This window comes from Schistosoma haematobium, chromosome 1 (genome assembly GCF_000699445.3).
Source record: "Schistosoma haematobium chromosome 1, whole genome shotgun sequence".
NCBI lineage: Eukaryota > Metazoa > Platyhelminthes > Trematoda > Strigeidida > Schistosomatidae > Schistosoma > Schistosoma haematobium.
Window position 1 is genome coordinate 57,593,892 of NC_067196.1, and position 114,358 is coordinate 57,708,249.

General features: G+C 33.5%; 2 protein-coding genes across 2 annotated transcripts; one reads left to right on the forward strand and one right to left on the reverse strand.

Annotated features, from left to right (window-relative positions):
* Positions 1 to 253: 253 nt before the first annotated feature.
* Positions 254 to 45,687, reverse strand: GLRA2_1 (Glycine receptor subunit alpha-2). Its single transcript, XM_051209168.1, has 3 exons — positions 45,618 to 45,687; positions 6,490 to 9,728; positions 254 to 390 (listed from the first exon to the last, which is right to left on the reverse strand). Exon 2 carries the CDS (start codon positions 9,646 to 9,648, stop codon positions 8,104 to 8,106), a length of 1,545 nt encoding a protein of 514 aa, XP_051074599.1. The 5' UTR covers positions 9,649 to 9,728; positions 45,618 to 45,687; the 3' UTR covers positions 254 to 390; positions 6,490 to 8,103.
* A 13,266-nt stretch (positions 45,688 to 58,953) lies between these two features.
* On the forward strand, positions 58,954 to 87,613 carry ZFYVE1 (Zinc finger FYVE domain-containing protein 1). Its single transcript, XM_012938765.3, has 10 exons — positions 58,954 to 59,239; positions 60,981 to 61,156; positions 65,320 to 65,548; positions 67,298 to 67,660; positions 73,762 to 73,871; positions 78,809 to 79,126; positions 80,291 to 80,527; positions 82,054 to 82,574; positions 84,532 to 84,698; positions 86,203 to 87,613. Exons 1-10 carry the CDS (start codon positions 59,125 to 59,127, stop codon positions 86,592 to 86,594), a joined length of 2,628 nt encoding a protein of 875 aa, XP_012794219.2. The 5' UTR covers positions 58,954 to 59,124; the 3' UTR covers positions 86,595 to 87,613.
* The last annotated feature ends 26,745 nt before the right edge of the window (positions 87,614 to 114,358 follow it).

Here is a 114,358-nt window from a genome sequence, read left to right on the forward strand (position 1 = left end):
AGAACCTGAAGAGAATTTATCGAAAAGAATATTCTTCGTTCAAATATTAGTCTTTCATTGAAATCAATTGTTTTTATTAATTTTAGAGGACATTCAAAAATTTGATGTTGTAATTAGATGAATTTAACAAATGCAAATACCGTTATAACTGAACAATTCACTGAAATATCAAATGTATTAGTTACATATGCTCAGTCAATCAGTAACAACATAGAACTTCGCACGTACGTACGTACATCAGTTCGAGTAGCCATGCCACATTATATGAGCACAGAAATGCAGTTGTCGACTCAAACTCCGTAGTGGTAGAGGTAGTAAGAATATAAGCAGTAATCGGAAACATTAGGGCTTGAAGATGTTATTCAAGGAATATAATACGGTGAAATAAATCTGGAAAGAAAATAAGGGACATGAAGAATTCATAAGATTAGAATTTGGGAGAACACAAATAGTGGATGCACTTGCACCATTGCAAACGATTTTGAGACATGTCATTCAGGGTCTCTAACCATCGGTTGCTATCACCTCGCGGATCCCAACCAGGTAGTCTACACCTACCAACATGACTCAATCCACTTGTCAGTGACTTCATGGACTTGTGCCATGTTTTGGTTTGACCGCCTCTAGCTTTCTTCCAACCTAATCCTATACCACTGAACATAGCACGTCGAGGCAGTCGGTCGTTGGGCATACGTAACACGTGTCCCAGCCATCTCAACTGATGAAGTTTCACTACTTCATCAATTGATTTGCCATCCTTACCTAGAACCCGTTTCCTAACAACTGCGTTACTTACTCGAAATTAAAAAATCAATATTAAAGCAGAGAAGCATATTAACTTCTCAGTATTTTAAATCATTAAAAGAACTACGAACAAATCCTGATATTGTCTTGCTAAAACCTGATAAAGGATCAGGAGTAGTTATCATGAATAAATGTGAATATAAAAGTAAGATGTTATCTATCCTCAGTGATGAAAGTAAATTTATACCTGGTGTTGAATTTGGAGGTATTGGTAAACTAGAAGGAAGAGTAAATTCAAACCTAGAAAAATTGTTACACATGAATGTTATTAATAAAGAGGAATTTAATTTTCTAAAACCTATGGGTTCCGAGTACCTTCATTTATATGGACTACCTAAAATTTAAAACAAAGGATTCCTTTACGTCCAATTTTGTCAATGTGCAGATCACCTACACATAACCTGTCTAAATTGCTAACAAAATTGTTGGACCCTATCCGAAGACATCAATGTAAGTATTCTCTAACGGATTCTTTTAAACTGGTCGATCATTTAGGTGATATTAATATCAAGGAAAAGACAACGTGTTCATTTGATGTGAATTCCTTATTTACAAATGTACCTTTCCACGAAGTTGCGCTACCGTACACCATTGTCTTCAGTGAGTTCCTATCTCACAACAGACCTGGTTGAACTCCACTGGTAACGACTTCTCACTAGAACTCCAGAAGTGTCTCCTGATAATAATAATCACCTGCTCACTAGTGACTGACTTCAGGAGACACTTCTGGAGTTCTAGTGAGAAGTCGTTACCAGTGGAGTTCAACCAGGTCTGTTGTGAGATAGGAACTCACTGAAGACAATGGTGTACGGTGGCGCAACTTCGTGGATTGGTTGAAGTTAGACATTAACACTGTTGGATGCCGGCTCAGTGGTCTAATGGTTAAGTGCTGGCGCGCGAAGCCAGTAGGTCCTGGGTTCGAGCCCCGGGTGGTGCGGGGTCGTGGATGCGCACTGCTGAGGAGTCCCACACTAGGACGAAACGGCCTTCCAGTGCTTCCAGGTTTTCAATGGTGGTCTAGCTTCAACTGACTCATGAGTTCAATCTGTGAAAATTTCTAAAAATCTCCACAAATGTACCTTTGAAAAAATATATTATATGATTACATATCTTTAAACAATCTCCAATCACGTGTCCCTGTAAAAATTCTTAAAGATTTACTATTATTATGTACTGACAACGTTCAGTTCACTTTTGAAGGTGAATACTTTCGTCAGATTGATGGGGTTGCTATGGGTAGTCTGCTAGGACCATTATTAGCAGATGTGTTCATGGCACATGTTGAAAATCTGGCTGATGGCCTAATCGAAAACATGTCACGTTATAAGAGATATGTGGACGATATCTTAGTTGTTTGTTAAGGAAATAAGGATATGCACTGTTTATTGAATGAATTTAACACCCTCCAAAACCATATCAGCCTCTCATATGAAGAGGAGAAGAATGATCAGCTCCACTTCCTAGATATGCTTCTGAGTAGACGAGAAGATGGCTCAGTCAAGCGATCCATTTTTAGAAAACCAACGTGGACAGGTCAATACCTTAGTTATTATAGTTATTGCCCTGTGCAATACAAACGTGGTTTGATAAGGTGCCTGTTCAACAGGCTTGATCGTATTTGTACAAATGAAGCCATTGATGATGATGGTAAGTTGCTAAATAAAACATTAATAGAAAATGGCTATCCTCTGAAATTCATAAATAGATGGAAAGTCCATGGTACAGTGAGACCAAAGTTTCGTCTAGCTAACTTGTCTAGACTTCTTCAGGGTAATAATCAAAATCAAAATCGTCAAAGAAATAAATAGCCTTTTAACAATCATAGCTATACTGTGTTACACTAATCAAATTTGGATGTTGATTTTTGTGAAATAGGATAATATGGGTCAGTTAACTACAATTCATGTTAAAGATTCAACTACATGGAAATTGTGTGTAAGTATGTAGGTATTTATGTATGTGTGAGATTAATTATTGATGTTCTGTATTGATATGTGATATATGAAGGAATAAATAAATAAAAGTACAAGTTCAAGGTTGATAAAATTGTTAATGAATCATCGATGTACATGTCAAACAAATTGCTAAAAAACTCATTGAAATCAGTCAAAAATAACGATGCATGTGAAATAAACAGGTTGAATAAAGATAGGGTTCAAATTACTTGTCAAACGAAATTTGCCAGGTCGTCGCAAGTTAAATACCATCTTTTCGGTTCAGGCTGTTCTTGTTCGCCCGTATATACAGCGCTTCTGCTGTCAATCTTTCTTTATAGGTGTTAAAACCTTTCTGAAGTATTTCGGTCCCTTCAAAATTAATCTTGTGTCCTGTTTCTAATGCATGTAACTCTATCGCAGACTTATTCTCAAGTTTCTTCAAATCAACCGGGGATTTGATGACATTTTTCAAACATTGTTTTTGTTCCTTCAATCTTACATTCAATTGTCTGGATCTTTCTCCAACATAGGCTGCATTACAATCACGACAGTTGATCTCATACACAATATTCTGTTGTTCTTCCTGTGGTAACCTGTCCTTAACTTTCACTAATGTCGATCTTAAGGTGTTACTCGCCCTAAAATACACTCTTATATCATGTTTGTTTAGAATCCGCTTGATTTCTTCTGATGTTTCACTACGGTATGGTATGACTACGGTGTACTTCCAAACTTTTCGTATACATCCTAGTTTAGTTTTTCATTTTTAATCATCTTCTTTAAAGACTCTTTTGGGTATTTTTTTATCCCTAAGAGTAGAAAATACTTTATTTAATTCAGTTCGTTGGTCTTCCTTATCTGTAACAGGCTTAGTACATCTGTTCATTTTACAACATTAATTTTCGTGCACCGTGCATGGGCTGAATCAAAATCTAAGTATCTCTCGGAATGTGTTGATTTCCTGTAAACATTTATTTTCAGCTTATTATTTTTGTATCTACCTTCGACTATGCAATCTAGAAATGCTAGTTTGTGGTCAACTGATTCTAATTCCTTCATCAGCTTAATCCTTTCTGAAATGCTGTTTACATTGTTAAATAGTTCTTCTAAACCATCCCGTTTATTGATAATAAAAATATCGTCTACATACCGCAACCATAACTTTGGTGGATATACACTTCTTGCGATTGCACAAGTTTCTAGGGAATGCATGAATAAATTCGCCACAATCGGAGAAACTGGTGAGCCCATTGCTTTACCCACTTTCTGTCTGTACAGATGACCTCGAAATATGAATAAGGTAGATCTTAAACATAATTCCAAGCATTTGATAACCTCCGGTGGATATAATGGGCAACGTAAGTTCAAATCTAAATCAGATTTTAAACAATCATTGATAATATCCAAAGCTTGATTGATAGGTACATTAGTGAATAAGGAAGATTTATCAAAACTTGCCATTATTTCATTCTCTTCTATATCGATGGTATCAATCAAGTTTTTTTAATTCCATAGAGTTTTTAATTCCATGATTAATCAGTTTTTCATATGGTTTGAGTATCTTAGCTAAATATTTAGCCAGATTGTAAGTCGGTGAATTTGTAAAGTCTACCACTGATCTTAGTGGAGTATTACTCTTGTGGATCTTTGCGAGTCCACAAAATCTGCATAGGTTACAAGATTGATCATAACTCGGCCCTTGTGATGTTGTATGAAAGTGTAAAAGGGTATATACTAAGGTTTATTGAAACCTTAGCCATACGAAAATTCAAACCCCCTTTGTGTATTCAAAAACAGTTTGTTCTCACCTTAAACCTACCCTGGTAATATTGACTTATTATCCAGAATGATTAGGTTTCGAATTGTGTCCACATTATTATTATTACTCTTATTATTATCATTGTCTCCTCTTGCCTCATTTCCAGTCTAGTTGACCTTTTATTTTTATATATAAATGTTCTTAGCAAGTATATGTGTGATCAGATTATTCGAAATGTATTGCGCCAATATATTACATAATTCTGGTAATCTTCATCGAAATCAATATTACCCTTGGAATGTCCTTTTTTTTGTTTTCTAAATATCGAAATGCTTTACTATTTAGATTTATTGAATTCCATTATACTAGATAGTTGAAATCCATTCTAGTATATGATTAATTATTCTGAAATGATGATATTCGTATAAATACAATTAATATAGATTATTATGATATACAGGTTTATCAACTTTGTTCAATATACATCAAGATTACTTCGATCAAATTGTTGTATATAAAAGTTCTATTTTTTTGAAGTGTACTGTAATTTTGTCATTTCAATATTTTAATCGACAATAGAATGATGCTTGTTTGTTGTAGTACTCAGTGACATCATCAACTTTTTAAGAAAACAAAAGTTATCATTATTGAGATAAGGCTGCATATATTTAGTTCATTAAATAAATGAAGCAATTTTGAATAAAGTTTGTTCATTTTTGTTCATATACATATATATAGTTTTTAAATCGATAGTTAGTTGGTTTAATCTCTGGTTAATCATCATAATCTAGTGTAAGTAATAGAATATCATGTTCAATTTTATAGTTGTTACGTATGTTAATATTCACAGCGGTTAGTTGTTTTGATTAAACAGATTGAGATCTATGGTCACGGTGGCTAGTTTTTTATACACGTACTACAGTTGTGTTCGAAAGAGTTAGAGATTAGTTGTATCCTATACATTTTTAAATGTAGACATGAGAATTAGTGTAACTGTTAAAAGGACAGTCAACTATTTACGCTGTGATGCTTTAATAAAACAGTCAGAATACATTTATTTGCTTACTCGATGGGTATTTTACAAGTCCTAGTGCCTTTCCATGTTTTCATTTTTATTATTGTTAACAATTACAGCCAGACGGTTATTTCAAATAACATTATAAAAAGGTGTAGTTATGTTTTTTTTTAAAATTGAAATGACGTTTACAAGGGAATCTAACAATAGTTTTTGGATCGGATCTGTTGTATATTTAATGTAGAGTATGTAATACAAGCTGTTTCTAACAATGAGCTTTTTTATATAGCATTATTCATGATGAACTTGTTACTCAGTACAGATTAAAAGTTCTTTAGTTGCTGCCAAACACCAACATACAAAGAGCCAGTGTTTTCTGTATACTGACTTTAATAAACGATATAGAAACTTCTAATATCCCCACAAGTCAGAATGAATCAACATCACATGCATTAAATATCAGCCGAAATGATATTACATTTTCCCCATTTAACAAACATAATTTTTTCAGTTTTGAAGTAGGTCAGGATCTTCCTGAATAGCCCAACGTTTATTTCTTTATCTGTAGCACTCAGCGACGCTGATCAAACTCATGGCTAACATTATTTTTCATTAAAATTAGAAATTCATCATGTTGATGAATATCAACTTGGAAAGAACATAAGTACATGGCTTCCTCTTGATTAAATACCACCAAAATCCTAAGATATTGTGATCGATTCTTGTACTATTTGCCTATAATATATTACTCAAGTAGTTAATTATCAGGACGATTAGTTTTTCAATAAATTAATAATAGCTATCGAAGTTACAATCAAATAAAACATTATTGGTAAAATAAAAAAAGATTTAGAGTTTGAAATCTTGTCACCATTATCACTGGTTACCCAAGATATGATATCTAATTCATTTCTATTTACTATATAACTTCAAGTTCACGAAATAGAACTACCATTTTAAAATCATTCACTTACAAATCAAGCGTTCACTCGCGAGACTGAAGTCTCTGGGTTCGAATCTCACATGGGGCATCGTAGATGCGAACTGCTGAGGAGTCCCACAACAGGACGAAACGACTGTCCAGTGCTTCCAGGTTTTCATTGGTGATCTAACATTCATCCATTCATGATACCAATCAAAAACTTTATAATCTCCACAACTCCATACTGACAAAAAGAAAATATATTCCATACTTAAAATGTAAGTTCATGGTCACCATTTAGTGTGTCTGAGATGTTATATGGTTGTAAGTAATTGTTGTGAAACCCTCGATTTTAGTTTACGTTTAGTTGACAGTTGTCATGAAAGTTTATCTGCAATTTAATTCCGTAACTATGTTACAATTTGGTATGGTAAGCAATTCGAGAACATTGAGGCCATAAAACTTGTCAATGTTATTTCAGGTTTCAATCTTCACATTTTCAAAAAATGACGATGATTACTAGTAATACAAAACCAATATTTCATAAAGCTTCATTAAATCGAATATAAGCAAATTCTTTTTTATATTTTAATGTTTATATAACATCAAAGCTTGTTTATTCACATTAAAAATAATGAAACTATCATATATATATATCATTATTCATAAATAACACATTGTTTATCTCATACAATCAAATGTTACTGCAATAATTATATCTCTGGTAAGATATACATAGTTAAGTGTAGTTAATGCTTACTCTCTTAAACATTCATCATATTTCACGTAACATTGTACTGATTTGTAAACAAACCAAATTTATTATTGTATATTTGTTACTAATTATATTTCAAATAAACTAAATAAGATAAATAAATTTATCAGTAATAGTTACATAATTTTCAAATTTATTAAATTAATCCCCCGGTAATGTTAAAAGATATTTACAAATACTTTATATTAGGATGAGACTATAATTTATGGACGACCATTGAGCCATGCTGAAGTGATCATGAGAGTGAACAACTACTAATGAGGACTAAATGAGGATTATAAAAGTTAGAATTCTCATTTACAATTGATAGTTAGAGTTAAAAATTAGATTTAGGGTTTTCATCACGAATTAACATCAGCTATCAATGCCAAAACTCTATTTAGCCAAATGTATGGATGAATTCCGCGCCTAAATTCATGACTTGTTATCTTTTATCTGATAGGTTCGTCCATAAATTATAGTCTCGCCGCAAAGAGACAAGAGGGTCGAACAGTAAAGAATGGAAACAGGATGTAATTTGTATGGAAATGCAAGAACAATGAAGTCTAAGTCATTTTGAGACAATTGGTCGACATTTTGCAAATTAAGCATTTATTTTAAGATTGTTAGATTTTCTTACCAAGTTCTGCAATTTTGTGTTAAATGCATTCGATTGTCCTCACTGGTGTTCTTGTTCACTACATTATTACTTTCGAAATGAACAACTATAAATAAACTTAAAGAATGAAGAAAATCGACTTTAACAAAATAATTATGACTAGAATAATGTAATCAAATATCCACATGTTAACATATAATGAATGAAGAGGGAAAAGTTTTGTTTAATGTAATCAAATTCAATGAATGTAAAATGTACCATAAATGTTCAATTTATTTTCATAAAAGTAGTATTTATTGATATTTAAGAAAATATATCCAATAAATTCCATTGAATATAGCAAATACTATAGGATAAATAATAGACCATATACGATCTAATAAAAATGATTTATCAAGATGTTTACATTTTATTACTTGATGACTACCATCACAGAATATAATCTTCTTTTGTTTATTTGATAATGGATCAAAATTTCGAATTATTGATTTTGTTGGTGTACTTGTTGAAGAAATATTTTTATGAGTTTTACATAAGTCTTTATTACTTCTTAATGTTTTTTCATCAGATTGGTCATCATTATTTTTTACTTTATTAATATATTTTTGCAGAAAGTCTAACAGTTCATCAGATGTTGTTAAAACTATACAATCGTTACTGATATGTTTTATTGAATTTAAGCTGCCTGACTTTGATCTTCGTCTAGCTAATGAATTTGCAATAGCAAATTCAAGTAATGAGCTAACAACAAACGCTAAACATACAAATAACCAAATATCAATTCCTTTAATGTATGAAACTCGTGGTACTTGAGTTAGTATAGCTGCACTTTGTGTGATTAAAGCTAAAACACACAAAAGTCCAATGGAAATACGAGCTGGTACAGCTTCATAATCTACAAAAAATGATAACCATGCAATTACCACCAAAAGAAGAGAAGGTAGATAAGCATAAATAAGATAAAAACCAAAACGTCTCTTTAAATGAAATACAGCTTCTATACAAGAAAATCGACCAGTAGTAGAGTATTCCATTTTGCAATAGCTTGTATCATAAGATAATAAGTCAAATTCATTTATTTCTAATCCAGACCGTATTTGTACAGCCATAGATCTTGATTGATTTGCTGCAGGTATTAGACCAAACTGATCATATCCATCTGTATTCCACCAACGAAATTCTAAATCACTTTTTGAATATCCATAACTACCGATATTTATTGTACAGTGTTGTGAATCAAACGGAAATGAGTGCAAAGTCATATGACATGATAATTTCATGGATATTTTCTGACTGAATGTGATCAAACCATTCGAATCAAGCCAAATTAAATAGTTTGGTGTAGTCATGTCATGTAAAAATCCATGTTTAGCATTACGAAAAAATAAATCCGGGATCCAAATTTGATTTTTGGCATAGGAAATTGGCAACTGAGTAAAGTTATAGCCAGAAGACAATTTCAGTCTTGTATCTAACCATCGCTGACGCAACATAAAATCAACTGTAAAATCCATATTAACTACACTAACTGAACTGAAACTATGTATAAATGTATTAACTTCTACAATTAATGGTCCATTGTATGGGATATAATTCATTGACTTTTGTGAATTATTGTTTGTTTTAATCATTTGTAAATTTCTAGGTCGTTCAGTACGAACATAAGTGGATAATAAGTGTTGTATTTCTGTCTCTAAACTATTATTTCCCAATGTCATATTTTTGTTCAAGTTACATTCTTCATTTATTAAACTATTCGGTGAATGTTGAGCAGAGATAAAAGAAAACAAAATTTGATTTAAAAAAGTAAATATTAACGGATTTTGGAGCATAATCATGAATTTCGAGAAAAAAATTGGTCAATGAAAAAAATGATTTGTGGAAGTCAAACGCTTAAATTAGCTCCATTGAATTTCTCCTAAAAAAAGGACAATGAAATAAATTTGAAAAAAAACAGTTATTTAAATAAACAAATAAAACGATGTATTTAAGATGGATTATTTTGTGAATCAATGTTGTTTTAACAGGTGTTGGCGATTAACTTGAACTTTCAAAACAGATTCAGTATCTAATTCACTTGGTATTGTTTACTTGAATCTTTCCATTGAGGTTTAGGACTACAATTGATCAGTCTCTTAATGGCATGCGTGCGTATCAGGACTCAGTAGCTAAGTGGATAACGCGATGGCGTTTGAAGCAAACGGTACTGGATTTGAGTCTCAGAATGAACACCAACTTTGAGATGCAGGTACATCCAGCTGGCGAGTCCCACATAGGACGAAACGTGCATCCTGGATTCCACTGCTAGCCATCATCCATCTTTAGATTCAGTGTCATATTGAAAACTACCAATTTCCATCTCATATAAGAAGTGCTAACAGTTTTTTTAAATTTTTTTCTACGAGAACTTAAATGTTAAGTTTGTCATTGGGTATTTTTGTCATCAAGAAAAGTTGTAAACTAGGAGAATGAACATTGGTACTAGTGTTAAATTATGGTAAATTCGAAATTTTTCATTTTCATTATCATATATGAACTTTAAAATTTATCAGAAGCTGTCTACACTTAAGTTGATGGTTACACCAAATAAGATCAGTGTGTTAGTCACTTGAGAAATATGAAAGGAGTCATTCAGTTCGAAGGATATTACATCATTCCTAAACTGATAACTGAGATTATGAAGAATTTCTTTTCAGTTTTTAAACTATTTTGAGTTTTTTTATTGAGATCATGAATCGATGAATGTTGAACCATCATTGAAAACCTGGAATCACATGACCGTCTCGTCCTAGAATGGAACTCCTCAGATGTGTGCACCTACGATCCCTCACATGGGATTTGAACACAGGACCTTCTATCAGGTAGAGACAGGTATGGTCACGCCATTGATTGAAGCTAGACATTAACACCGTTGGATGCCGGCTCAGTGGTCTAGAAGTTGGGCGTCCATGTACGAGACTGGATGTACTTGGTTCGAATTCCGTGCAGAGATCATGGGTACACACTGTTGAGGAATCCAATACTAGGACGAAATGGGCGTCCAGGGCTTCCAGGTTTTCAGTGGTGGTCTAACATTCATCGATTTATGAGCTCAATCAAAAAACTAAACAGTCTCCACAACCCCACATTGATATTTGAAGTTTGGCGAACTTAACTTCAGGCGGTAATTTACCATTGACTAGTTTGTCCTTTATCAGCAATCCAGTTCAATACTTTATATGTAACACACTCGAAATTAGTGATCTCAAAAATCATGTAAATAATATTTCTCAAAGTCGGAAAAACAGCTTTGTTATTCTCCTTGACCATAAACAGTAATACAGATGAGTCCGTTTAAGATTTATTGCAGGTTACAAGGCGTTGGATAACTTGAAATATTACCCTTGAACTCAAATGCTGAATATTTGTCATTTATATCACAAGATCAAAATGTGCTAAGTTTCGTCTTGGTATATGTAGTAATGCTACCTTTTGTTTTTAATGAATCCCCAATATTTTTTCAAATTCAATAAAATTCAGATAATAATTTAAAAGGTACCATACTAGTTACATAATCACTAACATAACTGTTATGCTATTGATGAGTAATATTCCATCTCAGTTCGCATTGTCTCCATTAAATATGTTCATTGACTGTGTTTCTCATGAAACTCAAACATTTCTACTTAGGATTACAGCTAAACAAACAACATAGTGTAACATGAATATAGTTACTACTCAAAATACCAAACCATTCGCTCGCTTAAACTAATAAGTATTTATAGAAATGCTTGTCTTATTTATTTATACAATGAAATTTGGTAAACTGAGTAAACGAATCAAAATTTTTGTTATTTCCCACTTTCCAGCTTAATTCAATTAGTGTAAGCACGATACATAAATATTATTATCTTTCATTTTTTTCACGAATATATGACAATAAAATATTTAGTAGTTGAATCCATGAATCAATAAAAGCTGTATCACCATGGAAAACACGGAAGCACTGGAAGACCGTTTTGTCTTATTTTGGGACTCCTCAGTAGTGCGTATCCACGATCCTGCCCCCGGGATTCGAACCCGAGACCTGAGGAATCCTATACTAAGACGAAACGGACGTTCAATGCTTCCAGGTTTCCCATGGTGTCTAATTTTAATCAACTCATGAATTTATGTATAAAATTGCTACAATCTCCACAAAACCTCCTTTCTAATAATAAAATATTTTTTATTCATAAATTAATTAAATCAGAAAAAAGCAGAAATAATTGTTTATGATAGAATAATAAAACAATCTCAGTCTCATCTTACATTTTCACAATTACAGGGAAAGAGAAATCTTTTACTCACAGAATTCAAGTTACCAAATAAAAATTTATAGAATCTATTGTAAATAAATCTATTACTTGTGATTAAGAAAAAGCGTAATGCTAATCATTCTTCACCTTGTTGTTGTATTTATTCTAAGAAATTACTTCATTATTTTCCTTAAATGAAATCTGATATCACCACAATAATTATTTGATCAAAACTTGTTTTTAAATCCCTATACTCAATGTTTTAATGTGATGAAGGTTTTTGTTACCAAAAGGAGATTTTGTGGAGATTTAAGTAATTTTATAGTTAAATTCATGAGCCACTTGAAGCTAGAACACCATATAAAACCTGGAAGAACTGGACGGCCGTTTCGTCCTAGTATGGGACCCTTCAGCAGTGCGCATCCACGATCCCACTTCACTTCAATTGACTCATGAGTTCAACTACAAAATTACTAAAATATACACAAAATCTCTACTTATTAGTTTAAGCGAGCGAATGGTTTGGTATTTTGAGTAGTAACTATATTCATGTTACACTATGTTGTTTGTTTAGCTGTAATCCTAAGTAGAAATGTTTGAGTTTCATGAGAAACACAGTCAATGAACATATTTAATGGAGACAATGCGAACTGAGATGGAATATTACTCATCAATAGCATAACAGTTATGTTAGTGATTATGTAACTAGTATGGTACCTTTTAAATTATTATCTGAATTTTATTGAATTTGAAAAAATATTGGGGATTCATTAAAAACAAAAGGTAGCATTACTACATATACCAAGACGAAACTTAGCACATTTTGATCTTGTGATATAAATGACAAATATTCAGCATTTGAGTTCAACCATAGATGATGTTTGCGTTGAAAAAGAATGTTTCTGTGTAAAATATTAGTGTTTTCATACGAAAATCTTTAAATATATACAGTGAAGAAAAAATTAACCGTAATTACTATAGAGGAAGAATGTATTTGTAAAATCTCAACGAATGAATTTGAAGTAAATCGAACTTTTCGCCTGAAAATCTGGTCCAAGCTTTTGCAAGGAGTTTAACATGTGCGCGAGTCATTGGGTGTTACGAAACCCAAAAGCGAAGTGAAGGTAAAGGTTCGGCTTGTCCGGACTGAGGTGAGATCCTGTTGTCTTGCTCTTACTTTCCAAGTTGCGAGCAGCGGACGCATCACCGGCCCGTCCCAAGACGTAGACATGTGACCTCGTGTTATGTGCACCGTCGGGGCGGAGCAAGAGCGTACACATTGAGACCCGAAAGATGGTGAAATATGCTTGTGAAGGTTGAGGCCAGAGGAAACTCTGGTGGAGGACCGTAGCGATTCTGACGTGCAAATCGATCGTATAACGTGAGCATAGGGGCGAAAGACTAATCCCAAATTAACTTGGCGCCCAAATACTGTGAAACTATTTGATCAAATTTAGACGAAAGTTCCTATGTAATTACTATGTTTAAAATCTGTACTTTAATTTACTGAAGTTCATTACAAGTTATTTCTTTTTTAAATTCAATTATTTTTTTACTTTTATTTTGTAACATGTTGTAGACAGTATTAAAAAAAGTACATTTCAATAGTGTTGTTAGTATAAATAAAGAGGTAACTACTTTTGGATACAAATTAATAATTGACAATCGTATCAAAACGATCATATATTCAATGAATTCAATAGAAAATTGGAATTATTCTAAGTATGTGTAAAATTAATACAAATACAAAGATTAAATTATTCATTCAAAAAAAGAACTGTTTTGTAATTCTTTCATGAATGTTTCAAGATTTTAATTAGAATATTTGGATGTTTTTTGTGTATTTGTTAAAAGTGATTTTATTCAATCTTATACCATTTCTAATAATCACTATACAGTCCATTATTTATTTATTTATTTATTTGAACACATAAACATTGGTACAAGTAGGCACCAGATAGATAGGCGCCACACAAATCATTCGATTTGTGTGTGGGCTATGATATTCGCCTGCTGCCCGAACCGAAGCAGGTGGCTTTCGTAAGGGGCACTCCCGAGCCTTTGACCTAAAGGTCTAATCCACAAGGCAGGGGAGCGACGTAAGCAGATGAACTGTCATAGCAGCCGGTGAACAACAATATGTTCATACGCCTTTTGTTCTTCCAGGATCCTAGAGACCATATGAGCCACTGGTTTGGAATCAGGGTTTCCCTACTCCCTAATGTGGATCCTCCGTATCCACTAGGTCGATTTAAAGCGCCAGATATTCGCTTTTCGTCCTCTCAGTTTCGTAAGCAACGCCCCCGCTATAAGAAGGCAGTGAGTAGGAGTTTTCTGGCAGTGGTTGTATGCACTTGGCCATGTGAGAGCATTTTAAGAGGGAGAGCTGACTCTCTCCACTCTCGAAAGTAACATGGTATTTGAGGGCACTTATGAATAAGCATTCTGTTTTTATTTTTTATTTGTGAACATTGAAACTTATTACTAAGCAGTCTTGAAATAAACTAAACTGTACTGTTGTTTAAATATTTAAAAATGTACGAATATTGAAGCACATCTTTCAACATTTAGACGAATTTAATCTGAACAACTGTAAATGCTAAACCTCTAGATCCCTGAGTTTTTATGTAAACCTTACAAACTGTTGCCATGCTAAATTCGAAGGTTCAATCTGACACACCTTAATTGGAAATTTTATTCTTTAATTTTGATATTTCTGAATAAATACAATTTAAATGTTAAGTAAACAGAAATTCTTCACATTATGTAATGACCACCTTTGAAAATCCATTTCTATAACGAAATATTTAATGATGGATGAAGTACCTATTTTCCGAATTATATGTAATAACGTTCGTGTACAGTTAAATGGTTTCTTCAAATAAATTCATTTTGAGGTTAGTATTTTGTTATAGGCTGTTATTAAACGAAAACCGTTTAAAATTAAGAAGCATTAAAGATGTATTTTATTCAAGCTCTGGATTGCGCAACAATGATTTAGATCATTTTCAAACTGGATTTAGTCTAAGATGATCAAATGACAACTCCGCCAGTAGCTCTTCTTGGGCTACTACAGGTCCCAAGCTCGGGTAAATGAGTAGGGTTGGGCATCGGGTCAGCAAACCCATCCCGTAGAAAGCAATCTTGCTGAAAATCAATTACCGGAATAAACAAATTAAATCATTTAAACTGTCCTCTGGGTTGAACGGTCTTCATTCAAAATAGTTATGACGCCTCATTGTGGAAGCTGAGATTCTTTAAAAGTCACGAGCCCAATATCCTTTCTAAGAACCAGAGTAACTATTTTTTAGAGGTACATAGAGTGTCCGAACAATATGGGGAGCGGAAGAACTGGTCAAATAGATACGGAAACGGGAAAATACAACTTGACAGTGCCTGGAATAAGTGAAAACCATTGGATTCAAGCTGGACAGAAAAGGTTAAATTCAGTAGAGATGCTGCTGTATTGAGGGAGTTGCTCTGATGATTTCCAAAAAAGCACGTATAGGATGATCATCTCCTCCTTAGGTTACTACCGGCCCCAAACCTAAATAATAGAGGAGGGTTGGACACTGGGCTAAAAACCCATATTCCGTAGAAAACAACTTTGCTAAAGAGCAACAATCAGAAAATATCATTTGCCAAATAGCGCTCAGATGAAAAGAAGCAAATAACCAAGCTGATCATAAAATTTTGTGAAGTAAACATTATACTGATGCCAATATGTATCCCTAATATTATTTGTTGTGAGAATAAATAAGTGTAGCACAATTTGGTACAGAAGCTTCTTTAGTACTAAGTCATAAAGAGAATGAAAATACTAACTATGGAAGCCGATGAGTGGAATTTTACTAATCTTACAAAATATTTTACTGCCAGAAAATTCATTATGTAAGGATTTTAAATGTCTAAATTATGCCATGTCTCTGTCCAGACCACTTCACTTAAAATCTTGAATTTTGAAATCATTAAAACCTCGCTAAATATCTCTAAATATCCATGAATTTAAACTTACGCACACATGCTATGGATAAAGTGTTAAACAACCATGTGTTACCAACTCTCAGTGTAAGCTTTTGTTTTAGTTAATCATTTTAAGATGAACTTTTATGTAAAGGTTAAAACATAGCTTCTAATTACATCATTTCATCCTTTATGATTGAGTCAGTAATTGACATATAAGCTCTTCGTTTTTTTCGCAGATCAACATCAAACAATAAAGAGGAATCAAAATAAATTATAATACTTCTAACATAACTTTGAAGTTTCATAAGAGTTAATAATTATTATCACCTTAACCCTTAAATTCAGATATTACATGTGTTCAACCAAACTCACACAGAAATTTACATAATGGATTAAGTATCTAAATTACAGTGAGCAGATAAATAATACACTAGATGAATAGGCTTACTAAAAACTAGCTATATACATTTTTAAAAATAGATTTCTCTCAGCTCGTTTTTTTTTCTATTATTTTACACATCTATACATGATTTATATCAGAATGGGTTTTGTGGAGATTTTTTTCGAAATTTCATGAATCATGAGTCAATTGTAGCTAGACCACCAGGTCTGTTGTGAGATATCAGCTCACTGAAGACAATTGTGTACGGTGGCGCAACTTCGTGGATTGGTTGAAGTTAGACATTAACATCGCTGGATGCCGGCTCAGTGGTCTAGTGGTTAAATGCTCGCGCGCGAGACAAGTAGGTCCTGGGTTTGGATTCCGCCTGGGTGCGGGATCGTGGGTGCGCACAGCTGAGGAGTCCCACACTAGGACGAAACGGCCGTCCAGTGCTTCCAGGTTTTTCATGGTGGTCTAGCTTCAACTGACTCATGATTACAACCTATACATGATTTAACAGAAAAGGTGAATTTTCATGCGTCATTTTTGTAAAAAAAAAATAGTTACCATTGACAATTGTGTTAAAGTAATAAGATTTGACAAAAAACAAAAAAATGAAACTAAGTAATGGTTAATATATACAAATCTGTGAAAATTCAAATAATAAATAACTATTGAAGCAGACATTTGTTTGATATTTAATAATAAACATGGTTATAGTATTTTTCTGGTTAGCATTTTTTTAGCCAGTTAGTTTTCTACGGGATGGGGTAGTTAACCCCATGCCCAACCCTCCTCCTTTACCCGGGTTTGGGACCGGCAGTAACTCTAGAAGAGTCACAGGCAGAGCGGCCTATGCTCCTTCATGAGGAGTAACAGGCGTAATTAAGTAAGTATGGTTACGGTATACAATTTTAAGATGATTCATTTTAGATTCTAAAATGTTTGTAGAAAGAGAAAAAAACCCAGAAATAATGATTTTTAATTTGTTGATTTGATTATCCGCCTACTTACTTGGTATTATTAAATTAAAATAAACATTATATCATAAAGTCGTTTTGTAAACAGTATAAGTACTTTACAGTCAGCTTTTTTTAAACTTTTGTATAGCATATTTAGTTAAAGAACGTCACTAGATTTCTTGTTTATTTGTAGTTATCATATATCAAACTTGTTAACTTTTCTACAATTTCATTACTTAAATGATGTGATATGATTTAGTTGATATTTATGTATATTATATATACAAAATAACTCTGACTGTAACTCTTTTAAAGTTACTGCAGATCTCAAGTTTGGGTAAAGGAAGAGGGTTGGGTATGGGGTTGGCAACTTTATCTCGTAGAAAAAAATCTTGCTAAAAAAGCGCTAATGATACTAAACAAGTATGCATAGAATATAAAAATTAGGCTCACGGAAATTGTCATTTACTCTTCCAACAAAACCTTAGTATGAACCGGACAATCAAGTAGGTTGAACACTAAATAGCTCGGAAACACTAAGAAGTTAATTTAATTAACTTATTTATTTAACGAGATTACGTTTCTCATATATAATATTTTCTAGAAATCTTAGCAAATGAATTAAAGAAACGCATAAAAACATGATTATTAGTATAATGTAGTTTCTTCAGCAGTGAGGTTTACGTAATATAAGCACATGTAGTTTCTACGTTTCTCTAAACTTCTAAATGAAGACCGGAATGTGACTTGGAGAATCGTTACGGTTACCAGTATACATAGTGTTGAATCTTCAGACTTAACTATGACTATTTTTGTTAACTTGATAGCATTATTTAATCAAAATACTGGAAGCATTCTTTCACTACATATTTTATCTTATTCATCATTTGACAGGATTAAACATAAGCACATTAACACATACAAACACTCCACACTGCTTTATCGGGCGCGTATTATTGTGCCATAAGATACCATTAGAAGGTGAATCATTTCATGATCCATCTGTTCACATTTTCATCATCAACACTATATACTTTAGTTTAAAATGGTTTTTTGCTTAATGTCAATTCATGATGTAAGATAGCTTAGACTTTTTATTTACCTTCAATGGCAAGTATTTATCAAAGTTTATACCAGAACATATTTAATGATTTCTTCATGTAAAATATTTAATATTCCTATATATTTTATTAGTTTTTGTACTAATAACAGTTCTCCATTTTATTAGTTGAGATCATGACTGAATTGAAGCTTGACCACCATGGAAAACGTGGAAGCACTGGACGGCCGTATCGTCCAATTGCGCGACTCCTCAGCCGTGCTCATCCACGATCCCGCCTTGCAAGATTCCAAACCAGGACTTATCAATCTTGCGAGCAAGCGCTTAACCACTAGGTCGTGGATGCTTACTGCTGAGGAGTCCCACAATTGAATGAAATGACCATCCACTGCTTTAAGGTTTTCCATGGTGATTTAGCTTCAGTTGACTCATGATCTCAATTATTAAAATTACTATAATATCCACAAAAACCTCTTCTGATATTAGTTCTGTATTTTTTAAATCTGTTAAATTATACGGTGTACACAATCACCAATGAAATACTATAAAATCATTTTACTTGGACGTATTTATCATCTATATTATTCACATTATTATCAATTTTCTTTTTCTAAAAAACATTTTTATATAACCTTTAAATTATGTCTTTTCAAAAAGTACAACATGAAATTTATTATTATTGTTATATCCCGACACGAATAATGATTGGTAATTTTTGGGATCCATTTATGGACCAATACTATGAGTATATTTTTATCGTGTAATTGTTATGTAACTGAAACTATTCATATTCATGTCCCTGTTGTTATGAGTTTTATTTTGATCTATGAACTGCTATTATACGATTTACCATTCTTGAATTATGCCCTGTCTATTATTCACTACCTCCCACATTCATAACCACATTTGGCCAAATTTTGTACAAATGTAATTTTCTATTTTATGCTACGTTGTGGTCTGTTTGATTGGTATATAAACTCAGTATATTTGAAATATAATGATTCATATTGCAGAGGATGAGACTGGTGTTCTGGACCTAACTGGCTGGGCTAGGCGGAAAGCAGGACCAATCAGAACTCTAGGCTGCTCATACGGGTTTATGCGTCCTTTGTTCGATCGATAATTCGCTGCTCTCTGACTGGCGGTATCGTTGCGTCATCCAATATACAGGGCACACAGATACACAAGTTATAACAATTATCATTTTTTATTATTATCATAACACCTTAGAACTTGAATAAACGTGCTTATTCTTATAAATTGCTGGATATTCTGTTCTAATATTACCGAATCTATTATTAATATTATATTCTGTTAATACTATTCTTCATATTGTGTAATAAAAGTTTTTTGAATACTTTTGAATGTTGAAAACAATCAAATTGAAATTTTATATGTTTGTAATAATAAAAATATCATGTTACACTACAATGCATTTTATGATAAATAGTTTATTGCATAATACATTATGTAATAATTGTTCAAGGAAGTATTTCATTTTTATTGAGTAATCAATTATTTATTATTACATAATAACTTAATTACAATATCAGATATGTGATTGATTTTAAAACTGAAAGAGTTTGGTAATACAATTCAATATAATCTTTTCTTTCTATTTAAAATTCGTCAGCTAGTTGTTAATGTATCATAGTGTAAATAATTACAAAATGACTTGAATTTGATAATTTCCTAGTTTGAAACTGTTATGGATGCAGAATAATGTGCCAATCATTATCATGTTAAGCCTAGTGATGTCCTTGGACGTTAAATGGACATTTCCTATTGGCCATTATTTACTTCATCCGTTAAATATTGTACAAATGTTGTTTTATATTTTTATGGTACGATGTGGTATGTTTGGTTAGTGTATAAATAGAGTATGTGTGAAATACAATGATTCATATCTCAGAGGTTGTGACTTGTGTTCTGAACTCAACTGACTGGGCTAGACAGGGAAGCGAGACCAGTCGAGACTCTAGGCCGTCCGTACGTGTTTACGTGTCATTGGATCGATCGATAAATACGCTGCTCTCTAATTTTTCCAGTCACGGATACAACAATTAGCACAGGGTAAAAATCGACCCAACTTAAAGTCATAACAGAAACATTCAATGCATGATTACCTTAGATACTAAGTTTACTTTAATCACTATTCTTTTTAAACTTCTAATCAGTTCATGAAATTTTTGTCTTTTAGTTTTTACTAATATTATAATTTTTGAATAAGAATATTAGAAGTTGCTTACTAACTGATTTCAATATAACGAGTGTAATTTCATGAAAAAAGTAAGAGAAATATATAATATCACATAAACTGACATTCTTTATCTTCAACATTTCGAAATAAATAATACTATTCAGTCAACATTTTATGCATAATCTTAGAACCCATAGAAATAACATGTTATGTCCTGTTACATTATCCTTATCTGATTTCAAAATTCATATTAGGATTTACTTCAAAGGAACACATGGTAAGACTATAATTTATAGACGACATTTGAGCGACGCTACTAAACTGACCTTGAGAATGCTCACCAAATAACCACGATCAAGTAAGGGTTATAGTGTGAGGAATTAGAATTATGATTTGCAGTTGATAGTTAAGGTTAGGAATTAGATTTAGGATTTTCATCATGAACTGACATCAGTTAAAATGCCAAAACTCTATTAAACCAAATGGATGAGTGAATTTCACACCAAAATCCGAGACCTGTTATCTTATACCTGATTAGTTCGTTCATAAATTATAGTCTCGCCGGAACACACCTAGAGATATGAATAAAGCCAAAAAGACTGAGTAAGATGAAGCAAATACAAATAATATCCATTTGGATTTTTTTAAAAATCAGTTAGACTATCTGAGTTAAATTACTAATTGAGGATCCTAAAGGAATCACGACAACTATCTTACATTCTATTTCAATTAGATTTTACTAGTAAATTCCTTTGTTTAGTTATTTAAATATCTTAAACTCTATGACATCATATTGTTAACTTAAGTGATTTTCGGAATGTCTTTCCAATAAAAACATATTATTAAAGCACTTTATTCAATCGACATTTCGATTTATATCATCTTTATTGATACTTGTTTAAGTTAATTGGGTGAACAAAATTATTTCTATAAACATTTATGCTAAAATCACTTAGTGATAGAGATATATTATCGAATTAAAAATAATTGATAAGACACCAACAGAATAAAAGTTAATTCATGCTACTGAGCTTAAGTTATCGTCACTGGTGTGTATTTTTGTTTTCTATTCGTAACTCATTTGTAAAAATTAGCTATTATGTTAAGATATTTTTATTGTTTAATAAGACTAAACATTAGATATTATTACCAAGAGTTGACTTGGTAATTTCAAATAAATTGAGCATTGAATAGATTGTTATAAATAAAAATTATATATTTATAATATCACAATGAGTACAAAAATTAGGTTTTCTAAAGTTTCATGACTCAATGTAAGTCACTTCTTCAAAGAATATTATTTATTTATTCTTTGAAGAAGCGGCTGCTTATACTGAGTCACGAAACGTCAGAAAATCTAATTTTTCTACTTATTGGAAGACTAAACATTATATAGTTCAAAGAGTGTACAGAATATCTGCTCTATAAATTGAAACTCTAGGTTTGAAATTAATAATTTATTATAAAAATCCTTTGACAAAATATATATAATCATAATTCTTAACTTCATGGATTTTATTTACAGTCCTAATAAGCAATTTATTCAAAATTAAAAGTATTATCAATTATTCCAATTAGGTTGAAATATTCTAAGTTGTTTTATTTATAAATTCCGTATTCTGTCATTCATTCTTCATCGACTGTTATACCATTTTATCAGTTAGCTGATCAAACACTATGTAATGTAACAGATATAATGAGTACTGGATAGATTCTGTGTACTTTAAGACAGCTTCCTTTATCATGATGATGTAATACTATGTATAGTTTTGAAGTTTTGTTGCTTTTCTCTAGTCATATAATACCCTTTCAACTTTAACATATATATATATATATATATATATATATATATATATATATATATATATATATAAAGTCATTATCGAAACTATAGATCGCATGTTTCCAGTGAACTGAAGTCTTATTAAACATGAATTATTAGGTTTCCCTTTAATTAATTAGTCTTTTTTTAATTGTAGGGTTTAATTAACAGTGAGTGAAGTCATGAGTTCTGATGGAATACTCTTGTTTGTTTTAACCTACAACAGACATTTTTTTTATCAATCATCATCCAGAACGTCAGTGGATATTATTAACCTAAATATATTTACCTTGTATTAACCTTATATTATCATGAATAATATAATATGAAATGTAAGTTAATAAATTAGACTCACGCAAGCCATCGTATTATGATTTTTCTTAATATACACAGGATTTTTGCTTATTTTCCTATCGCAAATATGAAGTGAAATCGAGATTAGACTAATTAAAGGAAAAGTTTCATAGTTTTGTTATCATGTTTTATACAAAAATGTTTTTTTTTTCATTCTATGTACAACTGAATTATCTTTTTCTTATGAACATCATTGGAATTAGGTACATGAAAAAATCCTTTAGAATTAAATTTATTATTTTAATATTTAAGAAGTATCACCAATTTTGTCAAGACTAAGTCTATTATGAATGTTTAACTAACTATGAATTCCTTTCAAAAATAACTAAATCTGGAATTTCAATTAATGATTTGCAAAAGAGTTATGGACACGGATTATGACACGAAGTTTATTGTGTAAAAGTTATTTTTACTTCATAATGGAAAAATGTAGCTTTATTAGCATAAGTTTATTAGATATTTCTTTCCAAAAATATCAAAATATTATGTAAATAAATGGTTTCTTCTTAATAGGAAAGATGAAGATTTCTTCTTTTGAGACTAAGATGAGTTGTTAATGAACTAAAATGAGTTTGTGTAAAATGTATGGACCTTTATTTTGTTATGAGTATTCTAATGCACGGTGACCATTTCAATACATATATATTACTCACAAAAAATATATTACTTACAAAGATTCTTAAGAACGCTTTCTTCTTTCCAACATTACTAGTATCTACGATTCAAAATAATTTGAAGTTAATTGATGAACTGACTTTGAAGTGTTTTTACTTCTAACGGATAACTTTATTTTCATAGTAGTTACAGTATATCTGTTGTAGTGACTTAATCAGAAATTGAAAATTTAGTGAACAATCTTTAGGTATAAAAAATAATAACTTTAGTCAGTATTAATTTTCAGCAAAGATTGATAAAACAAAACGCGTGTCCTGGATTCTACTGCTAGCCACTATCCATCTTTGCTTATAATGCTTGTGAATTAAGGCAATATCGAGGCAATACGCACAGTATGCACATATGCCAATAACAGACTGATCAATTGTAGTCCTAAACATCAATGGGAAGATTCAAGTAAACAATACGAAATAAATTTAGTATTAATTTTCGTTTTAGTTTTAGTAATAAGTCAGTAACTATTCTTTATCAGAAAAATGAATGAAAAAACATATTCTTTTATTCACTTGGTATTGTTTGTTTAAATGGTGTTTAGGACTGCGATTGATCAGTTTTTTACTGTCATATGTGCATACTGTGCATATTGCCTCGATATTGCTTTAATTCACAAGCATTATATGCAAAGGTGGACAGTAAATAGCAGTGGAATCCAGGACGCGCGTTTCTTCATATTTCGTTCTAATTGCACAAGCACTTGGCTATCAGAACTCAGTAGCTAAGTGGATAACGCGATGGCATTTGAAGCAAACGGTACTGAGTTGGAGCCTCTGAGTGAACATCAAACCTGAGATGCATGTACATCCAGCTGACGAGTCCAAAATAGGACGTAACGAGCATCTTGGATCCCACTGCTAGCCAATTCCCATCTTTGCACACTCTTTTATCATTTCAAATATATGGTAAAAAGAATATAATTTTTCCATCATATTATGTTCTTATTTAACCATAACAAAAATCGCAGTTTGTAAATATTTGTTAATAAGTGTTTATGCGTACCAGATTATCAAGACAAGAAGATTTACTTTATTTCATGAAAATTAAACTCTTTGTTAAACTATAATATTCAATTATGCTTTGAATTTTCTATTGGTAACTACAAAATAAGTCTAGAGGAAGTTATAGAACGTTAAATATATAAACAATGTAGAAATTTTATACTGATACATTTTTACTCAAATAAATTTATACGAAGTATCACTGTATTCCTCGATTCTGTACAATATTGTTCAGTGAAAAATGCTGGTGAGACTATAATTTATGAACGACATTTGAGCGACGCTAAAGTGACCTTGAGAATGTTGACCTAATAACCAGGATGAAATGAGGGTTATAAAGCAGTGTGAGGAATTAGAACTATGATTTACAGTTGATAGATTTAGGGTTTTCATCATGAACTGACATCAGGTAAAATTCCAAAATTTCATTAAACCAAATAGATGAATTTCACGCCAAAATTTAAGACATGTTATCGTAAATTTGAATGGTTCGTCCATAAATTTCAGTCTCGCCAAAATGCTTTCTGAGAGATTTTTTAATGCTCGTTTTACATAGAATTTTTAACTTTAACAATGATAAGTAACTATCGTTACCAAGGTTTGACTTGATAATTTTGAATAAATTGAACATTGGATAGATTGTTACAAATAAATTAATATATTTATAACATCCCAATGAATGGAAAAGTTAGATTTTCTCACGTTTCGTGACTCAGTATAAGCCAATTCTTCAGGGAATAAATAAACAATTCAAAATTAATCTAAGTTCAAACAGTACAATGGAACAACAGGAGTCTTATGTGATCAATAAAAAAAACATGTGTGAACAAATCAATGTCATATCATTTCAGTCAAGGGGATTCATAAGCCACATGTATGTAAATTTGTGTGCACGTATGTGTTCACCGTTAAGGATGAAAAATATGATGATCTATAATGTAAGATCAGATGACGAAATTACTGTTTTGGAGATTGTAAAACATAAATGTTTGTGTATTCGTATTATTACCTGAAAACATTTAACTGTTAATATAGTTTCCTGTTTATCGACTTTTCGTTCATTACAAAGTATATACATATGCCATAGCTTTTTAACATTATGTACAATGTATTTACTTTTAATAATTAAATATGCATTAAATTTAGACAAAACACATATTTTAAATACGGAAGTTTCTTTTAATTTTGCATTATGACACTTGAATATGCTCGTTAATGTTGATCATATAACATACAATTGCTTTTCCATTTATCAATTTGACTAAAGCAAGAACAGTTCATATAGCAGCATAATATGAATATATTGTATTTCACTGTTTTTTTCTTATCAAGAACTTACAATCTAAACATAATAGTATTAATCTTTATAAATCAGTATACATACTATATATCATAATGTCGGAAGTGTTCTCATTATCAATGAAGATTAATGAAAAAAAACCAAATACGAAAGGACTATAAAAGATTTTCATATGTTAATTAATGTTAATATTTATAGGTTGAATATAAGAGTATTCCAGAATGAACAGTTAAGAACATAGAAACACAATTATTCAAAAATAAAATATTATAATTATGAAACCTTTAAAACAAAATTAACTGAGTCCAGATCAGATAAGTGAAATTTAATAAATAGTATCATGAAAAGAAGAATTACGTAACAAACATTTTTGTTTTTAAAGATCAATACTGTTGTATTTAGTTTGCAAGGTCCTGGTGAAAAGCCACGAAATATAATGAATTCATGTTATTCTGTTGTACTAATTATTATTGCTTTAGTCATATATCGATCCTAATTAAATATGATGTAGAACGAATTTATTATCTTCTGTATGTTGTTTCAGTGTTGTGGTGTGTGCTATTGATGTCGATAGATATAAGTAGTATGTATCATCAACCAAAAGTGAAATACCTGGAGGCAGAAGGTTAAGAAGATCGAAGAAAAGTGAATGAGAACAGAGAATGACTGTTGTAGTCAGTTGGATATACTCTCATTTTGTATTTTCCAGTAAATTTTATACATACAAACCTTAAACTGATAGACAGTATTAATTAGACTTGTAATTCAACTTTTAGTGGCCCGTGGATCTGACTCCAGTTAGATCGTATGAATGTTTGTTATCGAAATATATTACTTACTTACTTACTTACTTACTTACTTACGCCTGTTACTCCTAATGGAGCATAGGCCGCCGACCAACATTCTCCAGCCCACTCTGTCCTGAGCCTTCTTTTCTAGTACCATCCAATTCTTGTTCATTTTTCTTATGTCTATCTCCATTTCCCGTCGTAATGTGTTCTTTGGTCTTCCTCTTTTCCTTTGGCATTGAGGATTCCATGTGAGGGCTTGTCTTGTGACGCAGTTGGGTGCTTTCCTCAATGTGTGTCCTATCCACTTCCAGCGCTTCTTCCTGATTTCTTCCTCCGCTGGGATCTGGTTTGTTCTCTCCCACAGTACGTTGTTGCTAATAGTGTCCGGCCAATGGATCTGAAGTATTTTGCGTAAACAATTGTTAATAAACACCTGTATCTTCCGGATCCCGACCGTTGTTGCTACCTTGACGTGGTGGTCGGGCTTGCCTATCGTGATGAAGCAACCGAGCTATACTGGATGGAACAACCGTTCCTCAAGGTCCTACCATGTCAGACACGTCGGTTGAAGAGCGGTAAGACTAAAAGCAATAAACCCAAGGTCCGAAGGCGAAGTCGTACTGCTGACTGTACAGAGGTGTGACAGCAGTAAGGTGTTTCCTTCAGACAACCAGCATGACAGCGATGCTGCCTTCCCACAAGTAGGGGTGGGGTTAGAAAAGGTCGACCCTAACAATGCACACCTCACCTTACCTCACGGGTTTCCGTCTCCGGCGGTAAGGTCTCAATAAGTACGGAGCTAACACAAAAATCACCCATAAAAAGGTCGTGTGTGACCGACCTCAAGCAGTTGTCCCTTGGGCGCTGCGGTCACGCTCTCAGGTCACTAAGACCACCTCTAATCCAATTTCCTTTTCAGGTACCTCCAGGAGAACCCTTCCTCGGTGTGGGCAACCGGGAAGTTATAACCGCCCTCATACCTCTAACAGCACTCGAGACCACTGTATTCATAATCAACCTTCCTCTTCACTTCCTATTATTCCTCCTACATCGACTTTCAACTCTAAATTTCCTCTTTCGGCTTCCACCTTAAGTGTCACCATAGCCAACGATTCTAGTGCTCAAAACACTGTCCCAGGTCTACTGAAACCTAGCTCCGCACTACACATTGGAGCCTTCAACGTACGAACCCTATGTCAAATCGGTCAGCAGGCTTCCTTGGCTAAAACCCTAGAGTCTCTTTCTATTGATGTATGCTGTGTCTCCGAAACACGCGTACAGGATTCCAGTGTGGTCATTCACTTGACCTCACCTCGGCAAAACGGAGAGCCAACGAGATACACCCTCCGTGTATCTGGTGACCCGATGGCCAGTTCTCGTGGACTGGCAGGTGTAGGCATAGCACTAAGCATGAGGGCGGAACAAGCACTGCTAGAGTGGATCCCCGTCAACAGTCGTCTATGTGCTGTTCGGTTAAACGGCTCCGTAAGAACTCGGAAGCATAGGGACACTCGTCGTTGCCTTTTCGTCGTTTCTGCCTACGCTCCCACTGACTGCAGCTCAGATGATGTGAAAGATGAATTTTACAGAAAGCTCTCTGAACTTCTTCAGAAAGCTAAACGCTCAGACATAGTACTCATAGGGGGTGACTTAATGCTCAGATAGGTAGCCTAAACCAAACAGAAAGGCATTTAGGTGGATATTTTAGCATTCCGGCACAGCGAACAGATAATGGTGACCGTCTGCTGCAACTGTGCTCAGACAATCGTTTATTTTTAGCAAACACAAATTTTAAGCATAAGGAAAGATATCGTCTAACATGGCGACCCCCTACACCAAACCAACGATGGACTCAAATAGACCATATTGCCATCAGTCATCGTTGGAGAGGGTCGGTAGAAGATTGTCGATCATTCTGGAGTACCTGCTTGGACTCCGACCACGCCCTAATACGGGCACGCATCTGCTTGCGCCTCAATGGACGCAAAAAAGCCACAGTAAAAAGACCCATTAGGACCGAACTGAGTAGCGAGGGAACCAAAAGTAGGTTCCAGGAACAACTGAGGTCACGATTAGGTAGTTCTGAAGACGAGGTTGACCCAGTTGTTGCTTGGAAAGCCATACAAACAGCTGTGGAAACAGCAGTGACATCCATCAGTGATTTAAACCACAGGGTTACAAAGAACCAATGGATTTCTTCAAAGTCTATCACACTGATGGATTCTTGCAAACTCGTCCCATCAGGTTCCGAACATGATGAAGAGCGACAACAAATCAGATCTAGGTTAAGAAAAAGTCTAAGAAACGACCGTGAGCAGTGGTGGGCAATGAAAGCAAAAGAGATGGAAAAGGCGGCGACTATAGGGAACACAAGACAGTTTTACAGACTAATAAAAGAAACTGGAATTAATAAGTCAAGTGTAAGTGAGATTATATCGGAAAAAGACGACACCCTCATCTGCTGTCAGTCCAGACGTTTAGAACGATGGGCGGAACATTTCAGAGAACAGTTCAACTGGCCTTCAGCTACTCTACAACTACCCTCCATTCCCAGACAGTGTGAATGGAACATTGAAGTAGGTCCCCCAACTCTTGCTGAAGTTCAAAAGGCTATAGTTAATCTGAAACGAGGAAGGGCAGCTGGTCCAGATGGATTGGCTCCAGAGGTCTTTAAGGATGGTGGTCCAATTTAAGCGATTAGGTTGACTAATATTTTAGTTAGGATCTGGGAGTTAGACGTTATCCCATCTAACTGGTCACAATCACTTATCGTCCCAATATATAAGAAAGGGTCAAAATCATCATGTGACAACCACAGAGGGATTAGTTTAACTAATATAATATCTAAAATACTAGCTTAGATAATTATCAGACGCCTAACTAAGACGCGTGAACTGCAAACACGAGAGAACCAAGCTGGCTTCAGACCTGGTCGTGACTGCATCGACCACATATTCACCATTCGTCAGATTCTAGAACACAGGCATACTTATCGGCGTCCGACAATGGTGGTCTTTCTCGACTTAAAAGCAGCATTTGACTCGGTAGACCGCGAGATTCTGTGGCAGTGTCTGTCATTGAAAGGCGTACCACAGAAGTACATAAACCTTGTAAAGGCTCTTTACTCGAACACTACTAGTCGAGTGAGAGATTATGGCGAACTGTCATCTACTTTTGCAACCTCAAGTGGTGTCCGTCAAGGCTGTCCACTTTCCCCATTTTTGTTTAACTTCATCATAGATCTACTGATGGAAATAACTTTCTCGTCGACTGAATTCTCGGGTATTGATCTCCATCCAGGAGGTCCACTTATCGACTTAGAATACGCAGATGACATAGTCCTGTTTGGTGAAGACGCTGACAAAATGCAGAGTCTTTTGGTAGCACTAGGCAACAATGCCAGAATGTTTGGAATGCGCTTCTCTCCCTCTAAATGCAAGTTGTTGCTTCAGGACTGGTCTGCGTCAACACCTGAACTAAGGATAGGGAGTGAAGTAGTCGAACGCGTTGGCAACTTCACTTATCTTGGAAGTCTGATCAGCCCTAATGGGTTGGTGTCTGACGAAATCTCAGCACGGATTCGAAAAGCTCGTTTGGCTTTTGCCAACTTACGTCACCTGTGGCGCGGCAGTTCGTTCTGTTTTACTTTACGGCAGCGAAACATGGCCATTAAGAGTAGAAGACACTCGTAAGCTATTAGTATTTGACCACAGATGCCTTAGAAATATTGCTGGCGTCTGCTAGGATCACAGGGTAAGTAATAGTGAGGTTAGACGCAGGGTATTAGGGAATGATGGTAAATCATTTGATGAGGTTATGAATCTTCATCGACTGAGATGGTTGGGCCACGTGTTACGTATGCCTGAACACCGATTACCACGACGTGCAATGCTATCCGGTATTGGAGATGGTTGGAAGAAAGTTAGGGGCGGCCAAACCAAAACGTGGCATCAGTGCTTGAAGTCACTAACTTCTAGTCTGAGCCATGTTGGTAGATGCAGACTACTTGATTGGGGTCCGCGTGACTTTCGTAACCAATGGTTGGAGATTCTTGGTGACATGGCTCAGAATCGATCACAATGGCGTCGGTGTATACACTCCCTGTCTTCCGTTAAACTAAGAGATTAAAAACACTTCATATCTTTCTTTCTACGAACCAATTCTTTCTCCTTGGACTATATCTCTATATGCAATCTTTCTCTTATATATTACCACCTTTGACCTAACCACTGCTGTGAATCCGGTGTTCATCTTGTTGTGCTGATGCGGTATGGCAACCTGGACCGATGCACATATGTGCCTGGTCCTACGTTGTAGCTGACTGACTGACTGATCTTCCGGATGATGGCTTTCGTAGTTCTGCAGGTTTCTGCCCCATACAGTAGAACTGTCTTGACATTTGTATTGAAAATCCTGACCTTGGTGTTGGTTGACAGTTGCTTTGAGTTCCAGATGTTCCTCAGCTGTAAATATGCTGCTCTTGCTTTACCGATCCGCGCCTTCACAACTGCATTAGATCCACTCCGTTCATCAATGATGCTGCCAAAATATGTAAAGGTTTTTACATCTTCCGAAACGCTATCGAAATATATATTTCGCCTATTCTCGTATATAATCATCGACTTAAATCGCGTTAGTCAATAACGGGATTAAAAAAGTCGAATAACGAGAATGAACTTGTGAATACATATATTTTGTATATAGAGCGAATGGAATAGAGAGAAGAGAAACGACACGCAGTGGAGGTGGTGGGTAAGCCAACTCCTCATTTAACCAAGCGTTAATTAATAGTTATAGTTACACAAAAGTAAGTTACAGACATGTGATGAGTAATGGGATAAGAAATGTACACACACCTACGCACTCATATAAAAGCAGTCAAGATTGATAAGTGAGTAAATAAAAAGGTCAGAATGTGACTCAAGTAGAATGAATAGAATGGGCTGTCCGAAAGCCAGAATAAGGTATTATGGGCTTAACATAATAACCGACACTACAAACTGAAAGGAAATAATCTCATTTTTAACTTGTTGAGAAACTAATGTACCTCGTACTTAAGTATCAAGCGAAGCAGTCAGGAGTTCTGTTCTGTTTTAACTCATCCACTTTTTGATTTTAAGATTTCTAATAGAATACGTTCAAACGAAATAACAATTTTCCGCATTCAACTTCGTGAAACAGAAAATCTATGCTATCCCACAAATGGTGCTGAGTTTTGTGTATTTTTTACCGTGACCATAAGACATTTTTATTACTGTATTTTTATTCCTTTTCATTTTTACTTATGAAAATGTCTCCTGTCTTTTATCGTTACTCATACTCCTATGATTAAATTCATGTTTGTTTCTGGCATTATTTCATTTAAAAAATGAAGAATATTTGAGTGAACAACTGCTTTCAATAACTACATCATCAAATTCGACAGTTATAAGTCCATAATTATTATGATATTTTACTAAAGCTTAAATAAAGCATGTATTAATGAACTTGACAGTGAATAAAATGGTGAAGATTTGCACCAGTTATGGCATGTATACTTCAAAATTGTGTTATTTGCAGATTAGAAAGTTCAAAATGATTTAGAGTAGAATGTCCAGTCACAATCAATATGATAGTAATGTAGCAAAAATGAAAAAAAATCGTGAGAATAAAATGGATAGTAGGAGAATTTAATCTCGTTAATTGAGGTATTAATGATCATAGTGGTAATAATAATGTTGTACGAATATAATATGTAATAAGACGGGTGCTCTCAAGGTAATTGCAATAAGAAAGGATTCATTTGTATTCATAATAATGGTTGTGAAGATTAAGATAGATTTAAGAGGGTAAGAGGTTTATAGTATTCATTTTGGGTATCCAGTGATCCAGTTGTAGGACAAGGTAAACATAGCGGCTGAATATAACTTTTCTTCATACATAAGTTTGGTTTTCTGCAGTTGATTCAGATGGCTTCAGCTATGTAATGTAGCCGTAATCTAGCTCCTTGAAGTAGGTTTTATGGAATTTGATATAAAACAGAGAGAGTTTCCTCTATTTCGATATGATGTTTATTTAATCTCACTTCTACCTTTAATTATAGCGAGAAAGCACTTAAGTTATCTCACTTCATTGACAATTTAATTAAAATTTGTTGATTTTACATCTTTTCTTTACTTCCATACATCATGTAAAAATTATAAAAGTTTTTATTATTATTATTGATAATGTCTAAGTCAGTATTAAAATTGTTCTACTACATTATTATGTTTACTAAATGTTCATAGGTCCTCACGAACTAATAAACTTTTCATAATATTTCATGAACACTAAAAGAGAATCCATATTCGTCATATCAGAGTCAAATGATATTTTAACATACATATATAATATAGGAGTTATTTACTTTGAATAAGCTATTCATTTTCATGGATTGGTTGAAGTTAGACACTAACACCATTCGATGCCGGCTCAGTGGTCTAGAGGTTAAGCGTTGATATGCGAAATCCACAAGTCCTGGGTTTAAATCTCCCGGGTCACGATCATGGATACGCACTGCTGACGAGTCCGATACTAGGACGAAATAGCCATCCAGTGCTTCCAGGTTTTCCATGGTGATCTAGCCTTAATTGACTCATGAATTCAATTATTAAATTATTCAATTTTTATTAAATAAATGCTTTAATTAACTTGTGGAAAATGAAATAAACAAGAATGTTCATTTTACTAGTTGCGTTTCTTTTAATCATGTAAAACAATAAAGGTTTAAAGTGATTGAGGCACTACATGTTTCCTACTTTAGAAATTTAATCATGGAACTTATTATCCTAAATAATGTTGTAGATAGAAACTAATATACCATGTCCGTGTCTTATGTACACCAGACGATTTTTTATATACATAATCAGTTTAATAAGTTGCTGATCTATAAAATATGTTACTAAAACAACTAACGAGAGGTTCATATCTACATATTCAGATTTTTTCTTAAATATTCAAAATTTTATTTATTTCTACAAAGAATCTTGAACCAACTTGTCTGAAGAGACAATGGAATTGTCTAACTTTCAAAAGTTTACATTATTTCAAATAGAATTTTACATATAATCTCTTCCATGTATTTGGCGCTTAATTTCTGCTAGTCAGTTAGTTTAAACATTTTACTTATCTGATATAGTTCTTTTAAGATCAATGCTAAAAATGAAACGTCATAAAATACATATCATTTTAATAAATTACTTGTATGAAAATGGCTTAATATTTTCTTTGAAAATAATATAAATATGCTCGATAAAGTTGTTGTGATCATAACTATAAATAATGTCTTTGGATCATGGTAAAATACCCAACTAACTCTATCCAATAAATTGTAATTTTTTTAAAAGTTGCTTTGGTGTAACATATTTGTAGGCTTGAATTGGACTTAATAGAACACAGAAGAACAATAAATTGAAAAACACACAGAAAGTAGGACATTTGTCATGAATTATGTTTCCTGACTAATATCATTTATTTTACTAATTCATGTTCATGAATTCCGTGGATTATTTCTGTAAAACAAATTACAGAAAACATTCATGACCTTACTGGGTGGTGATGTATGTCAGGTCTTTCTTAGTGCAGATCGAATCTTATCGACCGAGTTGCAATATGACTACCAGTCTAGGTGACTCGACATTGCATGCACTGTGTTGAGACAAAATGGTGGTTGGAAGTAGTCAACAGGAAACCCTGGACCTAGGTTTAGTGCTACATGACACTCGTCACTAAGGTATGCCTGTAATCTTGAGGGAGCTGATACTCTATGACGGATTCGATCCCGTGTCACACAGCTTCACCGTCAGAGATGTTACCACTGAGCTAACCAGGCCACGGCTGACCTCCTGTAGGACTGAGATGTATTTACATAGTGCACACAATGTTGAGTCACCTAGAATGGTGGCCACATGGCTACTTGGTCGATAGGATTCGATCTGCAATACGAAGGACCTGACATAAATCGCCACCCAGTGATCAATTAATTGTATATTAGGAAATATTTAGCTGAATTCTTTGCTGAACCGGGGGTGAACAAGCTATATTACCATAAACGAGTTAAAACTGAATTCAGTGAAAATTATTTCGATTAAATATTATATTCAAAATAATAATCAGAACTCAGTAGTGATTGAAGCAAACGGTACTGTGTTCGAGTCCCAAAGTGGACATCAATCCTAAACAACAATGGAAAGATACAAGCAAAACAATACCAAATGAAAATAACAAGTGTTTGAGATTATATGTTTAAACTTTCAATTTTTTTCTATATTATTAAATTTTTTGATATTATACTCTTACATGAATATTAGAGCAATAATAGTAGAGACTTTCCATATGTGAAAATGGAGTATACATGTAAAATTTCCTTGAACTTATTTGTGAATGTTATCGGCGAGACTAATTTATGGACGACCTATGAACGAACCTTCAGTGACCTTGAGAAATATTAGCCAATCAGCAAACAGTCAGTATAGAGTAAAAATGGGTTATACAAAACCAAGGGAATAAAGTGGATACACTTCTTGCTGAGTGCACAAAATGCTACATGTGGATAGCGACACGATGCACATAACCAAGCCTATGTAGGAGTCTGTACGCTCTTCAAACATCCGTATATACTGTAGTACCTGGCTGCAGCCAATATTACTGGTGCCTTTACTATCCAGTTCACAATAATTGTCGTAATTTGCCTTAGTTAGGAATTATAAATGCGGTTTTCATCACGAACTAACATCAGCTATAATGCCAGAAATTTATTTGGGCAAATGAATGAAAGGCTTTCGCGTTAAAACCCGGGATCTATTATCATGTACCTGATTGATTCGTCCACAAATTAGTCTCGCCGTTTTATTTGCTATAGGCACTCAATTATCACGTTTTGTACAAAATTCCCTGTGAACCGATCATACGTTAGCATTAAGCACTGAAGTTGGCGCCGTAACCTTGAAATCTCTAAAACGCCTCTGATTGGCTCGTCCATAAATTAGAGTCTCGCCATGTTATCTATAAATGTTATTATTCTTTATAACTTAAAAAAAATTTGTTTACAGAGAATATCAACTTGTGAAAGATTTACATTTCGGTATCCAGTTGAATGAAATTCTATTCTTAAGAATTTTATACAATGTAAAGTGTTGATGTAAACAGCTAATAATGATTAAAGATTATTACGTTCATTATTTCTGGGTATCGTATTAGACTATCATTTATTTTACAAGAACGACATTTTGATTTGCATTATAGCTCACTGATTTGACTTCTTCCGACTATTTTGTACACGACAGATGATTATACAATTTACAAATAAGTTGAAATAACCTAAATGATTTTTGTGGATCACTAGTTACTGTAAACCCTTACTTGCATCAATCAACTTTATTGTACAAAGATGATACTTCGCTTACTTACTATCTTTAGTAAAAAAAGGTATATACTTCTAATACGTATTAGGATCCTTCTTAATTAGCTCATATTTCATTGATTTATTTACATTGAAACTTTCCTACCAAAATGATAAGTTTGGCTTCAATCGTTTTGTGGTCGATTCAAGTAACTGGAAATAAACTTCTTATATGAAATACTTTAATTAATAAAATAGCTTTTTGAAACCTGCGTACAGAACAATTAAAATATGTAAGCTGTCAAATCAACTTAAAATATCCGATTTATATAATTATAACTGATTAAAATAAATAATCATTATTGTTTGTTTAAATCACCTATTGAAATATTCAATTTCATTAGTCTGATAACTCAATTAACTGACCATTGGAAAATATCTATTTTCAAATGATCAATAAAAAGTTATAGATACCATAAATGTTGTTCATTAAAAAGAAAAAGTCACAAATCACAGTATTCAACATGAATGAAAAATATGCTTCTAACCTGTAATGTTTTTATTTCTGATTAACGTTTATTTTTAGCCTGTTAGATTTTTATGGGATGTGGTTTCTAACTCCATACCCAACCCTTCTCCTTTATCCGGGTTTGGGATTGGGAGTAGCTCTAGAGTGGCTCCAGATAGGGTTTTAACCTGTGATGATGGTTAAATTATTCATTAAAGTCGAAAAAATTTCAAATAATTAATTACTCGTTTCAGTTTGTTTTACTATCAATAATTAAGTTATATTATAAAATATTCGAAAGAAAATTGGGAATCATAAACTTGTGTAGATACGGTTCGAATTCGTTTATTTGCCAATTACAAAAGAAGAACATTTTGATATCTATAACAATACAGTAGCAAAACAATCTCTTATGATACTACGAGTCAAGATAAAAATCGGTCAGTTTGTATCTGGTTTTCTTTGTTGTCTAAAATCAGCTGTAACCATGTTTAGTTATTGTTTAGAAGTCCCAAATTAGCTAATGGCATCTACTCTAATTTTATCTACTTCAATAGAGTAACAATGAAGAGAAAAGTTATACAAGTTATATCAAAAGAAATTCATTCAATAATACTAATGAGTTGGTTACGTAATGCCTTCAGAATAAAATACAATGAGACTAAAAATAATTCAGTGAATTCAATTTCACTATGCTATTTAGGCCTTTGGATGGCATAAATGATATGAAATAAACATGGATTTATTAAAAGAAAAAAATCATTTGCGTACCTATTTTAACAGCATAAATTGACTTATATGTTTAATTCATTTGTTTCTAATGTGTCAGTTATCTAGATATTTACTACTTTTGCCTTCCTTTTTAACACGTGAATTTTTCAACTAGTTGCATGTAGAACCGTAGTGATACAGTTTGTATTTTCTATTATTATTAACTTGCTATTCTTCTGATTAATTATTCTACCTTACTGATCGGAATTAATATACATGTATATCAATTCTTAGTTCGAGCTAGTAAATAGCTCTGTAGAAACCTGCTGATAGTGTTAAATTTCATAAATATTTTATGCAACTTTTTGAAAACGAAACAAGATTTCAGTGTTAATTATGGTAGTTATGTACTAATTAAAATACAAATGTTATTTGTAGGTATATTATTTACATGATTAAACACTATTTATTTAATAAAACAAGGTAATTTAATTAGATATACCAATGGTTCTCGGAACTCAAATATCTTTGTTTTTGTAATGTTTTACAGTTAAATGTATAAAAATAATGACAAAGCATATTTATATAATCATGAAAATCTTGCTGGATTATGATGTCTGATGTTCATCATTTTATCGCTTCTCCTAAACGATGATCATTGTATTTGATGGTAAGTCAATAACTCTTAGTAGTTTATCTCTGTGTATACTAGTTAGTTCTATATTTTATTTCAAGCTTCCATGAGAATTTACAAAAGATGATGTAAAGTAATCACTTTCATATTTCACTATAGTAGAACTTATTTGCTAAAGGTAGTAGATGATCTCCTAAATAAGGATTTCGCATTAACTCTTAGTGAAGCAGTGAGATGACTATAAGTCATCCGTAAGAATTTTGACTCCATTATACCAATTAGAAATCCTAATTAAGCTTTCAAAATAGAACAGAAAATCTAATAGAAATGGTTTAGCATATAATTACTTCACCATTATAACCACAGTATATGTTCTGAATAGTTCCTTGTTAAGGATAAAGATCTAGTGTTTGCAATTCATAATATGAAAAAGTATGTCATTCTGAATTGTGTACGTATACCTGTTAAAACTAGTCATTATCGGTTTCGTAAGAAACTGGGTTAATGTTGTGTCAGTGATTTTTTCAACTCATCAGTGCACAATTCATATCTTTTGAAAATATGATTATCAACATTATTTTATAGACTACAGTAGTGAAAAGGTTATCATAAATTATGACTATATATCAGATATCAGTATTTTAGTGCCATTACTGATATGGTGTTTGTTTTCATCTTAAAATGATGACAAAGATGTCATGTCTCTATAAGAGAAATAGATTGGTTGATTAAATCATACTACATAGTACGTAGTACGAAAATTAACGTACCAGGTAAGCTTTATGGACGGTTAATTAGTCAGAGGAAACTAATGTTCTTATTAACCGGATTCAATTCACTAGTAAATTTTAGGTTTTATGTAACCATTTTTATCTCACTGTTTACAGGAACCAACTTAAAAGTCGTTCATTTACACTAAATTATGTTTAATTCTTTTAGTTTCGAAATAAATTAATACAAGACAGTCATTAATATTCATAGAAATTTTGTTAGAGAGTATAATTCTATACTCTATTGCCACTTCTGATTATTGAATAAAGGATATACATTTTAAAAAGAGTAAGAACAAAGATTGGTGCACCAATGTTTGTTCTTGCTCTCTTTAAGATAACAAAGGGAACTATGTGTGTGAAATATACATTTTAACTATACTAAAATGTTAGTCATGTCTATTACCCAATGTTTTCATCAACATTCTTACTGTACAATAATTTTAACAACAAAATATTTTGTTATCACTGTTCCGTTTTGTTTTTAATGTTGTTTACCTTCGGTTGAATATTTCAACAATATCAATTTCAATAATATTAAAGTAAAATCAATAATACTTGATTTATTATAGTATATGTTGAATTTCTTTCATTCACAGGCATACTATATTCCAACCGAGTACATGTTATATTGTTTGACGTAGTTTATAAAAGTATACATGAATGTACTTTTCTCCAATCATATTTTGACTAAACGAAATATACATGTATTATCTACTTTAAAATATTTGGTTAGTCACATAAGATCCAGTAAATTTGTGCTATGGAGAATATGAATAAACATAACTTCATGTTCTATGATTATTATTATCAACGATTCACTATTGCCAGCTAATTTATAACATTCATATTTATTTTCAAATTGTTTCATACATTGCAAGACTATTTTTATTATATATGCTTTCTAGTCTATGTCTTTTTATTTACATTCAGTAGAAACATACATCTGGAAAGTAGAGATATGAGACTTATCAAATGTGATACATTTTGAGAATTTATCTTGTTATATTATGTTGTGGTCAATAGAAATGAATAGTGATTGTTTAACCACTGTAAACAGTATTGTAGTGAACGAGAACACAAGTGAAGACACTCGAATGTATTTGGATACAAAATTACAGAACATCTTAGTAAAATATGAGAACCATACAGTAAATACTTCATTTGCAAAATATTAATCAATCGTCTCAGACTTCACTGTCCTTTCGTCTTTACACCAATTATTCATTGTTCTCTTTCTCTTTTCTTTAATCTTCTTAACCTTCTGTCTTCAGGTATTTCACTTCCAATAGATGATACATATTACTTATATCTATCGGCATCAGTAGCACACACCACAGTATAACCGATGTGAATGTAAGTATCTAGATAGTCACTACTGTGAAACCATATTAACTTTTGTTACTTTTAGTGTATTCAGTAACAATTTAAATTTTAAAACATTGTAAAAGTAGACTTACCATATACAATACCTAAATGTACAATGTTACTCATACTTTATTTAATTCAACGTGTTGACTTTTACTAAACAAAATACCTAAAGGAACATTAAATATTACAAATATTATGGCTATCATCCAAAAAAAAACACTACAAATGATTATTCTTCTAAGTTTCATTTTTATTTATCAAATGGTTAATACCAAATAAGGAATTGGATAAATTATCCCCAACCTTAAAATATCCATCATATTAAATTGTCTCTAAGACACTTATAGATAATTTTAATTGTTTTAATAAAATTGCATAAACTAGACTATTAGATATCATTTATTATTTTTATTTACTTAGTGAATTCAATAAAATCCCAATTGAATAATCTTAATGATTGTAAAAAGAATTAGAAACAGATAGTTTGCATTCTCATGAGAGTATGAATAAAAAAATACTGAATCGTATATCTAAAAATAGACATTACTTTACTTTTGTTTTTTTGGAATCATTATAACTATTTGAGAGTAATTTGATTGAGATCATGAACCGATTGATGTTAGACCCCCACTTAAAACCTGGAAGCACTGGACGGCCGTTTCGTCCTATTTTAGGATTCCTCAAAAGTGCGCATCCACGATCCCGCTCATGAGAGTAAGTGATATATTGCAAATTGGTTAATCACATGCAGTAAATAATTATAGAGGGTAACATCAAGTATTTACTTTTTTTAATAGTCTTGTATTCTTTTTACCATCCTGTTACAATTTAAAAGAAAAGATAATTTATATATTTTCAATGGTCGATTTGTGAAATTAAAAATAATTGTGTTTATAGACCAAAAGTTTAAGTTAAAATTTTTTTGAAGAAGCTTATCTTTTCAAAATTATTATCTAAACGACTTAATAAATCTTTTCATAGTAATGAAGATTGATTTATGAGCAGAGATGGCTAGTGGCTAGTAGAGAAATCCAAGACTTGCGATTCTTCCTGTTTAGAACTTGTGAGCTACCATTCATCTCTACTTATAATTCATGAGACTTAAGGGAATATCAAGACAAACCGCACAGAATGCATATATACTACTAGGAGACTAATCAGTTGGAGTCTTAAACGTCAATGCAAAGATTCAAACAACTAATGCAAAATGAATAAAGAATATTGTTTGCGGATTTGACAAACTGTTTATTTGTTAGAAAATGTTACCTGCCTGGTTCACTGTTGTATTTTTCAGCACATAAGATTTAGTTATTTATTTGCTAAAAATTACTTTTAACGTAAGAACTGATTCATAAGACGGAGACACGAAGGAAAAGTAATAACCAGTAAATATGTATTACATAGACACAATTTTTTTTCACTGTTCAAAACGTCTTCTGAAGTATTTTCTTTATTGAGAAAATTGCTTTTTAAGCCAATAATACCATAATACTTTCCATTCCTCTATAGGTATCATTAACAAGGTTTGAATTGATAATTTTTGTGCTTATGGAACACATAGAATCTAATATTTTTGCCAATGACATTAAATCATGACTTTGGCCTAGACATGTAGATGATACCATTGTTGTCATAAAAAAGACTCGTCTAAGATCTTTTTCAAAACAGATCAATACACTTTCATCTCACATCAAATTTACGAACGACAATGGAAACTGAAATGGTGAGCTACCATTTTTAGATTGCTTAGTGAAATCTAAATGGAATTATAAATCTATCCATCTACCGAAGACATACACCCTTAAATCATTGTATTCACTTCAATTCAGCACATCCTTTCAGTGTAGAGATCTCCCCAGCCCTAAATCTTTTTAGAAGAGCTAGCAAGATTATCATATCGGAAGAGGACAAACAAAAGGAACAAAAACATGCAATTAACATCTTACAATTTAATAATTTTCATAGGAAAATGATTAAAGTGCATTAAAACGAGACGTTTCACTGCTAAATAATAATTCAAATAAAATAACATGGACTGGTACTGCAGTTTTATCATACCGCCACGGTACAACAGAACTTCAGAGAATTTTAAAACAACACAGAATTAAAGTATATTAAAAAACAACGAACACACTTTGAAATACTTTAGTTCGCTTAAAAGAAAAACTCCCATTTATGTCAACACAGAACTGCATCTATAAATTAGGATATGTCGATTGTGATGCCTTCTATATTAGAGAGTCGTCTTGCGAAATCTCCACTAGAGCCAAAGAACATATTAGATACGCAAAGAAACCACTTAATAATCCCGTAGAACTGGATAGACCTCAAATTAAATCGGCAATATCAGTTCACGCCATTTTCAACAATCACCAAATCGATTTAAAAAAAAATAGAAATATTACAAAAACGTTTTTCCGACTAAAAAGATAGGAGAGTAGCTGAAGCTTTCTATATAATGCTTAATCCTACTGCTCTCAATAGAAAAGAAGGCCTCAATATACATCCGACTTGGACTGTCTATCCAAGCTACCATGTCTGATATCATTCACATTTCATACTATTATCGTACATACAAATTAAACTCTATCCTTTCGTACCACAAAGATCATATTTTTCATCCCTGACCTTGCACACACCCACACACAAATTTGTATACATGTCGCTTATAAATCACTTTGACCGAAATGACATGACATCAGATTGTTCAGACCTGTTTTTTTATTGATTGCACATTGCATTGTTCCTTTGTACTATTTAAACTTGGAATAATTTTGATTTAGTTATTTATTCTCTGAAGAAGTGGCTTACACTGAGTCACGAAACGTTAGAAAATTTAATTTTTCTATTCATTGGGATATTGCAAATATATTAGTTATTTTTCCATTTCTCTATTTATATTCCTTCTGATTTAATACTACGCACGGTTTTTCTCTGCTGTTTAAAAGCTATGTATTTGACAGTTAACATATATAAGGAAATATTTCTATAAAGTGCCTAATTGCTTATTTTGTCGCCCCATGTGAGATACTACTACTTTTAATAGATAAATGATGTAATATAAATTAGATATGCTTATGTAAGTAGTAAGTGGTTTAAATATGTTAACACTTCATGACGGTTCTCAGGATTATGTAATCAAACTACTGGTAAAATAAACAATAAACGATTACCTCGTTCAGACACGAATAAGATAATTCTTCCTATTGACTAACATTAATAAAACTAATTTTTGAGGAGTTAATGTTTAAAAAAAGCACATTGAAAAACTTGGTATTCTTACAAACTACTATTTCAAAGTTATTCAATAATCATGAGTAAAATTATGTTCAGTTTATCTATAATCTAAATTATGACATTTTTGTTTTTCAATTTTATCCAAAGTAAATGCTAGAAATATTACAGAAAAATTCCATTTCTACTTTTATAAAGTATTCATAGTAATTTACTGGTTATATAGTTTATGAAAAATCTCGGTTTTTGTGTAGTAACCGAGTCTGTTGTGGGATAGTAACTCACTGAAGACAATAGTGGATGTGTCGCTCAATTTCGTGGATTAGTTGAAGTTAGATATTAACACTGTTGAATGCCGACCGGCTTAGGAGTCTAGTGGTTAAGCGCTCGAGTGCGAGACCAATAGGTCCCGGGTTCGAATCTAGCAAGGTGGGGTCATGGTGCACACTGCTGAGGAGTCCCACAATAGGACGAAACGGCCATCCAGTGTTTCCAGGTTTTCCATAGTGGTCTAGCTTCAACTGGCTCATGATCTCAACCATTAAAATTATTAAAAAAGAATAAATCAATCATATAAACTGTTTAAAATTTTTAAAATCTCGTTTCAATAGTTTTAATACCAATCTTATTTCACACTTTATTTCATTTACAAGAGCATATTCATTTAACTAAGTAAACTTATCAGTTTTAACTTAAATACTGTGGTGTATGCTACTTACGTCGATAAACATAAATAGTGTATGACACCAGTTGTAGTTGGAAAACCTGACAGCAGGAAGCTAAGAAGATCGAGTTAAAAAGAATAGAAGAGAAAGTAGAAAGGAACTGTAGAGGGAAGAATCACACAGAATATGAAGGACAAATGAAGGTAATTTGAAAATGAAGTATTCAGTGTATGGTTTTCATATTTTACCAGGGGATCCTATATGTTGTAGTTTTAGACAATTGGTTATCTCCACTTGTGTTCTTGTCCATTACAATAGATTTGCCTTCGATGATTAATTTAATAAAAATAATGAAGCTTTTATAAATATTAATAGAAAGTTTAACCTAATTGTTCAGATTGCACAACATGATATTATTAGTAGTTTTTATTTTGATAGCTTATACATTATTTACTATTGTGTTTTTAGTCTGATATATTCAATACCAATGATAAGTCCATTGTTTTTGACTAAGTTTCTTTTTTTTCAGGAAATATGATTTATTGTGTAAGAATCTATTATACACTTTTTTTAAAAATTGATTTGTCTTGTTTAATATGTCTACTATATAATCAACATGGATGTATTACTTGTTTATCCTATTACTTAAGTTACATGATAGTACATGAGTTACCTTATTCGAGACTCATTATTAAATATTTATGATTGTTGTAATGATCTGAGAAGTTTTGATTACCTCTTTTCCAATTATCATGATTATTATTATTATTTCATCCTATTTCTACTTAACTGTGATTTCATTTTATCTACTTTACACTGATTGTTTAATTTTTACTCAACTAGTTCTGAAAATTTATGTAAATTTTAAATAATTATTATTCAAATTATCTGATCGCCTTTCCAACTTCGATTAAATATTGTTTTAGACCACTTGATCAAATAGATTCAAAGAAGTTTGTTACATAAATTAATTAATGTTCTCAGTTTACCAAAGGACATTATTATTATTATTACTATTATTATTATTATTTACAAGGCTAATAAATAAACGTTTATGTCTCATTTAAAAAGGTTTGTTATATGATTTTAGTAGCTAGGATCATCATTAAACAATGCGAAATTAGTAATGTAATGCACAATATTGTATATTATATTTCATAGTGAAAATATTATTACTGATTGACATTTCTGGGTTATGAGATCAAACCGGATCAATCATATAAAGACATATTTACCAGTTATTTTAGATCATTGATCACAAAAAAAGTGGCTACTTTTTCAATTTTATTTATCCAAACATAATCCCTTACATTTTTAATTATAATTAAGTAGCAGTAGCTTATTCAGTACATTGCTCTTTGAATAAATTTCAGATTAAAATGAATATTTACAGAGGATTATTATTTTAAGCAACGAAATTTTTTTTCTTTACATAACAAGACCAGTAACATATCAGTACAATTTTAAAAACAAACTTTGAAATTCATCATTCTTGAAATAGGTTGTTAGATTTAATCTAAAGATCATGAGACTTAATCAATTCAGTAAGATTTTATTATTTGACGTAGTGTTACCATAAAATACAACTTTTCAATGAACTTCAATAATATCTAAGATATTTAAAGCTATAGAATAGTTTGCGTAATGTAAACACTATAATAATTAATTTAAATAAGAATACTTTAACAAATAATTTAATCAGTATATTTCATTATTTAGTTCAATACAGTAGACAGGTATCGTTCTTATAATTTTATACACTAAAGACTTACTTCATTTCAGTTTGACAAATGATAGCAAAAGTTATTAATTTATAAACTGAAAGTGTGAGCCATCTTCTTTTGCATATATATATATATATATATATATATATATATATATATTTATACCCTATTGGTTTATAAATTATGTACATTTAACCTGATAAGATATTGGGTGAATCCAATCTGAATTTGTTTAAAAAAGAAAGTATATGAAAGAAAGAACAGAAGAAGAAAAAAACAAGTATTTATCTAACAATGTAATTAAAGCAATTTCTTCTTCACAAAATCAAGATTTTTGTTAATAAATAGTAAGGTGGAGTAAACAATTTTTTCCATAAAATCCATTATTCTTTAGTTACTAAAAGGAAGTAAAATCCAAAACATTTTGATTTCTATAATTATTAGTTATAAGTTATGTTATTATGGGAGGAATATGTTATTGAATCATTAATAATTCTCGGAAATTAGTATGGAAGAAGAAGAATAGGTAGATGGTGATTCAACTAATATATCAGTAATTTACATGGATAAACACTAGTTATTTTCATGTAGATAAATAGTAAATAAACATTTTGACAGTATCAGATAACCTTTTCCCATAAGTATTTCATATAATTTCTAATAATTCGTAATGAAATCGTAATAAATACCAGGCTGATATTCGAACTTAATTGATATACCTTTTAAAAATAAATGGGATATCTTTTTTTTCTGCCAAACTTGCTGATCTGTGAGAATTGGTCAGTTTTTGGAGCATAAATATTTACCGACAGTATCTGATCAGCACAAATGACTGACTAAATACGAACTTTGTTAATGTTTATTATTTAGTTAAAGAATCTTGGTCTTATATGACACCAGTAAAGATTGAACGGAACACTTTGATAAGAGCTATAATCCCATTACTTATCATGTGACCACAGGTAATCTTTTGTGAGAAATGTCAAGTATCAGAAAATCTGGGTCCATTACTTCCAGGTGATAGGTAAAGTAGATAAATTATTTATTAACCGCTTCGACTTCTTACTGTCGATCTACAATTAAAGTTTAGCGCTGATACTAAATTAGATTTGTAAAAACTGTTCAGTTCGTAGTTTTCATCACTGAATATTTTTAAGTGGACAGCCATTGAAAACCAGGAAGCAATGAAGATCAGTTTTGTATTACCAATGACAATCTATTATGGTTACCTAATATTCCAAATTGACTAGAGTTAAAAATATGAACCATTGATTTTCATCTCAGCTGTCTGAAGATTAATTACTCGTCACGAGTCCTGAGGTCCCAAGTTCAAGAGAATGATTAATGTCTACTTTCGAGAAATCCAATGCTAGGACGTAAAAGCTATTCATTATTTGAGGTTCTTAATGACTGTTTAGTTGAAAAAATTCGATGTTACCAATTGCTAATCTACTAATTATAATGTAAGTAATAGACTGTAAGATTTTGAAAAATTTCCCAGTTATATTTACAACTTTTATTTTCATACAAATAACCAGTTTAACCATTTTTATATGTTGTGAAATAAAATATCATTGTACAAATAATAGAGTTCATTAATTATCCTTTAACTGTATTAGCCCAATACTATTTTTATATCATACTACTAAGAAACTTAAAATAACCCACAAAAGAATGCACTTTTCTTATAAATAGTATTCTAATATAATAATCTACATAAAATGTTCTAGAAACTTCCAGAACAAACTACTACTTGAACTAGGAAACTGAATACCTTTTTTGTTAAAATATATTAATATACATGTTTAAAGTAATGGATCAGATCAAAATATTGTAATATCACTTTCTTACAATGAATTCATAACAGATAACAACAAATAAATCTTTACATATATATCTTTTAAGAAAATAAATGATTATATATTAATAATAATATATTTTGACATGAATGGAACATGTTTTTTTAGGTCTCAAATGACATATGACCCAAACTTCCTATACAAACTAAATATCATTTATCGCATTAAGTCACAAAAAAAATATTATAGCGATTTATCTTTTAGATGATATTCTCTTTTTGTATTTTTATCCAACATAAACAAAACAAAATGGTATATTGTAAACTGAAGTACATGTTACAAAGAACATTTTATTTAGTACTTTTTTTAAATGCACTTCATCCCATTCACTAAGGGACATTGAATTTAGATCTAATAATGTATTAATACGTTCTTGACTTCTAGTATTATTAGTTTTGGGGTCATTGTGTAAGAAGAGATTTCGATTAATGGATATCTATGATCTCTTCATAAGTAAGAAGAAAAATATTATAAGATGAGTAGATAGTTAATATAAAGTTATTTGTTTTTAAAACTATCGGTGAAAGTTTAAACAAGATTTTCAAACTATGTGTACACAAATGATACTGATAATAATGTTTAGCACTGTGTTGACTCTTTAATAATGAAAATGATGGATACCAATGAAATAATGATCCTTATTTGTATTTTCTCTGTAGACTGATCATGGTAATTAAAGCGTAGTTACAAAATTCTGAAATCTGGTTGAACTTAGGACAGGTTCATTTCAGATATGCTGATTTGTAAGGGCGGATAGGTAGTACGAAATGCAACAAATGTTTGAAGCATTGGAACCTAACAATATACTGACTCGAAGAATATTAAGTTAAATGCACATAAGTAGATAAGCATATACATGCTACCAAGCATATATATATATATATATATATATATATATATATATATATATAACACTGGAAACAGAATATCCAGCAATTGTATTGTAGTGAAATAAATCCAATAATGGATTTGATTGCTATAATCTGCATTGCAATGATGTGAATACAAACTGCCCAGAATGTCAATTAGTCAGTATATCCCGAGTATTTTTAGGTCACTATGGTAGTGAATTATGACTAAAAAATAAAGAGATAGACAAGCAACCAGACAAACGAATATTGGAAAGAATCATATACAAGGTAATCAAATTAATCACACAACTGAGTACAAGTTAACCAATAGAACTGATTTAATGCACTTGACGGTCATATTCTCAACTAGATATCGTATTACAGAATTATGCTCATTTAACATGTCTGCATTAGATACAATTGAGACTTCTAGATAGAACAGGCTATTTATACTGGAAAAAAACATCGTTCAATGCCACTACTACTGTAGTAAACGAAACCCCGAGTATGGCAAACGAATTCATTGTTTTATGCTCAATCACACAGTGGCTTTATAAAATACGAAAATCGTAGATTAAACGCATCATTTGAACATCTTTATTGAGTAGTCCGTTACATACTTATATCTGTTCTCATAGGAAGCGCATATCACATTCTTAGCGGAATGTGTTATTTTAATTTATTCGCGTAAGCGAGTTTATCACTAAACAGTTCTCCAGTTACGAAAATCATCAATCCTGATTCCAAACATTTTGGACTTCTTGCAGTAAAATACCTACTCAGTGAATTATCAGTAAATAATATAGGGGATACAGGCAAACAGAGCACGGTAAAAAGAGTCAGATCTTCTCAAAGTCGCCTGCCGTTTCGTTTCAGTGACCTTGAACGGCCTGGCAAAAGGCGGTCATTCCGTATTTCAATTTTCGCGACTTCATAGGGTGTCCGTTGGGTTGCACGAATATCAGGTTTTCTCATATTTAAGTGGTCTTTTGCTGCCGCAAAACCACAACACCATTACGAAGAACATTGATTTATCTCTATCTGTCTTGTAGTACATACGTTGAATCGATTGTTGCTTCGTAATTTCTCAATCTCCTATTTTGGGGAAACTTTTGTCCGGTTTTGGCAAAATTAGGGGAAGATTTTGGTCGAGGGCGTCCTGTTCTACTTGCCTGGAATCAAAAAGCATTGCGAGCATATGTAATCTGGATCGTGGATAAATTTTGACCTGCCGGTGTCCTTGCAGTCATATGCTACTGGCATACATAAGAGGATGAACTCTTACGGGTAAGCTCGATCAATTACGAAATATAAACTGTATAGTTCATGATATTATTAGACATTGCAGTCTATGGAAGATAGATAACCCTCACACCTTCCATAATAACAGCAATTTGACTAGCCAGACGAAGCAAACAGTATGTACAGACCCAAGGAAACCAATTTTTTACTTAAGAATCATCAACAAGTAGGTAAGACTGTAGTTTATCTAACGCTTGTCTTTGTGTAGTATTATTTAGGACAGAAAATACGGATCGGGATATAGCAAAGTGTGGAGACGTGGCAGGAACTGTTTACCATAAGGAGTTCTTTGTAGTAGCATTTTTAACTTAACTATATATCCAACTTGTAAACTGATTTTTCTGAATCAAATGTTGCTCTTACTGTACCTATGGTAATGGTGCATCAATAAACGTTTGCACAATTTTTACTTTTGTCTTCTTCGTAATTCCATGGGGAGATTTACCGATAATCTTAACGGGTAACTGTTTGTGAAAATTAAAAATCAAATAGGTGTTTGCTTTATATATGCCCTTTTCGTTATGAAAACTTGTAGTACTGCATCAGTTTAGACGTTTCGCTAGGATGTTGCGTTGTATATATAAGTTTCTTCACTGCGACAGTATATTCGGATGGATACTTGTAGTGGCACTGTTTCCTAACCACACTGTCTTCGGAGCCAAGCATATAATGACTGAAAAGATGTATATTCGACATGTAACATTTGGAGAAGGTCGGCAATGGTGAACTTGGAGTCATCCATTCAATCAGATGGCATGGCTCAGCCTTACAGACATGGCTCTTATGTGTAACATTATTATTCACGTTAAATATATTATTCTATCCCCAGCACAAATGTGTTCTTTAGCAGTACTAAGTATCATTGTTAATTGTCACGATACAATGAGTGAGTATAGACAGTGATGTGGCTTCCCCGTAAGATCTTATTGGCCGGCCCGACAGGCACGGGAAAAACGTCGGAGCCCTTTCAAGCTGCCCGCCCTTTTGTTTCAACGACCTTGAACGGTCTGAAAAGAGGCGGTCATTCCGTATTTCGATGGCCGTGGGTTTGTTGGATTGCATGGGTATCAAGCTTTTTCATATTTAAGTCATCTTTTGCTGTGTTAAAAAGCACAAAATAACTGCCAAAAGCATCATTTTAGCGTCCTCTGTTTTGTAGGGTACATGTTGGCCCTATTATTACTTCGTAAATTGATCTGTAATCCCAACTGCTGTAGTAAACCTCAACGAAATGTCAAGCCACCGGTAAATCTTAAATATTTGTAGTACTTCCTTGGGTTATTATTGTTTCAAGGAATAACTTTTTTATAAATAATGATTTCTGTTTGTAGTGCTTCATGCTCAAGAGACATTTGAGTCAACTTCTGTGATGCTTTTCAAAGTATGATACTGAACAAGCGTTTCGCATGCTGGGATGACTTTGATCGCGCACTAAAAGAGCTCCAAAAAGTTTGGAAGAATAATTTTATCCCTTCTCAAACTACCCATACGGCGAGACCATAATTTATGGACGAGCCAATCAGAAACGTTTGAGAAATTTCAAGGTCACGGCGCTAAGTTCAATACGTGATGCTCACATACGATCGTTTTACAGCAGATTTTAGTGAAGAGGTGATTGTTGAACGACTACAACAGGTGGGACTATTAAGAAGTTCCTGTATCTGTAACTGCGGCAGTCAAATGACTGCAGCACGATGTGCAGACTACCGTGGTGAAATTTTATTTCGTTGTCCTATATGTTAGAGGAAAAAATCTGCTTGAAATGGCACTTTCTTTGCTCGATCACGACTCAGACTAAGACAAATCATGATAATTGTTGCAAATTGGATCATAACGTCTCCAGTAACATTAGCTGCGGCTTTTGCAGATGTTACGGAAATTTCAGCCATTCAGTGGTACGAATATTGCCGTGATATATGTGCAACCAAAATGACACGACATGAATCATTTAGAGGAGTCGGAAGAATAGTGGAAATAGATGAGACAGTTGTTAGAAAGCGAAAATACAACAAAGGACGTTTTATCAAGGAAGATTGGGTAAGTAGCATTCCCGTAAATATACTTGACAGGTACTTAGATTTTATGATCGTTCAATCCAAAAGGAACACTTTCAAAGAGTGAGAAACCTTCAGGCACTGTCAATAATACCAATCATAAAGGAATTCGTCCAGCCTGGCACCACGATCTATACCGATGATTGGAAAGCGTATAGATGCTTCCATAGACTTGGGTTTGTGCACCCTAACCCTATGCACTATGATTTTAGGACATCTGAACCTTTATCTAACTTTGACAAGTTTTTAAATCATGTAAAAGGAGAATATCCACTGTAATTTATGAGTTTTTTATAATGTATTTTTACTTTATACTAACTCTCTTCTGATTGGCTTATATTCTTCAAGGTCACTTAAAATTCGTTCAAACGCCGTCCATAAAATATAGTCCCGTCCTAACTTTTAAGGTTTAAATTCATTAATTGCCAATCAAAGTCCCGTGTAAGAATGGGGGAGCAAGGATATTTCATCAAATCCCAGAAGATGAAAACGGCGACCGGTTGTTTTCTTTACCGGTAGTTTACTTTATACCATGTTTACTATGCCAGTCGGTTAGCTTAATTGCTTCAGCCTTCAGTTTACAAACAATATCCACGTTCAACACTACCGTAATTAAGGACTTGAATCATATGTAAAAGTTCGTAACGCTCATTTTTCCATATAAACCCTGATTATTGTTTATTTTTGACTTGAAAAACGGTGAATTCCACTAGCTTGAATTAGTAATGTTACAATTAACCACATTAAGCTTACTAAACATTCACACAGATTCTCAGCAACAAATATGTCAAACTACTAATAAACTGCGATAAATCCCAAGCAACCCAAAAAGGGGAAATAAAGGGGTGAATGCTTTGGTAGCGAAAGGGGAAATAAAGGGGAAAACGCGCCAGAATGTCGCCTTTTTCGCCTGTCCGGGGGAAATAATGCGGATTTTCCCCTTTTTCGCCGTTTTGTCGACAAATTACCGACTTATCGCCTAAATATCCGCCGAATTGTCGAATTTTCGCCTAAATATCCGCTGAATTCTCACCTAAATATCCTCCAAATTGTCGGATTTTCGCCTAAATATCCGCCGAATAGTCTACTTTTCGCCTAAATGTCCGCGGAATTGCCTACTTATACGCTTGTTTGTCTACTTTTCCCCTGAATACACACATGACCCCCTATTTTCCATCGATTGGCAGAACCCCAAGGGAACCCTATGTTCGCCTTTATTTTCAACAACAGACCAAAATATATCTTCCATGCAGTGGAAAACCGGTACATATGTCATGTGACGAGTAAAACCGTTACGAAAATAAACGTGAGACGGAAAGAAAACCGTTTATACCTGACAAATAACGACATCCCAGAATCCTCGATAATATGTTACATGTGCGCGAAAACACCTGGTGTAAAAGCCCAACTGCCATCCCGACAAACATATAACACAAATGAAATGGACACATGAGTCATAAATAAAAGTATCCCGACTAAGTAGTGAATAACTAGCAAGGATAATATGGTATTTGTACTAATTTATGATTCGCTGGTAGTGCTGAATAAGTTCTAAAAATAACTGATTTTGCAAGTCTTCAACATTGATGCTGACCGTATGAGTTTTGCTGGGAAAACTCTACTTGAAGACACTTACTCACGCATTCACACCATATTACGATTGGGTACACCTTGGTAAGCAGCTCTCACAACAACTAGCCAGCTTAGACCAAACGCTTCCCAACAATCGGTAACTTTGCAAATATATCTTTGAACCCATTCTTCCCTGACTTGTGATTTGACTGGTTTGGCGTCCTACGATTATAAAGGTGTTACTTGGAAAGGCGTAGTATCACCCTGAATGTCTGTGCTATATTCACCTTAGTACTTTACTCCGTGTCTGTTTCAAATTCTAAATACAGTACATTCAGTCTTCCTCATTGTTTTTGCCTTTCATAAGTTGGACTATTCTAAGAATTTGTGGTAATTGTATGAACTTATGGTTCCCTTACATTTCACTGCGCTCTTGTTACGAATTACAAACATAATACGTTTCAAATGGTTCAAATGGTTGTGGACGGAATAGAAGGAGCTTTCGCTTAACGGGCTTCCGTGTCTAGTAGCAGTGGATCACTGACACCTCCAGTCAAGAACTTAGGTATATTAACTATAATAGAGGAAAAAAAGAAATTGATGAACCATAATAAGATGTTATCCTTAATCCCTAAGAATACGTCAAGTTTCCTCTTAAAGGACTCCTGGGAAGTCGCTTGGACTGGTTCAGTCAGCAGCGAATTCCAGAATTGAAGGCGATCTTCATAAGGTATGAATTTGAGTCCCCGGACTGGCTTCGTGGTTCGCCGTTGGATACGCTCGAGAGTGTCCTTATCCCTTTGGAGTGAGGGAGGGAATACTTTGTTTCCGTACTCTAAATGAGGACGAATAAAAGTGTTGAAGATTATGTGGAAAGTTCTTCCGTCAAACTGGCTAAAAGTGCGCTTCAATGTTACCAGTGCAAGGTTTGCTCGAAATCCAGGCGGTAAATAAATCTCAAAATCAATAGCTCCGTAAGTCTGCGACACTGATGCTGATCGCATTGGGTTCAATGGACTCACCTAGCTGAAGGCACCCGGTCATGCATCTGCATCAGATCACGAGTGAGTACGTCAAGTTTCACTTCTCCCACAATCGCTAGCCAGCTTACATTGGTCACTTCTCAATATATTGGTATTCTACCAAAAATATCTTCGAACCTCTTCGCTTCCGACTTCTGATCTCACCGGGTTGACACGTTTAATTATAAAAGGCGTTACTGGATATGGTGTCGTCAAACTTCAGTTACTTGTAACATCTTTATTGGTAAGACCGACGCCATCAGGTACACCTATTCGTAAACTGTGAGTCTGTTTCTTCTCGTAACTTTATATACCATTGCTTCATTTTAATTTCTATACATTGTGGTATTTTTTTGTAGTTTTGTACACTTTCTTCTCCTTGTCCATTTCTATCTTTTATATTCATCACGGCTAGACAGACTCCCAGGCTACTGTGATAATTAGGAGTATTTGAATTATAGTACGAACTAAGGATCCCGGAAATAACGCAATTTTATCATGAAGTATAAAGTGAGTACGAATACACGTATGGTATTTAGAATTCGAAATCAAGCATTCAAAGAGTACAAAGGGATAGTTAGTCCATACAAACACCACATCCACCACAGCTTAAATTGGAGTCTGAGTGTCTGTAATCGTTTGTACGTCTTCTTAAGTTCATTCTGTGCCTATCCGACAGTGTATTGGATAAAGCCTTTGTAGTATCAAGGATGTACTCATTAGTATTAGAATTAACAACCGAGACTGGAACAGACTCGCACGGTTCCTGGAATTGTATTTGATCAACATGTCGGTTGTGTGTGTTTAAATCATCGATATCTAGAATTCGCACTATAGATTTCCTGACACTCTTCACCACAATCCCCTAGGCTGGTCGAAGATCGTTTCCACGATAACACATAACTCCAGAAGACTCCAAACACATCATATTCGAACGGAGAATCCTTTTTATTATCTACGATGGAGTCTCTTTTGTCACAGAATGTTTAGCATTTTCATATTACAGTAGAAAAGTATCTATTCTCCTCTCCAGTTCATTAAATGTTGAAGCGGCGATAGAATCAATAGCAGTTTTTAATGTCCTGACAAAATGTTCTGCCTGACCATTAGAAGAGGGATGTCTGGGAGCAGTAAAGTGTTGTCAAATTTCAAATACTTGTAGCATCTTCACGTTTATTTGTGTTCGTCTGGTTCTACCTACCTTAAATTGAACATTTTTCAAATTTCTTGTCAGTACATTGATTCGAGTACTTATAACCATTATATCGTCGTTGCAATGGAATCTGTAACTGAACAGTTGAATGCACATTCAAATTGTGAAGCCTTCGAAGTATACATTGAAAGGTTTGGAATCTAGGTTATGACCAGTAAAAATGTTCAGGATAAAATTGCGATTCATTTCCTCACATTCGTCGGAGAAAATGCCTGCAGCCTTCCAAGAAATTCGGCATTTCCAAATACGTCTATTTCACTTTCCTGTGCAAGGCTTAACGTGCTACTTCTGATAAGTCATGATAAAGGAAAGTACATGAAATGATTCGTCAGAATGACCAAAAGGTTAGGAAATTCATCCTTGAGTTTCAGAAACAACCTGTCAAGTGCATTTCTTGTGATCATTTCCATGTACAGCCACGTGATCGATTGGTGACGAAAATTAACATACCTAGTCAGGAGAGAGAGCTTATGCAAATGCCGAAGTGTTCTTTTCAAGACCTTAGAACTGCGTGTATTAATTATGATGCAGTGCATATAAATGACTTCCAGAACATCACACCTTTCACTACATCACTTAGTTATCGTGATCTGTGCGTAAACAAAGTCATGCAGATTACAACTCATTGAGGAATTGCAATGCAAGTAACATGGGTGAGCACAAGTTCGGTATATATTTGTCCTGTATAAATTACATTCACATAATTCATGTGTATTTTGTCATGCTTAGTGCTTTAAATGTGGTAAAATGGGACAAATCCAGTCGATTTTAATACTACTGTTCGTTTTTGCGCAAGTAATATTGGACTTTGTAATTCAGAGCCCATTAACTTGTGCTATACTAATAATCATATACTATCCTTATTTACAACTTCCAGTAGACCATTTCATATTCGAAAACGATTATATTTTTCCGGTTGTGTTTCTACGATTTAATCTCTGACACTGGTAGTGTGGTCAAAGAGAACTCAGGTGGGGAAGACCAATTTACTATTTGACGCAAAATTACGGAGTGTTTTCGTAAAATGTGAGAACCAAACATGATATACCTCATTCCTATTTTTACTACAATTATTCTGTGTCTTTATTCCTCTCCTCTTCAATTCGATCCTTTCAACCCTCTTCTACCAGGCATTCCACTTCTGGTTTGTATTACGTACCACTTAGGTCTATCAACATAAGCAACATACATCACAGCAGTATAAAATTCACCACTTTAAGTTGGAGTCACTAAATCCCGACGCCATGAATAAACTCACAAAAATTTCATTTCGAATGTTACTGATCACAAAAACGTTTTATTCCTGGATGTTGTAACCTGCTGTTAAGAGACGATAAATTTTCAGCCCTAAATTGTGAGTCACTCATCACTGATTGTAGAGCATCAAGGACAGCTTTCCTTATTGATCTCCGAAGACTGTCCTAATGAAATGCTTGTTAACTACAGAATCAAAGTGCGAAAAGTAGCGCACAACTGCAAAGTCCTTGTATTCTGTTGCGCAAGTTAAAAATATTAAGACCTTGAACACAAACATCAATTTTATTACCACTGCAAGGTTCAAAGACCCATAGAGGGCAATGGATAAAGTTTTACAATACAGAATTACCAGACCGTACGCCATAGAATTAATGATAAAATTGCTTAAATAAAAATATTGTCCGAAAACTGATTTTCCACAACCTTTGAAAGGTCTGCTAAAAATGGTTGAGGAATCAATAGTTAATATGCAAGCCAGTCACAACAACGGAATACATTACAAGGACCTAGATAAGTCCACTCTAATTTCTTCTGTTAATCCTAGTAGGGTGCTTACGGCTTATCAGTAAATCTTGCGCTTTTAGAAAAGCTTATTTCAATTCTCTTTGAAGTCTTCCAATAACCAGTACTAAATCACGTTTAGTTTATAAATGACGTGAAAATGTGAGATTTCATATAAATATTCGTCAACCAGCAGTCTGAAGAGTCCATACTCGAGCTTCAGAAACAAGCTCCCAAGTGTGGTTTTGGGTTGAAGATGCCACAGGTATTCGTAGTTTGACAACGCTCTAACCAGTAACACCTAATATGAATCGTACCCACCAAGTGAAATTAAAAGACAGAAGCAGGGAGGTTCGAAGATATATTTGATAGGCTATCAATATATCGAGAATCGTCTGATCTAATCTGGCCAGCGATTGCAGGGGCTGTTGAGCACGGCGTTCAAACTTGTGATCTGGTGCAGATGTATGACCGGGTGCCCTCAGCTAGGTGAGTCCAGTAAAACCAATGTGGTCAACATCCAATGTTGAAGACTTACAGAGCTATTTGTTTTGGGGATTTATTTTCCGCTACAGGGCCACCAAATATACGTTGAGCTACTTGACTGACTTACTACCGTATGTAACATACAGAATCAGGCGATTTTGATAGACCGTGAAGAAAAACACTTCTATGTAAGTGTACTTTTGATAAGGAAAAGCAGTCTAGAATTTCTTGTCATATTTCATAGCCTTAACAGTCGATACGTCAAAACGAAGTTAGTATATATGTAGGTCTTTCGTAAGGACAACAGTGCATAAAGATAAATCAGTTCTTGTGGTGGAAAGATGGAAAAAACATAAAGGAGGACTCATTTACACGTAACACCAATATAATCGAAGGACACCAAATCAGTCAAATCACAAGTCAGGGAAGAAGGGGTTCAAAGATATATTTGCAAAGTTACCGATTGTTGGGAAGCGTTTGGTCTAAGCTGGCTAGTTGTTGTGAGAGCTGCTTACCAAGGTGTACCCAATCGTAATATGGTGTGAATGCGTGAGTAAGTGTCTTCAAGTAGAGTTTTCCCAGCAAAACTCATACGGTCAGCATCAATGTTGAAGATTATTGATTTTGGGCAGTGCTGAACCAATTAATCAAACTAATGTCACTATATGAAGTGTCGATGAGTTAGGACTAGCCAACACCAACAACACAAAGTGTTCTGCTTCGGTCTTGCTGCACCACTTGGTCAACTTAATGTGCACTGCTTGCGGAATTTTATTTAATAACCGATTACATCAACTATTTTAGAGAACATGCTATAGTGTTTAGGAGAGCATGCCAGATCACTACATATCCCAACGTAAAGTTCCATGTTCTGGCGAGATTAAAATTCACTCACTTTCTGTTGTGTTTTCTTGCCTATGAGGTGTTTAACAAAGCTTGGTGCTTACTAACTACTGCCTATCCGTTAACCGGTCTTGTGTTAGCAACAGCAGAACTGGGGAACGTCTTGCATCTACTTCTGACGAAGAAAATTGGTAAGAATGCGAGCCTTTTGTCAGTCTGGACAACGAAGATATATGACTGTTGAAAATCTCTTAAAATTTATTGTTACCGTAAACTTCTAGTTGGAAGATATAGAAAAAACTAAATATAGTATTATGCAATAAAATATTAGCAGTTCGCCTGAGTAAATTAGATTTTGGGTGAAATCGCTAATTTTGTCAAATTAATGAAAACAAAGAAAATTAAGCGAATTAAACATGTCTCAAACCGGTCTTGGCGGGTTTTCCGGAGTTTCCGCCTCAAAATCTTCAAACTAAAATTTCCACGCATGGGGCAATAAGGAATTATTTTATCGCTTGTGGTTGTAAAAGGGTTATCCCTAAGTTTTCAGGAATTTAACAGACTGTCGAATAAAGGATAATACTCATCGTCTTTCATGAATTCGGAATTTGTTGGCATCGGTGCTGTTAGGGGCGGAGAGAATGGTCCAACTGTTGTAATGAAAAATCAACTTAGTGAATCCACACGTTGTATACTAAACAGCGCACTTAGTAAGTTTTTTACTTTGGTGTTTTTTGTTCGTAATATTAGTGTCCACTGTCAGATCTTTGTTAAGGACGTTCGCTGTATCTGTGAGCAGACAGTCGCTTATCTCATGAAAATAGTGATTCTAGGCATATTAAAACCATACAGAAATGTAACAGCTGACATCTCGGTGACCAATAATCGTGTCAGCTGTCATTGGAAACACTCATTTAGGTCTCTGAAAGGGCAACTAGGTGAAAACATGATGTATTTCATCGTAGAAATAACCGGATAGGGACTCAGCGAATTTCCCACCTCTAGACAGTCCATTGTGATTTCTAACCCCATCTTAATAGGATTTAGGATTTTCGAGCCAAAGCGTATTGATCGTTTCTTCCCAAGCAACGAATGCTCCATTGCATTAGTTTTTGAAAAACAAGTGGTTTAGTTATAGTTACTAATAGTTTAACTAGTGGTTGCTAGTACTTTTGGGTAATAAAAGTATAAAGGACTAGGTAGTAACCAATGAGTAATGGTATTTATTTGTCCGGATTTTTCGAGGTGGCGACCTAAAGTCATGGTAAAGGGTAGATCAAAAAACCAATGCCAAGTCTGCAGATTGAAATGTATAAAGGGTCGCCCAAGTTCTATTTATTTACTGTATGCTCACCATCCAGATATAGTTTAAGTAAGAGGTTGACGCCTAACGAAATTAATAAAACCAATGGCCGACCCCGAACTCCCAATTTTGGGGAAGTCCCCAACGTTTGGGGAGATGGCACACAAACCCCGAAATTTCCCAAAAATGTGCCAAATTTTCCCCAAAATTTGGAACTCGGGACATTAAAGTGCACATTTTCATTTAGCTGGTTTCATTGGTTCATTGACCAAATGTTTTATTTTTTATTTATTTGAATACATAAATATTGGTACAAGGGGGTACCAGATATATATGCACCACACTAATCAAATATTTACGTTCTGATATATTTTAAAACATACACCCACTTGTCGTCATTCGATTGTGGAAATATTCTACAACTTAAGAGCTTCAATCGACTCAATCTAAAGGTATTCTGATTATCGTATACTAAAAGTGTATATCCACCGACTAGGTGCTCTATTTTCACAGGACTAGTCGGGTTAGAGCTTACAACAAAACTGTCTATGCCAGATTTACTAATTGACTGTCGGGGCTGTCTGGGTTTTCAATGTGTCATAGCTTTGCTCCAAAGTCACTTCTTGGGGTAAACTTCGGTGAGACTATAATTTATAGATGACCTTTGAGCGACGCTAAAGTAGCCTTTAGAATGTCCATCTACACACTATGGTTAAATGAGAGTTATAAACCTGTGTGAAGAAGGATTTTGATTTACAGTTGGTGGTTAGGGTTAGGAATTAGATTTATGATTTTCATCATAAACTGACATAATCTAAAATGCCAAAACTCTATTTAGCCAAATGGATAAAAAAATTTCGCTCCGAAATTCAAAGCCTGTTATCGTAAATCAGATTGGTTCGTCCATAAATTAGTCTCGCCTTAACTTCATTTCACCATATAGTTTAGCCATCGGTCTGCTTAAAGACTCTTCAACGTGGCGCTCATAGATCGTGACATAAGTTGTTATCTTCTTGCATCTTACTTTCCAATGGTTGTGAATTACTGAGTTCATGTTGATTATGTTTAGTACTATCGTCCATAGTAGATCACTACTTTTAGTTTCAGATGGGTGGTCAACTCTTATGTATTTCTTTTGCGATTTCCAGGTGAGCTTGATGATACTCCCGGTGTACCGTTAATGACCAACTGCCCTCAGGAAACCAAGAGAAAAGGCACCAAATTATCATCCAAGCATCAGAACGTTAGCAAGGCAGATGAATTGTCTACCCGTCCTCAACCTCCATGTTCTGTTCGATTGATCGACGAAGAAGAACGTGTTCTAGTTAGTGAATTTCTCATATCAAAGGTTTACTGTATCATAAAACTAGTCACTCATTCTTTTTCGGCTTCAAGCTATGGGAAGGTTTCATAAGGTTTATAAATAGTATATCCTCTAGTCTGTCCATTAATTCGTTCAAATTTACTGGGGCAAATTATACTTGGAGCGTTTTGTTTGATTTGGCTGTTGTGTATGACTTTTTAATCGTATTCTTCATCGCGTATTTTTACGAGTAATCTCAGTTTTCTTTGATAGATTTGATTGTGCATGCGAGCTATACCCTCTGCAGCCTCATGATTTATAGATTTTATGTGTGCCTTAAGCACCGTGTTAGTGGAGAAACTGAATGTATGTTTAAGCTAGGAAATGTTTTGATATTTACTAGTCATTCGGCTAGTGGAATAAACTGAAATGAAGGATGATTCTAATTATACTGTTACTTTATCACGGAGGGTTGAATTGGTCTAATCATTAGTGAATAATAGTGTGTACAGGTTTACATACTACATGCTAAATGCTCTAACCAATAAATTACTCTCTGAGCAGTTCTGTTATATGGTTTGCAGCCAGGGTTTAAATTCACATGCTCATGATTAACAATTGTTTGCACAACGACATCTAATTATCCATATGTCAACCTAAATGCACAAAAGAAACAGGATGCTTTTAGTCTAAACAGCATTAATATTGTGTGTTCAATACGGCAATTCAGATAGTTATGTGCAACTTAGGACCTGGGACATATGTAGATTAGCTCAGGTCGCCACATCACATTAGCACAGCGCGATAAAATTACCAAGACAAATCTCAGATTAGTGGTAGTAACAACATCAGAAGTAGTGGGAACTTTTCATAGAACCAAGAAACGGTAGTTTTCGGAATTAACTGAAGTTAAAAAGTAAATAAACCTGAAGCATTCCAAACAGTTATGGACCATGCCACCAAACGTCTAAGTATTGGCCACGACAATCGCGTAGACCACAACCAGGTAGTCTGGACCTACCTTAATGGCTCATTCCAACAATCGCTGACTTTAGAAACTGGCGCCACACCCTAGTTTGACCGCCTCCAACTTTCTCTTACACCCAACTTCATCGTACGTCGAGGTAGATGGTGGTTAGGCATACGTAATACCTGTCTACCTCACTTGGGAAGGACGCATTACCTCAACCGATTTGTTATCTTTACTTGAAATTCTACTTCTGACCTCAACATAGTCATTCAGTGGTTCAAAAATCCTCGACCAATATCTCAAGGACACCTAGAATCAGATAATAACAATCTACGAATGTCATCTATTCTTAATAAGCACAAATTAGAATAGGGAGCTGCTTCACGGCAAACTCATCTTTCGGTTGTCAGATGGATATCTCACCTACTCCATAGGTGATGCGAATTGGGAAAGCTAACCAGACTTTCTGAGACCGTGCCAAGGATTCCGTCAGAGGCCTATCCACCTGGGCTTGTGGAGCATTCAAGATAAGTAAAGTGGTCAACTTCATCCACTTTACTATCATTAGTTTGTTGACTCAGACCGATTCTGAAGCGCTTTATGTATATATTCTCGGAAATAAATTGTAAATACAACTCAGGAACATTAAAGGTTCCTATTATTGAAGTAAACAAAGTGAAAATCAGTCCTGAACAAATGAAATTCAAGTCTTTTTGAGACCCGTTAGGTAGTCTAGTCCCGTTTTATTTTGTTTTTGACCTTTTTGTAGTGAAATATGACCATGGTAATTCGCGTTATTACAGCGTCATGTTTTTGCTTGATGACACTCATAAACTTACACTGTTCTAATTACCCGAGATATATATCACTTTGATGTCGACTTAAAGTGAAACATAGTGATTTGATAGATTTTGTATTTCATCGGCACTTCTTTGCGTGTTGTGTTCACCCACCCATATAATTCGAAAATTCATCATTATTCTCAATCAATTGCTCCATTAAATGAGGTTAAACAATGCTAGTGATTCCCTTGGACCAGTTGCTATCTAATCATATTATTTTACCTCATTGTATATTTATTTATTCTACTGCTAAATCTAACTAAAAAAACAGAAACGAACCGTTTCAAACAGTTATTCAAAGCTCAGGACATTCTCTCTGAATCACTAACAGCATTTTTAGATTTCAACAGTTTAAAAATCCCCATAGAATATTCAGAAATAAAGGATATTTGGGCGGACAATTGTTTCCAATAACTTAATTATCAAGCTCTACAGTTTCAGGTCTATAATTATTGTGATATTTTATTAAGGCCAGAATAGCGCATGCATTAATGAATTTGACAATGTTTTGCGTTAAAAATAGTGGACTCTTTCATCTGTTACGATATAAATACTTCAAGATAGTGTCATTATCTTATGTAGACGACAGAAGGGTTATCATTACCATTATTACTTATGTTCTCATGTTATCATACCCTTTTATTATTCTTCATATATATTTTTGCTCAGCTATTTCGTTACACACATTTGTGGTTTGCATACTATCTATGAACAGTTAAAGCTCAGGTCACTTTATATGAGAAGAAAAATTAGCACTACAATTTTACCTTATTTGTTTAGAATTCTGTTGCATACTGACTTCATATTAGTTAGTCTTTAGGTAAGAGTCATAATGTAAAGTTTAGCTGTCATCCTAATAGCTTACAATTGTATATAATCGTTAAGTTATTGTCGATCAAACTATATTTGCATTAAACTTAATACAATTAAATTTTCTTTAATGTCATCCGTTATTTTACAATCATAAGTTAATCTGACTGGCGATAAATTTGTACCATTGAAACGTAACACTTCTTAGTGAAGAATTCATCTTATTATTCCTAGTATGAGTGTGTTTACATAAATGCACATTTCGAATTGCCTTAAATAAATGGTAGGTACGTGATTTATCACATTTATTACCAACTATCTAAATGATTATTATTATTATTAATATGTTTATAGTTAGGTGAAATTTCTTATTTAATGTCATGTGAATTATTTGAAATATTGATTCAATATAATTAGGTTGGTTCCTAACTTTATGATTCGGTAATTTTTTCAAAAAGGCACTTTTTATATTTAAGGAAACAACAGCTGTGTGGCTCATGGGTATTTCGACAGTGTTACATATTTTTAGAGGTGGCATATTGTACCATTCCTATTCGGTTTTATGTTTACTTTTACTGTTCAAAATCCCTTGGCCATACTGAGTACTAGTAAAGACTGCTTGTAATCCTTAGTGTTCTATAATTGAGTGATGTATTTCTTCATCTACCCTTTGTGCAGAGTTTTCATATTCAACAAAAAATGAGAAACTTTGCCTCTTGATTATAACATTTTCTCCAATTACATTTCACCACACAATTTTGATAAACAGTAAGTTCACAGATTCATTTTATAGCTTGGTTTGGCCACTTCATTGTTTTACTCATTGGCCCTACTGAAACTGGTAAACACATGATAATGTTGGATTGAGATTTGACACATTTACACTATTTTACTCGGTAAAAATGAATAAATGAATAAAAACTAAATAAATTCGCAATAAATATTTTTCTAGAACCTTATTTGGCAATTATCTTATTGTAAATTTGGTTCTATCACTTGATATCTCAAGAAGATGAATCATTGAAAAAAAAACTGGTGTATGGAAGGTCACCTAAATTAGTAGGTTTTTGATACTTGGTTAAAAAATAGTAAAATAGACACTTGTAACGATCAGTACTTATCACGATGACATTAGATAAAGACTTTCTTTGAGTCGTAATGATGAATACCTAAGCAGAATATATTTTGTCTCTGACGCGGCTGTAATTGTCATCACCTGAGTAGTCGTATTTTAATTCAAGGTCATAGAATATAGGTGGCCTATTTTTGGAATTTGGCACTTGATGATCAATACGGTTTTGATTGTAACTCGAGTCTGTTTGGATACCTTATGTTCGTTGCTTCAGTGCCTCACCCTAGACATTAAATAGTGTTTGTATCCCACCACTAGTGAGTTCTTTGAACTCATTTGGGACTAAATCAACTGGTTTGGAAAGTTTTTAAAGCTTATTTATAGTTAATCTTTTGAAGGAGTTCGTTTTGTGATCCAGTCATGTGAAATTGTGTACAGTAAATGTTATTTCAGCTTTTTACCCTTTTGTTGTCAAATCCTGTCATTCCAGTTTGAAGATGCAGACGTTTTGGCTTGGCATTTGGGTTGCCCTGCAGATAGAACAGTAAAACTTATCGCTATTGTTGGAAATACAGGTGATGGGAAGTCACATACTCTAAATCAAGCGTTTTGCGGCGGTGCAGATGTATTTGTCACCTCGCCCTCGCAAGCCACGTGTACAATTGGAATATGGGCCGCCTATCTACCTAAGGAGGGCTATCTTCTCATAGATACTGAAGGTGGGCTATCAATTTTCTTCTTCTTCGTAATATAAAATTGAATTTATTTATCATTTCTAAATGAAAATAGCAGACATTATGGCGATCGACAATGTTTCTTATCCATATTTATTTTGTAAAGCATAATCTCTTTAGCCTATAATTTTTAAAGTAACCACGTGATTTCTTCCAGTTGTTTTTCTCTGTGCAATATGAACACACAAAAGTATATGTGACGGTGGTTTAGTGTGTTTTATTCTATATAACTCAGGAAATTAGATTTTCACAGCTGAAAGTGAATAATAGCTGTAATCAATCCTCTCGGACAATCAAAAGAAAGGAAGAGTTTTGTTTAAAGTAGTGACCTTTGTGGTTTTGTGTTTCTCGATCTAAACGGTTTAGCGCTACTTGTCATCACTAATCTGTCCAAAATATGTAGCTCATGCCTCAGAAACAAACAGCTTTATTTGTTTTTCCACATTTGACAACTACCCATTTCACATAACATGAGATGTTATTGGATGTTTCGTGAGCTGTCGTGGCTAGTCGACTTTTGATCTTGCGACAATTAAAGTGATTGTGTGTTTTCGTTGATTGGTTAGTTCTTTAGGACCATGTATAGATTTTTTCATACAGACGACCTGTTTACTTATAAGAGAGCAATTATACTGTTCAGGAGTCTTCCGTGATTACAGGTTTGATGGTAGAAGACATGCAAAAGTCGCTAGTATTTGATCATTGGTATGTAAGTACTGACGTGGTTGGAATTTGTATTGCACACCATTCCACCGTCTACTCCGACACCCGATGCTGGTTACGCTGAAAAAAGGCTTGGATTGCTTAATAGATACATAGCATAGTTCTATGGACCTGTTCACCGTTGGTCTAAGCTATTATGAAAAGCAAAGATCTAGTTACTATCAAAAAGATTATCGTAATCTGTAGTGTAGAGACCTCAGGTTATCTAATCCAAACTAACCACGATAGTTCAAATATATGTTTGTAATTTTCTAGAGTTTCGGGATTCAACATTACTCCGTAGTTTATATTCCTCGATCTGATCAGTTTCATTTCAATTATGTTATTTTCGTTTAATTTTAATGTTTTATATGAAACAATATTACCTGTTGATAAATATGGTATGGAGAAAGCTACCAAATAACTTACATTATATAGGAAAAATAGACATCATAATGGCAACACTTCAACAGTTTCTATTAGATAGATAGGTAAATCACGTGTACGTTAAAAGCTTTTCTTTGGGAAATTCTGTTGGGTTGTTTTAAAGTTTAGTTTTCTTAATGGTGTAAGTTCTCAACATAATATTGTAAATACCCTTGTGTCTCTTGCTTCTATCCTATCATAAATCTCAGTCGCTTTATTGGTATCAATTTGTCTATCGACAGGTTTCGACTGTTGTAGAACGTCCGATAAACAGATAGATAAAGTAATGTATATCCATCTTATTTTAATTATGATACTCTTTTGAACTGGATATTTTTGATATGTTTAGAACGTAGTTCTGATGCTTTTAAATTGGTGAAAGTCACGTCACTTTCGATTAATAAAGATGTCAGTCATTTCCGAAATGTTTTACTGTCTTATAAAAGGGTTTTTTTCTGGCTTACATATTGATTATTATTCATTTTATTGTTAAATATGAATTATATTATTTTGAGTATGGTTTCGTACCTCACATACACTGGTCATTAGTCCTGCGATTTGGTCGATTGTATATAATGATACCTTTTTCAATTATTTCAAATATAGGTTTACTTGGTGCTAGCCCTAATCCTAATCGACAAAGACGTTTATTGTTGAAGGTTTTTGCATTAGCTGATGTTGTCATCTATCGTACTATGTCTGATCGTCTTCATAGTGATATGTTCACTTTCCTTGCGGATGCAAGCGATGCTTTTTCAGAACATTTTCGCCCAGATTTAGAAGCACTAGCTGAACGTACTGGTTTACCATGGACACCTGGTCAGCTAGGCCCAGTTGTTGTTATATTTCAAGAGACGCAACATACCCTCCCACTTGATGAACCTCACAGCATAGCTTCAGTGAACAATAATACATGCACTGATCGTTTGGGGTCTGCGGAACCATCTAATGAAAGAATGTCAACTTTAAGTAAGTTCCGAATTTTAGTTTTCCTGTGCATATCTAATACCTGGTAGTCGAGTTTCTGTATCGTTTGCAGTGTCACCGTGTTAAAGTAAACTTAGTGTTGGTAGATATCCCACTTTGAAACTTTTTATAGTTCAGGGTCCCTGAGTAGTATCACAACTCTCAAATTATTCATGATAATTGATATTGATGACAATCAACTATCCGTTTTATCGACTAACGCCCACAGATTGCAGAGATTTATTTTATAGGACTTTATATCTCTTCGTATTTCCGTGATTTGTATTCTTTCTTGATCTATTGGGAATATTTGACTCAACTAACAGTTTGTTTATGTCAAAAGTATCGTCCTAATTAGATAGTTTTAATTCACTAAATAGTTACCTTCTGACATCTGTCATTGATCACGGGGTCTAATGTATCTGTTCCAAGATCATACATGCCCTTGAAACTTTTCAGCTTTAGTGTCCTCTTCTTGACTCAGTTTAACAACAAGTCAAACAGTCAAACGGTTCACATTATTATTATTATTATTATTATTATTATTATTTATTACGTCATTTATTCACTCTCTTTTATTCCCACTTTATGTATCCTTATTTTTCGACTAATACAAGCAGCTAGCCTATGGTGGAAACTCGGTTCTATCTAAACGTTCTCGAGTTACTGCCTGGTTGAAAAGTGTATGCTACCAACAAATACGAATACTGAAGGAGTTTAGATGGTGGTTGGAGGTAGTCGACAGGAAACCCTGGACCCGGGTCTCGTGCTATTTGGCACTCATCAGCAAGGTGTACCTGTAATCTTGAGGGAACTGGTGCTCCCTGGCGGATTCGAACTCGTGTCACCCAGCTTCACAGTCAGAGACGTTACCACAGTTATCCGAGCCACGACTGACCTCCTGTAGGACTGAGATGTAATCACGATTGATTGATCACTGGGTGGCGATCAATGTCATGCGTGTCTAGTCCTTATTAGTGCAGATCGAATGCTATCGATCATGTTGCAATGTGGCCACCAATCTAGGTGACTCGACACTGCGGGCACTATATATTGATATTAGATGGTGGTTGGAGGTAATCGACAGGAGACCCTGGACCCGGGTTTCTTGCTATTTGGCCGCAGTGTCGAGTCACCTAGATTGGTGGCCACATTGCAACATGATCGATAGCATTCGATCTGCACTAATAAGGACTAGACACGCATGACATTGATCGCCACCCAGTGATCAATCAATTGTGACTGAAGGAGTTTTTCTGAAACCACATACACCATTCAAACTGTCTGCCTTCAACGTTCACGCACTTACGCAAGTCGGACAACAGATAGGGCTAGCTATGTCTTTGGAAAGTCTTAATATCAACGTTTGTTGTCTATCCGAGACCCATATTCAAGATTCTAGTGATGTACTACAAATTCACTCTTCATCTGTCACTTCAAAAAACTTGTTTTACGTGCGTTTATCCGGGGACCCTGCGGCATCTTCATCTGGTCTTGCTGGCGTTGGTGTCGCACTAAGCGCTAGAGCTGAGGTAGCACCAATCGATTGGATCTCCATTAACAGTCGGTTATGTGCTGTTAGATTAGAAAGTTCCATCAAAGTGAGAAGAAATCGGCGTGAGAAACGATGTCTTTTCGTCATCTCCGCCTATGCCCTGACAGATTGCAGCCGGGTTGCAATCAAGGATGAATTCTACCACCAGTTAACTGTTCTCCAGAAAGTGCGTTCGACAGATATTGTAGTACTAGCCGGAGACTTGAATTCTCAGGTCGGGCGTCTAGGCACAGAAGAGAGTCGTTTAGGTGGCCGATGGGGACTTCTTGGTCGCAGGACAAATAATGGGGACCGTCTACTGCAACTGTGCACAGACCACAACCTGTTTCTGGCTAGCACTAACTTTCGGCACAGTCATCGCCGATGTACCACCTGGCGTCCTACCTCTACATCTCAAGGCTGGACTCAGATTGATCACATCGCGATCAGCTACCGCTGGCGTGGTTGTGTACAAGACTGCCGCTCTTTTTGGAGTACCTATCTGGGCTCTGATCATGCCCTGATCTGTGCCAATCTTACCTTACTTTTCAGTGGCCAACGAAGTGACTGTCACCAAAGGATTGATATCAGCAAGTTGGCTGCAACTAAGTATCGAACCGAGCTAGTTTCTAAGCTAGCTACCATTCTGTCGAAAAATATGGATGCGCATTGGTTGCAAGTGCATGGCGCCATGAAAATGGCGGATACAGTCAGTTGTGGGTTCGCGAAACGTTCCGCTTATAAGCACTGGGTTTCTGCAGGTTCCTTACAACTTATCGTCTGTCTACTCCGAGTGACCGTGAGTTTGACCACAAACGAAGGCTGTTACGTAATGAAATCGGGCAAAGCCTGCGTAAGGACCGAGAAGCCTGGTGGTCGGAGCGTGCTAATTTGCTGGAAGCAGCAGCTGCATCTGGTAATTACCGGAAGCTCTTCCAACTCATCCGAGCCACTGGCAGCAAGAAGTCTGGTGTGAGCGAACTAATCTACGAGGATGATGGGATGTCAATCACTAACATCCATCGACGTCTTGGGCGATGGACAGAATTTTTCGAAGGGCAGTTCAACTGGCCTGCTGCTCCGGCAACATCGGTCAGACTTTCCTGTCCTCCATGGCCGGTGACGACTGATCCACCAAATGAGGCGGAAGTCCGCAAGGAACTCCAACTCTTGAAGCGCTAAAAATCACCAGGCCCAGATAACTTACCTCCGGCTCTTTTTAAAGATGGTGGTGACTTTCTGGTTAAGGAACTGACAACGTTGTTTACAAAAGTCTGGAAACTAGAGAGTGTTTCAACACCATGGAATGAGTCGATAGTTGTCCCTATCTTTAGAAAGGGTCCACGTCGTTCCTGTAACAACTATCGGGGGATAAGTCTACTTCCGATTGCGTCCAAGCTATTGGCTTCCGTCATACTTCGTAGGTTGTTCAAAACCCGAGATTGACTCGCGAGACCAACAATCGTAATGTTTCTTGACATCAGGGCTGTCTTCGATTCGTTGGACAGGACTGTTCTCTGGAATTGTCTATTGAAGAAGCGTGTGCCTGAGAAGTTCATTAACATATTAAAGGCCCTATATACAAACACCTCAGTTAGAGTGAGGGCATATGACCACCTTTCTCCATTGTTCCATTCGAGCAGTGGGGTTAGACAGGGTTGCCCAGTTTCACCATTCCTCTTCACCTTTGTCATCGATGACATTCTGGAAACAGCTCTGATGGATGTAAGTAATGGCGGTGTGCATCTATTGCCTGGAGAATTCTCGACCTTGGCTATGCGGGTGGTATTGTCTTACTGTGCGATAATGCCCAAGCCGTGCAATCCGCACTTAATCAGTCAGCAATGAATGTCCGTAGGTACAGTATGTGCTTTGCACCTTCGAAGTGCAAAGTACTTTTACAAGACTGACAGGATTCTAATCCTGTACTCACCCTGGATGGTGAGCAGATAGAAGTAGTCGAGAAGTTCGTGTATCTAGGTAGGTGCATAAATACTGGTGGTGGCGTGAGTAATGAGATCAATGCACGTATAGTGAAAGCCAGAGCGGCTTATGCTAATCTGGGCCATCTTTGGCGCCTTCGTGATGTCAGTCTGGCTGTAAGAGGTCGGATCTACAACGCTTTGGTGAGAGCAGTTCTGCTCTATGCTTGTGAAACCTGGCCTCTCCGAGTTGAGGACGTTAAACGACTCTCTGTGTTTGATCATCGTTGTCTCCAAAGGATTGCTGACATCCAGTGTCAACACCATGTTAATAATGCAGGGGTCCGGCATCGTGTGTTCGGGCACAGAGATGATAATTCAATTGGTGTCACCATCTTGAAACACTGACTTCGGTGGCTTGGACATGTTCTACGAATGTCGTCCCAGAGAATTCCACGTCGGGGATTGTTTGCCGACTCTGGGACTGTTTGGAAGAAGCGGAGAGGTGGTCAGTGTATGATATGGTGTCGTGGTATGAAAGAAAGCTGCAAAGGGCTGGCTTCTGTCGGTCCTTCACGACTCCCTGGCTGGGGTCCTAGAGATGGTGCAACACAGTGGCTAGAGACCTTATCAGATGGCTCAGAATATAAGTCAGTGGCGATCCTGCTGTAACCTTCTTTTACTTTCTTCATTAAAAGTGGTTGTATCTTCCTTAACTGAAAGAATTCTTTTGGTTGTACCTCTCCGTTTCCCCCACTGTTATTACTATTATTATTACACTACCATACACTAATCTATGGTCGTTATTGTTCTTATTTTTTCTTTTGCGCACCTTACATTCTTCTTCTCTTCCCATTCTCATTATTATTGCGTGGCGCATGTATATCTGGTGCCCCCTTGTATCAATATTTATGTGTTCAAATAAATAAATAACAACAATGGGGGGGCGCTGGATAGTACGTCATTTCAAAGACCTGTCCTGAAGATTCCAGTGGGTTACTACTATTTTTATTTTCCGTTTGTTTGTTCCTCAGGTTTTTGATGTGGATTTATCTATATATCCTGTGATATTCGTTCCTGACTTTGATGTCTTGGGTGGACCGTGTGTTAGTACGGAAAAAGTACTAACTGTAGTGAACGAGAACACAAGAGGGAACAGTCGAATGTATTTGAATGTAAAATTACAGAACATTTTATTAAAATTTGAGAACCATACTGTAAATACTTCATTTACAAAATGTCTATCAGTTGTCTTAAACTTGACTGTTCTTTTTGCACATGTCAATCAATCATCTCAAACTTCATTGTTCTTTCGATTCCACACCAATCATTCTTTGTTCTCGTTCTCTTTTCTTTGATCTTCTCAACCTTCTGCCGCCAGACACTTCACTTTCGATTGTGATACATACTACTAATGTCTATCGACATCAGTAGCACACACCACACTAACCAGTCTAATTCTCACTAACAATTACTTGTGTTACTGAAATTGAAGATTAGTAAACAATAAATGAGGCAATATCTTTTTGCTACTTTTACCCGCGCTACAGTAGTTCACATCACCATTGCAATTAAAAAACTCGTCCATTCTACTTTGTCTACTCAAAAAGTCACTCTCAATGGACATTTTGTAATTACAAAGGACTAGAATGGTCGTATGGAGTGTCCTTCTATACATGGGTCATTTCAGCGACCATTAGGGACTTGTTGGTTAGAGGTCAGATAACTATTATTCCGTTTTTAGAGTTTTACATACCGAATTCAGAAACAATCGTCACTACTGTTTTGCGAAGCGCTCTCCGTCTTTTTTCATCGATCACTGCATTCGGTTGGCGTTCTCACTGGTGTGCTTTTCTGTAATCATACATTATTCGCTTCCAATCTGATTATGCGTTTTAAATGTTAACAGGTGAATGGCTCTTAAAGACAGGTGTAGTATTCTGGTCGGGTAGCTATTTGAATTGTCTGAAAATCGAAATTGGTTCATCACAATGGAGTAAATTTATTTCCACGTCTATCCTCAGGAAATGCCAACGTAATGTACAGGTTGGAGGTATAATGTTTGCTGCTAGTCTGTAAAATCTTCATTGATTATTCACTGATTTCATCATGAAACACCGGTCTGGTTGTCAGGATTTGAATGACCTTTTCTAAAGCTCTCTTGTTAAGCTGTCATCCTAATAAAATTGGATTAATAAGTGCTTCATAAGTACTTGTTCCATTTCCTCATAATATCTTCAGTTCTGTGAAATAAATCAGTTGTTAATGATATTCTGTCGTGTACAGATTTCAGCAAGCTGGTGTAGTAAATTTTTGTATTTTGATATTTATATTCTGCATAAATTTATAGTTCAGTGTTATCGGTTATCTCAGTTTTGCAGAAAACTAGACACCTTGATTTTTTAATTACAATCTCTTAATTATACTCTTATTAGAGCTATCTTAGTATGTTGGTGGTAGATGATATATTTGTGAGTTATCGAAATTTCTCGCTTAATTATACTGTCATAATAATTCAACCTTATTATTTTAGTACAGATTTTGAGGTTCTTATTGGTTGTAGATATTGTTCTTTGTGATGTACTTATTTTCAAAACATGTATTTATTATCGTCTTTACGATTATCATTTTATGAAAACATAAAATAGGTTCAAGGTTTCTGACAGAACGCCTTGTGGCAATGAGACGCAACGCGAATGCATTTTCTTCACTTGTGTATGTTGGAACACAAACTAAAGTACCTCCAACAAATTTCCAGGTAAGAGTTCATAATAACCATAATCTTTTTATTATCATAATTAATTGTATTGTTGAGCGGCTACGTAATGATCAGGGTACTCAGCTCTCTGATCAATCATAGTTTTCGATTCCGTTACACGTATATGGGTTTTTTCGTCCAGCTAGCATTAATAACACTGAAAACCCATGAAAAGTTTTGTTGAAAGCTGAGTACATAAATATATACTTAGTTAGCTAGTCATATTGATTAGGACAATTTGGATACTCTAAACATTGTTTCCATGACCTCCGTTTGTTATTTTAACTGCAGAAGCCCGTAATTAGAGTGGATAAATTTTTGTTATCATTGTATACAGTGTAAAGAATTTTTAGTTGGCATAAAAAATGACCTACCTAGCTTAACGAATAAAGAAGATGAGAAAACAACAAAATGACTTAAATGTACTTGAAGCTCTGTGTTCTTCAGATTAATCGCTACACTGATTCATTCCTCCCTTGTCATGTTAAGAATCATAGGTAATCAAAAAGATGTATAGTAAAGTGGATATCTTAACAGTGAAGCATTAACTATATTCATTATTTAGAATACAGAAAATATAATAACTGTTCTTTAGGCTTTACAAGATAATAAGAGAAAAATTATCTATCCAAGAACATATAATACTCAAATTGGCACAATAACGTTTTGATCTTGATTGTCTTTTTATAACAACTGGGTGGTAGTTTTGTGATCTTAATATTTTAGAAGGAATCCAATATATCGGGTTCAAATTTGTATAAATTCCTGTTATAAATTGTACATTTTGGTTGTTCTCATTAATGGTATCATAGTACTATTCTAAACAACATTTAACAGTAATTCAACAGGCTATTATATAGATAACAATCAATGTTATGTTTTCTAGTCTTGATACATTTTAGTGATCCATTTTGAAGTATGATCATAGAGCTGACTATAGTTGATTATGTTTCCGGAGAGTAAAATTTGGTTATATGTATTAGGGTTTTTGACTTAACTCTATATCATATATGGAGTATGAAGAATACCGTTCTTTCAGGGATTCAAACATGTATCATTTAACATCATACGCCTATAAGCTATCATTGGGATATAATATCAGTGATTGACACCCTTATATATTCTGAACTGCAGATGTATCTTTTTGCTGAGCGCTAATAAATACGAAGTAATCCAACGTGATAAAATTCCTTAAAAGAGCGCAATTAATGCTCATATGAGCAGTTCAGCTGGCCTTCAGATACTCTGCAACTGCCCACCATTCCCAGACAACCTGAATAGAACATTGAAGTAGGTCCCCCGACTCTAACCGAAGTTCAAAAGGCTATAGCTAGTCTGAAACGAGGAAGAGCAACTGGTCCAGATGGATTGACTCTTTAAGGTTGGCGGTCCAGTTTTAGCGATTAGATTGACTAATATTTTAGCTAAAATCTGGGAGTTGGACGTTATCCCATCTGACTGGTTGCAATCACTGATTGCCCCAACATATAAGAAGGGGTCACAATTATCCTGTAATAACCATAGAGGGATTAATTTGACTAATATAGCATCTAAAATACTGACCTCAATAATTATCGGGCACCCAACAAAGACTCATGAACTGCAAACACGTGAAAATAAGGCTGGCTTCAGACCTGGTCGTGGCTGCATCGACCACATATTCACTATTCGTCAGGTTTTAGAACACAGGCATGCTTATCGGCGTCCGACAATGATAGTTTTTCTTTACTTAAAAACAGCATTTGACTGTGAACTGAGAAGTTCTGTGGCAGTATCTATTATTGAAAGGCTTACCTCAGAAGTACATAAACCTTGTGAAGGCTCTTTACTCGAACACTACCAGTCGAGTCAGAGCTTATGGCGAGCTGTCATTTGATTTCGCAACCTCTAGTGGTGTCCGACATGGCTGTCAAATATCACCATTTTTGTTTAATTCCATCATAAGCCAACTGCTGGAAATAACGTTATTGTCGACTGAATTTTCGGGCGTTGATCTCCTACCGGGAGGTCCACTTACCGACTTAGAATACTCAGATGATATAGTCCTGTTTGTCGAAGACGATGATGAAATGCAGATTCTTTTGGTAGCACTGAGCAACAATGCCAGGATATTTGGGATGCGTTTCTCCCCCTCTAAACGCAAATTATTACTTCAGGACTGGCTTGCGTCAACACCTGAATTAAGGATAGGGAGTTAAGTAGTCGAATGCGTCGCCAACTTCACTTATCTTGGAAGTCTGATCAGCCCTAATGGGTTGGTGTCTGACGAAATCTCTGCACGAATTCAGAAAGCTCGTTTAGTTTTGGCCAATTTACGTCACCTATGGTGAAGGCCAGATATCCGTCTATCAATTAAGGGACGAGTATACTGTTCAGTAGTTCGTTCTGTTCTACTTTACGGCTGCGAAACGTGACCATTGAGAGTAGAAGATACTCGTAAGTTACTAGTATTTGATCACAGATGTCTTAGAAATATTGCTCACATCTGCTGGAGTCATCGGGTAAGTAATAGTGAGGTCAGGAAATGATGGTAAATCAGTTGATGAGGTTGTAAATCTTAATCGACTGAGATGGTTGGGCCACGTTTTACGTATGCCTGAACACCGATTAGCACGACGCACAAAGCTGACTGGTGTTGGGGATGGTTGGAAGAAAGTTAAGGGCGGCCGAACCAAAACGTGGCATCAGCTCTCGAAGTCACTAACTTCTCTCAGCCATGTTGGTAGATGCAGACTACTTAGTTGGGGTCCTCGTGACTATCGTAACCAATGGTTGGAGACTCTGTGTGACAGGGCTCAGAATCGATCATAATGGCGTCGGTGTATACACTCTCTGTCTTCCCTTAAACTGTGAGATTAAAATTGCTTCCTACGAACTAATTCTTTCTTCCTGTACTATATCCTTACATGCAATCTTTCTTTTATATATTACCATCATTGAAGTAATTGCTTCTATGAATTTTGGTGTTTATCTTGTTGTGCTAATGAGGTTTGGCAACTTGGACCGATGTATATATGTTCCTGATCCTACGTTGTAGTTGACTGACACATGGTGCTCTAAAAGTGTTACTATGCAGAACACTAAACATAAAATGTTACTGATTTATTCTTGTGAAATCTGTAAAAATAATATTATTTAAACCATTTTCGTGATTTTTTATAACTAACATAATAAATATTCATGACATTTTAAGTTTATTCTTTGTTTTGTTTAAGTTACTTCATTCACGTGACTGAGAAACGTTTCACGTGTTCTTTAGTAGTAGGTAGTGTATAAAAATTTCTGTCCCAAAAATTTATGCTTTGTGCTTATGTCATGTATGATTAACAGGTGATATCTGCAGATATAGAAAATAACTCAATCTATATGATGAGTACAACGGCATTATGACTCAGGACGAAGTATTTACTATATTTTGGGTTATACAAGGCATTCACTATCAAGAGGTCACTCAAAGTATAAACTCGATGTTTTGCGTCCGAGAGTTATTTCGGGGTTGGCATTACCGTGTGTATTAAGCTTCAGTAACTGTTATGTTCTATGACCTGTCAGATATCACGTGACAAGACTCCCAACCAGAATGTCGACTTCTATGACCTCGTTCCTGTGCTAAACCAGTGATGCGTTAACCGGCGCGAGCAGCCTTGATTCTACTCTGAGTCGTTATTGGTACTCTGTATAGCAACCTCTCGCCTAGCCCGACCTGCTCAGTCCAGAACACAAATATCAGTCTTCGCTGTATGAATCGTATCTTTCAGACATACTTGGTCTATATACAAGCAGACTAGACCGCGTCACACCATTAAACGAAAAATAATTATACAAGACCAAGTCAAAATTGGCTGTGAGTATGGTCTACTGCGACTAATAAATTATGAATAAGTTAGAAATGGTAAATCGTATAGCAGTAGACAATAGGGTCAGATGAAAGCTTGTAATAAAAGCTAGTTACTTAATAATTATCCAACAAGAATATATGTAATAATAGTCTATTGATAATTTCTAGCAGTTATCATTCATTTATTCTTCGTTAGGATATAACAATAACATTTTCTTATCGCTGTTGTGATTTACATTATTCTTACACTGCATTATAGAGTTTTCTTTTGGTTTTGATCTCTTTTGTTACCGTTGATAGATGAAATATTTTGGATTATCATAGCGGTATGAAATGCTCTTAGATAATTAGACTGATAGTAGTTATAGTCGTATGAGTAGTGACAAATTAATTTTGTTAGTCGAAACGGCATTTTCATAACCTGTACTGTCAAGCAAGTTACTTGTTGAAATGCACTCGTGCCTCAGCAAATAAACACGATGAATCAACGTTTTTTAAGTCCCCGTAGAGTATTCACTCAACAAGCGATATAATATATCGTAAGTATAGGGTTGTGGAGATTGTTGAGTTTCATTTAAGTTCTAAACTGATCAGTGTTAAACCACCATTGATCCGTTTGTTGTTTCGATGAGGCATGATTTAGTTATGACTGAAAATATAATTTCATTGTATACTATATAAATGAATTTTTGAGATTGGTTTGTCTTTCCCATCTGATCGTTGTCTTTGTTTTTTTATTTGTCTACTTGTCTATGAATTCATCTTAAGTGGCTGAATGTTAAGCTTATTAGTAGCTTCCACTTTTATCCACAGTGTAGGCAGTCGAACTTTTCTGTTACGTTTGTAAAGAGCTTTATTGAAGTAGGTTATGATAATTAAGATTCAAACTGCATTGAATTGTTTGCTTATTAAATTCAATTCTGTTAGTTAAGAACCTTGACAAGATGTATATTGTTGGACTGACGGACTGACTGTCGGAAAAGAACATTTGAAGATCAGTGGAACTAGTTAACTCATGATTATTTTTATTTGTTGGCATTCATCTTTTTGAGTATTGAAATAAGATTGCTTTTTAATGATCGTTGATTCTTTGCTTTAGCCTCTAGCCTCTATGGTTGCCAAAAAGATACGTGATATATCTGTCAGAGCTCCACGCAAACTGGTGCATATATTTCATATCCTTCAAGCACTTAACACTCGTTTTTCATCCGATCTTCCCTGCTCGTCACCAACATTTGTTGAAGAGTACTTCACGTGTCCATGCAAATGTATCAGCTGTGGTGTTAGATGTTGCTTGAGTGTTAACCATACGTCAAACAATGTCGGTCATAAAGCTGAATATGTGGGTTCCAATGGCGTTAGTGCGTCACCGTGTCGTTACGAACCATCGCTTCAGAATAAACTATACTTTTGTAAGGTAAGTAAGAAGCTATTGACTAAATAGATTTTCTGGATTCCCACAGATGTCGCTACTATGAGAGTCCTGATTTTATGCGGAAGTCATGTGGTACACGAAAATGTAGTGTACTTACTGAGAATATCTGTATAGAGTATTGTCATATGAAAGATTTGAAGTCTTTTGAATAATCCTGTTAGAATTTACTCTTTGTGCATTATGATCTTATGATATATATAAGCTATCTCATTATATATATGCACTCACACAAACAAGTTTATACTCCTATAATTTGCATATAATCTTACTTTATTACTATCAAATTCCAACACCAGTACTGTTATTTTTTTGTTCGGTAATGTAATAGTTAGTTACTCAACTTACTATTTATAAAAAACAACTTTTTCGGAATAATAAATTTCATTGCTATCATTGCCATGATAAAGTTAATTTACTTAGAATTAATTCTTTATATTATTGAAAGTAATTATTGTTGAAAAGACTTGACTGTGTAAGAAAATAAATTTTTAGTACATCAGTATTAATAAATTAGTGACTTTCATTCTCGATCTGATTAAAACTATTGGTGATGATTTCTTCAGTTGTTCATATCTCAATAGAATTCAGCACATATTTTTCTTAATTAATTGGGATTTATCAGCTGAACAGTCACTTTTTTGTTGGTTGTTGTTAAGAAAATCGGAGCTCCAAACATGTGTTACTTTGATTGGTTTAATTTCTTTATACTTGGTAAGTGGTTCTGTCAGTATGGAATGTGCTAGTAGATATGAACTAATCAGCTACCACACCATTGTAGTCCCTTTGCTCCTTTGGCTTCAGATTCCTTCAGCCTCACTTTTAACGTCTCGATATCTTCAATGTAGCTTCACAGGCTTCTGAGTGGACTGTAAATATTTATTTTTGTTTTGTTTAGGTACATAAGCGTGCAGCTATTGTTACTGCAAGGATAGCATTTTTTGGACTATTTCCATTAGTTACAATGAATTTGGGTCACTTTAATCTGTTGTTGTTGCCTTTTAAAATATTTCTAACATAATTGTTTAGCGTGTTGCGCAAAGTATGTATAAATCATTACCTTTGTGTAAATATTAAATATTTTGTTGTATTCAATGAGTTTTTCTTGATATGAAAATCCAATTTTATATTTTTATTATTTCGTTTAAGTTATGTTATGCCTATGGTCAAAAAACAATGATGGTTCCTAAGAGTGGTGAGTCAAATACCAATGCTTTGTCAGCTGTTGTAAAATATCTTTGGGCTGGTTATGTTTTAGAATGCCCAAGGCATGGCACCATCTATCGTAGTCGTGGTTACTGGTCTGGTAACGTAGAGCCAGAAATGAATCCTCAAGTACATTGGGAAATCGTACATGTTTGGCAAGGAGAAAAGTCAATACTCTCGGTAAACTATTTTTCTCAATTCAATATATGTAGTACAAATAGTTAATGTAATTTGAAGGAGAAAATATCGTGTACTAGTTTGATGATGTTTCTAGAACTATGATATCAAACGGATAAATAAGTACTAGAGAGACAATATACTGAACGACAACTATACATATTTTTAAAAAACATTGACTTACGTGTTATAGCAGACATATTATCATGGTTATTATATAATTATTGTCGAATGTATCATTGTGGTAAAGCTTATCATCTAATCATTTGTGAACTAAGGAGTCAGACTGAAACGTTAACCATCATTCGATTATATGAGCTGTCAAGTAATATTATTATTCTTCATTTGCTAGGAATGATTCGAGGTAGTACACTAACGTACAAGTGGTTTTTGAGTTACGTCGACCTAATAAATTAAGTTTCATGCAGTTTTTTGTTCAGGATTTATTTACTTAACTTGATTACAATTTTAATGGTCTATCTGGAAATATCGGTACTTGTTTCGAATTTACCAAAAACAACTACGCTTTACATTTGGGGTTAATTAGCAAATAAACTGATTTATTTGGACGTCATTTTCAGTTGGGATTTCATAGTATCCAACACAACATTCTTCTATTCTAGTGATTTTATTTAAATAATAAGTATTGAATTATAAGCAGAGTTTGATGGTGTCTAGTAGTGAAATTCAGGACGCGCTTTTCGTCATATTTGAGACTCTTCGGCTGTGTGCATGTATCTCAGGGTTAATCTTCACTCCGGGACTCGGATCCAGTGTCGTTCGTTTCTAACGCCATCGCGTTATTCACTTAGCTACTGAGTCCAGATCGACAATGGCTTGTTCGATGGAATGAAATTTAATTCATTGTGTTGGTTGTCTGAATCTTCCTATTGTTTATAATGCTTGATAAGGTCAAGGTAATTCTCACATAATGCCCATATGCCAAAAGAACCTAGTCAGTGAAAAGATTCGAATAACCAATACAAATGAATTATGTATCTAACTGTCGGGAAACATTTAGAATGTCAACAAATTATTTGTTTACCGATCCACTGATATTTTAATATGTATTAGTGAATTATGTGTTATCGTTTTCATTATCATTTAAATTTTATTCTCGTTTGCTAGTAGAAGACCAAGTAATATATGTGATGCTCAAAATTCACGGTTTTTAAATCAAACTAGTTTATTTCATCTAAACTTTCTTCAAAATGTGTTTTGCAAGAATACTCTTTATCTAGGGTATTAGTTTTCATAAAATTGTAGTTTATAAAAAAGGACTTTTATTATTAGTGTTTGCACTTATCATTTGTTTGTACATGTATAAGTAATTTAGTTTTTGTTAAGTTCAGAAACGTTTTCTTAATTCCATCGGAGTACAAATATCTTATATGTATTTATTTCAAGTGATGTCAGTAATCATATTTTTTCTAACATGAATCGTATTATTTCTAAGTTATGTTCATAATACCACCATTACTCTTGTTATTTTAATAATTATTTGATCTTTTTTGTTTACCGAAATCCAGGGTACTCATCCAGTTAGTCAGTTATTGTTAGATGGATTGACTGTCGTTTCTAGTCAAGTAAGTCAGTTGGCTGGTCCTCCAGCACGTCGTTTGGGAGATCTTATTGCTGACAGCGTGGCTCCTCGGTATTGGCAACCTAATTCCAGTATTAAAGCTTGTGCTGTTTGTAAGGTTGAATTTCAAAGTTCATCAGATGATTCTGTTTGCAGCCGTAATTCACTTGTTAGACAAAAATCTGCTACCGATAAAAAGCAACCAACACCATCTGTTGTTGATGATAGTTCTCAGAAAGATAAGATGTTTACTGGCAAAGATAATTCAATGCTTAATCGGTCGTCATCGTTTTCAGATTCGCTAAATAAAGAGAAAAGTTCTACTAAACCATTAAAACCTTTTATTGATGACTTATCAAAACATCATTGTCGAGCTTGTGGTAGAGGTGTCTGTGCCAAGTGTTCAACTGGCCGTTTACCTGTTCCGGATCAAGGATATGGAAGTGATGGTGTACGTGTTTGTGACCAGTAAGTGTTCGTTTTTCATATGACGTTGAGTAACACTGCATAAAAGCGTGCACAATCAATAATCTTTCAGTTATCTAGTTTCTAACTAAAAACAGATTGTATTCATGTAATCCTTATATCTTAACTCTGTGCACTGGTTTTTAAAACTTTTCGTTGTCCTAATATCAGATGTAGCGACCTTCTACATAGACTTTTCTGACCTTAAAATTCAAGGACATTCAGTTTAAAGTATATTGTTTCTTATAAATGTGTTTAAGTTGGATATCATTTCACACGGAGAAACATTTTGATCAAATTTTTAATAATATTTGATTATATCACTAGGAATCTAGTTTTTAAATACTGTAACTAATTCTGTTTTGCATTGTACGGTAACGACTTCCAAACTCTGCGTTCATTAATTTTGTGTTGGTGAGTTCTATCACTAGACGTCACACTAAAAATATGATTCATTAATAGATAGACAAGTGGATACCTGGTCATTGATTCAATCTCACATTGGATTGAGCCAAATGGAAAAATTTGCTTCACTGTTAGAAGTTTGAAGGTTTACGATCCTGATAGCACATATTTTTTCCGTAAACTCAGTTTTTAATAAGTCAATTACCGTGTGTAATGTTATTGTTAGTTACGGCTTCTTGTCATCGTAATAGAATCACTTAATATGTTAATCTTTATGCTGTACAAATTCTATCGGATCACATTGGAATTTCTGTGTATATTACATCTCGAAAACACATCTTACATATGACTGTGTATTTGAATGTTCTTTTTTACCGTGATGATATTTAAGGGATACATACAGTCACGAAAATAAAATCCTTAGGTTTTGATGCAAGACAGGCTGTAAGTATCAACACTACTGGAAGTCGACGAACGTATGTATAAGTTCGGAAACTTTATTTCAGTTTATCTGACACATATCATTTTATTTTTAAGTGTTATATTGTATTTAACTGTATATTAGCATTCGACTGTGCTGGATATCAGTTAGTTTTCTGCTTCTCTGTGATCTAAAATGATGTAAAAGGTATGTGAAAATTTTAGGCATTTTATTCAAGATGTTTTCTAAGCAGTGTGCATGTGCGATTCAACTTATGTGTAACTAACTTGTCTCGGAAAGGGGCTAAGTGGGTCGACTAGATTGGGTAGCACCTACATCTACTGGGGACGGCGAATTCATTTATAAATTTTCCTTAGCCCTTGTCTAATATTGACTGGGGTAAGATTAAGTCGTAGCCTGGTTAAAAATAGATGTCACTTGACAGAGCCTCTAACTGTTTGGAATAGCGTAGGCGGGGGAGTTTGGCTTGTGTGTGTTCTTCAGGTTTATGTTCATCAATGCTTAGAGACAACGTGTGAACTATCTGTGAAACTATCACAATAGTTCAATACACTCTTCTTTTTCTCCGAATTCCCAATATTTTACTACTAATTATTCTGTCTTTCTCTTTATGTATAGTCTACTTTACGATCTGCGTTGCGTTTCTCCTTTTATTGTTATGTGTAGCTTCTTGATATTTTTGTGAGGTGTTTGTGTTAGTATTTTCGTTTATCTTTTTGTGTAACTTAAAACTTCATCTAAATAACTTAACTACCTCACTTAAAAATAATGTATAACTCTTGTGTTGTTTGTTGATTTTCTCTAAACTAGTGACAGGCAGAACGATTTTCGTCACAATATCATAAATCTGTTGTGAAACAATGACAAATGTAACTTGTAGATGAGTTCATTCGCTGAAATACAATTTTTGTTTCGTTTGAAATTCTGAATTTCTTATGGATTAGGCTTTTGTTTTCAATTACTCAATGTATAGAAATGTTAATCATCACGGATGGTTATAGTATCATGTCTTGTCTTTCACATGTAACTTCCATTTCAAAGAATTCAAATATTTATATCCTATTTAACTAGTTACTTAAATGAATTCATTAATCTTTTACTACGTTTGTTCAGGTGCTATGATGCTCGATTACAAGATAAAGGTATCGATTCAAAAACTCGTGTATCTGGAATGAATTATAATCCTCAAATCAATAACAATTCTTTAACTGGTCGTAAGGTAATTGAAATGTTGTCTGCTACAGCTGATTACATAGCACCAATATATACTGGACCTAAAGGTATTCTGTACATATTGTTATTACTTTCCATTGTAATTTGAAATGAATCCAATTAATATTGAGTTATTTTGACACATGTCTAACCGGATTTTTGTGAGTAAAAACACGGAACTTTCAGTTTGCTTAGTGTAATGCATGTGTACAATACTGACGTCATATGACCAACTGTATTATGGAGTAAAAAGTACACATATTTGACAAACGATCCTATAATTTTGGTCCTTATTAAGAGAATATTCCCATTTCTTCATGTTATTTGTTGTTAGGGGGAGGCAGACATTTATATGAACTCTGCATCATATATGATGGACTGTTTTTGTGTGTGCTGACACTCAACTTTTTAACTTAACTAGAAAGTAATATGTTGTCTTGGTTATTTGTGAGAATTTAATTAATTGTTTTTCATACATAAATAAAATATTAGTTCAAGTACGGTTGATATTCTCCATAATGTAATCTACTTTCTAATTATTTCGAGATGTAGCTTATAGGTCTATTTACACGTCATCAAATGGTGCCATACACATTTTATCATAATGAAGATATAGTATATTGAAGTTCATTGAATGTATGATTACAATTTGATGAAATTTTGAAAATGCCTGTATTGACTGTATCAATCTCCGACATTGAACTTGAAAAATCAAAGATTACTCCATAACCCAAGTATAGTATACTATTCGGCTATGAGGTACACTCTCTATATCCTTAGGTTTAGTGAAGCGAATTCTGATTTGCAACCGGTTGATTTTGATCAATAATACACTCATCCGTTTATAAACTTTTTCTGAAATTCCACTTAGGTTATTGACTGGAATGTTATAATATATTTCATCCAACAGTATTTGAGAATTTACGACTACAGTTACATATATCCCCCATTATTTGAAAATCATACTGAGATATTCTTATGAATAGAAAATCATAAATAATTGTACATTATAACAGTGATGAATTTTATGCTTGTGTTGTGTACAACGATTACATCGTTATTGGTGTATATTTTAACAAAGCATGTGGCTCATTAACGTGGACTTGACATATTAGACCACTATGTAAACGATATTTGCATATGTGACTATTTCCTTTATGGACGAATGAATTCAATGATTGGCATTGAAAATTTTTTTCATTATAGTGAAATAAGGTACATAGTTTTGTGCATTGTGTACATGTTATTCTTCTTGGCTTGTTTCTCATCTACATTCTCCTATTGTCTACTTCGGTTTGGGAACCCGGGGAGTATCACAGCCCTCACACAAATCAAATGAGATCTGTGTGGCGCATATGTATTCGGTGCTTCCTTGTACCAATATCTATGTGCTAAAATAAATCAGTAATAAAACTAATTGTCTGTTTACACAGACCTAAAAAGATATGTACATAAATTTGTCATTATATTTATCATATATTATACAGTTTTCTTCCAGTGTCACGCTCCCAATTTAGTTAATTAATTTCTGAACTTTAACAGGATCTTTTTTTCAATTATTTCTCTACACAGAGCTCGTTAAATCTCTTGCTCGACCAGATTATTGGCAGCCTGATGATCAATGTGTCTCATGCAACGTATGTTCCGCTCAATTTGGTTCGCGTTTAAGTATTCATCATTGTCGTTCTTGCGGTCAGGGTGTTTGTGGATTTTGTTCACGGCATTATCAACCTGTACCTAAAAGAGGTCTTGATTTCCCTTCGCGCGTGTGCGATCGCTGTTACCAGCCAAACATAAAGAATTATGAATCTTCTCATCGTCCAACTGTATCTGAACACCGAAGCTCGGATTTGGCTAGTAACGTACCAAATCAGCAAATGCAACACCAGAAGCGTAACACTCAAGGGATTCAATACAACAATCTTAATGTAAACACTGCCCATAAAAGGAATTCCCAGGATTGATTTCACATGTTTCAACTTTGAGGTGTAGTTTATGTGAATGAGTTTATTTTTTTAACTCTTTAATATTCAGAAAACATTGACGAACAAACACTGGATTCTTACTGCGATAATATGAATAAATTTTACAGGTGACAAGAGGAATATTACCATGTTACGTAATAATATGTAAATGGTCAGTACTATCATTATTATTCCTATTTTATTTGTTACTACTATCACAGTAGTAGTGCTAACAAAAAGTAACTCAGATTTGTAATTTAATTTTTATTATTTAGCATAAAATGTCAACTTTGATATATCGATGACTATTTATTTCTTTGTTTTATCATTTTCCTCTATAATGCCTATATATTATCTTTGTTGCTTTGTTCGTGTATGTGTATGTATGTATATGTGCCGTATACATACCAGTGTTGCTACTTTTGTGAATCAGCTTTGGATACTGCTACTTTGAACACTTTCTTTAACTTATTAGATGGGATATTTACTAAAAAGGAGATTTATTTTTTACATAATTCTGGTTATTTTTCCGTAATTCACGATTCTTTGTATGGAAGTCTGTGTATGTTCATTACTGAATAGAAATATGAAGATTTATGTTATCCAGTAATATACTCTGATTTGAATTACATACATTTCGATCGATGATATGGAATAGATCATTCATAAGAGCCAGCTGAATCTAACTAATTCACTTGCCGTGACGTTTAATACTTTTATTTTTACTAAAATGTTATTTCCAAAAAAAAAACAGTTGTATCCTTACTTAACATGTTTTCATAATGCATAATGCTCTTTATCATTCAGTTATTTCTCCATTTTTCAGTCATTATGATTACTATTATTATTATCGCTGTTGCTAATATCATAGTCATCTCCATAACAATTACAATCACTTATTTTTTTAAGTAAATATATACATTTTCTTTTTGCCAAGATATTAATTGTGTTATGTTTTATTCGTTACTGCTTGTTGAATATTTCAATTTTCACCATTCAATATATAGCAATAGAAACACACAATGCTATACGGAATTGCATAATACTTACATTATATATATATATATATATATATATATATATATATATATATATATATATATATATATATATATATATATATATTGTTATTTGAAGATTACGATTTCGTGAATACTTGGGTATATTAACTTGTTGGTTAGGTCATCCCACCCTCAGCTGTTTGATCACAAGTCCGAACCCAGGTTTTTTGGTTTTGCGTCGCCTCATCTTTCACGAAAGGTGTAACTCAACGTTCAATACATGGGCACATATTTGGTGATTAAGTTAGAAATCACCTACTTAAATACTTGTGGACAGTTTTCTGTATCATAATTCCTGTAGAATTAGCATTATGCATTTAATGAAACTGTGTATTTGTTTCGTTCTGTTTCGTGGAATCGTTCGTTATACTTTTTAAACGACGGGTATTGCAATATTAAAATCATTATATCTAAAGTGAATTACTGGTACTGAATTGAACTTCAACCAACTCATGGTTTGGTGCAGTTTGTGTCTTTTAACTTAGTGTTGTCATAATAGTATCTTGATATGCTAGTAATTCTGGCAGCAGTTACCTTTAATTTATTGTTATTTTAGCCGGAAAATTCTCAATGGGATATTGTAATTATAAAATTACTGATCAGTGGAGTACTGTTAGCTGGTTAGAGTGACTTCTAATTTTATTCTCTTATTTAGGAATTTTATTATTATTGGATTAGGTCTCAAGTTTAAGAGACTGTAGACCATGCACGTCTTCTAAAATCTTTGATTTCTAACAATACCTAGCATTTTGCAGATTTATGGGTTTCTAATAGATGGGAACATTAATGTAGAATGCTGAAATCACTGACTTGTTTGTTAAACATGTGAGCATCAAAAGAAAAATATAGGTAATAATATTCCTTCGTATCTTACGGATATTCTATGGGAATTCGTAACATCACAATCCGTCTCTTGGCCGACTGTTACTTCGTAGTCGAAGTTATTAATTCCCTCATACCCTATGTGTTTGTTTTTCTGCACCTTCTTCCGTCTATATTTCTCACTGTCTGATTATTTGTACACTTCTTATTACACAGTTTTAATAAGTTTCAACGATTATTATTTTAATGTCTATTTACTCCAGTTCTGTCTTATTTCAATCTTTGGTAAGAACGTTTGTCATTCTTATCACTAATAGTACACCTGTCTTCGTTTTTAATTTCTGATTATTCTATTTAGCTAGGTTTGATTATAATGATTGAATCATAAGTTGCTCTGAATGGCTTCATATTTTCTGTATATCCACATAAATGTTTCTGTATACTAGTGTCAAGCAGGATGAAGGTCTCATTGAAACAAGATCGTTCGCTTATATGTGTTGTTCTAAGTTTTGAAATGACACATGGTTATTATTGAGAAATCTGTCATCGTATTGATATTTCTTGTGCGCTGGATTACAAAGATGCATGATAATTATTTACCAAACTGATAAATGTTTCGATTTTGCAGCTACCATTAAGTCTTATGTTATCAACTCGATATTATTAGTTTTTTCCCCATGCAGACATTATTCTTATTTGATTAACCTTTAAATTCAAAATATTAGAGTCCCAAAAGTTCAGTGATTTGAATTAGAAACGAATACTTATTGTTACTTTGACAAACATAGATCATACATTATTTACATTAATTACTTCGTATTTCGATCCACGCGTTCTCACTTTTCAACATACATATATCTACCTTATTTTCATCATAATGTATAAACTACTACTTAAGTAATAGTAGTTAAATGGCATTTACTTATTCATTTTTATCTTCAAGGTGTTTATTTGATGCTTATTTACGTACTTGGATAAATAAATAAATATTCTAAAAATGGTTACGGAACGAATACCAACTAAGAAGGGTGATTAAGTTAATAATGAAAGGAGTGCACGGTTTAAATGCGTAAGTATTAAAAGCTAAATTGTTTAAAAAGACGCGATAGATAGATTGTCACAGGGATTATAAATAATGTGAAACAGCAATGGAGTACCAGTAATTCATAGTAGGGAAAGTTGGAAGTCGAATATGGTTCCAGTGCCTTTACAGAGTGATTAAAATTATCTACAACTAGAGAAAAGAAAATCAGGGATCACGGAATATGAATATCAAACAAATGGTTTCGATAATGTAATAAGAAGATGAAAATTATCAGAACTATGTGATATATTAGCGCAATACATTTCGAATAATCTGATCACACATATACTTGTTAAGAGCATTTTATATAAAAATAAAAGGTCAACTAGACTGGAAATAAGGTAGGAGGAGACAATGATAATACTAAGAGTAATAATAACCTGATCACTCTGGATAATAAGCCGATATTACCAGAGTAGGTTTACGGTAAGAACAAACTTTTTGAATACTTAATTTTGTGTGTGACCACACACACAGGGAGGAGCAATCGTGATCTCAAATTAGGGTGTGTGAACATGTAGCAAAATGGTTGCAGAAACAAATAGAATAAAGTGACCCAATAAGAGTAGCAGGTAAACATCCATCATCATCTATTGCTAAACCTGTGATCGAAATAAGAGATAAGATTGATCTTAACTTGGCTTTTGTGGTGTTGTATAAGTGTAAAAGGGTGTATACTAAGGTTTATTGGAGCCTTAGCCATACGAAAATTCAACCCCCCGTTGTGTATTCAAAAACAGTTTGTTCTCACCTTAAACCTACCCTGGTAAAATCGGCTTATTATCCAGAGTGATTGGGTTTCAAATTGTATCCACATTATTATTATCATTGTCTCTTATCTCATTTCCAGTCTAGTTGAACTTTTTATATATAAATGTTCTTAGCAAGTATATGTGTGATCAGATTGTTCGAAATGTATTGCGCTAATATATCACATAGTTCTGATAATTTTCATCTTCTTATTACATTATCGAAATTTATCAAAGGGACTAATTGCTTCAAATAAATGGTTACTAGTTAATAAAAATGCCTTTAGTCTTTATTGGTAATTGTTCTTCATCGGTTAAGTTTCCTACGTGATAACTAATTTGAGAAGTGTTACGCCACGATGACTTTTTCAAGTTAGCTAGTTGGAGACTCTCAAGCAATGTTAATCAAATTATCTTCATCCTAATCGAATGTTAGCTATCATTCCTGTAGTATTTTAAAGAACCTGAAAATGTGCAATGAAGAAACATAGCTACCGAACAAGAAGTATAATTCTAACTGTTAATCACAATTCATCGTTTAAGAAAATCAAATCATATTCTCATATAGTCTTCATAAATAAACTAGTTAGACTTGTAGAAAGCCACTAAACAAAACTACTCAACACATGAAGAGATGAAACTTGGAAGATCGAACTGTTGATCGTGTAAAACACAGAAATGAAGCATGCTATGAATAGTAGCGAAATAACCTTTGAAGCTGAGAAGAATAATTACCATTGGTCTAAAAAAAATATGGTTTAATTAAACATAAATAAATTAACTTGGTATTAGAAAAAAAACCCATAAAATTCTGTTAATGAAAATCTGACAAACTGTCATTTTGAAATATTGATAATAATAAATTAATTGGGTTAAATGTCTAAATATATTTTTCTAGTAGAATGATACAACATAATGTAAAGTAAATATGTGATTGTTTATATGTTTTATGAAATTTTATCATTTGTATATAGGGTTAATGAAATGGGAAAAACTACAACAACAACATACATTACAGGCAAATCAAAGAACAAATGACCTTTAATTTAAATAACAAACATTGAAGAGAAAATGGAAGACGTTACAACTAACATATACCGTAACAGATACCTAACATATACACTTGACCTATATCAGCTATATATATATGTTCGTAAGAGTATTGGTGGAAAAACACTAAGAAAGTAGTTAGCCACCAAAGCGCCACGTAAGAGTGCACCAGCTACTGATGGTGTTAAGAAACCTCATCGTTATCGTCCTGGAACAGTTACCCTACGTGATATGTATATATAGGGCTGTATATGTTATCATCCGAAGTAAGATCCTTAATAACTTGTATATCTGTTTCCATACAAAAGCAATCAAGATAATTAGGTGTAAGTTTCTTTCATAAGCTGTCATGTTAATCCAAGCATTTATGTCATGTGACAAAACTTTTCGATTGGCTTACTGTTGTACTATGTCCATTATTTTTTATTTACGGTATAATTATATTAGTTTGTAGATTGATTTGAATTAACTAAAACTTTGTCTATGTTATTCTGCCATAGTTAGTTTAATGTGAAATGTATTGATTTGTACTCCAATTATTTCAGTCTATACCTTTTTGTATCTAACAGTATCTGATTGACTTTACGTCATTACATCAAGATCAATTAGTTAATCTACTGTGTAGTATTTCCTGAGCATTTATATATTTTTTAAAGACGGTATTACTTACCTCAGTGATTTAATACTCAACGGGATTTATCTTAATGAATGTTGTAAATTCATGTGATACGAATAATGATTCTGTCTATAATTTAATACACTCATGTGTCGTATTACTGACTGATTCACATTAATTTAAGGACAGTCAGGTTGTATGAATTTTTATTTGATTGACGAAGTTTTTTCTGTTTGTTTTTCACATGTTGGTTTTTTAATTAAGTATGTATTGTAAGGACATAGGTTAGTCAATAGAAGAAACAAGGATCGATGTATAAGAAGCAAAGATTCTTTATAAATAACAAGGATGAAGAATTGTCCATTCATTAATTATGAAACTTGTTAGAACATAGTGTATTCGAAGAGTAATAGATTTGAAAGCGTAAAAAATTGGTAAGGTCGAACACGGGTGACCGGATAGTCAAACATATACGAAACTAGGGGGTTTTCGTCAACAATTTCGTTTCTTTTAATAGATGCAAAACATTTCTTGTAAATTGTTCCTTACACATATTTAAATTTAGCAAAATAAGGTGAATTCAATGGATTTCTCCAGTTACACACTATTACATTCATACTACTATTATTGTCATTATGATATTTCTCATGAAATCTTATTAGCACGTATTACAATTTTCATTTATTGATTTGAATAATCACATCACAATCTTTCATTTAGTAGTTGTGTCTTTGACTTTTATTTTCTCGATTATTCTAGTCGACTGATGATTCGTGTATTAACTTATTTTAGATATTATTATGAACTGCATTGCAAAAATATTACTCGTTTTACACATTAAATCCAACAGGCTTATAAGTTTGAGTAATAAACGAAGTACCTGCAACCATGAGGGAAACAACGGTCCCTGACGGATTCTATCCCGTACCACTCAGCTTTACGACTAGCGACACTACCACTGAATTATTTGGGCACGTCCGACCTTCTGGAGGACTGAGATGTAGTTACAATTGATTGGTCGCAATCTCATATCGACATAATGCATGCGATGCCAAGTTACCTAGATCAGTGGCCATATGGCAACTTGGTCGATAGAATTCGATCTCAACTAAAGAGGACATGACACACTTGACATTGAACATCACTACCAGGTAATCAATCAGTTGTAAATGAAATATCATATGTCGAAATTAAGGAATGAATTATTCAACTGGGAATCAACAGTTGCTTTGAAGATTAAACTATAATGAAGGTATCGATATCAAACTCAGACTCAATATTTTCAAGTAAATTGAGCATTTAATAGAAAGTTAATAATAAATCATTGATACATTTGTAATATTTCAAGCTTGTTGGTGCATCACAATCTGTAATGCAGTTTGAATGAAAGTGTTTAGATGTTCGTGTCAATAATTGAAGCGGTGCTCTTGAAACATTAAACCAGATAATTGTACTGCATAGTATGATAAAGTTTTATTAAGAATGCAGAAAGATTAGTGAAACTCAATAAATATCAAACTTAGTAAAGTGAAAAGTAAGTTTCACATGACAGACTGGTTTGGGTTAGAAAACCATTGAAAACCCGAAAGCACTGGATTTATATTTGCCCTTGGTATAAGACATTTTAGTAGTGCACATCCACAACCCTACCAGAGATAAAAAATAAAACTTAAAAACATGCGGCGATTCATGGTCATTTAAATCCCTAATTTAATGTCTTATATTCCTACCTTTAGTAACGATATTGCATGGCCATCACCCATTAACACTGATAATATTTGTATCATACCCGATATGTTTGAACTCATCTGATCATTGGATATCCACACCACCGTATTGTACCAACCATAGTTTGCCTATTAATGGCTAAATTCGAGAGGTAATTCCAACAGTTCCAGTTAGAAATTCAACAGAATTATTTTTTAAATATTGTTATAACTCAAAGTCCAAACATAAAAGAACATCACATATGATTATCTCACTAGATTTCTAGATTATGTGATCAACTATATTTGTTATACATTAGTAAAAATTAGTAAATATATCTGTTAATATATTAGACGCGAAAAAATGTGTTACATTTTATCAATCAGATTATATTGATGTGACAACCCGATGTTTAATCTATTCATTAGCCTACAAAGTAAACTATTTTTCACATTTACGGCTGAAAATTATTAGTTCTGGTTTGTATTTGTATTAGGAAAATTAAATACTCATGTGATACAGACTGGTAAATTTTGATTAGACAACCAACTGTATACGGAGTTTTGATAAATGAAGAATAAAACCCAGAATATTACTAAAAATAATTAGTTTACTGATAATATTAGTAATAAGATGAAGTTCAAAAAAATGATAGAATAACTAGGATACTAGGAAAGTGTATGTTCAAGTGTCCAAATGACATTAATTTATCAACTAACCTATTAACGAAATGAGTTTTGAGATGATAATATCGATTAATCCATAAGGCACGCTAATGAAGTGTTCTTCGATAATTTATTGAATTTTACTTTTTTCGTGTTACCTTAATACAATAGAAAAATTTACAAAGATTAGATTATCAGAAGGGGTATTTTGTGGAGATTTTAGAAATTTCACTGGTTGAAATCATAAGTCAAGTGAAGCTAGACCACCATGGAAAACCTGGAAGTACTGGACGACCGTTTCGTCCTAGTATGGGATTGGTTGATGTTAGACATTAACACCGTCGGATGCCGGCTCAGTGGTCCAGAGGTTAAGCGCCTGGCGCGAGACCGATAGTCCTTGGGTTCGAATCTCGTTGGGGGCGGGATCGTGGGTGCGCACCGCTGAGGAGTCCCATACTAGGATGAAACGGCCGTCCAGTGATTTCAGGTTTTCCATGGTGGTCTACCTTCAATTGACTCATGATTTCAACTAGTGAAAGATTAGATTGACATTAGTTTAGAAAATGGTTGGATTTTATGATTTTTTCAGTTCCTGTGACTGAGTCAACTTAAAATTTTCCCTCGGTTATTATTATCTGATACAAGTTACGTTACGAGTCTTTTAGATACTAAATGATAATATCCGTATCATCTGTACTGACTTTTGTTTCTTTTTATGTAATGCTGTCGATGGATCAACTTCACTAAGGTGTTGTAGAAATGTTTTATTTATTTATTTGTATCCTTGTTCTAAAATTTACCTAGGAATATATCTTTCTGATTTGTTCACACTGCTTGTATGAATGGATCATCGAATCAATTAAGCAGCTAATAATAAAGCTAACAGAATGAATATATATGTGTAGGCGGTAAGCAATGTTCAAGCATACATATTTCATACATACAGAACAATAATCAAGTTACAATAAGTTGTTATAGTACGGATGACTTTGTCTGCTAAATAAGTTAACAAAAGGGCTTAACCGAAATTAATGAGAACAAACTCAATTGAACGTGAGTTGCTAAATTCTATTGAAATTAATACCTCCTTAAAAAAACAATTAAAAAAACTTATATGCTTGGTTAATAGTCTTTTTGCGAGGGATTTCAAATCTAATGGAAAATTATTAAAAACAGAGGTACTTACTTGTAGACTTAAATTTTTCGTTAACTTATCCCTAGTAACTCCGCCTGTAGCTCTTCCCGAGTTACTGCCGTTCCCAAGCCCGGGTAAAGGAGGAGGGTTGGGCATGGGGTTAGCGTCCCCATCCCGTAGAAAACTAACTCGCTAAAAAAACGCTTACCAGAAAAAATAATTCAAACAATTTAAACTCTGCCCTGGAAGTTAGAAGGTCTTCATTTAGAAGAATTATGACGCTTCATGGTGAAAGCCGAGTTCCTTCGGAAGCCACGAGGCCGATGCCCCCTCTAACAACCAGAGCAACAATTTTTATAGGTACATGGAACGTCCGAACAATATGGGAGACCGGGAAGACCAGTCAAATAACAACGGAAATGAGGAGATACAACTTGGCAGTACTGGGAAACAGCGAAACCCATTGGACCCAAGCTGGACAGAAAAGGCTAAATACGGGAGAGATGCTGCTATACTCCGGTCACGAACAAGAAAATGCTCCACACACTCAGGGAGTCGCTCTAATGTTATCCAAAGTAACACGAAGTGCACTTGTAGGATGGGAATCTCACGGATCCAGAATCATCAAAGCATCATTCAAAACAAAGAAGGAGGGGATCACCATGAATATTATCCAATGTTATCCACTCACCAATGATAGCAACGACGACATTAAAGATCAATTCTACGAGTGGCTGCAGTCAATCATAGAGAAATGCCCAAGAAACGACCTCACCATTCTGATGGGAGATCTAAATGCCAAAGTCGGAATAGACAACACCGGATATGAAGATCTTATGGGACGACATGGACTGGGAGACAGAAACGAAAATGGAGAAAGATTCGCAAATCTGTGTGCATTCAACAAATTGGTGATAGAAGGCACAGTATTTCCACACAAGCGTATACACAAGGCTACATGGATGTCACCGGATCACACTACAGAGAACCAGATAGATCATATTTGCATCAATAAAAATTTCTGAAGGACAATGGAAGATGTGAGAATCAGGAGAGGAGCTGAAATAGCTTCAGATCACCACCTAGTTGTGGCCAATTTAAAACTGAAGCTAAAGGAGAACTAGACAACTGGACAAACAGCGCTACAAAGGTTCAACACAACCTTCCTTCGAGATACTAACAAATTCAACGAATTCAAGATAGCTCTCAACAACAGGTTCCAAGCCTTACAGGATCTACTGAAGGAAGAAGAAACTACCATGGAGGACAACTGGAAAGGCATCAAGGAAGCATTGACTTCAACGTGTCATGAGGTTCTGGGTCTAAAAAAACACTATCATAAGGAATGGATCTCTATAGAAACACTGGACAAGATCAAATAAAGGAAGAACAAGAAGGCAGCAGTTAACAACAGCCGAACACGAGTAGAGAACGTCCAAGCAGAAGCTGAATACATGGAAGCAAACAAACAAGTGAAGAGGAGCATTAGAACCGACAGAAATACGTGGAAGAATTAGCAACGACGGCGGAAACAGCTGCTAGAGAAGGAAATATGAAACAGCTTTACGATACAACGAAGAAACTAGCAGGGAAATATAGTAAACCAGAGAGGCCGGTCAAAGACAAAGAAGGCAAGCCAATCACCGAAATTCAACAACAGCGTAACAGATGGGTAGAATACTTCGAGGAACTTCTGAATAGGCCGGCTCCAGTGAATCCACCGGACATCGAAGCAGCACACACAGATCTTCCTATAGATGTCAATCCACCAACGACGGAAGGAATCAGAATGGCCATCAGACAAATCAAGAGCGGAAAAGCAGCTGGATCCGACAATACACCAGCTGAAGCACTGAAATCAGACATCGAAGTAACTACAAGCATGCTTTACCTTCTATTCACGAAGGTTTGTGAGGAGGAACAAGTACCGAATGGAAAGAAGGACACATCGTCAAGATTCCAAAGAAAGGAGATCTGAGCAAATGTGAAAACTACAGAGGCATTACACTACTGTCAGTAACAGGAAATGTTTTCAACAGAGTGTTGCTGAACCAGATGGAAGACGCAGTAGAAACCCAACTTCGAGATCAACAGGCTGGATTCCGTAAGGATCGGTCGTGCACAGACCAAATTGCGATACTACGGATCATCGTTGAACAATCAGTTGAGTGGAACTCGTCACTGTACATCAACTTCATTGATTATGAAAAGGCATTTGACAGCGTAGACAGGAGGACGTTATGGAAACTTCTTCGACACTACGGAGTTCCTGAGAAGATTGTCAATATTATCCGGAACTCATACGACGGACTACAGTGCAAAGTCGTGCATGGAGGACAGCTGACAGATGCATTCCAAGTAAGGACCGGAGCCAGACAAGGCTGTCTACTCTCTCTCTTCCTCTTTCTTCTGGTGGTCGACTGGATTATGAAGACCTCGACATCTGAGGGAAAACACGGAATACAATGGACAGCTCAGAATCAATTAGACGATTTGGACTTCGCAGATGACCTGCCACTCCTATCGCATACACACGAACAGATGCAGATAAAGACAGCCAGTGTAGCAGCAGTCTCTGCATCAATAGGCCTCAACATACACAAGGGGAAAACCAAGGTCCTCAAATTCAAAGCGGAGAACAGCAATCCAATCACACTTGATGGAGAAACTCTGGAAGACGTAGAATCCTTCACATACCTGGGAAGCATCATCGATGAACAAGGAGGTTCAGATGCAGACGTAAAGGCGAGGATCGGCAAAACAAGGGTCTCATTCCTACAATTGAAGAACATATGGGACTCAAAACAACTTTCAACCAATATCAAAGTAAGAATATTCAATACGAACGTCAAGGCAGTTCTACTGTATGGAGCTGAAACTTGGAGAACTACAACAACCACAATCAAGAAAGTACAAGTATTTATAAATAGCTGTCTACGCAAGATACTCAACATCCATTGGCCGGATACCATCAGCAATAGCCTTCTGTGGGAGAGAACAAACCAACTTCCAGCTGAAGAGGAAATTAGGAAAAGACGATGGAAATGGATAGGACATACACTACTCAAATCGTCAAACTGCATCACGAGACAAGCCCTAACTTGGAATACTGAAGTGAAACGGAAAAGCGGAAGGCCAAAGAACACATTACGTCGGATATTAGAATCAGATATGGAAAGGATGAATAACAACTGGACGGAGCTAGAAAGGATTGTTCAGGACAGGGTTGGATGGCGAATGCTGGTGAGTGGCCTATTTTCCTTCACGAGGAGCAACAGGCGTAAGTAAGTAAGTTATCCTTAGTAATTACTATGAAATTCTGATCTGATTTCTATCAGATTATATCTTTATAACTGAATGTAATTTTCAATGGCTAATCAACTTTCTCCTATACATCATGAGAAATTGTCACTTTATTAAAGTATCAAAAAACTTCATCAAACAAATCATTCAAAAGAAATTCAAAAAGAAAACAAACAATCAATTCAGTTAAAATGAAACAAAGTTGACTACTTCACATTTATCATTATAGTTATGTATATGATCTAATCATTCTTGTAGAATATAATGTAAGCTTGTCAAAATTGATGTTTGTAATTGCTCTTAATAAACAACTTTTTGTATGATTACGATTTGCATAAATTATCTTATCATCTTTGTGTTACATTAAATAGACATAGAAATGTTGTATGAGATTTACCAATATTTGTATAAGTTCTTTATTCTATAGCAATTAACTGGATTGAATATAGATATATATACTCATTTATCATTTAATTTCAGTAGATTTTTTATGTATGCTTAACTAGTTGAAAATAACATAGAATAGAAGAGAAATTCTTTCGATTATTTTTACATATTGTTTCATGATTAGACAAAAAGCAAAGTAAATGAAGTAAAACAATGTTCTAGTTTGTCAGAAAAAAAACACTTTCTAACGAACAAACAAAAAATCAGATACATAAAACAATGGACTAATAGCTTCACTTAACTACTAACAAACAAATCTAAAAACAAAACAAAAACAACAAACAAGAAAAATAAATGAAAACCAAGTGTCGTAGATGATAATCACTACGCTTAATTGATCAATAGATATGGCGTAAAACAAAATAATAAATCGATTGAACGATTTGTTAATTAGATTGATTACCTCATTTACTAATAACGTAAATATATGTTTCCTATGAAAAGGTAAACGGAATAGAATGTGGATATTGATTTTATTTTTATCACAATTATACTGCCTTAGTCAAATCAGAGTCGATAAGTCAGATGAGTAAAAGTAATTAGTTTTCTATTTAAAAAATACACGTATATATTTGATTACATATTGTGATATTCAATGCAAATGATTATCTAACATAATAATTTAATTCAATTTAATATTTATTTTTGATAAGTCTCGCGAATTGAACGCTATATTCGTTTCCTAAGCTATCCTGTAACCCCCAAGCTAGAACTATACAGCGACCTGAACAACGAGAGGGAATACGCAAAGTATGCGAGAAGTACTTTACTCCAAGGTTAATTTCAATACAGAAAATACAGGGTTTTTATAATATTTTAAATGTCCTTGGGTTGCTAGAAGATTCTAGAATGCTACTAAACATAGTAGCAGTGTAGCAATCAGCCAATCAGGACTTCTGCATGCGAAGTTTCGCCCCCTTGATATTTCTGGCTAAAACTTCAAGTGAACGCTGATTGGAGGAAACGCTTTTTGGTGTTTTCCTGATCCTTGCTTGACCTTGGCGAGAAATTTTCTGGGTCACCCCAACAATTTTACAATAATATTTTTAGTGGCCCTAAATTTAACTCCACTTAGATTGTGTGAATGATTGTTATTGAAATATATGTATCATCAATTCTTGTATATAATCATCGACTTAAATCGCGTCAGTGAATGACGGAATTAATGTAAATCAAATACGAGAATGGATTTTTGAATACGTATATTTTGTATAATCGTTGATTGGAAAGTGAAGTAAGATTAAATGACATAGAACGAAGAAGGCGAGTGAGCCAACTCAAGTTAACCAAACATGAATCGATATTTATAATCAGACTAAAAATAAGTTACGGACATGTGATGAGTAAGATAAGAAATGCACACACGTTTATGCGAATAAATGACAGTATGCAATGAGATTTTCATTTTTGATATCTAAAGGTAAATGTAACTCAATAGAAATGCCTTTTGAGAGTGTTATTTTATCTCATTTATCATTTTGATATTTTCTGCAGAATAGCACAAATCAACTTTGTGTTGTTACAGCATATGATTTAATTTGTATAAAGCAATCACTGAAAGGATGTATTCAATCTAAAAAAATTTCTCAACTAAAGAAGTGAAGTTATTAGAATACTAATTATGTTTATATTTATGATGCAGAAAGACTAGATGTCCAGAAAAACCCTAAATAATTTATAGTCGATGATTGTACTTTATCAATTGGGGAAACAACAAATATGATTATTGTAGGCAATAAAAGGAGTAATTGGTTTTTTAAGAATAACCTGGTCTTCTGTATGTATGGTCACTCAGTCAACCTCAGTTTTCACATATTTGTTTGGTTTACTGCATAAAAGGGATAAATCTGACTTACTGTTAACACTCAGGATTGATACATGAAATAGCTTAGCTACAGTAATTTTTAACTGTTCTTCTATGAAATATTTGATGGATAGCTAATTATCTAGTTTTTTAAAAAGAAGGTTATTACAAATGGAGTTTTGTTTCCTTGTGAATACTTTTAACGGATTTATTTTAACTGGCCAATACTAAATCAATATAAATAGTATGCCAAACTGCTGAAGTAGGAATTAGTCAATTTAATGTTACGAAGAAAACTTCATATTAGTAAACTTAAGTGAAATTCACTTGAGAGAATTACACTTTTTTATAGAAATACATTACAATTATTTCCATAGACGAAACTCAGCTAGACAAGCTTTTATAATGAACTGGTCAATAATAAACTTAATAAATGTATATCATTCATATGAGATTTAACTAGCTATATATAAAATGAAAATAAGATAGGATAAAAAGAGTAAATGTATCAGCGTCAACAATTCTCATTTAAAATGTTGAACAAACAAATAGGGTAGAGCGTTTTAAGTTTACTGAAAAAGGAACACGAAAACATGTATTTGCTTGAATAGATAAAAAAAGTAATTCGAATGAAGATACTAACAAGTTATTTCTGTTTATTATAATTATTAAATTTATAATAAACAAAACAATGCTAAGAGTAAATAATCATGATTATGTCGATTTATTTAAAAAACCCATCTAGCAGACTCATCTTTACTCAATACCTATGTTTACTTTGTATTGTATATAAATTTTATTATTTGAGTGCATTGGACGTCTGGTTGTTTTCTTTCACATATTGTATGAATAAATGAGTTGAAGAATAAAGTTTTAGTGGTAAGACTATAATTTATGGACGACCTTGGAGTGACGCTAAAGTGGCCTTGAGAATGTCCATCTACTCACTAGGTCTAAATGATGGTTTTAAACCTGTGTGAAGGATAAGGATTGTGATTTACAGTTGATGGTTAGGGATAGGGGTTAGATTTAGGGTTTTCATTACGATGTGACATTAGCTAAAATGACAAGACGCTGTTAATTCAAATGAATAGAGAATTTCGTACCGGAATTCAAGATCTGTCATAAATCTGTTGGGTTCGTCCATAAATTATAGCCTTTAGTTTAAGACATTTATGAAAACATTTGAAGGTTATATTGTTTAAAAGAATAATCTAGTGATGTCACTATAATTTCAATCGAATGTAATGAATTGGTTTTTTCCAGGATATATCTAATTGAATTACAAACTATAATACATTTCATCATCTGAGAATTAATATAATAAATTTAATCATTACTTAATTGTAACTTTTGCTCTTAAATTTCCGTTAATGAATTGAAAAAGTCACTAGAGATTGAACAGATCTCTTTAAGTTAGTAAATGTTGGTTAAGATAACTGAGGAATCAATTATCAATATGAGGTTAAGCGTTCGTGGGTGAGACCGAAGATCTTAAGTTCCAGTTCGGCCTGCCGGATTGTTGATGCTCACTGTTGTGGAGTTCAGTACTAGGTTGAGAAAGCCGTCCATTTCTTCCAGGTTTCCAGTGGTGATCTATTTTAGATCGACTTGTGAATTTAACGGTGAATTAATTATTTCTACATAATGATGCCTCAAATTTTCTCAAAATATTTTATTTTACAAATTTTCAGTAACTAACAAGTACAAACATGCTGAATATGAAATAGTAGAATGAAACTTAATCTCATCATAATGTTTTTTTGCTTTTGAGCATATTTTAGTTAAAATAGTTGATGATAGAGTTTACAAGTTTTGCTTTTGGAATTTAACCTTTTAATGAGCAATACACTATTAAAACAGTGTTGCTAAACTATGATCTATGACGAGTATCATAGATGTTTTTATGTGACTAAATAAAACTGAATAACATTTTAAGAATTATTTAACTATATCCTTAGAATATTTATGAACGTTTACGTAGGTTTATCAAGGCATAATATTTAAATATGAATTCATTTGTGAGTATATTATTGCTTATTATATTCTCATTATGACATCCATGATTCCTTTGCACTAGTGAAACAAATATATTCTAAATCATCTCTTTATATAAATTACTTTACCTGTAAATTTTCTAGACTCTGGAATAACCTATCACAATCTATCCGTACGATAAAATCACTCCCATTATTTGTTTGCTTCATCGATGCATACTGCTCCTCTGAAAATGCATTGAATGTTCTAGCACCTGTATGTGTATATCATTCCACAAGTGATATTATAGGAACTTGAAATGTTTAGCGATCTTTATTAGTGCATTCCCTAAGTAAAACCACCTACTTGCTATCACTTTATGTTAACACAGTCCCTAGCAAGTCTAACTAATTTGAGTAACATTAACAGTATATCACTATGTCACATGACACACGCATTTTGGTAGACCTGATTGACATATTTTGGTAATTACTGCTTTGTTGTTCCATGCTCCATCTTACGTCTTAATTTCTCTAGCTGTAGATAATTATCATTAATTCGATCGGGCACACGAATTGACCTTAATTACTCCGTTCATAAATCAACAGGCTGTCCATTAAAAAAAATATTTAAAATTCCCAGCAGACGCATTGGATCGCTGTAATACATGTACTACCTAAATAATTACTGAACTAGTATACTTAAAACTTTCTTCTATCTCATGTTTGTTCTGTACATCTAATGTTACTATTTATATCAAATTGATCATGCATGTAAACTGGTGTGAATTCGGTAATTATATATTTCAGAATATAAATTATTATTTATTAAAAGTGATTTAGCATGTTTGAATTGACTCAGTTTATAATGTAACGTGATTATTATGCAATATCATTGATAACATATGTTCTGTTACGAATAATCCGAAAAATTATTAAACTTAGTCACTAGGCAACATATTAATATTATTTATATGATTATGTAGAGATATATTCCCTTCTGTAAGTAGTTTTCATTAATAAATTTATTGCGTAAGTCAGTACTCCTCAGCAAATAAAAACGTGGCCTGTTTGGTTAAGCGCCTGGTGTGAAACTGATAGGTCCTGGGTTCGAATCTCGTGGGGAGCGGGATCGTGGATGCGCACTGCTGAGGAGTCCCGTACTGGGACGAAACTGCTGTCCAGTGCTTCTAGGTTTTCCATGGTGGTCTACCTTCAATTGACTTATGATTTCAACCAGTGAAATTTAAAAAAGTGTTGAGTATGCATAACTAAAGAATAGTGTTATACAAATCTTGTTAATTACTCATTATATAACTCATCATGTTACTGATGTTTAAATGCAACTATACTAACAATATTATTAATATTAATAATGTAAAAAATAACGATAAATGAAGATGTCCTGTTTAGTTAAAAATAATCGTTCCATAACTAAGGCGAAGAAAGTGAATAAGCTTCAAACGCCGAAATGCGATACAATATACTACTAAACAAGTTAGTCATCTGAACCACTGTAACGTTGACAGCGTAAATGAATATTTTGTAGTGGATTATGCAATAACTGTTTTATCCTGAATTTCTTATCTAGGATCTGATCATGGAGAAAATTTCTTGTAACCTGAAATTTAAGTTGTTACATATGCTAGTAGTAAACAAAATAAATTTAAAAAAGAAATTAAAGGAGCCTTCAGAAAGAGAAATCAATAATCGTTAATTGCAATAGTAACGAACAAATGTGATGTAAAAAATGATTTGATCGCATCACATGTTAAGCTAGCATAATTTCCGAACTGTTACTGGATGAGCTATCCACTGTCTTCTTTTTATCTCTTAATCACTCACCGTTTGGGGATCTATGATGTTTTAATATGAATGGATAAAATACAAATTGGATATTATCCTGTAAAATACGATTTTTCTTTATAATCTCGATGTTGTAGAAGACAGATAAAGAATAATAAATTTAGAAAGAGAAAAAGTGGTTTATCTGCAAGAATTCAATAAATATTTAGTTACCTTCATACAAGTGTATACATGCATGATTAGAAAGTGGCGAAAAGGCATCAGGTAATCAAAGTTTTCATTTAATTATCATTACCAGCAGTTTGTTACAGATAATATTTTGACAATCCATCTACCTAAATATACTTTTGGGTTTAACTACCACTTCCATGAGACTGATTCTCATTTTTCCACAAACATTTTTATACTTGACTGAATAAATATTAAGTAATATCTATATGCAAGATGTCAGGTTATATAACTTAAGGTCTTTAAATGATATCTACTTTCGAAGTAACATGTGAATTAATTACCATGAGGCGCTTAAGAACATCATGTGACATTTTTTATGGATTAATTTACTATTTGATTTTGTTTTTCTGATGTGTATATTGTTAAACAATAGTATGCAGCTCATATTATCATTTTGCGAGAATGTGTCTATCATTGGAAAAGCATAGTGTTTGGCAGTTTTTATTCTATTTGATGTAATAACCAATCGAATGAACTTAAAATATAAATCATACTATTTCTAAAATGTTTACGAAGTTAATTTTGATTACATGCTTGATTTGAAGTAATTCAATTCAATAAATAAGAGATTCCAAAGGTCAATGTTTTCACATAAATGTCATGTGAATGGTTTTTGGTGTCTAATACAAAAGAAAAACAACCACAAATAGTTAATTTAGGTGTTTAATTTGTATCTGTAATCTTTAGCGAACTGGTTATAAAAATTTTATTTAGGGAAACTATTTGAAAAATACATAATTTATTTGGGCGGTTAAGGAAGATTTACGATCAATCTCCGAATACTTCAAACTATGAATACTCTCCTGACTGATCATAGATATAAATAGAGAAAATGTAAAGTTTTATAAAGGAATAACGAGGGTGCTGCATTAACATATAGCAACTATCCTACAACTAATTTTGACCATGGCTAATTTTGCTTAAGCCCTTTTATTAACTTAACAGATAATGTTGGTTGAACAGTAAAAACTCACATATTTCTTTGTACTGTTATGATCACTAAAGCACATGACAGACTCTAGCTAAATATTGATTGCTTAAATATCACTCGATGACTCATCCTCCTCCCCATAACTATATGTACTCAAATCCTACCATTAGCTTTTACTTTGCTTTGCTGTGCCTTTATGCAATTTGACTATAAATTTACTTATGTAGTTGCTCATGTGTACTTATTTACCTCTCCGCTTCCAATAATCTCGATGTGCTTATAGCTTTATGATCTACCCTATCCACTAAAAAAAACTATCGTTACCGCTTCTCATTGCCTTCTGATTTTAAACACCGTTGAGGTTTATGTGCTAACGGTTACAAGAGTGATAGATTAACGAAGCAAAGCCACTACAAATAATTTGTTCTTGATAAACTATTAAAAGTCAAATATTCCAAACAATGGATTCAGTTTAGTAATGGTAAAACTGTAACTATATTTTAAGAAGACATTTTTTATCATCAATATCCTAGATAAGTTGTACGAGTTGGTTTTAATTTTATATAAACATGTATAACTTTATAGAATTATAATTCTGTACCATTGAAATCCTTAATATTATGTTTTGGAAATAAAATGACACAGATGTCTAAATGTATAGAAAAATTCAATTCAACTGCGGTAATACCTGACTTCAGTGTGGATGTTAAATTTATGTTTCTTTTGAAGTTATGTGAAAAAGTTCCTGAAAAAGTCGTATTGAAAGCACTCATTTCAACGAAATCTTCGTAGTATGAACAGAACTTATTTTCAAATCTTGGTATTATCCAGTACAAACATAGGAATTGTTGTGACTAAACTACGTAATTTACATATGAGTAATTATGGATGGGGAGAATGTTTGTTATCATATTTTTGACTTGAAAATTCATGTGTGTTATATTTCCGGTTAGATAGTTGGAGATTACGAATTATTTGATAGATTGATTTGTAATGTAGACCAATTGAGTGAAATGACATAATCACAAAAGTTATTGTGTTTGCTTCAATCACTAGAAAAAAAAAGGAAAAATCAACTGTCTATTCCTAGACAATACAGACCTCAGTAAATAATTCGTCTAGTTTGTGGACTATTTATTAAAATAACAAGTCATGTCAATTTGATTCCTTTTTTTTCATTGTCAATCCTCAAGTTTATTATTTCCCTAATATGACATTTAACTTGAAAAGTGAGGTAAATTTGAAAGAAAAAAGTTATTATAGTTTATTCTTAACTTACTAAATAACATAACAACATAATTGTATAAATAGACTTTAGTATTATTGAAAACTGTTGAGCTAAAAAGAACATTGAAGGAGTTAATACAATGCACACGAGCAAAGTAAAATTTCCGAAGTAAATATAGGTGTGTAGTGAACATATTTCGAAATTTTGAAACCATCATTATAGAAGAATGGTGTAGGTGATCGACTTTTAATGTGGATAAGTGGTCAAATTTTCTGGGATTCTAATGCTATGCGATAACTAAACAGGGATCATTGTATTTTGCGGATTCGGTTGTAGGAATTACCCTTTGCTTTAATAAACGTAATAAAACATTCATATATTGCCTATTTTCTGGAGAGTGTTCTGTTGGATTTAAAGACCATTAATCTAAGAGTTCGTAACACTCATCGTGATCTTTAGAGAATAACACTTCTTTATTTCCAGATTTCTTTAGTTTATCTAATGTGTAGTTAACACAGGATTTATAACAGTTCTTATTGAATTGTCTTTTCAAAAAACATCAAGTTAATGGGCTGTTGGAAATTTTCATAACAGTTAATTTTACTCAAAAGAAGAAAATAGGTGGCGTTCTCTATTCACCATTAAGTTATTTCCGTTTTTCTGAACTTCCCACTTATTATTTTTTTGGATAACTGTCAGTAAATAAAAAACCTGCTTTTGAAGATTCACATTTATTTTTCATACAAAATATAAATCTATGCTTGTTGCCGGTTAATTGTATAACTCAATAGTTTTAGTTGTCAACTTATATAATTTATGCATCTTGTTAAGTAAATAATTCGCTCACACAGTAGTATGACTACAGTTAGATTTCTCGCCTACCATGTGACCGTGAGATAGTTGGTGGTCTAGCCTATCACATGTAATAAAATGTCATTTATTAACAAAAAGTAACATTTTGACACTTTAATTCTAGTAGAAATGGACATCAAGCAATTTTTTATTTTGATTAAACTTTCACAATAAAATAAAGATATTAATTAAACATACTTATAGATGAATACGAAACAGACTAATCAAAGCGATTAAGACCTATATAACGAGCTTAATTATTGCCTATAATACTACTCGCTCATGGTAAATACGTGAATAAATCAAGTAACAATTCGCCATTAACTGAATAACAACCATATAAAGGTTTCAACATAAAACGGAAAAAGGATTTTGTCGGTCAGCAAGCTGATGACATCTAATGATATCCACCAAAACGATAAGTTTGAAAAGAGTCGAATTCGTGTCAAAAGTTACTTCTAAAGACGTTAATTTGCACTAAAGTATTAGGACTGAAATAACGTACGAAGTACGTGACGGTATTTCATATCTTTCATTAGCACTCATTCTCATTTTAACAAATGAATATCAATATAATCGTTGTTGAGATTGTTAAATGTTGTGATGACTAGAGGTTGATCCTAGTTAGACAACCACTGAATGCACTGAACAGGTATTTTATCGTAGTATGAGATTTCTCAACGATGTGCGTCCACAACTACACCATTGGGACTTGAATTGAGAATCTCTGATCTCGTCCGCAAATGTCTAACCTTTAGACCATTAAGTAAGTATCCAGTGGTGCACAAATCTAGTTTTAGTCAGTCTGTTATATTATGTGATCTCCCATCGTATATGGTGGGTACTATCCTCACGCCCGACGTGGTTGAATTCCATTGATCAAGGCTTCTCACTGAAACTCTGGACTAATGAACTAATGGTAATAATCAATATGGGGGTTAAGGAGATTATTAAGTTTTACAAAGATCGCCGGTGCTAGATCCATACCTCTTGAAATTCCCATACTAAGGAGAAAAAACTGTTTAGTGCTTCTACTTTTTCAATAATTGTCTGGCTTAGATCTGCTCACGATACCAATAATGAAAAATGTTTCTGCTGAGGAAGTAATATTTTTGAAGTTATTTACTCAAGTCTCAAATAGTCACTGATTGTTTTTGCCTAGTGGTACATTTTAATCCGTTTTAGAATACTAAATTTAATACACTGTATTTTCCTGTTTTATCTTTTAACTGCGGTAAAATGTTACATATTCACCTTGCGTAGCTACGAATATACAAACGTTTAGGTTAATAGAAGGTTATATGAGGAAGTTAATTTGTTTTTTACTGACTATAAATTATTTTTTATTTAAAACAAGATAAATACGTGAGCTAATCTACTTGAACAACTGACAAGATGTCTGGGCTGAATGGTCAGACATAAAAAATGAAATGTATGCCTAGTTGAATGTTGTAATCTTGTGTTAGTATTTTTATAGAAAGAAGTTGGAAATGTCGATAATTGAATTACGATCGGTTAATTTAAAGTCATTGTCTGTTACAATCGACACTAAGACTATGGGTCTATTTCTTGTATGTTCGCATAAGTGGCCTGGTGATGAGTGTAGAAGGTGCACGCTTAAATTACAGTAAAAAACTACGGGTTCGAGACTTGTCTTGCTTAGTTTAGTTTGAGATATCAGATGTTATCACCAACCTACATACATGTAGTGTAGTCCAGCATTTTTGAACATAGACCTGTACTGTGTAAATCGGTTAAACTCACTAACTGTATCTCATAAATTGATGTTTTTAAAACTTGGGCTTAGAATTAATAAGTGACAGTTACGAAAACAAAACAAATTTAAATCTATACAACTTGTAATGGAAAATATTTATAACTCGTTTTGGAAAGTAAAAACTTGAGTTTAACATGTTATTCCGGTGCAATATGTACATAAATTGAAAGTTACAGCATTTATGCTGGACTGTTATGACTGAAATGAACGTGATCTGAATAAAGAATGTGGTGATTAGATTAATTATTTAAGAAACATAGTCTTTATTAGTTAGAATCATTTGAAAAGGGCTGGAAAGTAAATTCACAAGTAACCTGTCTGTTATGTCGTAAAAACAACGGCTTTTTAAGCCTTTCGACAAAAACCATTCAGTGATATACATTTGTTAATATGTAATGAAATATACGTTACAGTAAATAACTGGGCGTAATGAACAACCTTAGCAACGCATAAATACTTCCCAACCAATTTAGTATACAATGAATGCCTCTGACAAATTATAAATAACTTTCTAGTAAATATCTTCATGAGTGCTATGAAAGCGCTGTTTGTAAAAATATTTATTTAACCTGAAGCGATTTCAACTGTGTGTTGAAATCTAGTGAAGTTAGTGCTTACCTTCTGAACTCAGAATCTTTGTAGTTAGAGAAAGCTGTGAGTAAGATTCAATTTATATTTTAATCTGACTTTACTTTTCAAAGATTTAATGTATTATTTTAAATCTATCTCGAAGATCGATGTTTTGTGCTACATTGGGAACTACTATTCATAGAGTAATTTTGAAGCTGCTTTCTATTCATATTAGTTGAGAAGCAAAGTTTTTGTGCTTCATTTCTACATTGAGGAGTAAATACATTCATAAATTCTATTTATACCGCTTAGGTGTCAGTATTTAATGCAAAGTGTGTCACTAATTTTGGTTATTATTATACATTTTAAAATTTTTACTCCAGTCTACTCCGGTCTAGAAAGTTAGTCAGTTGTAAAATGGTAAACTGTGTGATGGTATAAATATATTTGTATGATGATATGTTGATAGTTGTTTGGGGATAGAAATATAGCACATTTGCATGGATATAGTACCTCAAACATGATAGGATAAAAACTGTTTTCTTTGCAGAACTTCTTGCACATGTTTTCGAAACTCATTTAGTGATCTTTGACTAATTGACATGTTTTGAATTTGAATATAAACATGTGAGGCATATCAAGAGCTTAATTCTTGTTTAGTTGTAAATAAAATTATGTAAAATAGTTTGGATAAAGTATAGAGGGACTTTATATAGAGTTTTATAATTAATTCTAATGTTTTTTGAAAAGGATGCATAAACGGTGAAAGGTGGTATAAATTTTATATCACTAAATCATACCATATTTGAAAAATGGAGTTGCTCCATACCGTATATAAATATAATTGACTAATTGATGACAAATTAATTTTTGCAGCTTAGTAAGCTCTCTGAAATCCACTGAAATCGTGAATAGATCAATGTTGGACCGCCAGTGAAAATTCAGGAGCAGTGAATAGATGTTTTGTCTCAGTGTGGAAATACTCAGCAGTGTGCATCCACAATTGTGCACACAAGAATTGAAAGGAAGACCATTGGTCTGGTGTTCGAACATTTAACCTCTATACCACTGAGCCGTCATCCAACGGTGTTAATATCTAAATTTAAATAATCCACAAGATTTCACGGTCATTTTCCGTAGCATTTGGTGGATAACTGATACGGAGTGAATTCAAATTCAAATTTTCAGTTGGCTAGTAATTGACAAACTAAATAATCTAATAATTTTTGGATCTTCTATTAATAAATGTACATACGACTGTCAAAATCTGAGTTGTCACAGTTCAATAGTTAGTTTTTAAAGATCCAAATGGTTTATTGTTTATAACTTTGATCAAAAATATTTCCCGAAATTAAAATATCAAAGGAGATATCTAATGATTTCTTCTGAAAGTGTTTTGTCTAATTTGTTTTGTATAAAAATGTATTTGTTGCTGATAGTCAGTAATGTGTGAGAGATGGAAACAAAAATTTTCCTACTGTCATAACGATCTGTGTACAAGAAAATAAATCAGAAAAATATTTATTTTATCGAGTCCATTGAAGTTGAGCATTACTAAATAGTGGTTAACTTTTGAACTAGTAACTTTATAAGCGTTTCTCCTAGAGATATTCTTGATCTATCAATGATTATGAACATTAAACAATTGAATCAGTATTTACTAATTGATGTTGCCGAATAGAAAAGTCAGTTAAAATATAATGCCTTGAGAAATCTCGACACACAATAACAGTGACATTTTGAGTTTTCATTATTGACTTTAATTCACCTTTAATCGACACGGAACCAATTTTAACATTTTCATCCTATCATTCACATACAAATTATTATTTTATTCATATTGTAGTGATCAATAACACGAGTGGGGACAATCAAATGCATTGGAACGCGAAATTACAGAACACCTTACTAAAATCTAAGAACCATACAGTAAATACTTACTTTGCAAAACATTAATTAATTGTCTCAAACTTGACAGTTCCTTTTGCAAATCTCAGTCCATCGTCTCAGATCTCATTGTTCTCGCATTTTCATATCAATTACTTTCCGTCCCCATTCTTTCCTTTTCGATCTTCTACTGAAGTACATTCTATTCCTGATTATCGTTATGTACTACTAATGTAAATATAAGTAGCTTACACCCACTATCAATTTTATTGAATATAAATAAGTTTGTTTAAAGTTGACTTTTTTCTAATATTATTCTATTTACTTATTTTTTTGTTATGGAAAGAAAATCTACCGTTCTTGTTTTATTTAGTAATATTCTATGGGATAATTTAATATAATGGCAAACTGACTAATTTAGTATTTGTTTTATTATCTACTAAATCTTAATATCTAGTTAGTTACAATCAATACAAAACTTTTCTTTCTGAAATTTGTTCCAAATTTTATTCAATTTTGACATATATGACAGACCCCAAATCGTATTCGGTAATATATATATATATATATATATATATATATATATATATATATATATATAATGTATTTGCAAAGTGGTATTTAAAAGAAGTAACAACGAAGGAAAGAGATGGAGGATCCTATATATGTATATGTATATATAGTTGCTTACTGTTGAATATGATCTTTTGTGATGTAATCAAAGTGATAAATGTATAAAATTTCATTTTATTGATTTTAAATAGCATGCAATCTAATGATAGATCGCAGAAGGATACTTTAAAATAAAATCACTGTAGGATAAATTATGTTCTGATATTTTGATATTTAAATATACAATTGCCAATTTTCATTGCTAGTGTATTTGACCGTTAATAAATTACTTGAAGAGATGACAGTGCATAATGCTTCCTATGTAATCACAACAGAAATAACTTATTTAGAATATTTATGTTTATAAGAAATGACATAAAATTTGATTCAAGGTGAAGAACACGACTGCACATCAGTTATAAAGGAAATCGAGTAATTTGTTGAATGTAAAAACATACATACTCATATAGACCTCCGGCTAAGTTTGCTCTAATAAGCTACGAGAGTAAAATTGTATTACTATTCAAAAAAATACTGATCTGATTTTATGAACGGACTTTATCGATGCTGTTTATGGCCTCATGGAATGATACAGATGTGCAGAAAATGATATGGTAGCATTAACCACTATATGAAGTTAAAAGAAATATAATAAACGAATAAAAAATGTTACTGACACCAGTGGACTCTAAAATTATGTAATGAGCATCATAAATAAAACTTGTCAAAATATAACTTATCATTCAAAAGTCCTACCTCAAACCTCAAAGTGAATCTTGAAACGGATTACATGAATAACTGATTGTTCTTTCGTAAAATACTAAATGACTGTTAAATTGGACTAGTTTCCCATAAAAAATAAACGATAATCTCGACATTGAAAGTAAAGTATTAAGATTAATTTCCATTTTTTGGTATGGTTTGTACTTAAATTATACGTGAGATGAGAAATATAAGTTGTATATTCTTAAAAGTTATTGGGAAGAGAACACTTAAACCCTATCAACTTGATATATTTACTCATGACTACAATCACAACATTTTGTTATCTGATATTACTTTTTTGTGTTTTATTTCTAAGTGTAACAGAATTAGCGGTTATTTGATCAGACAAGCAAACCATTTTTTTTTAATTGAATGATCATAAAAAATCATTGAGACCCAAATATGATAGATCGAGATGAAATTGTCTTGTCAATTTTCTAAGAAGATGAGATACAAAGCAGAGTAATTATGAAAATTTAAGGTTAGATGGAAAAAACAATGAAAAAGCTTCAGTTTAACAATGAGTTGTATTGCAATTAGATAAACATAAGAGAAAAATTTTAATATATCTTCCGTTGTCCTAGATAGTTGCATCATAGTCACTTAACTCAGATTTTAGTGTATCTGTTAAAATCAGTATATGCGAATTAGTAAAATCAGTTAAGTAGTATAATTGAAGTTGCATT

Coding starts and splice junctions, on each gene's coding strand:
- GLRA2_1 (XM_051209168.1), bottom strand. CDS start 9,648: ATGATTATGCTCCAAAATCCGTTAATATTTACTTTTTTAAATCAAATT.
- ZFYVE1 (XM_012938765.3), top strand. CDS start 59,125: ATGAATTCGGAATTTGTTGGCATCGGTGCTGTTAGGGGCGGAGAGAAT. Junction 73,872..78,808: donor TACCTCCAACAAATTTCCAG/GTAAGAGTTCAT, acceptor TCTTTGCTTTAG/CCTCTAGCCTCTATGGTTGC. Junction 84,699..86,202: donor AATATATACTGGACCTAAAG/GTATTCTGTACA, acceptor TTCTCTACACAG/AGCTCGTTAAATCTCTTGCT.